The 144,179-nt window shown below is 42.0% G+C and overlaps 1 protein-coding gene and 1 pseudogene across 1 annotated transcript; both read left to right on the top strand.

Moving 5' to 3' along the window:
• The first annotated feature begins 52,561 nt into the window (after positions 1-52,561).
• On the top strand, positions 52,562-52,677 carry LOC149460026 (U2 spliceosomal RNA; annotated as a pseudogene).
• A 3,108-nt stretch (positions 52,678-55,785) lies between these two features.
• MBIP (MAP3K12 binding inhibitory protein 1) lies at positions 55,786-119,053 on the top strand. The gene is made up of 9 exons (XM_089680246.1): positions 55,786-55,972; positions 65,932-66,051; positions 82,379-82,594; positions 88,671-88,767; positions 92,526-92,591; positions 97,265-97,414; positions 101,654-101,751; positions 109,263-109,301; positions 116,986-119,053. The coding sequence occupies exons 1-9, from the start codon at positions 55,883-55,885 to the stop codon at positions 117,067-117,069; spliced, it is 960 nt and encodes a 319-aa protein (XP_089536372.1). The 5' UTR covers positions 55,786-55,882; the 3' UTR covers positions 117,070-119,053.
• Positions 119,054-144,179: the final 25,126 nt, after the last annotated feature.

Genomic DNA, 144,179 nt, shown 5'->3' with positions numbered 1-144,179 from the left:
GCACTCAGAATCTGGTGCAGCTGTGCATGGCAGCCAATCAGCTTCTAACCTCAGCTTGTTCAATTAAGCTTTTACAATAAAACCTGGAAGCTGATTGGTTTCTATTTTGAGCAGCACAAGATTTTGCACATTACAGTTTTAGTAAATCATCTCCCAAGTGTCTCCAGAATCATTCCTAAAAAACAGTATCCCCTACTAAAAAAACCTTATTCCACAAATAAAATCAAGATTTGTTTTTAAGAAATGTAGAATGCTACGTAATTTAATACCGCAACTGTCTGAAAAGACATAAAGCAATCAAAAAGTCTACTGAAAGGATTGATCTGATTATGAGGATCTTATGTTGCAACAGTATGTGTTTTTCTCTGTCATTCCACTTACCTGAATTCCATTATACCTGAACCCCATGTAGATATAAAAAAATAATGCAGTGGTGTATTTAATAAAAAATATTAAATACATTTTAAAGTCCTGTTAATGTCTTATACATTCTTTTCTCTGTATAGTCATATTGCCATATGTGGGGCTGGCTTTTCCGAAACCCATAGGCACACAACTTACTCTCAGGAAAACCCAGCAGCCAGGATGAGTTCTTTTACACAATATATTTCTTTATTTTCCTGGTCCAGACCGAACCTAAAACTCTGTGATACAGAGCAAACAATCTCTTATGAGAGTATTTTTTTTTCTAATGGAGAAAATATTTGTGATAAATAGCTAAACAGGGAAAAACTGAATATTTGCTTAATGGTAAATCTGGTCCTGGATTTGTGTGATGTTTAACTGATTTTCAGTTGAAAATACCTTCTTGCACTTCTACACCATTGCTCTATACTGGTGGAGCTGAGTAATAGCTACAGTGTGCTCATACTGACTTGGGCTAAGGAAGAGTGCTTGATCAGGTCTTTTAGATTGCACTGTAGTGTATGGTCAAACTCTGGTGCCTATTGGAATACATAGTCACATTTAGACATACCATGTAACTTCTCTAACAGGAAGGGGAGTGAGGTGTAAGGCATTTAAAAAGAAGGGATTTTTTTATATGTATCTCAAGCTGGGCTTTAAAATTCAACTAATGGCAGTAACTGAATCTGTACTGAAATCAGCTTCCTTTAATCTACTGTACAAAAGAATTGAGAATGAGAATAGGAGGCACAACACTCCAAGACAATCTGACTCTTCCACATTTTCTTGCGCTGACAAGGAATATACTCATAAAGAGAATGTAGAGTAATGATAAGTTGCTTAGTTGCAGAAGGGGAAAACATTTTGTACTTACAGTAAAATATTTTTCCTTTTTTCAATTTTCCTACACAAGGGTGGGGCACTGGAAAATACAGCAATTTTAAGCCAGCCCCTGTTTAACCCCACCCCAACTATAATGTTTCATGTTTTATGAGCAAGCACTACTGAAGCCAGTAACAGAGATGAGGGACCTGTGTCCCTCAATGGACTTCAAGAAAAAGATTTTACTGTAATTACAGAAATCTTATTTTTTTAGTGTCCATTAAGGGACATCTAGGAATATAAGGAACTCTTGAACAGTTGGGACTAAGAGATCCATAAAATGTGGCGCCTATACTGCAAAATGTATCTAAAGGAATCAATGCTTGAATGAAGGCTAGATAAAGAAAGGCCAATTGAAACTGTCATGACTAATGGAGGGTACATGGGATCAACTTGGTGTTCCAGACCAGGAGAAAAAAAAATCACCACTAAGGGTAAGAAATTGCTACCTGAAGGAGCCCTTGATTTCTAAAACAGATTAAACAGCAATGCACCTGAACCTAAGAAAAAATGACCACCAACATGGTCAACAAGAACAAATGTTTATTGGGTCAAGTCACAGTGAAAAAACAGACATACTATGTCTAAAAGCAAAAAAAACAAATAAAAAATTTTGACAAATGTAGGAAGGTTAAAGCCTACCACACCTAACCCCTTGTCATCAGGGCAGGGTAAAGGAAGCTTGTACACAACATGTCCAGGAAAAAAGATCAACCAATCAACAGCTAGATGCTTAAGTTGAATATACCTAACGCTTGACTTCTAGGAGAGGGTGATTCAAGAAAAGAAAGGGTGTTACTTTATAGGCAGGGGTGAGGATATATTGTAGTATAAACTAGTGTACAATAACATCTGGACTGAAAGGGTGAGAAGTCCTTCCAACCAAGAACCATAAGTGTTTCAGGGGTGTGGCATGCACACTGCAAATTTGCCCATCAGCTATAAAATACATGATTCTAGAAATCAACCAACCTACCAATCCTCGGCAGAAGATTTTTTGTAAGAAAAAAATCCTCTGCTGAGGAGCAAGGTGTAGGAACCCTAGCATTTGTAATATATTCACCTTATAGAGGATAGGAAAGACAGAGGAATCTAAGGAGACTTCCTTAAATGACTGAAGTTCAGTCATTAAAGACCATTTGGCTTCCAGTAATCAGATCCCATGATGGACTTAGGGGAAAACTGCAACGGGTAACTGTGTCTTGCACGTTAACCCTCCAAGGGACAACAAGACCTTCCAGCAATGGACACTTTCTTGTAAGCAAAAAGAAAGGGAACCCCCAAGCAGAACCCTCACTATTCAAAGTGGGGATCATTAGAAGAGGAGACCTGAAAGTCAATATCTTGATCAGAGAAAATACATTGTGGTCACAAATGACAAAACCAACCATGTTCAGTGTAGACAGTAGGTCCCTTAGTCTGTAGCAGGGGGAGTTCTCAAATCTTGCAGCCTCCAGAAGAAGTCCAGCAAAGCGCATATCGACTGACTGACCAACAGAAGTATCAACTGACAACTTGGGAACTGTCTGTTCCTGGAGCACCAGACTCAAGCATTGGGCAGGAGATACCTTCATTAGGGATCCATCCAAAGAGACCAGCTTGGTACCTTGTCCAATTCTAGTCTCCCTAACTCATCAGGAAAGACTGGATAAGACTGAGAGACTGCGTTAGAAGAGAGGACCATACTAAAGTGGAATTCCTTAACATTCCCACAAACCACGAAGGATTTAACATGAAAAAAAAATGAAAAATTTGCAACCACCAAGAAAGCATGTATATTCCACAAGGAGTGGACTATTTTAGCAAGGATTTTAGAGGGACAGGTCCTCTGAATATTACCTAGGAGTACTAGCACAACACAATTGTTAATATCTAGATAAGGGTTTCAGAAAACAGAATGCTCTGCAATACATAAACTGCAGTCTAGGAAACTGAATCACTTCAGGGAAGGATTCTTGAGTGTTCCATAATGGGGGTACCAGGAAAAGGCACTACGGTACAAAGAATCAGTGGAGGAAACTGAAGAATTAGGTCCTTGCTAGGGAATGACACAGAAGGAGCTGATCCTTGATGACCTTGCAGGTTAAGAGGTCACTCAGAAGAAGGATAGGACTGAGGAGAATCAAGCCCCAAAAGAGACAAAATCATCTGCAATGGAAAAGGACAGGAACTCTGCGCCACTTGAGTGGTGTACCATTTCCAGGGACAGGCTCCTACTAGAGTGGGAATCAGAGATCCCAAACCTGGGAAGATGAACAACTGGGTACAGTAATACCAGAAGAGAGAGGAAGGGCAGCTGAAAGAGGTGTCTAAAAGGTCTAGAGTGAAGCCCTCATTTGTTGTAAAAGTTAAGGACATAAGAGTTTGATCTTGTGTTCTAGAGGTCTTTTTTAAGGGATATGATCCATTGTCACATGGTTTCACAAATCAAAGTAACTGTTAACAGAGGATGAGTGTGCTCTATGACTACCTAACACAGTACACAAAGGTCTGGAGAGCACCACAATGCAGAGCCCAGTGCCTTAAAACAACATTCCAACCTAGCTCTGCAATCGTCCAGTCCAGCAAGGCCTGGGTACAGAATCCAAAACTGTTGTTGAGGATACACCAATCTGGATAGTTGCAGTGTAGAGACTTGCTCAAGCAGCGTGTTTGTAGAAAATAATTTAAAAAACAGAATAAAAAAAAAAATACTGTGTACCAAGTATCTTGACTGAAGAAAAAAATAAAATGAAAATAAAATAGTTGTAGAATGTTTCTAACTATTTAGTTTTTCTCAGCAGAGTTGAGAAAAAGGTGTTCAACCTCCTAGGACACTAGCAAAAATGGAAGTATGATGGTTAGGGGCAGGGTTATGTGGGGGTTGGCTTAACAATATTTCGGTTGGCAGTGTCCCAACTTCCTGGAGGCAGTAATATATCCTAAGTGTTTAAGAATTGCTAAGATTCCTGTATCCCTCAATGGACAGTTAAATAATCAAAATAGCTGTGCTGTCTCACAGAACTGGGTAGACAAAAAACAAATGCTTTTGGCAGGTGCTCCAAGTATGTATTTAGCTGTATGTCTAGAGTTCAGATTTAAAGCAATATTAAACCCAAAAGCAATCATTTATTATATTGCAGTTTGCCAGTTCTTACTGTATATGTAGTGGTTAGTTTTTTTTAAGGCTTTCTTTCCCTTTTTTCACCTGGTGATCTAGCCAGTAAATATTTGTTTTAAATAAAAGTTCTCTAGCAGAAGTAGCAGAGTGATGAGACAAACCATTTACCACTGCCAGGGGCGCTTAGAATGATCAGCTTTTATTTATGTAAAACCTTTATCCCAACAGGAAAAAAAACCTGTTGCTCTAACTGCTTCTGAAGTGTGAGCTGGAGTTTGGCTTTAATTTGATGGTAAATCTAAATCGGCTAGTACATTTGACACTACCCTCCCCCAAGACTGACAATGCTGCTGTCCAAAGGTGCCCCTGTTCTCCTTCATTCAGAGTGAATCCACTCTAAAACAGGAGGTGTGTTACTGGCCAGGTGTAAAAAGTGGGGAAAAAGGATTAAAAAAAACTGATGTAATTACCACATCTAATAGCTGGCAAGCTGCAAAATATTATATTTTTGGTTTTGAGTTTATTACTGCTAGAAGCATGTTTGCCCTTAAAGGAGAACTGTAGCCAAAGCTATTTTGACTATACTTCTCTTGGGGATCACAGGAGTGCAGCTCATTCTGCACTCCTGTGATCCATTTCCAGCCAACAGCGGACGTCACAGAGCTAGTGTCATCTACCTGGTTGGGGAGCCTGACGTGGAGAGAAGGTGTCCTCTTAGGACTCCCGCTCAGAGCCCCTGATAGTGGGAACAGAGGGCACAGAGCCAGGAGTGGCACAAGATCCGGGTGGATCTGGAGCTGGCGGCAGGTAGCTGAAGACCCAGGAGATCCGGATGCAGGCCAGGTGCGGATGCAGGAACGTAGGTGCAGCAGCAGGCAGGTATGGCGGCAATCAGGATGCAGACTGGGACTGGACACCGGAGCGTGGATGCGGTAGCAGGCAGGTATGGCAGTGACCAGGATGCAGGCCAGGTGCAGGACCATGGGTGCAGCGGCAGGTAAGTATGGCAAACGTCAGGATGCAAGCCAGATGCAGGACCGTGGGTGCAGCGGCAGGTAAGTATGGCAACCGTCAGGATGCAAGCCAGATGCAGGACCATGGGTGTAGCGGCAGGTAAGTATGGCAGCCATCGTGGTGCAAGCCAGGTGCAAGTGAGTAGATGCAGCAGAGTTAGACAAGCCGGGTCAGTATTAAGCGGGCAGATCAAGTACAAGGGAGCAGGCAAGCGGATGGTCAGGGATAGCCGGGGTCGGTGCAGGCGAAGTTCTTTCTTAGTCAGGTCAGATCAGAATACAAGCAACAGGATCAGGTAATAAGTGCAGGAATGTTGTAGACCAGAAGGCATTGATTGTACTGTATTGCAGGTTTAAATAGCCCGCCTAGCAGTGAGGTGGACTTTACTGTGCATGCACGCACTTCCGCGCTTCTGCGCATGTGCGCCTGCATGCTCCTGTGCATGCGCACTAGCACCGCCGCGACCCAAAGGGATCTGTGGCCGTCACACGGCTGCATGGCAACTGGGTCCCTGACAGATCGTCCAGGCTCCAAAAACATCCCGACCATATGGTCAGGATCCACCCAGGTGCCTGGCCTGAACTCGGCCAGCAGCTGAGAACCTGAGCCAACCGCTCTTGACCCTCTACAGCCCAACGCTCCAGTAAGCACTGGAGGGGCAGAGCTGAGAGTCACCGTTCTCTGCTCAGAGAGGAGAGGAAAACTGAGAGATCAGCAATGTTTGATTGCTCAGTTCTCAGTCATAGAGCTCGCAGAAGATCAGATGCATCATCAGTTCAATGCTGCATCAACCTAGGTGATTATGTTTATTATTTTTAAACCCATGCTTCTCTTTTAACATTGTGAAAGAATGCCCATTGTGGCCTGCACTATTTTCACCATTCAGACACTTGACACCACAACAGATATGATCATGCTGTATCAGGTATTATATCGCAAAAATTTAAGAAGTTTGTCCATGTACTACAAAAAAATATTTTGGCAGCTTTAGGTAGATTTATTACGAATTATGGGTACATTGCACAGATTTTACAAACATAAGGAAAACTTTGAAGCAACTTTTAAGCACACCAGCCTTAACCTGTATAAAACTACTGTCTCATTATAATTTCTTTGTGTATCTATAATTTATACTGTATTGCGATTTTTACACAAATTAGATATTTTGTCTATGAACTGAATAAAAATAAAACACATTTACAAGAGAATATTGTCAAAGAAAGTATTGTTTGTCCCCATTAAAAAAACATGTGTATTACCATGCAAAGCACTGGACATGCTAGCATTGGACAGAGTAGTTTTTTTTTTTGCTGTCTTTGTCCTATTAGGGAGATCTCCCTTCATTTCCTGTCCCAGGGATTCAACAGGAAGAGAAATCTCTTGAAATATCCTTCATAGATAGCTGTCACTGGAACAGGTGTTCCATTGGAAGATTTATTCTCAACTGTCCATATGGTGACAACTCTAAAATAAGGGTTCATTAACACAGGGGTAGGGAACTGTACAACATGAAAAACTAGTGTGTCTCTGTGAGTAGAGAATTAGTTAAATCCATCTACCACTCCAACCCCCAGTACTTTATATTTTGCAGCTTACCAATCAATAGATGCTGTGGTTACATTGAAAGCAAAATAACAGTGCTAATAATGAATGTAAAAGTCAATAAAAATAAATCAAATACTTATGTTATAGTGAATTTCATACAGTGAAATAAAGGTGAAAAAAAACCCAAATAATCAAAAATTATTGGACACTGATGGACATCACAAGACTTCTCTAACTGCTGATGAGAAAAGGTATGTGGTGGAGCTCTATTTGGGCGCAAAGTGCCATTACTTTAATCCTCTAATGGTTCGTCTGTTCTGGAGTATCGTTTATTATGGCTACTGGCCTGCTATGGCAAAGTTGTGATTGCACACCTTCGAGCTGAGAGCTTTATGACCATTTATAATTTTACGGTCCACCTGGTCTGGTAAGAGGCCCTTACATCTACAGGATATGTGGTGGTGATGGAGCTTTCTCACATCGTGGCGTATCATTGCAATATAGATTGCACTTGGCACTTTATGTATACTTACTTTTGGAGAAGAAGGGACTCTAATTGCAATATGAATTTGTAATATATGTTTCACATGGACACGTTAAATAATATTTTTATTATTTATTTGTTTTTTCACCTTTTTTTTCACTGTATGAAATTCACTATTATTATTATACAGTATTTATATAGTGCCAACAGTTTGCGCAGCGCTTTACAAAATGAAGGTAGACATTACAGTTACAACACAATTTGGTACAAGAGGAAACAGAGGGCCCTGCTCATTAGAGCTTACAATCTAGAAGGAAGGGTTGAGTGATACAAAAGGTAATAGCTGTGGGGGTGATGAGCTGATGGAGGAAATAAATGGTGGTTTACTAGGTAGAAGCAGGATAGACTTCTTTAAAGAGAAAGGTTTTCAGGGATCGTCTAAAGGTGGATAGATTAGGGGACAGCCGGATAGATTGGGGTAGAGAATTCCATAGGATGGGAGAAGCTCGGGAGAAGTCCTGGAGGTGAGCATGGGAGGAGGTGACACGGGAACTAGAGAGCAGGAAGTCTTGGGAGGATCAAAGAGAGTGGTTTGGTTGATATTTTGAGACCAAGTTGGTGATGTACAGTAGCTGGGGGCAGAGTTGTGGATGGCTTTGTAAGTTGTTGTTAGTATTTTGAATTTTATTAATTGAGAGAGTGGAAGCCAGTGAAGGGATTGGCAGAGAGGTGTAGCAGACACTGAACGGTTGGGTAAGGTGGATGAGCCTGGCAGCAGTATTCATGATGGACTGTATTCACTATAATAAGTATATGATTTTTTATTGACTTTCACGTTTATTATTAGCGGTGTTATTTTGCTTATTAGCTGATTAGCAGCTTTTTCTTTTTCTTTCTTTTTTTTAATCTTAGCGGTGGTTTCATTAGTTATCTCTTTTTAAGCTTTTTTTCCCTCTGTTTTCACCTTGTGATCTGGCCAGAAACACACCTCCAGCATTAGAGTGCCCTCATTCTGGATGAAAAAGGACATCTTTGAACAGAAGCATTGGTAATTTGTGGTGGCGGTGGGGGGGAGATGTAGTAGCAGATTTAGATACACTAACAAATTGAAGCCAAACTCTAGCTTACACTATGGTTACAGCAACAATTTTTTTCTTTCGGAATAAAGATTTTACATGAATAAATAAAAGCTGGTCTTTGTGAGCACCCTTTCAGTGGTAAATGGTTTGTCTCAACCCTCTAAATGTTATATTTGTAGGACAGCTTGTTCTGTTGAAAAACAACAGACTCACTGGCTAGATCACCAGATGAACCTAAAGGAAAAAAAGCCTAAAACGGAAAAATAATGCAACTATCACATCTAAGAATGGGTAAGCTGCAATAAAACAAATGTTTGCTTTTGGGTTTAATACCACTTAAACATCTGTTGCTCTAAGACAGCCTATTTATTTAACAGTAGTGCAGAACCATGCATTGTGGTGCAAAAGAACACAAGTGTGTTGGCAAGGTGCATTGGGGTGCCATTAAGAATGGCACTACACCACACAAACAAGCATAACCTGTGTTAACACGTGTGAACAGTGAGCATGGCATAGGATGTGGCCTGTCTGGGTCTTTAAGTGAATGTAAACCCTCACCTTGTAAAACAACCAATTCAGTTTAAAATAGAATTGAAGGGCAAAATATTTGTATATAGATACAAAAAAAACATTATATACATCTTTTTGTTTTTCTTTTTTATAAGTGATCACATTCCCTCTGTTCTTGGCTGCATAACAGCTGGGGGAGGCGAAACAGCAGCACACTGATCTTCCCAGTGAATTCCTGTGCAGGGGAGGAGGGGTGTCAGGACATGTGTGATCATTGAAGGAGAGCAGGCTGAATTCCCAGCACAGCTAGAGAACTGACTACACTGTGCTCTCCTGCTTAGTGCAGTCAGTTTTTATTAGGAAAGCAGAGGAACTGACAGGAACACCAGGGATTTCACACAAAAGAAGCAATACAAAGAGAACAGGATACTTTTTCATACAAGTACATGGGACAGCAGGCACAAAACAGGAATATGAAAGGTTGGGTTTACATATTCTTTAAGAATGCAGATTTTCAGTGCCTAGGCTCCCACATCTTGCCCTAACCATGATAGATTAATTTTATTAAAATTTAAAAAAAAAGCAAAGAGAGCTGACTTATTCTAAAAATTAAATCTTTGACTTTGAGGAAACATTTTACAATACACAGTGGGCTTGTACTGTATTAAATCAAAAGGATGAAATTGCATTCAGCCTTGGTTTGGCCTCAATTGCCTAATAACATAGTACAATGCCTTTCATTTTAGAACAAGACTTCTAAATACATAAAAACAATGTAAAATATGTGTTTTTTACATAAACACACATATATATATATATGTATATATATATAATAAAAATACAGTATGCATATTATTTTGTAGTGCCTCTTTAGAAAAAAATGTTACTTCCTGTGATCCCAAAATATTAATCCACTTAGAATAACAATGACCATCTTCTCTACGCAAGCTAAAACAAAGCTAGACAAATCCAGTGTGATAAGGGCAAGGAAGACAGAACAAAGGCCTTTTCATGAAGAGAATTACATTTTTTGCCAGAGCTTTATTCCCCACACAGCTGATTAGAAGATTACAATTTGTTCGTTAGATGCATCTCAGGAAAAAGAACTCCTCGTATTCAAGCATCTTATTAGAAGAGCCTGATGCAAGCATGTCACACAAAATGCAGATATAATTATCCCATCCGTGCTCAACAACTTTTAGGTCAAATCCCTTTTGTAGGAATTATGCCATAAAATATGCAGGGCTCAAAGTGTTATCGACTGATTTTTTTTCCAGCTGAAGTAACAAACCACCCAAGAAATAAAAAGTGTGTTTTAAAGTTTTTTTTTATTAGCTTTTTTTTTTTATTTCTTTTTCTTGGACCTCTAAAGCTGCAAGGTTCTTTTCCTTTATTAATTCTCTAACTTAAAAAATGACATAAGAAAGCCAGCTACACTAACACTCTCAATGGCAAAATAGCTCTGTTCCTTAATTGTACTTTTTGCTCTCCTCAATGTCTGCTCTTCAGAGCAACGCTACGAAAATTGCCTGAATAGCTAAAGAAGACTTTCCCACAGTCATGTGCCACAGAGAAAACTCAATTGTTCCTGTTCACAATTTGGATGGACAACATTTCTATAACTGGATATCCAGAGTCTGTCAATGAAAATGTTGCTGAAAAGGCAAATGAAGAAAACAGATTCTGCCAAAAGCATGTTAAGAAATAATCGGGTATTCACTGGCCAGACAGCTGCCCCTGGGACCTGGAGAAACCAGGTGCCCTTTAAGCCATTTCCTATTCACAAGGAATAAAAAATACACAGGCGATACCTGGGAAAGGAGCAGCTTATGTTAGATTGACAGCATTTGTCCTGAAGAATGGGGGCAGACTATTTTGCAACTAGAGCACATATGTGACAAAAAAAAGAATATACCAGAAAAAAACGAACCAGAATGAACAGCCATAGATAATGTAAAATTCATACTCAATGTTTTTTACGTAAATTTAAATAGCTTGCAGTTTTAAGACAATAAAACAATATCTTTTTAAAATTTAATTTTTTTATCTAGATATTTTAAAGATGAACTTTAGCCAAAATATAACATGATAAAAATGAATGGCCCATTGAGAAATAAAATAAAACCGGCTCTTGCTGCAATATTCACCTTAAATCCAGAAACTTTCTCTGCAGTACTTTTTTTCTGCTTCTAGATGTCCTCTTTCTGATGGCTAACATCATTCAACCCATTTCCTCTGAGCCCAAGTCATTCTGGACCAACAGCAAACTGTGAATGGGCCATGAAAGTTGAAGCAGCACAATGGTGAGCTCATTTGTCATTCACTCTGCTTTCTCCTCCAATGTGTTTCCCCTTAACACATGAAGTGATTGGCTCCTAAGGCTGCTTGGAGGTGGACCAAACAACAATCCAAACCTCACTGTAAGAAACAGAAATGGCCTCATTTCCTGTGTGGAGGCAGACCAGACAGCGATCCAAGCCTGTGAAAAGCCAAAATGGCCAGGTCTTATTCCAATGTTCTAGATGGCCAAGCCTTAATTTAAACTAGCCTGATTGCTCTCCAAACCTCATACAGATATAATGAAAAGCTGTATTTCTGGTCCACCTCCCCAGGAAATGAGGCTTTGTCATTTCTGTTTCTCACAGTGAGGCTTGGATCATTGTTTGGTCCGCTTCCAAGTAGGGTTTACCCCTATTGCACTAACCGTATACAAAGCGTGGTGACGAGCATGGCTTCCATACCCCCAATGACACCAGATGTGTTGAAATGCATAGGGAGGAGCTATCACTCATGACGTCATCACGCATGCTACAATGAGGAAGTGACCAGTTTGAATGCTGGGACCAGAATTTTAAAGTGATCAACGCTTGATGTTTTTAACTACCGGTATGCGAGTGGTTAGTATTTTTAAAATAAATTCTCCTATATGGATTTACACTATGTTGGTATTCCTCATCCTTATGTGGATGAGGTGTTCTTGCAATCATAAGATTTGGAGGCGGCTCATGCTCCCCAACAGAAAATATACAGATATAAAAGATTATGTGACTATTTTTACATACAAATAGTCCACTTGCTCTGGTAAGATCCTTTATAGAAACCAATCAGTGTAAATGAAAGATTACGTTAATACATAAAATTGATAACTAAATTAAATTGATTTAAAAACACATACAATGCACAATGACATGTAAATGTGCATAACGACTGAACACATACAAATAGGTGAAAATAATATCCTCCAAAAAAATGACTAATTAAAACCCCATCAAAGAAAGTCCTCCAAAGATTCAGAAGAGATGTTTGAATTTTATGTTTGATGTTTGAACTTGGGGACTGGGGTTTTAATTACTCATTCTTTTGGAGGATATTATATTCACCTATTTATTTATATTTGTTCAGTCACACATTTACGCGTCATTGTGTATTACATGTGTTTTTAAACACTGTTGTTATTTATAATCAATTTTATGTATTAGGCCTGGTTTCACACCTATGCGTTTTGCATTTGATCCTTTTTGCAGTGCTTTTTGCATTTTTTAAGGGTTTTTTTTTGGACAATTTGTTGTTAGGTACATTAAAAAATGCAAAACGCATAAAAATGCCTACAAAATGCACTACATGCTTTTCTGCAGCATCTCCATTGAAGACTATTGAATGCACCATTTTGCATTTAAAAAAGTCCTTGACCCATTTCAAAAATGCAGCAGCTGAAAAAAGCATGTAAACGTGTCCCATAAAAAAACATGTTAAATGGACTGTAGTGCGTTTCTGCAAAAAGCACCAAAAAAGGCACAGGTGTGAACCAAGACTTAGGGTCATGTTTCATTTATAGTGCTGCACTTTTTCACATACAGTACTTTGTACTTAAGTATTGTGTTGGCTGCTTCTAGGATTTAATAGGCCATAGCAGGAACTTTTTTTCTGTTTGAGGAGTCCTTTATACCAAAACTGGTGGGACACTCAGGTGTTTGGAGCATCAAGTTATCAAGACTTTTCACAGTATCATTTACTATTTGGGACTATATTTCACATCTTTGGGACTATTATTCCTATTACTTGCATACTATGATCTACACTTTGGTGTCCTTTTATCATGCAGTGGTAAATGACCGCTGCTCAGTTCTCCGGCGTTCTCAAAGGAGAGTTCTCCTCTGAATGCCTTTTTATGAAGCGGTGTAGATTGCTTCTGCTAATGAGGAGAGAAAGGATCTACAAACGCTTTGAATGCTGGAAAACAGCTGCTGTTACTGTAATCTCCCAAGATTATAGTAAGAGATCAGTCAAACACAGTTTACTAAGCAGTGGTAAATTATCGCTGCTTTGTTTGCGGTTCCCCCGATTCTCCAGCTCTGGGCTGGAGAATCCGGAGGGAGAACACAGATCACCAGTGAAGGGATGACATGACTCCTTCATACACTGGCAGGGGCGGACTGACAACTCATGGGGCCCCCAGGCAATAGGGAATCATGGGGCCCCTGTGTCCTTGCCCAAACTCAAAAAAGCCTATGAAAAAGGTATCAGGGGCACCTCATGGGGCCCCCTACTGACCCCGGGCCCTCGGGCAGTGCCCGAGTTTCCAAATGGTCAGTCCGCCCCTGTACACTGGCCATCTGTGTGCTGAGATGATCAGCGGAGAACATGTTCTCTGCTGATCATCTCTGTTTCCTAATCCACTAATGATCGGAGATCAGCAACGATCCTTAGGATAGCAGCTGATCTCAGTTTCATAAAAGGACACCTCTATTTTTTGTCATTCGAGCAGCATTTTGGATTCACATTTGGTATACAATTTAATTGTTTTGCCAGCTGTTGCATTCACACCAGCCATTAGGGCCAGTCGAAACTGAAATGGCAAGAAACAGATATTCCTGCTCAGGGGTGGACTGACAACTCATGGGGCCCCCAGGCAATAGGGGATCATGAGGCCCCTGTGTCCTTGCCCAAACTCAAAAAAGCCTATGAAAAAGGTACCAGGGGCATCTCATGGGGCCCCCTACTGACCCCGGGCCCTCGGGCAGTGCCCGAGTTTCCAAATGGTCAGTCCGTTCCTGTATCCTGCTGCTGCTTTCAGAAGTTAGATGTGATTGCTGGCCATGTTCAATATGATGACAGGTCACTGGCAGCCACAACTATTCATAGGTCTCTAGACAGCCAGTGATTACCTGCAGTTATCGTTGCTGGATGCACACATACAGTGAAGGAAGGAGCTGCCGCAGACTGCTGAGTTTCTTTTCTTTGCTCTCTCCTCCTGTCAGCACTTTCCCTGTCAGCATATTTTCATGTAGTGTACTTGACTGACTCCTACTGCAGCCCCACCATCTCCCACTGAATTCTGCACATACATTGATTCCACCTAAAAAGCTGTTATTTTGATTTATTACAAAAGTGCATTAATTAGTGTTTTTTTTTATGTCTGCCCAGAATTCAGCTTTAAGGAATTCCATTCTGAAAAAATCCCCCGCAGTAGCTGGGGGGAGAGGAGGAAAACTGGTAGCACTTTGGGGGGGAATCATCCCTTCCAATGTTCCCTCCCCCCCTCCCATTATCGGTATAGTGTGAACAGGCCCTGAAACAGAGTATGAGGAAATTCAAATTTCAGAGTTTTCACCAGAGCAAGAGGTTACGGTTAGAGATGAGCGAATCGAAGTATCCGAAGTGGAATTCGAGTCGAATATCGGAAAAATTTCGAAATTTTTCCGAAAATGGCGGCTGACATGTGCGGCGACGGAGCGGGGATGTCGGGGAAGGCGCGCAGACAAGGCGCGCTGCCCCATAATGCATTCCTCAACGACATGTGATCGCATCAGCCAATCAGCAGCCAGCCAGCCAGCACTGTGTAATGGTCGAGGTATATATAGCGGCCATTTTGGAAATCTTCATTTGCCTGCAGTCATTGAACAGAGGCAGACCGCTCTGTACTAGGGACAGGGACAGAGTTAGGGCCACAGAAACGAGAATTGGGGACAGAGAGAAGTTACTTAGGGACAGAGAACCATTACTCAGGGACACAGACTTGTTAATGAGGGCCACAGAATCGTTATTTAGGGACAAAGAAACGCTAGTTAGGGCCACAGAATTCATACTCAGGGACAGACAGAATTTTCACTCAGTGCCAGAGAATTGTTACTTAGGGCCACAGAAACGTTATTAGGGCCACAGAATTTTTACTCAGGGACAGACAGAATTGTTACTGAGTGCCAGAGAATTGTTACTCAGGGACAGACAGAATTGTTACTGAGTGCCAGAGAATTCTTACTCAGGGCCACAGAATTCATTCTCAGGGACAGACAGAATTGTTACTCAGGGACAGACAGAATTGTTACTGAGTGCCAGAGAATTGTTACTCAGGGACAGACAGAATTGTTACTGAGTGCCAGAGAATTGTTACTCAGGGACAGACAGAATTGTTACTGAGTGCCAGAGAATTGTTACTCAGGGACAGACAGAATTGTTACTGAGTGCCAGAGAATTGTTACTCGCACAGACACAAAATTGTTACTTGCACAGACACAGAATTGTTACTCGCACAGACAGAATTGTTACTCAGGGCCACAGAATTCATACTCAGGGACAGACAGAATTGTTACTGAGTGCCAGAGAATTGTTACTCAGGGACAGACAGAATTGTTACTGAGTGCCAGAGAATTGTTACTCAGGGACAGACAGAATTGTTACTGAGTGCCAGAGAATTGTTACTCAGGGACAGACAGAATTGTTACTGAGTGCCAGAGAATTGTTACTCGCACAGACACAAAATTGTTACTTGCACAGACACAGAATTGTTACTCGCACAGACACAGAATTGTTACTCAGGGCCACAGAATTCATACTCAGGGACAGACAGAATTGTTACTGAGTGCCAGAGAATTGTTACTCAGGGACAGACAGAATTGTTACTGAGTGCCAGAGAATTGTTACTCAGGGACAGACAGAATTGTTACTGAGTGCCAGAGAATTGTTACTCGCACAGACACAAAATTGTTACTTGCACAGACACAGAATTGTTACTCGCACAGACACAGAATTGTTACTGAGTGCCAGAGAATTGTTACTCAGGGACAGACAGAATTGTTACTGAGTGCCAGAGAATTGTTACTCAGGGACAGACAGAATTGTTACTGAGTGCCAGAGAATTGTTACTCAGGGACAGACAGAATTGTTACTGAGTGCCAGAGAATTGTTACTCGCACAGACACAAAATTGTTACTTGCACAGACACAGAATTGTTACTCGCACAGACACAGAATTGTTACTCAGGGCCACAGAATTCATACTCAGGGACAGACAGAATTGTTACTGAGTGCCAGAGAATTGTTACTCAGGGACAGACAGAATTGTTACTGAGTGCCAGAGAATTGTTACTCAGGGACAGACAGAATTGTTACTGAGTGCCAGAGAATTGTTACTCGCACAGACACAAAATTGTTACTTGCACAGACACAGAATTGTTACTCGCACAGACACAGAATTGTTACTCAGGGCCACAGAATTCATACTCAGGGACAGACAGAATTGTTACTGAGTGCCAGAGAATTGTTACTCAGGGACAGACAGAATTGTTACTGAGTGCCAGAGAATTGTTACTCAGGGACAGACAGAATTGTTACTGAGTGCCAGAGAATTGTTACTCGCACAGACACAAAATTGTTACTTGCACAGACACAGAATTGTTACTCGCACAGACACAGAATTGTTACTCAGGGCCACAGAATTCATACTCAGGGACAGACAGAATTGTTACTGAGTGCCAGAGAATTGTTACTCAGGGACAGACAGAATTGTTACTGAGTGCCAGAGAATTGTTACTCAGGGACAGACAGAATTGTTACTGAGTGCCAGAGAATTGTTACTCGCACAGACACAAAATTGTTACTTGCACAGACACAGAATTGTTACTCGCACAGACACAGAATTGTTACTCAGGGCCACAGAATTCATACTCAGGGACAGACAGAATTGTTACTGAGTGCCAGAGAATTGTTACTCAGGGACAGACAGAATTGTTACTGAGTGCCAGAGAATTGTTACTCAGGGACAGACAGAATTGTTACTGAGTGCCAGAGAATTGTTACTCAGGGACAGACAGAATTGTTACTGAGTGCCAGAGAATTGTTACTCAGGGACAGACAGAATTGTTACTGAGTGCCAGAGAATTGTTACTCGCACAGACACAAAATTGTTACTTGCACAGACACAGAATTGTTACTCGCACAGACACAGAATTGTTACTCAGGGCCACAGAATTCATACTCAGGGACAGACAGAATTGTTACTGAGTGCCAGAGAATTGTTACTCAGGGACAGACAGAATTGTTACTGAGTGCCAGAGAATTGTTACTCAGGGACAGACAGAATTGTTACTGAGTGCCAGAGAATTGTTACTCGCACAGACACAAAATTGTTACTTGCACAGACACAGAATTGTTACTCGCACAGACACAGAATTGTTACTGAGTGCCAGAGAATTGTTACTCAGGGACAGACAGAATTGTTACTGAGTGCCAGAGAATTGTTACTCAGGGACAGACAGAATTGTTACTGAGTGCCAGAGAATTGTTACTCAGGGACAGACAGAATTGTTACTGAGTGCCAGAGAATTGTTACTCGCACAGACACAAAATTGTTACTTGCACAGACACAGAATTGTTACTCGCACAGACACAGAATTGTTACTCAGGGCCACAGAATTCATACTCAGGGACAGACAGAATTGTTACTGAGTGCCAGAGAATTGTTACTCAGGGACAGACAGAATTGTTACTGAGTGCCAGAGAATTGTTACTCGCACAGACACAAAATTGTTACTTGCACAGACACAGAATTGTTACTCGCACAGACACAGAATTGTTACTCAGGGCCACAGAATTCATACTCAGGGACAGACAGAATTGTTACTGAGTGCCAGAGAATTGTTACTCAGGGACAGACAGAATTGTTACTGAGTGCCAGAGAATTGTTACTCAGGGACAGACAGAATTGTTACTGAGTGCCAGAGAATTGTTACTCGCACAGACACAAAATTGTTACTTGCACAGACACAGAATTGTTACTCGCACAGACACAGAATTGTTACTCGCACAGACACAGAATTGTTACTCAGGGCCACAGAATTCATACTCAGGGACAGACAGAATTGTTACTGAGTGCCAGAGAATTGTTACTCAGGGACACCTAATCGTTGAATTAAATAGTATGTCAGACAACATGCAGAGGAGTGGCAGAGGAGGCAATGTTTTAGGAGCGAGCAGACGTGGCAGCAGAGGAAGGGGTCGAGGCAGCAGTATTCGCAGCCAGAGGCCAGTGCTCCCGGTGTCATCCAGCGGTCGTGTCTCCACCGACAACCCTGCCGTCATTGATTGGTTGGCTCGGTCGTCTTCCTCTTCCCAGGTCACCTCTGACACCTACAGCCAACGGTCGGTGGGTACGTCAGACACAACCGTTAGTTGGCATGGCCCGGGAGCAAGCCCACTGAAATCACGTGTCCTCTACCTGCCCCTGTCCTTTGCTGTTCCCTCACCAAGCGAAGTATCGCATGCTGTGGGCTCAGCCCCACTGTACAGTGAGGAAGAGCTAACAGAGGGCGGTCAGGAACGGGGGGAGACATCGGCCTTTTCAGCAGCCAAGCGAACAAGTACTGGCGAGGAGAGTGGCTCGGTAGCCGGTCTAGAGACAGGTCTGTCTCCTGACCCAGACGCAGCCGAGGGGGCTAGTAGTGAGGCGGAGACCCTACTTGATGATGAGGAGGTTGATCGCACTTGGCAGCCTCGTCGTCATCAGGCAATTTCTTCCGCATCATCAGGAGAAGAGGGTGGCAGCTTGGCAGCGAGCAAAACAGTCGGTGGGTTGCCCAGGAGACAGCAGCAGGGTCGCATCAGTGTCAGTGGAGCCAAACGTCCATGGAGTAGAGCACCAGCTCCACTGCAGCCTACCACCACGGCCAGTAGTGGTGCCGGTGCGCACGGAGGAAGTAGCAGTCAGCCAGTGAAGAGTAGCGGGGGCAAAGTTTCCTACTCGGTGGTGTGGCAATTTTTCCTCAAGCCGCCCGAGGAAGTAAACGTAGCCGTATGTCGACTATGTGGCCAGAAATGCAAGCGTGGCCAGGGGGCCCATGTTGGGACTACAGCGTTGCGTCAGCATATGCAGCGTCACCATTCGGTGGCCTGGGAAAACCGTGATAAACATACGGCGGTTCTGCCTGCCCCAGCCCCCGCTCCATCACCCGCTCCGTTACTTGCTCCGTCACCCGACGTCGTCAATCGCCCTCTATCAGCCAGTCAAGGCTCCAACACCTCTGCTGAGGGGAGTTGTCGCTCGTTGGCATCTTCCGCTCGTTCAGATGCTCCTTCTCCTGCTACTCCTCTTCTCGGATTCCGTCAACAGTCTTTCTTGGAATCCGTATCCAAGAGACAACAGTTTGCGAGCACGCACCCGACGGTGCAAAAGCTGAACGTCCTCCTGTCCAAGTTGCTGGTGCTGCAGTCCCTCCCTTTCCAACTGGTGGACTCAGCACCTTTCCGAGAAATGATGGCTTGTGCCGCGCCGCGGTGGAGAGTGCCAAGCCGTCATTTCTTTGCCCAAAAGGCAGTGCCAGCCCTGCATTCACATGTAGAAGAGATGGTGGGCCAGTCTTTGAGCATGTCGGTCTCTGCCAAAGTGCACGGCAGCGCCGACGTGTGGAGCTGTAACTACGGTCAGGGACAGTACATGTCATTTACGGCCCACTGGGTGAACGTGGTGCCGGCACAGCCGCACCAGCAACTTGGACAGGTCACGACGCTTTTGCCTCCACGTTTGCACGTCCTTGGTCCAGCAAGCATGTCCGCCTCTACCACCTCTTTTTCCGCCGTGTCCTCAGCCGCCACCCCCGTGCCAAGTCCCATTACCCGACCGGCATATCACATGTGCAGGGCGCAACGGTGTCACGCTGTGCTGCACCTGGTATGCCTTGGCGAACGTAGTCACACAGGGGAGGAACTGCTGAGTGTAATGAACAGAGAAATCGACAGATGGCTGTCTCCGCGCAAACTAAAAATCGGAACCATGTTGACTGACAACGGAAAGAACATGGTGTCTGCTCTGCGTCAAGGAAGGTTGTGCCATGCGCCATGCATGGCTCACGTGTTCAATCTGGTTGTCAAGCGGTTCCTAAAATCCACCATCCCACTGCAAGACATCCTTAAAATGTCACGTAAACTGTGCATGCATTTCAGCCATTCCTACACCGCAAAGAACACCCTCATTGAGCTGCAGCGGCAGAACGGAATTCCACAGCATCGCCTGATCTGCGACGTTGCAACAAGGTGGAATTCAACCCTACACATGTTAGACCGCCTTTACGAGCAGCGAAAGGCCATCACCGATTTCCTGATGTTACAAGCGGATAAAGGTACTCCCCTGTGTAACTTAGATGTCAGCCATTGGCAGCTCATGCGTGACACCTGCCGCTTGCTCAGGCCCTTTGAGGAGGCCACGCTATTCGTGAGTCGGCAGGACTATGGGATGAACGACGTCATTCCTCTGTTGCACGTCCTGGAACAAATGCTGTTAACAATGGCTGGTCAGGGTGCGGTAGACGTGGCGCACAGATCTCAACGCCACATGACCCCTGTGGGGGCAGGACAGGAAGAAGAGGAGGAGGTAGAGGAGGACATTTGTGCTCAGGAATTATTGAGTGAAATGGGTGGTTTTTCCACTCAGCGGACAGGAGTGGAGGAGCAGGAGCATCTGGTAGAGGAGGAGGAGGAGGAGACAGAGGACCCAGACGCACCGTGGCAGTATGCTGTGGAGATGGAGGCAGGGAGTCCCTCGCATTCCTTGGCACAAATGGCCCATAGCATGCTCGGTTGCTTGCGTAGCGACAGCCGAATAATAACCATCAGACAGAGGGATGACTTTTGGCTGTCCACCTTGTTGGACCCTCGCTACCGGTCCAAAATGGTGGCCTTTTTCACACCTGCTGAGAGGGAGGCCAAAATTACGTACTATAAAAACCACCTATGTAGTCAGTTGGTCTCTGCCTTTGTGCGCCAACGTCCATCCTCAGACACTGTGGGCCCTGTGCGCTCGCGTTCCGCTGGCATGGCAGCAGGGGAGGGGTGGGGTGGTAGGAGCAGTGGCAGCTCCACCAGCAGTGGCTGCCTCAGTCTGCAGTCGATGATGAGTAGCTTTCTTCACCAGCGCAGTGAGGAAACTACTAACCAGCCGCAGCAGCAGCAGCAGCATCAGGTGGACCTGGAGCAGGAGCTCAAACAACAGGCTTGGGCCTACTTGGACAGCACCCTGCCAACCGAGGTAGACAATCCCCTTGACTACTGGGCAACGAAACTTGACCTTTGGCCCCAACTAGCTGAATTTGCCCTTGAAAGGCTGTCATGCCCGGCCAGTAGCGTGGCATCGGAGCGCGTGTTTAGTGCGGCAGGAGGTATTGTAACTCCGCGGAGGACACGACTGTCCACCCAAAGTGTGGAGAGACTCACGTTTGTGAAAATGAATCAGGCGTGGATTAGTCTGGATTTCAAACCACCAGTTCCTGACACAACTGACTAAATCCGCCATGAATCATGCCTCAAACATGTGCCACTTTCAGGTCTCCTCACACTGCTGGTGTGTTTAATTTTTTGACATAGGGTGCTGGCAGATTACGGGCCTCCTATAGCTGCTGCCAGGCCCCTAATCTGCCATAGGCCCCTATATACCGCCTCCTCATGCTGCTGCTAGGTCCAGAGTCTCTCATGGGTCCCTGTACGGCCTCCCATTGCTGCTGTCTCCATCGCCACACTCTGCTGCCATGTGCCACTTTCAGGTCTCTTCACACTGCTGGTGTGTTTAATTTTTTGACATAGGGTGCAGGCAGATTACGGGCCTCACATAGCTGCTGCCAGGCCCCTAATCTGCCATGGGCCCCTATATACCGCCTCCTCATGCTGCTGCCAAGTCCAGAGTCTCTCATGGGTCCCTGTACGGCCTCCCATTGCTGCTGTCTCCATCGCCACACTCTGCTGCCATGTGCCACTTTCAGGTCTCTTCACACTGCTGGTGTGTTAAATTTTTTGACATAGGGTGCAGGCAGATTACGGGCCTCACATAGCTGCTGCCAGGCCCCTAATCTGCCATGGGCCCCTATAAACCGCCTCCTCATGCTGCTGCCAAGTCTAGAGTCTCTCATGGGTCCCTGTACGGCCTCCCATTGCTGCTGTCTCCATCGCCACACTCTGCTGCCATGTGCCACTTTCAGGTCTCTTCACACTGCTGGTGTGTTAAATTTTTTGACATAGGGTGCAGGCAGATTACGGGCCTCACATAGCTGCTGCCAGGCCCCTAATCTGCCATGGGCCCCTATATACCGCCTCCTCATGCTGCTGCCAAGTCTAGAGTCTCTCATGGGTCCCTGTACGGCCTCCCATTGCTGCTGTCTCCATCGCCACACTCTGCTGCCATGTGCCACTTTCAGGTCTCTTCACACTGCTGGTGTGTTTAATTTTTTGACATAGGGTGCAGGCAGATTACGGGCCTCACATAGCTGCTGCCAGGCCCCTAATCTGCCATGGGCCCCTATATACCGCCTCCTCATGCTGCTGCCAAGTCCAGAGTCTCTCATGGGTCCCTGTACGGCCTCCCATTGCTGCTGTCTCCATCGCCACACTCTGCTGCCATGTGCCACTTTCAGGTCTCTTCACACTGCTGGTGTGTTTAATTTTTTGACATAGGGTGCAGGCAGATTACGGGCCTCACATAGCTGCTGCCAGGCCCCTAATCTGCCATGGGCCCCTATATACCGCCTCCTCATGCTGCTGCCAAGTCCAGAGTCTCTCATGGGTCCCTGTACGGCCTCCCATTGCTGCTGTCTCCATCGCCACACTCTGCTGCCATGTGCCACTTTCAGGTCTCTTCACACTGCTGGTGTGTTAAATTTTTTGACATAGGGTGCAGGCAGATTACGGGCCTCACATAGCTGCTGCCAGGCCCCTAATCTGCCATGGGCCCCTATATACCGCCTCCTCATGCTGCTGCCAAGTCTAGAGTCTGTCATGGGTCCCTGTACGGCCTCCCATTGCTGCTGTCTCCATCGCCACACTCTGCCATGTGCCACTTTCAGGTCTCTTCACACTGCTGGTGTGTTTAATTTTTTGACATAGGGTGCAGGCAGATTACGGGCCTCACATAGCTGCTGCCAGGCCCCTAATCTGCCATGGGCCCCTATATACCGCCTCCTCATGCTGCTGCCAAGTCCAGAGTCTCTCATGGGTCCCTGTACGGCCTCCCATTGCTGCTGTCTCCATCGCCACACTCTGCTGCCATGTGCCACTTTCAGGTCTCTTCACACTGCTGGTGTGTTTAATTTTTTGACATAGGGTGCAGGCAGATTACGGGCCTCACATAGCTGCTGCCAGGCCCCTAATCTGCCATGGGCCCCTATATACCGCCTCCTCATGCTGCTGCCAAGTCTAGAGTCTCTCATGGGTCCCTGTACGGCCTCCCATTGCTGCTGTCTCCATCGCCACACTCTGCTGCCATGTGCCACTTTCAGGTCTCTTCACACTGCTGGTGTGTTTAATTTTTTGACATAGGGTGCTGCAAGATAACGGGCCTCACATAGCTGCTGCCAGGCCCCTAATCTGCCATGGGCCCCTATATACCGCCTCCTCATGCTGCTGCCAAGTCCAGAGTCTCTCATGGGTCCCTGTACGGCCTCCCATTGCTGCTGTCTCCATTGCCACACTCTGCTGCCATGTGCCACTTTCAGGTCTCTTCACACTGCTGGTGTGTTAAATTTTTTGACATAGGGTGCAGGCAGATTACGGGCCTCACATAGCTGCTGCCAGGCCCCTAATCTGCCATGGGCCCCTATATACCGCCTCCTCATGCTGCTGCCAAGTCTAGAGTCTCTCATGGGTCCCTGTACGGCCTCCCATTGCTGCTGTCTCCATCGCCACACTCTGCTGCCATGTGCCACTTTCAGGTCTCTTCACACTGCTGGTGTGTTAAATTTTTTGACATAGGGTGCAGGCAGATTACGGGCCTCACATAGCTGCTGCCAGGCCCCTAATCTGCCATGGGCCCCTATATACCGCCTCCTCATGCTGCTGCCAAGTCTAGAGTCTGTCATGGGTCCCTGTACGGCCTCCCATTGCTGCTGTCTCCATCGCCACACTCTGCCATGTGCCACTTTCAGGTCTCTTCACACTGCTGGTGTGTTTAATTTTTTGACATAGGGTGCAGGCAGATTACGGGCCTCACATAGCTGCTGCCAGGCCCCTAATCTGCCATGGGCCCCTATATACCGCCTCCTCATGCTGCTGCCAAGTCCAGAGTCTCTCATGGGTCCCTGTACGGCCTCCCATTGCTGCTGTCTCCATCGCCACACTCTGCTGCCATGTGCCACTTTCAGGTCTCTTCACACTGCTGGTGTGTTAAATTTTTTGACATAGGGTGCAGGCAGATTACGGGCCTCACATAGCTGCTGCCAGGCCCCTAATCTGCCATGGGCCCCTATATACCGCCTCCTCATGCTGCTGCCAAGTCCAGAGTCTCTCATGGGTCCCTGTACGGCCTCCCATTGCTGCTGTCTCCATCGCCACACTCTGCTGCCATGTGCCACTTTCAGGTCTCTTCACACTGCTGGTGTGTTAAATTTTTTGACATAGGGTGCAGGCAGATTACGGGCCTCACATAGCTGCTGCCAGGCCCCTAATCTGCCATGGGCCCCTATATACCGCCTCCTCATGCTGCTGCCAAGTCCAGAGTCTCTCATGGGTCCCTGTACGGCCTCCCATTGCTGCTGTCTCCATCGCCACACTCTGCTGCCATGTGCCACTTTCAGGTCTCTTCACACTGCTGGTGTGTTAAATTTTTTGACATAGGGTGCAGGCAGATTACGGGCCTCACATAGCTGCTGCCAGGCCCCTAATCTGCCATGGGCCCCTATATACCGCCTCCTCATGCTGCTGCCAAGTCTAGAGTCTGTCATGGGTCCCTGTACGGCCTCCCATTGCTGCTGTCTCCATCGCCACACTCTGCCATGTGCCACTTTCAGGTCTCTTCACACTGCTGGTGTGTTTAATTTTTTGACATAGGGTGCAGGCAGATTACGGGCCTCACATAGCTGCTGCCAGGCCCCTAATCTGCCATGGGCCCCTATATACCGCCTCCTCATGCTGCTGCCAAGTCCAGAGTCTCTCATGGGTCCCTGTACGGCCTCCCATTGCTGCTGTCTCCATCGCCACACTCTGCTGCCATGTGCCACTTTCAGGTCTCTTCACACTGCTGGTGTGTTAAATTTTTTGACATAGGGTGCAGGCAGATTACGGGCCTCACATAGCTGCTGCCAGGCCCCTAATCTGCCATGGGCCCCTATATACCGCCTCCTCATGCTGCTGCCAAGTCTAGAGTCTCTCATGGGTCCCTGTACGGCCTCCCATTGCTGCTGTCTCCATCGCCACACTCTGCTGCCATGTGCCACTTTCAGGTCTCTTCACACTGCTGGTGTGTTTAATTTTTTGACATAGGGTGCAGGCAGATTACGGGCCTCACATAGCTGCTGCCAGGCCCCTAATCTGCCATGGGCCCCTATATACCGCCTCCTCATGCTGCTGCCAAGTCTAGAGTCTCTCATGGGTCCCTGTACGGCCTCCCATTGCTGCTGTCTCCATCGCCACACTCTGCTGCCATGTGCCACTTTCAGGTCTCTTCACACTGCTGGTGTGTTTAATTTTTTGACATAGGGTGCAGGCAGATTACGGGCCTCACATAGCTGCTGCCAGGCCCCTAATCTGCCATGGGCCCCTATATACCGCCTCCTCATGCTGCTGCCAAGTCCAGAGTCTCTCATGGGTCCCTGTACGGCCTCCCATTGCTGCTGTCTCCATCGCCACACTCTGCTGCCATGTGCCACTTTCAGGTCTCTTCACACTGCTGGTGTGTTAAATTTTTTGACATAGGGTGCTGGCAGATTACGGGCCTCCCATTGCTGCTGCCAGACATGTAATCTGCCATGGGCCCCCGTACCGACTCCTCATGCTGTGACGTTGCAACAAGGTGTAATTCAACCCTACATATGTTAGACCGCCTTTACGAACAGCTAAAGGCCATCACAGATTTCCTGATGTTAAAAGCGGATAAAGGTACTCCCTGTGTAACTTAGATGTCAGCCATTGTCAGCTCATGTGTGACACCTGCGCTTGCTCAGGCCCTTTGAGGAGGCCACGCTATTCGTGAGTCGGCAGGACTATGGGATGAATGAGGTCAAATCGGCCATGGGCCCCCGTACCGCCTGTTCACGCTGATGCTGGTCCCACAGTGTGACCTGGGTCCCTGTACGGCCTCCCATTGCTTCCACTCTGCCATGTACCTCTTTGAAATCTCCTCACACTCCTGCGGTTGTCCATTTTGTCATAGGTTGCTGGCAGATTAGCGGCCTTCCATAGGTGCCGCCAGGCCCCATATCGACCATGGGCCCCCGTACCTCCTGGTCACGCTGCTGCTGAGCCCACAGTGTGACCTGGGTCCCTGTACGGCCTCCCATTGCTTCCACTCTGCCATGTGCCACTTTGAAATCTCCTCACACTCCTGCGGTTGTCCATTTTGTCATAGGTTGCTGGCAGATTACAGGCCTTCCATAGGTGCCACCAAGCCCCATATCGGCCATGGGCCCCCGTACCGCCTGGTCACGCTGCTGCTGGGCCCACAGTGTGACCTGGGTCCCTGTACCGCCTCCCATTGCTCCCACTCTGCCATGTGCCACTTTCAGGTCTCCTCACGCTCCTGCTGGTTTCCATTTTGTCATAGGTTGCTGTATGGCCTCCCATTGCTGCTGCCTCCACCGCCACACTGTGGCTCCAAACACTGGTTTTGGCCCCGTGACTGCCCAAATGAGTGAAGTGTGCGGTGATTCTAAGATCGACGGCACTCATCTGCATGTCATACTGACAGACAGTATTATTTCTCTTCCCCAGCAGACTCCAAGGGCATTTAAATTAAAGGTACAGTGTTCTGCACTAATATTAAGTCTCTCTGAAGCCTAGAAACACCCTTTTTAAGTTAAATTCACAGCGAATTTATTCGACTCGAATCGAATATTGTCCACGAATTCGCCGAATCAGTCGAATCGAATTTTTCATTTCTTCGCTCATCTCTAGTTACGGTATATCATCCAGTTGAGACAAATATCCTGGTGACAACTAAGACTGAAATTACCCTTATTTTGGGGAAAGCTTCTCTTATTTCCTATTGGACATTATGAAAAGATTTTCTGTTTTTTAATTTATTTTAATTGCTATTTATTTATATTAATACATTTTATTCTATTTAAATGTATAGAGATTCATTATTATGCCTAATTTCTGCTGAGCACAAAATAAAGAAGCCGTGTATAACTGATGGACTGTTTATAGCTGCCCTTATCCCATTCTTCAGAACTGGTACTTGAATTGGTGGGCACAGAAACAATGTTTTAAGTGTTGGTAAGTTGACTGAGCTTTTTTCTATTTCAAACAGGAGATAAACATGTTTAATCAGCTCAACATTTGAAAGGTTCACTTTACAGAATAGGGATCCTTTAGATTTAGTTTTTAGAACTCTTTTGATCATAGTTTCAGACTCTGTTCTTGCCCATGCTGAGTGCTGGGAGTTTGCCACCTCCTTTGGGTGAAAGCACATCTCTTTTTACATTCTTCAAAATATAACATAAATGACCAAGCAATCGTGTCCATAGCAAACAAACCCAGCAACTTGGGTAGAAGGTAGTGACTGAATTGATTTAAGAGAATACTTGAAATTGCTAAAATGCTTGTATATGTGTAACGGATCTTGAGAAAATTGCTTCTTTCATAGTAAATATTGGGGATTCCCTTTAGATCTCCAGTATTTACTAAAACTGAAATATGGGTTTTAGGTGTAGTGACACTAAAATGTGTCATTTACCAGCCCCTTCCTTTTCTAAATTAACACAGTGAGTGTTCAGTACTAATTGCTCCTGTGCCCTTTCATAACTGAAGAATAGTAAACTGTGTATCCTATGCTTCAATTTTGGTTTAGTTCCACTTGAACAACATTCCATACATATAACGTTGGCCATACATTATACAATTTTATTGTTCAATTTCCTTTAGATTTACCTTCAACTATGTAGTGCAAGAGCCTGTCTGATTGCATACAATTTGAAAGTGTTTAGGTTTGACTTCATATTATGATTTTGATAAATCTAAAGGAAAATTGTACAAAAAAAATGTACAATGTATGCTCAGCCTAATACGATTGTATGTGTTTCAATATGGAAGACTGTCTAATTGTGCATACGATGAAAGGTTATTAAAGGCATGTAGCATCCTGTTGCAGTGCTATAACATCCTCATGTGGGACTTGAGTCCAAGGATTTACATAGGAACCCCAGAGGAAATGATATAAAGATGGACCTCGTTAGTTCACATGGCGGGCGGACATCTTAAAACAACTTAGGTTTCTGTGGCGTAAATCGTACCCTAGTTTGGCATTCTTGGGTGTTCCCTGTCTTCTAAAAGGATACTATTTTTGAACTATAGGAATACAAGCAACCTTGAGATGGTTTAGTCTATACATCCACATTACAACCTCTGAGGTTAATATAAAGGCAGCTGGTGGGAACTGATGAATGATCTAATACGTTAACTCCCCCCCCCCCCCCCCCTGGTTCCATTGGGATCTAGGAGATCTATCATATCCTATACTATATATGTGTGGGGTTTATGATACCTGTACCCCTTGAATTGTGAACCGCCCAGTAATCCATGTGAGAGAGGTCCCGTGGGATGGTTTGTCCTCTATGTATGCTCCTGCATCCACCCCCAAGACTTTTTAACCATCTTACCATCTATGTTCTACAAGATGCCCTCATCAGTGACAACATCTACCAAATCTCATCCTGAGGAAGCGAGAAAAGCTCACAAAAAATGCGTTGATATAATGCGTTGATATAATGAGTATGGAGATGCTGGTGATATCTTCTTGATATGTTTAATCACATTCATGATCACCAATTTATATATTTTGATGATATGTTGGTATGTAACGCTGGTATACGTAGTCCAGTACTCCTTCTCATGGCTGGGTATTCTGTTATCTTAAATGTACTTAATAACATAATGTTGTATTGATTTTAATATTTTTTAATGTTATTTTTCTGGAAATAAAAATTGTGATTTTATAAGTTGCTTTGTGTTATGCCAATAAAGTCCGCCTTTTCTTGAGGGACATATTATTCCTAAGCTGTTTGTATTAGTTTTTGGATGTAGCACGGTGAAGGTTTATATATATATATATGGTTGTATTTATATAAATTCGTGAAAGTATCTAAGCAATATAATATTGTAAATTGGTTGTGGTTTGAACAAAACACAGCCACAAATGAGCATTTGTAATAATATGAATTCCCACTTTTATACTACTACAATTGTGCAGTCTTTCCTCTCAAGAATTACTTGATTTTTGTATTCTCTCCTTGTCAGTAAAGAAGTGTCAGGTTGTGTCAGGCTGTAAGGTTGTCCTATCACCTGCCTTTACTCAACACTAATAACAAAAACTCAAAAACTATCATATAAGAAGGGTGCTGTGAAGATTACATGAAAGAAAGCATACGGCTTTGGTAATGGTGACAGTTTTACCTTCCTTTGAAAGCCTAGGGTGTGTGTCAGATGTTTACCCTGAAATAGCAAGACATATGACAGCCTCTGTGGGGCCATACAGCCATTCAATTAGTTTAAAAAGTGCACTCCAGCTACAAAAAAAACAGCGGATCAGACCCAAGCTGCTGTCTTCAATATGTGACAACATCGACAACAGTATGATGCCAGATCCTAGCCACTGCCACCAATATTGAAAATTCTGAATCAGGAGTTTCACTGTCTCCAATATGTGACAAGCGGCAGGTCAGATCTCTCTGTGCTGCCACCAGTTTGTGATAATAACATGCTTAGCCTCACCCACCACAAAGATTTCCAGCTTGGGGGACCACAATCTAGGTGCCAGCAGACTGACAGCGATCAACACTGGGCTTAGCTGAAGCCTAACTCCAGATTTTCTTGGCATCACTCCGGATTTACTTTTTATAGCTTCCCTTATCCCATTCTTCATAACCAGTACCTGAATAAGTGGGCACAGATATAATTTTTTAGGTGTCGGTAAGTTGACTGAGCATCAGCTACATATTAGCCAATACCCAAAAACAGTGCAGCATTATTCCAAATAAATACAGTGCAAAACGTGTATAACAGCTTCAAAGTTCACAAATCAGCAAACAAAAATGTGTAGATTCTTCTCCCAAACTTCCATAAACCTCATATATGAACCTCAAGTCCTATTCCTTTAATTGTAAATGTGTATCATACTGAAGGATGTAAACATTGTACCTAAATCAAACAATTTGTATTCTGAAATAATAAAGTACAGAAACATAGAAAAGTGAAATCCCACAGTCCAATAGAGTCCGATCATAAGCAACTCCACCCGGTTTCATCTTTCCAAATTCACTCTTCATAAGTGTATAACATGCCACCAACAAGTGTCCCCTTCTTCCATCATGAGCCAACCTAAACACTATCAACTTAAGGTAAGACCTCTTAAACTGTAGGAGGTCAGAAGGTTCCTTGTATTTTTGCACTGTCAGGGAATGAGAAGATCGCTGCGGCGCATGAATCTGCGCATGCACGGGATCCCGACAAGGCGAACAGGCATGCAGGCACTAGGACAGAGGCACGCGGCGGCACTCGTGGCCGCGCATGCGCACTCGCGCTTATGGGCGCGTGCCTGTCACTAATGACGGCACCGAGCAGGCTATTTAAACTGTAAAAATAGGTATAAGTGAGCGCTAAAGATAACAAAGCTGCTGAACACAAAAGGTACCAAAAAAACCTCCAGAAACTCACATATAAAAAGGTGCAGCGCTTATCTATTAAAACATGCAAGATATCAAAAATGCAAGAGTGTATCCCTGCAAAACGCAGGCAGGGTATAGTTATTATACTGCCCCTTATAGTCTCAAATAACACACAGATGTATAGTTCACAATCTCCCAGTGGGTAGGGTGAGGTGAAAGATCAGATGGATCTCTATTGACACACGGTGATAGCCAAAAAGGTGATGTATGGTGATATCCAAAACTGGTAAAAGATTGTGCACTCACCAGATGCACAACCAATATGCGCATGTAAGAGATAACCCCTCTCAAGGTATGGTTCCAAGACTCATCAAAGGCAAGGTCTGGTCAAACTTTACGATGTGGACCCTCAGCTGTCATGCATGGCTCTGTCCCCTATAGCTCTTTACTCTGCAGGTAATTGGAAGCTCACCAGAGAGCCCCAGAAAGAAACAAGGAGGCCAGAATAGCGTGATACCGCTTAAGCATGCGTGCATTTATTTCATCCAGCAACAGGGTATAATAAAAACAATACTGACCAGACAATAAAGTTGGCCTCCTTGTTTCTTTCTGGGGCTCTCTGGTGAGCTTCCAATTACCTGCAGAGTAAAGAGCTATAGGGGACAGAGCCATGCATGACAGCTGAGGGTCCACATCGTAAAGTTTGACCAGACCTTGCCTTTGATGAGTCTTGGAACCATACCTTGAGAGGGGTTATCTCTTACATGCGCATATTGGTTGTGCATCTGGTGAGTGCACAATCTTTTACCAGTTTTGGATATCACCATACATCACCTTTTTGGCTATCACCGTGTGTCAATAGAGATCCATCTGATCTTTCACCTCACCCTACCCACTGGGAGATTGTGAACTATACATCTGTGTGTTATTTGAGACTATAAGGGGCAGTATAATAACTATACCCTGCCTGCGTTTTGCAGGGATACACTCTTGCATGTTTGATATCTTGCATGTTTTAATAGATAAGCGCTGCACCTTTTTATATGTAGGCTATTTAAACTGGCCACTTCAGTATCCAAATTGCCGTATGGTCTTATTCCCCTGCCTGTGTTTCCTGATTCTGTATTGTTCCCTGTTGCCGAACCTAGCCTGCTCCTGACTACTGTTGACCATCTCCTGCCCTGACCCCTGGCTTGCCTCTGGATTATTCTTCTGCCTGCTCCTGATCATTTGACCTCCTGCTGCTGAACCTGACCTGTGACCCGACTATCCTTCTGCCTTCTGTTCTGGTCTGCTCTGCCTCATCTGATACCAAACCCAGCTCGTCTGACTCTGCTCTCCCTCATCCAATACCAAACCGGCTCATCTGACTCTGCTACTCACCTCTCGGTGCATCCGCATCCATCCATCCTGCACGGATCCATCCGCATCCTGCTCTGCTCTGCTCCTCACCAGTCCAACTACTTCCCCGGATGGTCCCAGGACCTCTTACCCCACCGCGCTCCTGCGACTGCTGTCTCACTCTCAGCGGTTCTCAAGCGGGGGTTGTACGAGAGGTCTGCCTCTTCACGTCATGCTGTATGTTATTGTTTTTTTTATAGTGCTGCACTTTATTATTTTATATGCTCTTTTGATATTATGGACCAAAACTCTTGGTGCTAGCAGCTACTGCTATCTTACCCAAGCGCAGTGTTTTTTGTTTTTTCTTTATGATAGCTAGAATTACACCCCAAAATACAGTACATTCTGCTAATGCTTCTGAGTGTGGCGTTATCACACTTTTTCACAACCTAGCCACATAGAGAGGCTCATAGAGTTGTTTGACCATGCCATATTTTTGCCACAGATTTTTGGAAAATGTGGAAAGAAAATAAAAACTTATTTTTTACACAAAGTTATTGATTTATAAGATGTTTCTAACACACAACACTGACATACCAAGAATTACACCTCAAAGTACATTCTGCTACTCTTCCTCAGTATGGCGATACCATGTGTGAGACGGTTTCACAGCCTAGCCACATAAAGAGGCTCAACAACCAAGGAGCACCTTCAGGCATAAAATTCCGCATTTAATTTTCTGACTACCTATCACATTTTTTAAGGCAATGGAGCAGTAGGATAATGGAAACACCCATAAAATGACTACAATATTGAAAGCAAACACCCCAAAGTATTTTTTATGAGGCATAGTGGATTTTATAAATATGTCATTTTTTGCCACAGATTTGTGATAAATTCGGAAAGAAAATGAAAACGTATCTTTTACAAAAAGTTGTCAATTTATAAGATATTTCTAACACATAGCATGGGCATACAGTCATGCTGAAACATTTGCATACCATGGCATAAATCATAACATTTTGGCATTGATATTGAAAATATAACTGATCATGCCAAAAAACTGTTTTTTATTTAAAGATAGTGATCATATGAAGCCATTTTGTTATCACATAGTTGTTTGGCTCCTTTTTAAATCATGATAATAGAAATTATCCAAAAGTTTACATACCCTGGAATGTTTGGCCTTGGAACAGACACACATGGTGGCACACACAGGTTGAAATGGCAATTATAGGGTAATTTCCCAAAGCTGTGGGAACCCTTTTGCTGCTAGGGCAGTTTTGCATTAAAATAGTAGTAGTGCCAATTTTATATGTCTTATGACATTACTGCGGTAAAGGTCAAACAAATGCAATAAATTACCCACATTTTTGGTACAATATAAAAGACAATGTTACACCGAGTAAATAGATACCCAACATGCCATCCCCATTGTGAAGCGTGGTGGTTGCTCAATGATGATTTGGGGGTGTTTGAGCTCTAAAGGCTTGGGGATTCTTGTGAAAATTGATGGCAAGATGAATACATCATGTTATCAGAAAATACTGGCAGACAATTTGCATTCTTTTGCATAAAAGCGGTGCAGCCGACATTGACCTTAAGCACAGGCCAAGATGACCCTCCAGTGGTTACAGCAGAAAATGAGGAAAGTTCTGGAGTGGCCATCACAGTCTTCTGAACTTAATATCATCAAGCCACTCTAGAGTGATCTCAAACACGCGGTTCATGCAAGAATACCAAAGACTCTGCATGACCTGAAGGCATTTTGCCAAGATTAATGGGCAGCTATACCACCTGCAAGAATTCAGGGGCTCATAGACCACTATTACAAAACACTGCGGGCTGTCATTGATGCTAAAGGGGGCAATACACAGTATTAAGAACTAAGGGTTTGCAAACTTTTGAACAGGGGTCATTTCATTTGTTTACTTGTCATATTTTGTTTTATGATTGTTCCATTCGATTATGACCTACAGTTGAATATGAATTCCCTAAGAAATAAAAGAAATGAGTTTGCCTGCACACTCATGTTTTCTTTAAAAATGCTACATACAGGTGAAACTCTACAAATTAGAATATCGTGCAAAAGTTCATTTATTTCAGTAATGCAACTTAAAAGGTGAAACTAATATATGAGATAGAGTCATTACATGCAAAGCAAGATAGTTCAAGCCGTGATTTGTCATAATTGTGAGGATTATGGCTTACAGCTCATGAAAACCCCAAATCCACAATCTCAGAACATTAGAATATTACATGCAATCAATAAAACAAGGATTGTACATAGAACAATATCGGACCTCTGAAAAGTATAAGCATGCATATGTACTCTGTACTTGGTTTGGGCCCCTTTTGCAGCAATTACTGCCTCAATGCGTCGTGGCATGGAAGCTATCAGCCTGTGGCACTGCTGAGGTATTATGGAAGACCAGGATGCTTCAATAGCGGCCTTCAGCTCTTCTGCATTGTTCGGTCTCATGTCTCTCATCTTTCTCTTGGCAATGCCACATAGATTCTCTATGGGGTTCAGGTCAGGCGAGTTTGCTGGCCAATCAAACACAGTAATCCCACGGTCATTGAACCAGATTTTGGTGCTTTTGGCAGTGTGGGCAGGTGCCAAGTCCTGCTGGAAAATGAAGCCAGCATCCCCATAAAGCTCGTCTGCGGAAGGAAACATAAAGCGCTCCAAAATCTCCTGGTAGACGGCTGCGTTGACTCGACTTAATGAAACACAGTGGACCAACACCAGCAGATGACATGGCCCCCCAAATCAACACAGACTGTGGAAACTTCACACTGGACATCAAGCATCTTGCAGTGTGTGCCTCTCCATTCTTCCTCCATACTCTGGGTTCTTGGTTTCCAAATGAGATGCAAAAGTTGCTCTCATCAGAAAAGAGGACTTTAGACCACTGAGCAACAGACTAGGTCTGTTTTTCTTTAGCCCAGGTAAGACGCTCCTGACGTTGTTTGTTGTTCAGGAGCGGCTTGACAAGAGGAATTCGACATTTGAAGCCCATGTCCAGGATCCGTCTGTGTGTGGTGGCTCTTGATGCACTGACTCCAGCCTCAGTCCACTCCTTGTGAAAGTCCCCAACACTTTTGAATGTCCTTTTCCTGACAATCCTCTCCAGGCTGCGGTCATCCCTGCTGCTTGTGCACCTTTTTCTTCCACACTTTTCCCTTCCACATAACTTTCTATTAATATGCTTTGATACAGCAGTTTGGGAACATCCAACTTCTTTTGCAATTACCTTTTGAGGCTTTCCCTCCATATGGAGGATGTCATTGATGGTTTTCTGCACAACTGTCAGGTCAGTAGTCTTTCCCATGATTGTGATTCCTACTGAACCAGACTGAGAGACCATTTAAAGGCTCAGGAACCCTTTGCAGGTGTTATGGCTTAATTAGCTGATTAGAGTGGGACACTTTGAGCCGAGAATATTGCACCTTTTCACAATATTCTACTTTTCTGAGATTGTGGATTTGGGGTTTTCATGAGCTGTAAGCCATAATCTTCACAATTATGACAAATCACGGCTTGAACTATCTTGCTTTGCATGTAATGAGTCTATCTCATATATTAGTTTCACCTTTTAAATTGCATTACTGAAATAAATTAACTTTTGCACGATATTCTAATTTTTCGAGTTTCACCTGTACATTACTAATTCTCCAAGGGTATGCAAACTTTTGAGCACAACTGTAGTTAGAATTACAACCCAAAGCACATTCTGCTACTCAGTATGGCGATACCACTTGTGAGACTTTTTCACAGCCTAGCCACACAGAAACCCATCATCCAAGGAGCACCTTCAGGTATTCAAGGGGCGTCAACTACACATCTAATTTCCTAACTACTTATCACATTTTTGGAGGTGCTGGAGCACCTGGACAATAGAAACACCCACAAAATGACCACACTTTGGAAAGCAAACACTCCAACATATTTGGCATAATGAGTCTTTTGAACAGGTCATTTTTTTGCCCCAAGTTTTTTGAAAATGTAGAAAGAAATGAAAATGTATTATTTTAACACAGTTGACAATCTATAAAATATTTCTAATAAAAAACATGGACATACTTAGAATTACACACCAAAATATGTTTTGCTTCTCCTTCTGACTATGGGGATACAAGTGTAAGACCTTTTCAATGTGTCAATGGACTGATTATGTACCCAACATTGCAACCTGTGTAACACAAAAATCAACCAACACTGTGTAGAAGACAATGTACTGTAATGGTGGCCTCTCTACGAGTGGTCAGTGAATATAGCATAGTGTAGCTTCACCTACAGCAATTCCTGTTCCTGAAAGCCAAGCAGGCTAACCTACTGGTACGTAGCTTCCCCCAGAGCACAATTATATGGTTACTGGCCAGGAAGTACAGGAGGCTGAACAAAGGGTAAACAAAAGATTACTTGCGGCTTTAGTAGTGCAATTGTCCACAGAGGATGAAAGGGACTGGTGTCTCGCAGGATCATAGCCGGTGGGATGTGTAGATAGGTCAGTACTGGTGTTAGGCAGCAAACAGGTGTGGTCAGCAAACAGGCAAAGCATTGGTCCAGGCAGCAGGAAAAAACATGGTCAGCAACAACCTAAGGAATTGTTCAGACAGCAGGCAGAGACATGGTCAGCACAGCCAAAGGATTGGTCCAGATAGCAGCCAGGAACATGCTCCAGAGTCAGTACAGGCAGAAGGCAGGAACATGGTTCATAAACAGTCCAGGGTCAGTACAGGCAGCAAGCTGACATCAAGGCAGCAGGCAGGAACATAGTGCATAAACAGTCCAGGGTTTGTAAAGACAGCAGGCAGAGACATTGTCAGCACAACCAAAGTATTGGTCCAGGCAACAGGCAGAGGCATGGTCAATAAACAAGCCAGGGTCATTTTAGGTGACAGGAAGAGGCCTGGTCAATTAACAGGCCAGAGTCAGTTCAGGAGGCAGGCAGAGGCATGGTTGAATAACAAGCCAGGGTCAGATGGCAGTAGGCAGAAACACCAGCTTCAATCAGGCAAGACCTGGACACAAGTACAAAACCCAAAATGTTGTTTTCTCTACTCAAAAACACTACTCTGGAGCCTCTCACATAAGAGAGATTCCCGTGTTTTCTTGAATCCCTCTATTAAAGTGGTAGGGATAAAGATCAGTAAAGACAGCAGGCAAAAACATGGCTGATTACCAGGTTGAGGTTAGTTCAGGTGGAAGGCAAAAACATTGTTGATAAATAGGCCTGGGTCAGGACAAGCAACAGGCATGGTCAAGTAACAGGCCAGGGTCAGTTTAGGCAGCAGGCAAAGGCATGGTGGATTAACAGGCCAGGGTCAGTTCAAGCAGCAGGCAGAGGCATGGTCAATTAACAGGCCAGGGTCACTTCAGTCAGTAGGTAGAGGCATGGTAAGTATGACGGCAAATGGTCAGTGCAGGCAGCAGGCAAATGGTCAGCACAGAGAACATTAAATACGTGGAAATTACAGGAAGTCAAACTTGCAATCACCATACTTCACTAATTTTTTAGTGAAGCATGGTAACGACAGAAGTAGCTTCCTATGCACAGGCCTGGTTGGGAGGGACATTTTGGACAATAATAATGGGTGGCACATTTAACTCCAGCTCTGGTGCATACCCAACTTTTTTTTGGCATTTTCGCCATGTATCTGTGTGAGGGATTATATCTGGGAAATGTATTTCGTGCAATCTGCTCACTGCATCAGAGTGAATGTTTTCTGGTAGAGGGCCTTCCTGGTACACAAGGACAGAAACAATATCCTTCTGATATTTGAGAAAGCATCCCAGTTCTTTCAGTCGATTTACGATAGATAACATAGGAATTATAAATTGCCAAATTAAAGAGGGAAATGGAAACATTTTTGTACCAGTGGGTTCTTGTAACTAGATAGGGCTGTATCATCTTATCAATATAACTGACAACCCCCATGAATTCACTGTACTCAACTACACAAACAGGTTTCTGGACTGGACCATGCCTTCCATGGATTTCCACCGAGGTGTCTTTGTGGGTTGAGGAAAGCACACATACATCTCATTTGTCCCTCCACTTCACAGCCAAAACTTCTTAATGCCGTAAACTGACTCCCTACTTTGTAGCTTTGTGTTTATAAGCCTTTGTTGGAAGCCCTTCCTATTATCTCTCATTGTGTCACATGCTAGAGTTTGCTTTAAATAGATGGGATAATAGTTGTCCATGTACAGGTGATAACCTTTACTGAATAGTAGATTTACAAGGTCCCGAACAACATTTCCACTGTTCTCAATATAGGCTGGGCAATCAGGGAGCTGCAGCTGGGTGTCCTATCCTTCGTACACTCAGGAGCCATACTTGTACCCTGTGGCCCTTTCACAGACCTTGTTCAACTTCACTCCATATCTGACCCTTTTACTGGATATGTACTGCTTGATGTCAAGTCTACCTGTGAAATGGACAAGAGACTCATCAACACAGATGTGTTTGGTAGGAATATGCAACTGGGGAAATGCTGGGGAGAAAAAATGAATAAGTGGCAATATTTTATAAAGTTTATCATATCCAGGGTGATTTTGGGGCAGGAATTGTGCATTGTCGCTGAAATAGAGGAAACGCATGATCATTTCATATTGTGTTCTTGGCATAACGGATAAATAGGATGGGTGGACCAGTAAGAGTGTACTTCATTTTTTTAAGCCCCATATTTAGTGTATATCCCAAAAAGATTTTGAATTGCTCCACTGTGAAAGGCCTCCATTCAAATGGATGGGCATAATATGAAGTTGGGTTATTGGTGATGTATGGTATAAAGCCTGCGCTAGTTTACAACTGAATAGAATTAATCATCGGTGAAAAATAAATGTAAATTATCAATTGGTGAAACATTTTCGGTGTTGGCCTGAATACCTGACTGTGTGGTAAGTGGGTGGATACCAGATGATCCTGAGTTATAGGGAAGCCATACTGGGTTTGCAAGTGCCTCTGGAAGACTTATATGCAGCTGAAGTGACACCCCACTACTAGTACCTGGCCTTTCATTCAGGGGTACTGCACTGCTGGTGCTCGCCACTTTACCAGGATGATGTATAGAGCTACTGGTGGTTGCCTTCTCCTCTCCAGAACACCTCATCCTTTTTGCAGGCACCCTTTTCTCCAATGATTCGGTTTCTGACCCACTACTCTCCAAGGTTTTGTACTCCGAATCAGACAGTGAGAGCTCCCCGTTGCTCTCATCTGTCATGCTGAGGATTTGAAATGCCTCCATGCTGGTGTATATTTTTTTTGGACATGGCATACACCGGCTCTATTGACACTATACTGGTGTGACGGTGACTGACGGGTGCACTGGTGTGGCTGAATCAGGGCACTTATGATGGGTGCACTGGTGTGGCTGAATCAGAGCACTGACTGAAGGCTGCACAGGTGTGGGTGAATAAGGGCATTGATGGATGGCTGCTCTGGTGTGGCTACTTTAGGTAGTGCAACACATTTGAGATACTATTACACCTGTGATCGCTTGTGATTGACACAGTGATCACATGGTAAAGGGCTGCTGTGATGGTCCCTTTACCCTGATCTGTGATGCACTGTGGTCACAGATAGTTCCCAATGCATGCCCCCAGGGGGTGCGTACATGGCAGGACATTTAGTGATGTACTCCCAGAACTGGAAAACACAAGTCCAGCGGTATATACACATTGACTGTGCAGGAAGTGGTTAAAATAATGCACAATACAGCCACCTCATTCTAAATAGTAAAACATCTTAACTAATAGTTTTACATAATGTAGGGGCATCGCACACATAGGACATCCTACATTTGAGGTAATTTACAAAGCAATATACCTTTGCACACTAAAACTGACTAGTATTCCAGTGTTTGTCTTCTCACCTAGTTTCTCTTCTGGTAACAGCTTTCCAGTGTTGACCGACAGAGGTAGGGGAGGAGCTAACAGGGACATCCTCAGGTGCCGAACGTCCTTCTTATCAACCTATGACATCATTGGTTGTTAAAATACACAATACCTGTGGCTTTTTGTAACAAAAATGATCTGACAGTTTGCTGACAATTATGGGAAATTTGGTGCAATTTGTAAGCACCCTTGAAGAACCCAGAAGGTACCCCAGAGTACCATAACATCCTGATTGAAAATGGCTGTTCTAGTCAACCTAGTTAATACTAATGACAGGCACTGCATACAGCTGCCTGTGTCCTGCTAAAATATACAAGGCCTTCCCTGAAAATGATGTCTGGATGAGAGCATATGATGCTCTAAAATCTGGATATATCTTCTAGGATTGATGATGTCTTTCCAGATGTGAATACTGCCCATTCCATACATACAAATGCCCTCACACCATCAGAGATGTAGGATTTTTGAACTGAGCACTGATAACAAGCTGAAAGGTCCCTCTCCTCTTAGGCACCCATGGTTGCCAAAAAGAATTTCAAATTGTGATTTGTCTGATCACAGCCCTGGCAAACAGACAATACCAGATGCCTCAAAACACAACAACTTACAAAGCCATCCACAACTCTGCCCCCAGATACATCACCAACCTGGTCCCAAAATATCAACCAAACCGCTCTCTTAGATCCCCCCAAGACCTTCTGCTCTCTAGTTCCCGTGTCACCTCCTCCCATGCTCACCTCCAGGACTTCTCCCGAGCTTCTCCCATCCTATGGAACTCTCTATCCCAATCTATCCTCCTGTCTCCTAATTTATCCACCTTTAGACAATCCCTGAAAACCTTTCTCTTTAAAGAAGTCTATCTTGCTTCTACCTAGTAAACCACCATGTATTTCCTCCATCAGCTCATCCTAGATTGTAAGCTATAACGAAAACCTCTGTTTCCTCTTGTACCAAATTGTATTGTAACTGTAATGTCTACCTTCATTTTGTAAAGCACTGCTCAAACTGTTGGCACTAGATAAATCCTGTATAATAATAATATTAATAATTACAGAACAATTTTCCACTTAGCAAAAGACCATTTTAAATGAGCTTTGGCCCAGAGAAGATTTCTGTTTCTAGATCATGTTCAGATTAGCCTGGGTCCTGCTATGGAACATTTTACTCCTCGTTTTCAACAAAGATTTCATTTACTTTTCACCTTGCTGCCGACATTCGTTCACAAGTATCTGTGTAGAAGCAGGTGGAGACTGCTAGTCTGGCACGGTGAAGCACCATATCACAGCCTGGGAGAGAGTAAATTTGGTTGCAGCACCTCACCTGTGTGGATGGTGCATGTTCAGATATGTAATATATAAAAATGATGCAGCGCTAACAATAATAAACTAAATATGATAGCAAATAACCCAAATCCACCGGGGGATATGGAAACAGGCAAAACCCTTAACAGGTAGATAATAGTGGCTTAGTGCAAAATACAGTGTCCATAGTTCATATCTTTAAAACGTGCAGGTGAGTCACAGCACACTCCAAACGTGATCCAAGGCAGTCTGGCTGCAATGGCCTCTCACCTCCACTCTATGACCCCACAGGGCCACAAAGCATATTGCAGATCACCTCTGGGTCCCTCCAACCAGTAGCTCCTCAAAGAGAAGTGGCATGGGCGGACATCACATGAATATGAATAACCTCCAGCCGGACCAGCGGACATACAGAATGTACCCTCCTCAGATGTCAAAAAGATGATGTTCAGATATGACTTCTTCTTTACATAATTGAGCTTTAACTTGCATTTTTGGATGGCACAGTGAACTATATTCACCGACAATGAAATGTTTTAAATCATCTGAAATTTAAAACAAAGATGCCTTGTGTCTTCTCACACAGTTTTAGGGTGCCCAGTCCTCATTATCATCACATCCACTTCCTCTGAACCTAGACTGTCATGGGCTCCCTATACTTCTACACAGTTGGTGCTCACACATTACTCGCTAACAGCACCAGTTAGGACCTGCCACATTTGCCAGCAGAGGATAAGAGGAAGGATGATACACAGATCAGTGGACAATTTTGGCAATGCTAAGGTGAGTGAACACCTATGCTTGCATGGGAGGAGCTTCATCTTAGCGCAGCCAATGAAAGCAAAAGGACACCTGGGTACCTGGAAGCAGACCAATTGTCAGTGCCTGGCAGGGGGCTCCAGGAGACCACAGCGCTGGAGAGAGGATGAGTATAGTTCTGCTTAAAGGCATCATGCACACTGGACATTTTTACAGCTGCTCCTAGGGGTGTCTGGCTTTTTTTCTGCCTCTAAACTTCCCTGCACATTTTCCTATGAGGGTATTTACTAAAACTGGAGAGTGAAAATTCTGATGCAGCTCTGCATAGAATCCAATCAGCTTCCAGGTTTTATTGCTAAAGCTTAACCTCTTCACGCTGGCCGCACACAAATGTGCAGCCTCCCGGCGTCTGCGACCTGCGTGCTCCCAGCATGTGTCCAGTAATCACGGAAAGGTTCTGATCTCCTCTTTCAATTGAGACCTTTCCCGATCATGTGACCACCGTGACGGTGAATCACGGCGGTCACATGTCCCGAAAACCCTGCCCCGCCTCCCAGCTTCTGAAACCCTTAAAGGGCCGGGTGGCACCGGCGCCAAGGGGTTAACTGAACAAGCTGAAGTTAGAAGCTGATTGGCTACCATGCACAGCTGCACCAGGTTCTCAGTGGTCCAGGTTTAGTAAATCTACCCCTATATGTCTATGCACACATAGACTTTTAGAGGCATTTAGTGGCAGGAGAGTTTAGAGGGAGTGCATCCAGGAGCAGCAGAGTCTTGGCAGAAAAAAAAATGCTTGATACTACTAAACGAGTATTAATGCTAGGTGCGTTTGGCGTTTGAGTGTTAATTCATTTCAATGGCCACAATAAATTATTTATTCTGGCCAATGAAATGAATTAATGTCTAAATGCTTGACGCAACTCAACGTGTTACACACTTTTATAAGATTCCAGCCATTTTTAGTGTGGAACATGTGATATATTCCCGCTCATGCAGCTCTTCCCCTGATCCCCCTCCCCCTCATGACAGTGGGCTGGGGGTCTTCTCCGCTGTCAAAATGTGAAAACAGCGTGGCCATACAGGGCTCTGCCCACATGGACGCATCATTTCTTCACAGAGTTCTGTGAATGAATTGACTACAAGTGCTGACAGCCTTTGCAGCTGATGGCTTGCAGTTCTCGATGAAGGTGCTGGTGAGCATCCTCATAGTTCATTGATTCTTTCTGAAGTAACTGCCTGTCTGAATTGGAAGTATGGGCCAACAGCTGCACTGACAGATCTGCTGATCATGGGTGCAATGCTTTCCGGGCTAGTAAGAAAAAATTGTAAAGGCACATTGTTTTACCTTCAAAAAAGTGCATTTATTTATTTATTTTTTTAGGGCCAGTTCACACCATAGAAACACAGTCCAGATGTGTTTGTGAATGTGTGTTTTTTTATGTATTCCAGAGCATTTTTTCTCAACTAAAATAAGAACATGCGCATGCCAGTGTGATTTACCACATTCCAATACTCTTCAGTGCAGAGTATTGGAATGTTTTGTTTTTGGAACTGGACAGTGTGAACTATGCAATTGGAAACCATACAACCTACTAACTATGCGTTGTTGATGCAGAAAAAGAAACTGGACTGCATGTGGTGTAAACTGGCCCTTAAGGTGATCTTAGCCTTTAACTCTTAATGGGTGACAAAGGTGTAGGTATGGCTGTGCCTCCACACTTTACGCTAAGAAGCGTCCCTCCTTTTCATGTCAGAAAGTTGGGGGTATGTCTGCATCCTCCCACGCCCCCCCCCCCCCCCCCCGTGTCACGGTATCACTGCACAGTGCAGTAAGAACACACTGGTGACATGGTGACATGGTAGGACGCAGGCCTGAGCACAGGGAGAGCAGACACACACTGCACACTCTACTAGGGACACACTAAGAGGAATGACAGAATGGAATGCCTATAGACTTTACCAGGGCAGTGGAATGCCCATAGAGAATAATGGAACAGAATGGAATGCCGATGGAGAATAATGGTGTCAGAACCATATCACATAAATCCTTAGCAGACATACTCTCAGTGCAGTGGTAACCTCAAAAATTGAGACTAAGTGGGAATATTATTGTTTTCTATGGAATGACAATAGTGAATGACAGAAAGAAATGCCAATAGAATATAATGAAAAGCAAAACATAAACTCATTTGCAGACAAATCTGAGAAACATAGCAATTTCACCTTTCCCACGAATGTTCTCCCAAGCAGAGTAGCAGATTGTAAGATTAAAATAATTTGGGATTATAGCTGTTTTCTATGGAATGACAAAGATGAATGACAAAAGAGAATGCCCATAGGGTATAATGGGAACCAAGATGCGACCTGGAGTCAGGACCATTCAACATTCTAAATAAATCTTTAGAGCCCATTCATACTTGCGCGATTTGTCATGCAACTTTGAGGTCCAAAGTCGAATAACAAGTAGCACACCATGTTTCCCAACGAGTACCATTCATATCTGTGCGACTTCAAGTCGCAGCGACTTGAAAGTAGTTTCTGCACTACTTTGGTCCGACTTTCATGCAACTTGAAGCCATAGACTTCAATGTAAACCCTCAAAAGTTGCATCTGAATGATACTGTATACGTGTGACTTGTGTGCGACTTTGTACAGCACAAACAATCATCCTTGGTCAAAGCCAAAGCCACACCAAAGTTGCACTTAAGTCACATCAAGGTGCAATGTAAAGTCGCAATGGAAATCGCACAAATTTGAAGTCGCACAAGTGTGAATGGATTATCTTTGCTAGAGTATATTGGGAAGCAAATTTTGACCTACAAACAGAACCCATTAGGCATATCACATAAATCCTTAGCAGACATACTTTCCAAATTCAGTGGTAATGTTCAAAATTGAGATTAAGAGACATTATTATTATTTTCTATGAAATGACAAAAATTGGATTTTTTCTACATACTTACCCGTAAAATCCATTTCTTTGAGTACATCACGGGACACAGAGCAGGCTATTCATGACTATGTGGGTTATAGGCAACCTATAGGTGAATGGACACTGGATGACCAATCAGAGAGGAGGTCCTCCCCTATATAACCCCTCCTTTACAGGAAGTACTTTTGTTTTTGTAGCAAGCAATGAAAATTCCAGACTGATAGAACCTTGTGAATGTGTGAACCGAAGACCATGTAGCGGCCTTGCAAACCTGAGCCACTGACGCCTGATGTTAGACTGCCCAAAATGCCCCCACACTCCTGGTGGAGTGTGCCTTCCCCCGAAAGGGTGGGACTTTACCTATCAAACCACAGGCTTGAATGATCAATTGGCGGATCCAATGAGAAATAGATGCCTTGAATGCCGCCTGCCCCTTCCTAGGCCCCTCTGGCAGAGAGCATCTGACCTCCTGACCTGTGCTGTCGCCTTCAAGAAGACCCTTACAGCACGAACCACATCCAAGGTATGCAGAGACCTTTCTATTGCTGACTGAGGCCTAGGAAAGAATGAAAGCAGAACTATGTCTTGATTGAGATGAAAGCTAGAAACAACCTTTGGTAAAAATCACGGATGCAGTCGCAATGCCACCTTATCATGATGCAAAACCAGACATGTTTGTCTGCAAGATAGAGCTTCCAGCTCCGACACCCTTCTCTCAGAAGTCATTGCCACTAGAAATAACACCTTATGAGTCAACAGAACCAGTGGAATCTCTCCAATAGGTTCAAATGGTGGCTTTTGCAAAAACCTCCAAAAACCAAGTTCAGGTCCCAAGGACACCAAGGCAACCTGATAAGAGGAGCCATACACATCACTCCTTGTAAAAAAAGTGCAGACCAAAGAGTGAGACGCTATGGGCCTGTGGAAATAAACAGCTAATGACGAAACCTGGCCTTTAATGGTACCAACTGCCAAATTCTTCTGCAACCCTGATTGAAGAAACAACATTATTCTGCCAATCACATACTTTCGTGGGTGCCATTTGTGAACCTCACACCAGGCAATGTAAGCCTTCCAGGTTCTGTAATAAATGTTCCTAGAAACTTCCTTTCTAGCACCCAGCATGATGGGGATGACAGAATCCAACACTCCCCTATTCTTCAGGATCTGTGTTTCAATAGCCACGCCGTCAAATTTAGTGACCATAAAACTGAGTGCAATATAGGACCTTGAGAAAACAGGTCTGGCTGATATGGCAGGGCCCACGGCCTGTCTACTGCCATCTTCACTATGTCCATCTACCAGGCCCTCCTGGGCCAGGTCGGAGCAATCAGTATCACCAGAATAGACTCCTCCCGAATCCTGCGAAAGAGACACAGCAGCAGCTGGATCAGAGGAAAGGCATAAATCAGTGAGAACTGGTTCCAAGGAATCACTAAGGCATCTACCCCTGCCACGCAAGGGACCCTTACCCTGGACACAAAAAGACCAACCTTGTTGTTGAACCTGTATGCCAATAGATTTACATCCGGGCATCCCCATCACTGGCAGATTTCCTTGAAAACATTGGGATGCACAGCCCATTCCCCTGGAATCAACTGTCGCTGACTGAGATAATCTGCCTGCCAATTTTCCACACCTGGAATGAACACTGCTGACAGACGTGGAACATAGCTCTCTGCCCAGGTCAGAATGTAGTTCACCTCCTTCTAAGCACCTTCTGAACCTGAAAGGCTGGCATTGGTGGTTATCAACTTCCACAAGACTGGCTGAAAGGATCTTCCCTTCTCCAAATTGTGAGTTATCAACTACCAGTTCAGGCTCTGCTGCACCTCTGGAGACAGAGATATGCAGTAATCCAGGGCTGGAATCTTTTTGTTCCAAACAGACAGAATGTACCTTTGCAGTGGTTTGGAGTGGAAATGAGCATAGGGAATAGCTTTGAACAAGGACACCATCTTCCCCAGCAACATCATTCAGAGGCAAATTGAAGGATACTTCTTGGCCTTCAAACTGCAAACCGCAGGGTGTAACGTTTCCCTGGAGGCAGAAATACCTTTGCCTGAACCATGTATAGAACATTCCCAAATTATGCAGGCACTGTACTGGTTCCAATGGTGACTTCTTGAGGTTGAGCACCCAGCCCAGCTGTTCCAGGATCTACATCATAAGGACAACATCCTGCTTCAGATCTGGCACCGACCAATTTATGAGGAAATGATCGTCTAGACAAGCTGTGACCGATATTCCCAATGTTCTGAGTAGCCCCAACACCAGAGCAAGAACTTTTGCGGCTCAGACTGCCCAGTCGCTTCTGGCCTGTCAGGAGAGGATATTACAGCAGACTTTTGACTAGGTTCCTCAGGACATTACTGCCCTTTCCTGCTGCACCTCCCCCACTCCACTTTCTGGAAGACATTACTTACGATAGTGCAAACTTGTGCACCTCCATTAGCAAACACAGATCTCAAGATACAGCTATGCAAGTAGTGTACTAAGTAAAAACACTCAATGCAAATGCTGCCTTACGAGCCCCCAAGGGTGGCTCCTGACTGACTGATCCACACTTCCCCCTCAGGGGAGTACTCATGTGCCCCTACAGAATAGCCCGCTCTGTGTCCCGGCCACAGGGGATTCCCCAGCAGCCCATGTCTGTCTTGGCCTTCAGATAAAATACGTCCAAATTCTGTTTCCAGCTGCTACTGCCCATGCACCACCTGTACTCCCTCTAGTGGACAAAAGCAGAAGAGCAAGCACATCTCGAGAACAATTATGAGCATTCCCCCCAGTGGAATCTCACAGTCACAACACCTCTAGGATTTCCCTCCAATTTAGAGCTTTGTTTCTCTTTATAGAGAGAAAAAAATGGAGATATTTTACCAGTCCTGCTGCAGGTCCCTGACTTCCGTCAGGTACCAACCTTCACCCATCAGAGCAGGCATTGTCATACAGACCTTGAAGCACTCAGTTCCAATGCTGAGGGGCCACTGCCTTTGATCCATATTGCACCCCGCTGGAAGCACCTTGGTCAGATTTAAAACTGCACAGGGTTCCATCTAGAGTAGCAGAATGTAAAATTTAAATCTTTTGGGATTATAACTGTTTTCTATGGAAAGACAAAGGTGAATGACAAAAGAGAATCCTCATAGAGTATAATGGGAACCAAGATGCGACCTGGAGTCAGAATCATTCTTTTACAAAGGTGTTTATTGACATTAGCATTCCAACGTACAAACAAGTCCAGAATCAGAGAACTACAATACAGATCAAATGGATAAGCGCTTCCTTGAAAAAAAACAGGGAATGTAAAAATGCACTAATTACCAGAAAAAAATGAAACAAATGGCTACGTCATGTAAAACATAGAGATATAAAGCAGTTTACAATAATGAATAAAATAGGAGGGCCAATGCCCTATCTAAAGAGACCATTGATTGAACATGAAAACGGCATACAAGAGGTTGTTTGTGACCATATAAAGTAAAATACTGATTCAGCTATTGTCTGAGCGTGGAGAAAGTCTAGTAGCTATAAACTATAGCGAGGGTTCACTACACAGGAACATACCCTGCACAATGCAAAAAGATGAGGGGAAGATAAACAAGAGAAGAAGAAGAAAGAGGAGAGAGAGAAAAAAAAAGGAAAAGGGAGGGTCCCGGTGGTTAACGGCGTAGGGCCGTTAAAGCAACAGAAGGGAGTTGTCAAACCTGGATGGCTGAGCTATAGAGATCCAGATCCGGAGGAATTTGTCATGTGTGTCAAGTAGTATGGCTGTCAATTTTTCATTAACCATTATAGAATTCTCCCAATGTTTGACCACCTCAAAACTGAGGACTGGAGTCTCCCATGCTCTTGCTATGGTCAATTTGGTAGCTGTAAACAGATGTGATGCCAGTTGTCGTTCAGGGCAAAGTAGATCTTCAAATGGCTTAACCGCTTGCTGACCCGCCGCAGTGTTTTACTGCGGCAAGGCGGCACCTGTGCGCACATTGCCGTCTTTTAACGTCGCTGTGCAAAACAGGTAGGGGGCGCAAGCAAGGCGCGTGCCCACCCTACCCGTCCCACCAATCGAGGCAGCGGGTGTCCATCACCGGATCCCGGCGGGTCATTACCCTCCGGCTCCTGGGGATTACCGGTAATCACTGACAGATAGCACGGCTGCAGTGTTTACATTACAGCTCTGCTATCTGTCAGTTCAGAGCACACTGATCCTGAGAGAAGACTTTATCTCTTGGGATCAGCATGTTCCTGTGAAGTACACACCCCCTGCCCACTGGTAAAACACTCCCCTCACACAGTTAACCCTTTCATTGAATAAAAAAGTTAACCCCTTCTTCCCCAGTGCCGTTAGTACAGTGTCAGTGTTTTTTTTTTTTGCACTGATCACTCTATTGGTGTCACTGGGGATGTCAGTGACCCCAAGTCAGTTCCCCCCAGTGTCAAAATGTCGGTGATCACTGTCATAAATCGCTGATCACCGCCATAAGTCGCTGATCGCCGCCATTAGTATAATAAAAAAAAAATCCCACTATCTTTCCCACCATTTGTAGACGCTATAACTTTCACGTAAACCAATTAATTTACATGTATTGGGATTTTTTTTTAGCAAAGACATGTCGCAGAATACATTTTGGCAGAAGTTTATGACTAAATTTGATTTTTAAATTTTTTTACTGGACATGTTTTATAGCAAAAAGTCCAAAATAACGTTTTTTTTTTCAAAATTGTCAGCCTTTTTTTTATAGCGCAAAAAATAAAAAACGCACAGGCGATCAAATACCACCGAAAGAATTTGTGGGAAAAAAAGGATGTAAATTTAATTTGGGTGCAGTGTTGCATAACCACGCAATTGTCCGTTAAACTAGCGCAGTGCTGTATAGCAAAAAAATGGTGTAAATTGCAGTATTTATACCATAGTTTGTAGACGCTATAACTTTCACACAAAGCAATCAATATACACTTATTGGGATTTTTCTTACCAAAAACATGTAGCAGAATACATTTTGGCCTAAATTTATAACTTTGAGTTTACTATATATTTTTTATAGCTGAAAGTAAAAAAATATCGTTTTTCTTCAAAATTTGTGGTCTTTTTTTGTTTATAGCGTGAAAAATAAAAAGCGCACAGGTGATCAAATACCACCGAAAGAAAGCTCTATTTGTGTGAAAAAAAGGACGTAAATTTTGTTTGGGTGCAGCATTGCATGACCGCGCAATTATCAGTTGAATTAGTGCAGCGCCGAGTAGCAAAAAGAGGCCTGGTCATTAAGGGGGGTAAATCCTCAGGAGGGCAAGTGGTTAAAGAGGAGGGCTTCGGAGGGGTTTTGCTTAATATCTGTGTGAAGCATAGCACAAAGGAGAGCAGTTTGATGGGTAAAATGGAATAAAGTGGGCCAGTTGGTGTATAATACCACTGATAAGAGGATTTTATAGGCATTTTTCAGAATGCGTATGTTTATTCGAGCATTTAGATATTGCTTAGGTCATGATCTGCCAGTCCTTGTGGTCGAGCTGGCCTACTTGTGCAGTTTGCCAGTGCTGGTGATAGGGCCGTAATGGGGGATTTTTGTAAGAAATGACTGAGGAGTAGATTAGTGATATTATGCCTGGGGGAGTGGGGTCTGGTCCTGCAAAGGCTTTCAAAAGAGGTCAATCTGTAAGGCATGGGCTGAGTGTGGAGGAATGACGAGATAAAGTGGCAGAGTTGGAGGTAACTAATATGTTCCCTCAATGGAATGTCATGAGAGGACTGAAGAGCATCAAAGGTGAGAATGCTAGTAGGAGTGAGTAGAGAATGACTATCTCTAAAACTGTGGGCAGTCCACCAGGCAAACTGCCCTGGGTTGTCGAGGACCAGGGAAAATAATGGGTTGTGGAGGAGATGCATTAGGGGAAGATGAGAAGAAATCAGACCTGCCAAGTACTTGATTGAGTCCCATAGTCGGAATGTATGGGTTAATGTCGGGCTAAGGGGTGCGGGGCAATGAGCAGGGGGGAGCCATGGCAAGGAAGGTAGCGTCGGGTGGGAATCCATCAGATCTATTATTGCCCACAGAGGGATTCATGAAGATGGGATAAAGGAGCATTGTTAGCTGCATGTTTCCTTGGAACTTGTTGATTCTAGGGCGTGAAGATCCCCAAATAAATGTCAGGAGTTTTCGTTGATGAATCCTTAAAATGTGTAGGTGAACAGGAACTGGCAAGACTCGGAATGCGTATAGTATTTTTGGAAGGTAAGTCATATGGATCACATTAATTCTGCTAAACCACAACAGTGGAAAATGAGCCCAAGAAGATAATGTGACTGTCAATTTTTTAAATAAAAGGGGAAAATTGGCTTGGTTGAGTCCGTCATAGGATGGAGTGAGTCAAGGAGTCAGAACCATTCAACATTCAAAAAAAATCCTTAACAGACACACTCTCCACGTTCAGATGTGATGTTTAAAATTGAGATGAAGTGAGATTATCATTGCTCTCTCTGGAATGGCAAAGGTGAATGACAAAAGGGAATGCCCATAGAATAGAATAGGGAGCAAAATTAACCTTTCCTACAGGTGTTCCCCGAGTAGAGTATCAGATCTTCATCTGTCATCCGTTCATCCATCCTGCACGGATCCACCCGCTGCTGCCAGCTCTGCTCCACCACTTCACAGCAGGCTCTGATCCGCTTCATACCACTGGCATTTACCTCTACCACAGCTGGGTGTACTCAGGGGCCGCGACCTGGTCTCAGCCTGCTCCAAGCCCAACCCCACCATCAGGGGCTCTGGAGAATAAGCAGACTGGGGCTTAGACTCCGCGCCCTGGGAAAAACCGGCCTGTGGATCTTTAGAGTCACTGCCAGTCGGTACCTGACAAGTCCTCTCTCGATCCAGCACTATCCCTGATGGCAGCCCCATTCTTCTCTCTTTCTGCATTTGCAAGCTTCATTGAGAGCAGTGGGAGGCTCCTGTTGCTTTTAGTCAAGTCCTGTGAGGAGGGAGTTGGGAGAAGTGGCTGAGTCATGCTGTGTGTGCCTATGGATGCACACAGCCCAGCGGGGTGAACATCTGCAGGAGAGCCCCCTCAGCACACAGCTTGCTATGGAGCATAGGCAGGAGAGGAGGAGTGAACAGAGCCAGTGGGGGACCCTCTTTTTTATATTAAAGATTTGCTTGTGGCCAGGGGCGGACTGACCATTTGGAAACTCGGGCACTGCCCGAGGGCTGGGGGTCAGTAGGGGGCCCCATGAGATGCCTCTGGTACCTTTTTCATAGTCTTTTTTGAGTTTGGGTAAGGACACAGGGGCCCCATGATCCCCTATTGCCCGTGGGCCCCATGAGTTGTCAGTCCACCCCTGCTTGTGGCCAATCACTGTGACCTGCTGAGAGGGATGAATGGAGAGGCAGGTCTTCCAGTCATCTCCCAATCCTTCATTCATAGATCACATTTCATTTATAGAAGCTGTAGTACCAGTATCGCTTCTCAGCCTTTTGGCTAAGATCAAGTGTAGTATCTGTTCTTATCAGTGTCCAGTGGGGGTGCTCCCGGCCATTCTAGCTTTGCGGGGATGGCTGTTGTATAGTACCCTCACTGGTATGATGGGGGTCCGGAAGGCTAGTACCGGAGGGACAGAAACCAGGGAGCGCCATGATTCGTTCTGGGGCCTTTGGAGTAATTCCTCTGGTAAGACTGGAAAGCTCCAGTACCTCCTGATTTGGACGGATCTACCTTGGTCTGGCCAGGGGCTGGGGACGCAAAAAGTCCGCAAACTCAGTGCCCCCTGGGGAAGACGCTCTCAGGGGTGTCACTAGTAACACTTGGGTGTGGGACCCCACGGTGTGAAGATGAGACATGGCCACTGTTTTTCACCTCTTTTTGCACAGCGCCCTAAGGACCAGGTCTTTTGGCTAAGTCCAGGGCAATTTTTGCTACGGGCCTCAGGGCCTGGTCTGTGCACAATTCGGCACGGTACCACTTTTTTATTTTTTCTTTACTTTATCTTATTTATTATGCACTCCCACGTTTTGTCACTTTTTACTTTACTTATGTGTGTGTTTTTCACGGATGGAGGGTGTGGGTCCTCGGGCCTACCCTGAAGTCTAGGGGGAGGATGTGTGGCCTTTTGGTTCCTTCCTCCCCTGATCCCTAGGGGGCTTTCTCTTCGGGAGAGCCCCTTGCCTAGTACTGGATGTCCGGCTTCGGCTGGGCATAAGGAACGGTGGTCCACCAGGCCTTTTGGCCAGGAGGACCAAATGGGAACCTTGTCCCTGTCAGGAGTTTCGTGCCCCGGGGGATCAGGGTAACGGTCCAACCCTTCCGGGGGTAGGACAAACACACCCCTAAGTGCACTTTTTCGTGTGGTGTTCGCACTTGCACATTTTTTTGTGATCACTTACGGGTTTTTCGTTGTAGTTTGCACGTGTGCGGACTTAAAAAAAAAAAAAAAAAAAATCAGATTGTAAAAATGAAATTATATAGGATTATAGCTGTTTCCTTATAGAATGACAGACGAATGACCCAAAGGAATGCCCATAGAGTACACTAGGAAGCAAACTGCATTAGACATCAAAAAAATCCTTAGCAGACATACTCTCCAAGGTCAGTGGTAATTTTTAAAATTTAGATTAAATGGGATTATCATTCCTTTCTTGTAGCATATGTCAGCTAAGGATTTATTTGATATGTCTAATGGTTCTGATGTCAAGTCACATCTTCCTTCCCATTATACTCTATGGGTATTTCATTCTGTCCTTAACCCAAGATAATTTCAAGTTTACAATCTGCCATCAATTTGGGAAACACCTGTGGGAAGACGAAAATGCTACATGGCACAGATCTCTCTGCAAATACTTTCATATGTTGTATCTGTTATACTCTATGGGCATTCCCTTCAGTCATTCCATAGAAAACAATAATCTAGGGATGCACCGAAATTTCGGTGGCCGAAACGTTTCAGCCAAAAACACCCCTTTCGGCCATTGGCCGAAATGAAAAAAAAAACATTGATACAGGTGCCGAAAAAAGCCCGCCTGCCCCTCGGTAGTTCTCAGCCTTACCTGAGAAACCATCTATCCCAACGCTGGGCATAGAGAAAGATGGCCGCAACTCATCTCTATGCCCTTGGAGGACTGGAGCAATGTCACTTCTGGTTCTGGCCATTTTCTTTTTTTTAAAGCCCTAGATCAATGCTTTTTTTGATCCAATTCTTTACACTGTAGAGGAGAGATGTGGGGTCTTATTGACCCCATATCTCTCCATAAAGAGGACCTGTCACTAATTATTGCTATCACAAGGGATGCATGCATTCCTTGTGATAAGAATAAAAGTGTTAAAAATTTTTTTTAAAGGGACAGTGCAGTGCGAGGCACAGTCCCCCCGTGCTCACACATAGTAGTGAACGCATACGTAGGCATTGTACAAAAAATTTGGGGTATATTTTTTTTTGTTTTTTAAATGTGTATTTTTTTCCAAAAAATATATATTCATTTTTAAAAACTGCACATTTCGGTTTTGGTTTTCGGCCAAGTGCATTTCGAATTTTTGTTTTCGGCACCAGAATTTTCATTTCGGTGCACCACTACAATAATCCCACCTAATTTCAATTTTGATCATGGTCACTGAATTTATGGAGTATGTTTGCTAAGCATTGATGTGATATATCCAGTGGCGTCCCGAGGCAGGTGCGGCCTGCACCAGGGTGACACCGACCGCACGGTGTGACACCGGACCCGCTGCACGAAAAGGTAAATTGTAAAGCAAGCCGACGATCCCCGCAGGATGGATCCGATCCATCCTGCGGGGATCGCTGACTTTCTTTACAACTTACCTTTTTGTGGAGCGGGTCCGGTGTTACCCCGTATAGGTTGCATGCCAACGATCCCCACAGGATGGATCAGATCTGCGGATTGGGGAGCATAATGGTTCAGAGTCTGATCCATTATGCTCAATCTGCAGATGTGTTCCATCCTGTGGGGATCGCCGACTTTCTTTACAACTTACCTTTTTGTGGAGCGGGTCCGGTGTTACCCCCGTATAAGTTGCATGCCGACGATCCCCACAGGATAGATCGGATCTGCGGATTGGGGAGCATAATAGATTGGAGTCTGATCCATTATGCTCAATCTGATCCATTCTGCGGGGATCGTCGGAGGGGGTGTCGACAAGTGTTACCACACCAGGTGACACCAACCCTAGGGACAGCCCTGGATATATCTAATGACTCCAGGTGACACCTTGCTTCCCATTATACTCTGTGGGCATTTCCTTGTGTCATTTATCTGTCATTCTCCAGAAAACAGCTATATTCCCACATCATCTCAATCTTACACTCTGCTGTTTCTCAGATTTGCCTGCAAATGAGTTTATATTTTGTTTTCCATTATTCTCTATGGTTCCAGCATTGTCTATGGGCACTCCATTCTGTCACTGCTTTTATTATGCCCTTCTATTGACACTTCTAGCTCTGTAAAGACGTGAAGACCGGGCTCCAATGGAAGACATAGAGGTGAACTCGCTGTAATATACTACGGCCAGCTCCGCCCTCACACACTGCGCTGTCACCTCAGAAACACTCTCCCTGTAACGAGGTGACAACTCATTGCAGCTTCTCGCCTTGTGCTCCTCATCGTCCATAGACGTCTGAGCACAGACACACCCACCCAGCACTCCGCCCCCTCAGCCAATCACTGCGCACTGACGTTATTTATCCTGCGCCGGTCGCATTGCTCTGTTGCTATGGTTTCTGTAGTCTCCGGCCTGGTCCTGTGTGGTCTCGGTTGAACTCTCCATCGGAATAATGGCGGCTCGGAAGGCGGTGGCGAGCGAGTCGGGCTATGAGGGGGCGCTGCGGGGGATTGTGCAGGCGCTGCGCGGATGTGCGGAGAAGGTGAGCTCCGGAGCCCGGGCTTGTTCTATCTCACCCCATCCTTCGTCTGTGGACAATGGCAGCCTGCCGGGGGGCTTAGCTTTATATGCTGACCTCTGGTGTCCCAGTGGGGTGTTCTAGTGCTGCCCCTTTATATCTACATTAGCAATGGTTGTCACTCAGTGTTTTCTACTTGTGGCCCATTGAGAGACTCACTGACTGTTCAGGAAACCCCTCACATTCACACTTTCATGGAGGTCTACAGAAAACAACTGTTCACACTTAAAGCGGAACATCACCCAAAAGGGGAGTTCCGCTTTTCCTCCTCCTATATGTGCAATGTGGGTTCTTTTGGTGGGTACCTGACTTTGACAGGTATTTGCGCCCACTGCCTCCCCCCGCAGCCATTTGGGACACCTCACAGGTGAGGAGATTGCAGGACCATTCACGGGTAGCAGTGTGGCTCGCACATGTGCAGTGATCAGCTGGCTGTGAAGATGCCCACAGTTAAGATGCCAGTGGCTTGATCCAAATACCAGCAAAAGCCAGGTCAGATGAGGACATCACTGGATCCCGAGACAGTTAAAGTGGTTCTAAAGGCTCAGGATTTTTTACCTTCATGCATGAACGTAGAAAACCCTGTGTGTAGCAGCCCCCCCAGTACTTACCTGAACCTCCTCTTGATCCAGCGATGTCCACAAGAACCTCGGACTCTCACTCCTGATTGGCTGAGGCAGCAGCGGGAGCCAGTGGCACTGTATTACTCTGGGGAGGTGATCAGGATTTGAAAAAAAAAAAAAAAAATTTCACACGCTGCTGTTAACGTTTTTTATGAATGTAATCCATTCAGTCAGTGTGCACTACTGTGATTACATGTCACAGTTAATCACATGTTACATATGGACTGTGTTTACCATGGGATCACTGCGACCAATCACAGAGATCAACACAATAGTACACAATGAATGGGCATGTATGGAAGCTGTTCATTGTGCACAATTGTCATGTGATCTGCGGTGATGACTCAGTGATCAAATGGTACTGGCAGCTGCTGGTACACCAATCTGTCATCCGCAGGGCACAGTGAGTAGCAGATTATGCAGCAGCACTTGTCATGGGGCACGCGTGAGGTGCGATCCTTGAAGGATGTCCTATGACGTCCACCCAGGATGGTAGCACTCCCGTTCGGCTGTCAATTGACTATAGGTTGGGTGATAGAAGGTTAGAAAGAAAAAAAATCACTTTAATGAACAGCCCAATGTCATGCCTAGACTTGAGGATAGTTGCCTTATCTGGCTGAAATTAGTCAGACTAGGTGACACTAATCTTGGTGACCATCTCTGTGTGTATCTTAAAGGGTACCTATACTTATGAAGCAGCCAAAACAAAAACATGGACCTCAGATGACACAATCTAAATAAAGTAACCATGTACCGCAGAGAGGCATTCATATTTTTTTTTTTATTGCCACTGCCTGCTTGGAGGCTAGGTAGTGTTTACAGCCTGTGGCATGCTTGGTTTGTTCCATTATGGTACACTCACTCACACACACCCACTCCTTGGCTGTAGAACATAGTCATCAGTCTTGGTACACATGCCATGTTTGGAGTGGAGGCAGTAACATGTCTGAAAACTACTAGTATGTTGCTGATGTTGAGCTAACGTGGATGTTGAATTGAAATAAGATTTGTGAACTTTACTTTGTAAACACTGGATATGGTGCTATATACATTTTTTAATATTTCTATAATACACTTTATGATTTTATGAATTTACTTTGTGGTATCATATTCTATATGCCCAGAAAGAAATCCAAAGTTTTTTTTCTTTAAAAAAAAAAAAAAAAAAAACTATATATATATATATATATATATATATATATATATATATATATATATATATATATATATAATCTTCACCCTTTAAATATGTTCACCCTTTAAAGGAGAAGAACAGTCAAAGCTTGTCTGGCTGTACTTCACCTGTGGATCACAGGAGTGCAATTCATTCTGCACTCCTGTGACCCGTTTTCAGTCAACCGCGGGTAGGTCCAGACTGGGAAAGGATTGCAACTATATGGTGAGGATCCACCCCAGAGTCTGGACCAGCACATGGCTCAGCCTCTCTGTAATTCGCTAAGTATAATTTCTAAAAAAAACCAAAAAAAAACAAAACTTCTCTTTTAACAATCTTAGGACCCATAAGTAGAATGTAGGGATGCATTGAGCACCCCAAAGGTTTTCTATACTTGGAGCTAGATTACTTTTAAACCAGTGGTATTTGATAGCCTGTGTATTTATTTTTTGCTCTATAAAAAAAAAAACCCTGACAATTTTGAGAGAAAAAAACAATATTTTTGACTTTTTGCTATTAAACCTGTCCAGTAAAAAAATTTATTTAAAAAAAAATTAGTTTTGTCATAAATTTAGGCCAATATGTATTCTGCTACATGTCTTTGCTACAAAAATTCCCAAAACGTGTAAATTGGTTTACGTGAAAGTTATAGCATTTACAAATGGCGGTATATATATCCTGGAATTTAAATTTTGTTTTTTTTACTAGTAATGGTGGCGATCAGCGACTTATGGCAGGACTGCGCCGGGCATTCTGACACTGGAGGGAACTGACTTGGTGTCACTGGCATCCCCAGTGACACCAATACAGCTATCAGTGCTGAAAAAAACCCCACTGACATTGTACTAATGCCACTGGGCAGGAAGGGGTTAACTGTGTGCTGGGTGTGTTTTATTATGGGGTTTTATGCTTGTGCTTCACTGTAAGCACACTGCTTTGTATGGCTGTGCTTTGCACAGCCATGCAAAGCAGTGTGCACGAGCTGACAGGGAGGAGGACTGTTTTGTTTACAAACAGTTCTCCTCCCCGTCGAAGATCTTTGGCAATCACCGGGCGCTGGTGAGTAATCACTGGGCGAGACCCGGTGATTGACAGTCGCAGCCGTAAATGGCAGCTTGGGTAGGGTGCACGTGCGCTTCGGGTGCACCACCAACTTGGAAATGCAAAATCAAGTATATATACGTGATTTTGCACACCCGTGCTGCCCTGAAGCAGTATTTCTGGCGGTAAGCTGTTAAAAAAAACAAAACAAAAAAACATTACACTAAAAACAAGATTGTTATGAGTTCTGTCAAAGTGCTACTTACACATCTCAGTTTCTGTAGAACGCCTATTTAACTGCTGTGTAGCCTAGTGCTAGTCACACTTGTAGGAAAGAGAAATCACAAAATGACAGTATTTTCCTTGTATGACGTTACTGGACAGTAACCAACTCAGTCTGGAAAAATATAGCTGTACCTAAACTTCAAGTTGTGTTTTTAAAATGCATAAACAGTTTTAATTTACATTTTCTGCACTGCAGACATATAATAGCTAAAAATCAGAAACCACTGCAAAAGGCAGCTTCTAAATGTCAAACCGTTGAAAGGAATGTACATCCAGATAATCCTTCATGCTGTATTTGCTTTGGTCTGAAGGTATTCTCTACACTGTAGCCAAGCCCATAAAGGTGTGGCCTGGTCTGGCAGTTTGTGATCTCCAGTGATTACATAAGCACAGTACAGCAGAGGACTCATGATTTGTCTTCAGGCACCTAGAATGACCCTGTCAGCACAGTTGTTTATATAGAATTGCAAACTTTCTAAAAGACGATTCGCTATACTTGCGTTTCTGGTGGTATTGTTGAAACAATACTCCTCTTTTGTTGTCCTGTCCTGGTCTGCAGTTCCAATGCAAAATGCCAGTATGATGAATATATACAGTACAGCACTTCCACTAGCCTGGGCTTGTGGTCACATTTATAGGGAAAAAAGTCCTAATTTATGGCTCTTGGCACCATAGATATTGAATCCAGGGTAAATATGGAGGTAATGTCTTAAGCCTAGTTAAACCCAGCGGGCTGAATGAAGAAAAACTTGGAAGTTGCCTTACTATGTGATAGTACAATGATCTCCCCCGCTGATCTATTCTTACAAGGAAACTGCCCCCCCGCCAGAACACACTGATCCGCATTCGTCTCCCACTACCTTTGGCTGCTAGTGCTGGTCAGATGCTGGTTTTCCAGCATGTCCCTTCAACCAAAAACTGGTCGTTGGACTGGCTTCTGTTGGACAGGCAGCTGTACACACTGTCCGAATGACGGCCATTTTCTGCTGAACCGGCTGATATTCAGACAGTGTGCCCAGTACCTAGCATTACGTGTCAGTCCTGTTCTGAATGTAAGCAATACAATTTGCAGTGACCAGGTGGGTCTCTTTATAATTCTTGAAGCATAGTACAAGAAAAAATAGATGTGTTAGGTTATATTTGCAACATTGTATTTTGTCCCTGGATCTAGTAACAGACCTAATATTCTTAAATATAAATAAAAGTTTTTACTTGTGTTTAGTATGTATACTGTAACAACATAATGGTTCGGTGCAATGAACAGTTGTTGCTGTTCAGGGGCAAAGCCTTGTACACACAATGAGAAAATTGGACCAGTGATTGTCCAATTTTTCCACGACAGTGTGTATCATTCTGTAACCAAGAATGATCTAAAAGTGTTACTGAACTAAAAAAAAAAAAAAAAGTTTCATTAAAATAGCAAAGATGTTATATTCACCTGCTCTGTGTAGTGGTATTGCACAGAACAGCCCTGATCTTCCTCTTCTCAGGTACCCGCTGGGGGTCTTGGCTCCTCTTTTTCATGTGTCCCCATAGCAAGCCATTTGCTATGGAGGCACTCAGTGTCTGCATGCTCCCGAGCTGTCTATGGAGCTGTGCAAGACCCCCATGGGATGCTGATCCTCTGGCATTGAGCACCTTTGACGTTTGTTGGCGCTTAGGGGTCACAGCGTGGAGGTGAAGAGGCAATTTAGCCGGTGGAGGATTTTTGTCAAGCTGATCACTCTCACTATCACCTATCAAATTTATGTGGGAATTTATTATCAGACTTTACACACATTAGCTGATCGTGGACTTTTACATCTTTTTTTTTTTTGTTTTGTTTTATTTTTGTGTTTTATACACATTGTTGTGTTATAGTGATTTGTTTGTTTTTGGGTTCACCTGTTCACTCATTATACATTTCTGACATTCATGTCATCCATATATATTTATTTCTGAATATTCACAGTCGCACATTACTATTTGTTTTTGTGGACTCATGTGCTGATTTTCACCATACGGTATAATATATATTGTATTAATTTTTTCACTATTTCGCTTCTATTCCATTGACTCAATTTTTTTTTTAGTACAATCATAGCACATCACTTTGTCCACCACCTTCATTGAGGACGTGTTCTCTGTTATGTTGCTTTATATATGACAGTGTACCTGTGTTATTTATGCTGTGGTTTCACATTTATTATTGATTTGGTGGGTATCCACCTTTTTTTCTCCATTTTTTTTTTTCACTTATTTAGTTAGGTTCCATGTGATTAGCGCAGCACCCCCCCTCTATGTACTAACATAGCTTGATTATTGTCACAGAAAAAAATAGGCTACTGTTCACTCTTTGTAGCTTTTTAATGATTTAGAATATGAATGTTCTTTCTTGTGTATGATTGTTATTTTTGTTGCCATCTTATAGATTGTTTCTAATCATGTACTGTATCTTTTCGATTACTTTCGTACGATTTTTGTAAAAATTGAAAGAAAATCGGGTGTCATGTTAACGAACGAGAGAAAACAGAGAAAAGTGAAGTGTTTTAAACCAAAGGCAGGAGAGGAGAGGGATAGAAATTGACTTCATATAATTTACATTACTGTTCTTATATGAATTAGAATGGTTTTAAAGTGATAGTAAAGGTTCGACTTTTTTTTTTAATAACAAGCATGTCATACATACCTCGATCCTCTTTTTCTTGGTCCCCCATCGGCGCTCTTTGCTCCTTCCCCTTGACCGGAGCAATAGCAAGCTGCTTGCTATAGTGGCACTGATGCTTGCTCAATAAATAAAACAAAAAATTATGCTTTGCTACTCAATCTATAGTGAGAAACCAATAGCCAAAATACTAACCGTCAACTCCAAATCAAAAAGTGAAGAAAAACTCAATCAACACCCGGCTGAGCACCTCTCACTATGACACTACAGTGAATAAACATGTATATATCCCATATATCAGATAACCTGAAGAGATAAACATAAAAGATATAGAGAAAAATAGTATATCATGAATAAACACTCGGCTGAGCACCTTTTCCTAATGTGATAATGGGTACTGATGAGTCACGTATTAAATAACCTATAATGAAAAATAGCTATAAATCTGAATAATATTCAATGAAAAACAAATAATGGGCAAATGATTATAAGTAAACATCTGACAGAGCACATCTCCTAAATTGGATAGGCTAACTGGTGAATAATATAAATGATGATCAATGTGAAAAATAAATAGAATCAGATTATTAAACACCTAGCTGAAAATTTTGCATACCAAAAGGGTGCAAAAAAAATTCACTATGTGAAAAATTAGTCCCAATAAAGTCTATTGTGCAAAAGACACTCCTCAATAAATCAACCGGTGACCACCACTTGTGCTCCTCCTCCTGCTAGCATGCATGCTCACCTCCAAGGATGACCTATAAACTGTATACATCTCAAGCGCTTGTGGTCAATACAGTTGGGTCCATATATATTTGGACACAGGCACAATTTTCATTTTTTTCAGGTATTTACCAAAACATATCCTAGCTCTAGTTCTATAATGGATTTGGGTTGAAAGTGCACATTCTCGGGTGTAATATGAGGGTATGTGCATCCAAATTGGAGGAAGGGTTTAGGAACGACTACTCTTACAAGTAGTCATCCCCCCCTTTTCAAGGGACCAAAAGTAAATGGACAATTGAATCAAAAGCTGTTTCATGGCCAGGTGAGGGCTACTCCTTTATTTCTTCATCAATTAACCTCCCTAGCGGTCTGATTATGTCCATATTTCTGTGCTCCAAGCGGTACATTTTTTTTTGCATGGAAATATGTATTTTTTTTTTATTGTAGGCCTGTAATTTTTAGGAATAACTCACTGAAATCTGTCCGAACCAGAGTCTGTAAACATCATGGGTAGGATTAAAATTTGAAACACGAAATCATAAATTATAATTTAATAAATAATCATAAAAAATAATATAATAAATATAATTCAATAATATAATCAAACCAAAAACACTGAAATTTGAAATATAGCGCCAAGTTCGCACATCACTGAGCAAAGTCGCAAAATCGTTTTCAGTGTTTGACGAATTTCCCCACGAATCATTATCACTCAATTCTGCAAGTGGTTCTAATTTACTATCGCTGTTCTCTAGCTGGTCTAAAACTGATTTTGACCTAAAGGGACACTTTTTGGACGCCATGGACGTTTCTCAGTTTCCAGGCAATAAGAACAGTAAAAATGTAGGCAGGGCACAGGACAAAGCACTAGGGACAAAATGTATATGAAATGGTTTCATACAGTATTGTTTTACTATGTGATTGTAGTGTATTTAGTGAATGTCACTTTTGGTCATTTTCAAATTCCCCGCCAGTTCCGTCCCCCTGTACATCCCGACGTCGCCGGGGGCGGAACCCAGATGAGATGCCGGCATCCGCCGGATTACATTGCAGGAGGGACATCGCGGGAGCGCAGGATAAGGTAAGTGAAGAACAGATGCCGGAGCAGCACCACATGGTATTCCCGAGTGTAGCTCGGGGTTACCGCTTTTGGTACTGAAACTTTACCCCGAGCTACACTCGGGAATACCGTCAGGGAGGTTAAGCAGGTAAAAGGTCTGGTGTTGATTCTAAGTGTAGTACTTGCATTGGAATCTATTGCTGTGAACCTACATCATGCGTTCTAAGGGGCTGTCCATGCAAGTGAAACAGGCCATTGTAAGGCTTCAAAAGCAAAACGAATCCATCAGAGAGATCGCAGGAACATTAGAAGTGGCCAAATCAACAGTTTGGTACATTCTGAGGAAAGAAGAATGTACTGGTGAGCTCAGCAACATAAAAAGGCATGGAAGTCCACAGAAGACAACAGTGGGGGATGATCGCAGGATCCTCTCTAGGGTAAAGGAAAACCCATTCACAACATCCAGACCAGTGAAGGACACTTTCCAGGAGGTGGGCGTATCAATGTCAGTCTACAATCAAGAGAAGACTTCGCAAGAGCAAATACAGAGGGTTCACCACAAGGTGCAAACCATTCATAAGCCTGAAGAATAGAAAAGCCAGATTAGGCTTTGCCAAAAAACATCTGAAAAGCCAGACCAGTTCTGGAAAAGCATTCTTTGGATGGATGAAACTAATATTACTCTGTACCAGAATGACTGGAAGAAAGTGTGGAGAAGGCTTGGAATAGCTCATGATCCAAAGCACACAACGTCATCTGTAAAACATGGTGGAAGCAGTGTGATGGCATGGGCATGCATGGCTTCCAGTGGCACTGGGTCACTGGTGTTTATTGATGATGTGACAGAAGACAGAAGCAGCCAGATGAATGCTGCAATGTTTAGAGATATACTGTCAGCCCAGATTCAGCTAAATGCAGCAAAGTTGATTGGACGGCGCTTCACAGTACAGATGGACAATGATCCAAAGCACACTGCAAAAGCAACCCAGGAGCGTTTGAAGGAAAAGTGGAATATTCTGCAATGGCCGAGTCAATCACCTGATCTCAACACAATGAGGCATGCATTTCACTTGCTGAAGGCAAAACTAAAAGCAGAAAGACCCACAAACAAAGAACTAAAGACAGCTGCAGTTAGACCCTGGCAAAGCATCAGAAAGGAGGAAACCCAGTCTTTGGTAAAGTCCACGGGTTCCAGACTTCAGGCAGACATTGTCAGTAAAGGATTCTCAACAAAATATTAAAAATGAAAATTTTATTTATGATTATATTCATTTGTCCTATTACTTTTGGTCCCTTGAAAAAGGGGGGATGGCTACTTTTAAGAGCTGTAATTCCTAAACCCTTCCTCCAATTTGGACGTACCAACCCTCAAATTAAACCTGAGAGTGCACTTTCAGCTTATATTCGTTATATAACTATATCTTGAATATGTTTTGGTAAATACCTGAAAAAATCTAAAATTGTGCTTGTGTCCAAATATATATGGACCTAACTGTAAATTTCAAAGCAGCTCTCCTGGGGTTTCCTAATCTGCAGTCCCCCCCAAAGCCCAAAGGACTCCAAAGGATAATGGCAATCACTAAACTGACTCCTCTCCAGTGGTCTATTCACAAGGGGATAAATCGCAAAAGGCTTCCCATAGTGGCAGTCAGCAGTTTTCTATTTCACTTTTTGATTTGGAATTGATGGTTAGTATTTTGGCTATTGGTCTCTCACTATAGATTGAGTAGCACAGCATCATTCTTTGTTTTATTTAGTTTGTGGGTATGCAGTTAGGCGCCTGCTGCAACTCATCTAGCTTTGATGGCTTGCTCACTTCTGAGCCCTGCTCCATGCATCCATAAGACACACAGAGCCACAGCTCGGTCCCGCCCCCACCCTCTCATTGGCTGTGGTTGACAGGAGTGTGAGCCAGTGCCTTCCTCTGCTATTTCAACCAATAGGGAGAGGGAGACCCCAGATAGCCAATGCTCCGATGCACACAGGGGAGCAGCAAACAGGTTTTTTTTTACCTTCAGCCTTTACAACCATTTTAATATTTTTTTTTTTTAACAATGATTTATAGAATGCCATTGCTGCGTAGACCTGAGCACGTTCGGTAAAACAAAGCATTCCATGTATATTCAGATGACTTGCCAAAACATATGGACCTTATTTGCAAAGTTTAAAATGTGTTTTATTGTTGGTTAAGACATATGAAAAAAAGACAGGGTGCATGTTTAGTGTAATGCCTTTAAATAGTTAACTTTCTGACACCTGCTCAGCATTCCCTATGCAGACATCTGGCTGATATGAGCAATGCAACTAGAGTATGTTAATTCAGCTATTTAAAATGTAGATTAACTTGTTTCTGTTTTTTCTTCCAAGCTTCAACAGTCTGAGGATGCAGTGAGGTTTACTATTAACTGGGATAAGATCCAGTGCCTTCCAGATGTGGGCCCTGCATTCCTGTGTAGTGTTCTTCAACAACATATATCTGATCTGCAGGTAAGTAGTTTTATATAAAATTGTGTAGTATGTTCAATACCATAGAAAATCGCAAATGCTGTTTTAATGTTGTGGAGTTTTTTTATAGAGGAATGGCAGCAAATTCATTGTTGTCCAACAATAAAAGCATGCCTTCATTGCCACTCTGTAATGTTCATTTTGTAAGATAAATTGCACCATAAAGAGTTTTATAATTACTTATTGGGGGCTCCCTTTGTTTTGTAATCTTGCCCAGGACAAGTCCTTTGTGATGCCAGAATTAAGTCTCGACTTGTGACTCTGCCATTTTGTACTGCTCTATATACGTTCTCTCTAAGTTCTGCATGAGTGTAGCATGACATATTTGGATGCAATGAAATTCTTAAGCATCTATTTGAAAGCATGGTTAGAAGCAAAGTAAGATGGTAATTTGTTAGGCTGAAACAGGTATGTCGTGAAACGGGAAAATATCCCTAACTGCCTATAAACATTGTGAAAAATACTTTTTAAGGTTGTGGGAGGGGTCCCTTTACAGAGAATGACAACATAAAAAATCTCGCTCCTTGAGGCCTAACTCAACACTAGAACTTCTTTTACTAATGAAACAATATTTTTCTGTTAGGAAAGGCAAGTAAAGTAATGAATTATGGGCATCCCTGGGTGCTTGACACCTCCACAAGTGTGTCCATATCTTCTGGCGAAGCTCCAAAACCCAAGGGATTCCTTCTGTAGTCTATACTTGTCTCTATCCAAAGCAATGAGTGTAATTTCTCTGTGCTGCCTCATTCCTCTGCTCTGTGCACGAGTCACGTCTGACAGGTTTTCCGGACACCAAGAGTTAAAAAGGTGATGGACAGGAAGCTCCAGCACACAGCCTGTGATTCATATACTTAGGTCTGCATTTTTTCTGTGTGCTTTGTGGAGGGGGTTGTGTCCCTTCCCTCCAATCATCTCTCAGATCTGTTCTTGCAGTGTGTAATTTGAGATCCCCGCCCTCTGTCACTGGAGCTGAGAAAAAATCATGTGACCAGTGTTTTTATAACAATTTACAGGGCAAATGTCTGCAGAAAATCAGGTACATTATATAGAGATTTTGTCTCATCTGTGTATTACCTGAGGTTTGTCACTTCGTTGGGTATCTGTGAGTTTTCAACCACTTTAATGAGCTGACTTGATTCTATTGGTTATTGATCATGATGGGTGGGCAGGTTGCTCATTTTGTATGAGCATTTTACTAATTTGTAGAACTATTTAGTAAATAAGGATTACATTTGACATAAAGAAAAGCAAATGGCTTATAAATACAGTAGATATCTTATTTATTTAACAATACATTGCAAGTCCCACCATGTACTGGAGCCTTAAAAGTTTACTCAGCACTGAAAATATATGCCATATCCTGAGATTGCTTTTCACCACAAACATTTTTTTATGTACACAGTAGATTCAGCTTGCTTATATGCAAACCTTATGTCCTGTAAAACCACAGCCTTCACGTCACACTATAGAAAAAGTCAGCACCATTAGTTCAACTGTTTTCCATATCTATGAACTCTAGTTCTGTTTTTTGTTTTTTTGAGGACCTGGCAATCCAACTGAACAGCAGGATTATGAAATCCACTGTGTACCCTTGCAGAATTGCTTGGTTCTCTTTAAATCCTGCCTGAGGTGGGTGGGGGGGAATTATTTATTGGTATGCAGTCTGCCAATGAGGCTCAATTCAATAAAGGTAAATCAGCATGTCTCCAGCCCAGTGGAGCTACAATTGTTCAGCTTCCCTGTAGATCACCTCAAAATCTCAGAAATTGTGTGTATACTGCCTGATGCCTCCTTTGTTTTGAATGTGCTATGCATGATGGAAAGGACATATAATTGTGGGATTGATTTGGACTATACATGTTGTAGAAGCAGTGCTTTGAAGCTCAAACTTTGTAAGGCCGTGTCAAAAGTAGTCTTCCTGATACCTCCTTTCCCAGTTAAAGAGTTTCAGAGCGGCAATGTGGTGCTAGGCAAGCTGCCCACTAAAGACTCAGTGGAGTAAAAATGGGTAAATATTTCAGTTGGTGGTGGGCTTTACTTTGGAGCCAATAAATGTAACTACACCAAAAGTACAGTTAGACTTTAATCTCCACCTTTTAGCAACATGTTGCTAAAAGGGTGTAACTTGTTACACCCGTATTCAGGGTGTAACATGTTGCTAAGCACATCGGCCCTCACCCCCTGAAACACAATTCCCCCGGTGACTAATAATTGCACTTGCAGTGCATTGCCATCTCCTGCTGCTTCTACTGCGGGCGGGCAGCATCTATAGGCACAGTGACAAACTGGTAGGTCGCTCTAGTTGTACGAACAAAGGAAGACGCAATGGAATGCGGATCCCACTAACTGGGACCTGGTGATCATGTGATCACAATGTTAACAACTGTTATGACCGTTAAAAGCAAGCATTGCATTGCAGATGCAATAATATTTAATGGAAAAAAAAAAAATCCCTGATCACTCCCCCAGAGTGGTACAGTGTTACTATGGTAACATTGAACTACTCTGATGAAAGTATTTATTTTAATATATAATATTGTTAAAAAAAAAATTCTCTATTTTGATTTTTTTCTTTTTAACCATTTCAATACTGTGCAATTTTACACCTTCCTGCCCAGGCCATTTTTCATGTTTCAGCACTCTCACACTTTGAATGACAATTGTGCAGTCATACAACACTGTACCCAAACTAAAATTTTATCATTTTCTTCACACAACTAGAGCTTTCTTTTGGTGGTATTTAATCACCGCTGGGGTTTTTATTTTTTGCTAAATTAACAAAAAAAGACCAAAAATTTTGAAAAAAAAACCACATTTTTCTTTGTTTCTGTTATAAAAGTTTACAAATAAATAATTGTTCTTCATAAATTTAGGCCGAGATGTATTCTGCTACATGTCTTTGGTGAAAATAACCCAAATTAGGATGTATTTTTTAGTTTGTAGGAAAGTTAGAGTTCACAAACTATGGTATATATCTGAATATTGATCAATCCTGAAGTACTGACAGCCAATCTAATTTCTTGAGGTCCAAGAATGTCAGAACAGTACAGATATCCCACAAATGACCCCTTTTTGCAGAGTAGACAGTCCGACGTACTTCATAAGAGGCATGGCGAGTTTTTTGAAGTTGTATTTTTATGTCATAATTTTTCGGAAAATGAAAAAATTAAAAAAATTATTTTCACTATTTATTTTTTTTTTACATACTGTCACCAGTGCAGTACAGCGTCATCATATAACTGGTATGGCGGTTAACAGGGACACTGACTGGTGACAGTATGAAAAAAAAAAATATATATATACATATATTTTTTTTTTTTTTATTATATTTAATTTTTTATTACTTTTTTTTAATTTTTTTTTAAGATTTTTCTTTCATATTTTACTATGACCAAAGTAGTACAATGTTACCATAGTAACACTGTACTACTTTGGGGAAGTGATCAGTATTTTTTTTTTTTTTTTTTTTTTTACACAATTTGCTTATAGCAAAGAATTACTTTGCTATAAGCAAGCATTTACCTGAATGAAATCGATTCATTCAGCCTTTTTTTTTTTTTTTTTTTTTTTTTTGTGCTTAGCTGTGATTTGGTCACAGCTAATCACATGACATGTGCATGTGATTAGCTGTGACCATTCACAGCTAGGCACTAGTATACAATGGATGGCATCATGAATGAAGCCATCCATTGTATACAGCTGTCATGTGACCTGCTGTGATTGGTCACAGCAGGTCACATGGTACCAGCAACGGGAGCCGGTACTCTGATCTGTCATCGGCCGTGTCCGAGGTGCACGGCCCGTGACAGATCCCGCTGCTGCGCCGCTCTGCATTACCGCAAACGGTAATGCACCCGGAATGAAGAGGCACATCTGAAGCCGCCAAACGGCCATTGGCCGGGCGGCTAATGGTTAATCTACTTGCCCGCAAAGCGATGCACAATTATGTCATGATCTGTTTCCGGGTGTGAGCACACATGTGCGTGCACCACCCCCCAAACCTCCTGTGTGAGTGATAACACTCTCATGAAAAAAAAATACACTACATACAGTATCTCACAGAAGTGAGTATACCCCTTACATTTTTTGTAAATATTTTGTTATATCTTTTCATGTGACAACACTGAAAAAATGACACTTTGCTACAATGTACAGCTTGTATAACAGTGCAAATTTGCTGTCCCCTCAAAATAACTCAACACACAGCCATTAATGTCAAAACTGCTGGCAACAAAAGTGAGTACACCCCTAAGTGAAAATGTCCAAATTGGGGCCCAGTTAGCCATTTTTCCCTCCCTGGTGTCATGTGACTCCTTAGTGTTACAAGGTCTCAAGTGTGAATGGGGAGCAGGTGTGTTACACTTGGTATTATCGCTTTCACTCTCTCATACTGGTCACTGAAAGTTCAACATGGCACCTCATGGCAAAGAACTCTCTGAGGATCTGAAAAAAAAGAATTGTTGCTCTACATAAAGATGGCCTAGGCTATAAGAAGATTGCCAAGACCCTGAAACTGAGCTGCAGCACAGTGGCCAAGACCATACAGCGGCCTAACGGGACAGGTTTCACTCAGAACAGGCCAAGCCATGGTCGACCATAGAAGTTGAGTGCATGTGCTCAACGTCATATCCAGTGGTCTGTGGGAAATAGACGTATGAGTGCTGCCAGCATTGCTGCAGAGGTTGAAGGGTGGGGGGGGTCAGCCTGCCAGTGCTCACACTGCATCAAATTGGTCTGCATGCATGGCTGTCATCCCAGAAGGAAGCCTCTTCTAAAGTTGATGCACAAGAAAGCAGACTAAGGACATGGATTACTGGAACCATGTCCTGTGGTCTGAGACCAAGATAAACTTATTTGGTTCAGATGGTGTCAAGCATGTGTTGGCAACCAGATGAGGAGTACAAAGACAAGGGTGTCTTGCCTACGGTCAAGCATGGTGCTGGGAGTGTCATGGTCTGGGGCTGCATGAGTGGTGCCGGCACTGGGGAGCTACAGTTCATTGAGGGAACCATGAATGCCAACGTGTACTGTGACATACTGAAGCAGAGCGTGATCCCCTCCCTTTGGAGACTGGGCCGCAGGGCAGTATTCCAACATAACGACCCCATACACACCTCCAAGACGACCACTGCCTTGCTAAAGAAGCTGAGGGTAAAGCTGATGGACTGGCCAAGCATGTCTTCAGACCTAAACCCTATTGTGTATCTGTGAGGCATCCTCAAACGGAAGGTGGAGGAGCACAAGGTCTCTGAGATCCACCAACTACATGATATCGTCATGGAGTGGAAGAAGACTCCAGTGGCAACCTGTGAAGCTCTGGTGAACTCCATGCCCAAGAGGGTTAAGGCAGTGCTGGAAAATAATGGTGGCCACACAAAATATTGACACTTTCGGCCCAATTTGGACATTTTCACTTTAGGGGTGTACTCACTTTTGTTGCCAGCGGTTTAGACCTTTAATGGCTGTGTGTTGAGTTATTTTGAGGGGACAGCACATTTACATTGTTGTACAAGCTGTATACTCACTACTTTACATTGTAGCAAAGTGTCATTTCTTCAGTGTTGTCACATGAAAAGATGTAATAAAATATTCACAAAAATGTGAGGGGTGTACTCACTTCTGTGAGATACTGTATATGCTTAACAAGGACCAGCAGCATACTTTGAGTGGTTATACCAGGATGATACCTGCAGCTACAGGCATCATCCTGGTATAATTCATTTTTTTTTTTTTTTAGCTGGTGGTTGGTTTTCACGAAAAAGCAATCCTAACTGCTAATTAGCCACTGGATCGCTTTTACAAGCAGTGGGAAGGGATGTACTCCCCCCTCGCCGCCTTCCACGACTTTCTTAGGCTCTCCCATATGAAAGTATGGAAGTAATTAACATTTCATCATGTCAGTTTCGCTGGATTTAAACAGCACTATTTTTAAATAAGGAAAGCATCTGATCACACTGCTCTTGGTGTGATCAGATTCTTTAAGGGCAGAGGAGAGCTCTAGAGTCTAATAGACCCAAGATTTCTCAGAAAAGAGTACCTATCACTGCCTATTGCTATCACAGGGGATATTTTGGGGTTCAAAGTAATTTTCTAGCAGAATTTTTTTTTTTTTTTTTTTTTTTTTCCAAACAAAAATTGTCAGAAAAGGCTTGGTCTTGAAATGGTTAGAAGAGTGGGTGATGTAGTGATATGTGGCATAAGCTTCTAATGTTGGCCCTGAAATGCCAGGATAGTAGAAGCACCCCTCCCCCCCCCCCCCCCCCCCCCCCTAAAAAGATGACCCCTTTTTGGAAAGTATGGGCATGGTGAGTATTTCACAGATCTCATTTGTTGCCACAAGTTTTTGGAAAATGAAGAGAGCGAAAATGTGTTTTTTTTTTTTTGTTTTTTTTTTGTTTTGTTTTGTTTTTTTTTTCCCTTTTTCTTTTTCAAAACTTTATGACCGTTACCACGCCTCTTACCAAATTCCTTGGTGTCTACTTTCCAAAAAGGGGCCCTTTGGTGGTGGGGGAGTGTTTTGGACTATCCTGGCATTTTAGGGACTCAGAAATTGTGATTGGTAGTGAGGAACTATGCCCTTTGAAAGCCTGAAGGTGGTCCATTGAATAATCGCTTCAACAGTTGTCTCCTTCTTCTCACCAAGCTTCTTGCTGATGGTCTTGTAGCCCATTCTAGCCTTGTGCAGGTCTACAATCTTGTCCCTGATGCCCTTTGACAGCTGTTTGGTCTTGCCCATGGTGATGGTGAGGTTTGAATGGAAGAAAGGAGAGATTCTATGGATAAGTGTCTTTTATACACGTAACGGATTATCGTTAGCAGCACCTACTTAAATTGACAGGACTAAACTGTGTACCACATGAGTGCATAGCCAGTCTGGTCGCAAGAATTACTGTTGGTAGGGGGTCAAATACTTATTTTACTAACTGAACTGCAGCTCAATTTATTACATTTGTATTTGGTTTTTTTTTTTTTTCTGGATTTTTGGTTGATACTCTATAATTTTTAAAATACACCTATGATGAACATTATAGACGCTTAATTTCTTTGTAAGTGGGCAAACTTACAAAATCTGCAGGGGATCAAATAATAATTTTCCCCACTGTATCATTTAAGTAACAACTTTGTGATAAAAAAAAAAAAATTATTTTGTAATTTTCCAAAAATTTGTGACAAAAAATAAAATCTTCATGGATTCAACGTTTCTCAGCAAAGTTCTTGGGGTGTCTACTTTCCAAAAAGGGGTCATTTGGGGCGGTTGTACTGCCCTGGCAGTTTAGAATCTCTAGAAATGTAAAGTAAAAGCTGTGTGAATTCCAATTTTATATTGGTGTGTGTATATATACAGTGGATATAAAAAGTCTACACACCCCTGTTAAAATGTCAGGTTTCTTTGATGTAAAAAAATGAGACAAACATAAATTTCAGAATTTTTTACCCACCTTTTTTAATGTAACCTATAAACTGTACAACTCAGTTGAACAACAAACTGAAATCTTTTAGGTGGAGGGAAGTAAAAATATAAACCTAAAATTTATTTTGGTTTCATAAATGTGCACACCCTTAAACTAATACTTTTTGTTGAAGCACCTTTTTGATTTGATTCCAGCACTCAGTCTTTTTGGGTATGAGTCTATCAGCATGGCACATCTTGACTTGGCAATATTTGCCCACTCTTCCTTGCAAAAACACTCCAAATCTGTCAGATTGCGAAGGCATCTCCTGTGCCCAGCCCTCTTCAGATCACCCACAGATTTTCAATCGGATTCAGGCTCTGGCTGGGCCATTCCAAAACTTTAATGTTCTTCCCTTGTTGATTTGGAGATATGCTTTGGGTCATTGTCATGCAGAAAGATGAAGTTCCTCTTCATGTTTAGCTTTCTAGCAGAAACCTGAAGGATTTGTGCCAATATTGACTGGTATTTGGAACTGTTCATAATTCCCTCTACCTTGACTAAGGCCCCAGTTCCAGCTGAAGAAAAACAGCCCCAAACCATGATGCTGCCACCACCATGCTTCACTGTGGGCATTATGTTCTTTTGGTGATCTGCAGTATTGTTTTTCTGCCAAACATATATCTTTTGGAATTATGGCCAAAATAGTGCAACCGTGGCTTCATCAGACCATAACACATGCTTTTGTGAGACTTCAGATGTGTTTTTGCAAAATTTAGCCAAGCTTCGATGTTTTTCTTTGTAAGAAAAGGCTTGCCACTCTACCCCATAGCCCAGACATATGAAGAATGCAGGAGATTGTTGTCACATGTACCACACATCCAGTACTTGCCAGATATTCCTGCAGCTCCTTTCATGTTACTGTAGGCCTCTTGGCAGCCTCCCAGACCAGTTTTCTTCTCGTCTTTTCATCAATTTTGGAGGGACGACCAGTTCTTGGTAATGTCACTGTTATGCCATATTTTGTCCACTTGATGATGACTGTCTTCACTGTGTTCTATGGTGTATATCTAATGCCTTGGAAATTATTTTTGTATCCTTCTCCTCACTGATACCTTTTGACAATGAGATCCCTCTGATGCTTTGGAAGCTCTCTGTGGACCATGGCTTTTGCTGTAGGATGCGACTAATAAAATGTCAGGAGAATAGCTAAACTTTATTTGGGGTTAATCAGTGGCATTTTAAATGATGGCAGGTGTGTGTTGACTCCTATTTAACATGCTTTTGAATGTGATTGCTTAATTCTGAACACAGCTACAGTGGATATAAAAAGTATACACACCCCAGTTAAAATGTCAGGTTTCTGTGATGTAAAAAAATGAGACAAAGATAAATTATTTCAGAACTTTTTCCACCTTTTTAATGTGACCTATAAACTGTACAACTCTATTGAAAAACAAACTGACATCTTTTAGGGGGGGAGTAAGCCTAAAAAACTAAAATAATGTGGTTGCATAAGTGTGCACACCCTCTCATAACTGGGGATGTAGCTGTGTTCAGCTTGTGTGAAAAAAGGACATTGTTATTGTTTGCGTACAGCATTGCATGACTGCGCAATTACCAGTTGAAATAACGCAGTGCCGAATAGCAAAAAATGGCCTGGTCATGAAGGGAGGTAAACTCTACAGACTGAAGTAGTTAAAAAAAAATAAATGTGCATGTCCCTAATCATCTTCCAGGACAGCTCACTTGAGAAATGATTGGCTCTGCCTTTAACAGGAAATACAAACCAAACAGATTTAATGGCTCTCCCAATACCTTCCCTCTTCAGTTGTTTTGTGTTTCCAAACTATCCAGGAGCACACGGCGTCACATTTGTTGTTTTTCCTTTGGTCTGGTAATTGCGGTTATTGGACCCGCTTTCTGGTGACTTAGGCCAGATATGCCTGTGTCCTATAGTTCTTTACCAGAAGGGTTTTTTTTGTGTTTTTGTTTTTTTTTTTTTTTTCCCCACCTATGCAGGTCAGGCATCTTCTGTGCTGTGGCTGGGTCAGCTAGGAAGAATTGTGGCTGCCTGGACTATGGAAAGTATGGTCGGGTGGATCAAGATGGCGGTGACCGCATCAATTCCTGTTGGAGTGGTGCTGTATCTGGTTGTTTCCTGCTGGCAGGGAGTGCCAAGATGGTGCAGGAGAGACATTTTGCTTGCGGGTACTGTCTTTCCCTGAGGTGTGCCAAGATGGCACCGGACCAGAAGTGTGACCCACTTCCCTTGGGGATGGGTCACCCTCTCCCGGGCCAGGTAAAGGAGCCCAACATCTACTATGGGGGCATAATTGAAAAAAAATGACCCCGCGCTAGCCAACAAATTATTTATGTATAAAAAACAAATGTGAGTGTTGCCACTATCTACTATCATGTGTTCTGTTCTGTCGTGTGTTGTGTTACAGAATTTTTGTTGTGGGAACACACAACACTATGGGGGTATGTTTCTAGTAGCAGGCTGTGGCTTGCTTATGCTGTAATTTTTTTTTTTTTTCTTTCCTTTATCTTGCCCAGAAGTGGTGGATTAGTCTGTGCAGCACTTGGGGAAGACACCCAGATTCACAGTTCGACTAAACCGAGGGGTTTCTTTTTCTGCATGATGGATGTGAGTGGCACCCTGGCTGGAGACAGAGCCACTGCACAGCCATGAGTACTGAGCACCTCTGCTTGCAAATCTATACCTTCTAAGGTAAAAGGGGGTTCCCTACTCTTGCTGTCTTAGAGTAGGGGTGTCACAGTAGTTTTGTAACGCTTTCCTTTTCTTTCCAAGTTGATAAGCCCATTGGAAATAGATGTGGTAACTGCAAGCCTAGGCTCCCTGACACTTGTTCTAGGTTGCTTTGTGAGGGTTGCATTGTGCAGTTAGCTGGCTCAGTCAGCCTTGTGCATGTGTTCATCTTTGGTGTTGGAGACTAGAAGTTCCCAGGCAGGTCCTTTCTCTAAGGCACTGGTGGTGGATAGAGTGAAATCCAGACCACCTCCCTCACCATTGGAATTGGAAACCGTGAGTTCCCAGCAAGTCTCAGACTTGGAGGATGCATAAAAATTTAGGTCTGTATCTGGTGATCATCTTCAGCAGATAAAAGATACTGGCAGTTCAGGCCGATCTTTTTTCGGTAGAGAATATTGCCGAATTGCTTAAGGCGATCTATACTTGACCAGATTGAAGATTCACAACTGGCTTTTTCTGTTCAGGATAAATTGTATAGGGGCCTTCAGGAATTTTAAGTGTAGGAATGTTCCTGTTCAGCAATCTCTGGAATATTATCTTCAAGGAATGGCAGGATCCTGAGTGAAAACTGTTTTTGTCAAGGGTAAATAAAAGGCAGTTTCCTTTTGATTCCAGAGAGGAGTCCCTTTTTAAATGCTTAAAATGGATGCTGTGCTCTTTCAAGTATCCAAGAATACAGACCTTTCTTTGAGGATGCTGGAGTCATTAAGAAACAGATGGACAAGCATATGCCTCAAGAACAGCTTTAGTGGCTACATTTGCCACCACGAATTTGGACCTTATGGGTTCAAAGGTTAGATCAGTTGGTTTCTTCTGATACCTCAATAGATCAGATTAGAGAATCGCTTCCACTGGTATCCAAGTCAGTAGCTTTTCTGGCGGATGCAGATTCAATTAAGGCTGTTTTCAAAACTTGCTGATTAATTTGCCAGGCAAGCCATCTGGTTAAAGTCCTGAGAAGGGGATTATATTCAAGAACAGGAGGGAAAGCTACTTTTGGGATCAGGGTTAGATTAGGTCTTGTCCAGGTCTGCAGAGAAGAGAAAAACCCGATAACAAATGCAATAAAGGCTAAGTTAAGAAAAAGTGGTTCTTTTGACAAATGTAAAGGCAAAGGAGTAGCACTTTTTGCTGCTTCAAGCCCCTCCAAAGAGCCCCAATGGTCACAATGATGCCAGGCTGGTGGTTGGGGGAAGACTGTCTTCTTTTTACAAACAATGGTTACAGCTGACACAGTCCTTACATACGCCAGACTGTAAAAGAGGGTTATAGACTGGAGTTCTCCCGCCTACTGGCCCTGTCATGTTTATTACCAATCTGTCAACAGACAAAGAGAAAACGCTAACAATTCAGGAATTACTTCTCTGTGGTTAAAAGGACAGGTTATTGTGCAAGTACCGGCATACCAAAGATTCCAGGGGGTTTATTTCCATGTTTTCCTGGTTAGGAAACCATTGGGAAAGTTTTTGGATGATCATAAACTGGTTTCTCATCTATAAGAAATTTGGAATTAAAAATATTTATTCCATGAGAAATCTGATCTGCTGGCATGCCTTCATGATCTCCTCGAACCTCCAAGATGCATATCGTCACACTCTGATTTTTCACTTGCATCAAACATTCCTGCGGTTTGCTATCCAGAAAAAGGAAGGGTCACAGCATTGGCAGCTCAGGGCCCTACATTTTGGGATCTTTGCAAAGATTATGGCTGAGGTTATGGCTTTCCTTCATCTTCAGGGAATTTATATAATCCCCTACTTAGATGATTTATTGATCTTTTCACAGAACAGACTGCAATTGTCTCCAGGATCTATAGATGGTCCTGCAGACATTGTCCAAGACTGGTATTCCTGGGTTACATGATAGACACAAGTCAGACTATTTTACTTACAGGGGAAAAAAATATTAGTATCTGCAGTACAGACAATGAAAGTTCTCCCTCAGATTGCTGTATGCCAGTTAATGTATGTATTGGGCCTCCTGACAGCAGCTATTCCAGGGGTCACCTGGGCTCAGTTGAACTGCAGGTGTCTCCAGAACTTCCTCCTCAGGGCCTGGAATTGCAAGTGCGGATTTGTGGAAATGCTGTTATCACTCCCCACCTCAGTTTTGCTAGATCTGTCTTGGTGGGAGGAGCCCCAGAATCTGAAGAAGGGAAGATCAGGGGCACAAAGGTGACCCTTCAAAGTCACCATGGATGCCATTCTTTGGAAGTGGTGGGCCCACCCCAAGGATTGGTAGGCCCAGTGAAGATGGCTGCCTGAGGAAGCGCAGGAGTCTTCCAACCTTTGCAAATGCCTAACAGTTAAGAGCCTTGGAAGCCCTGTAAGATTGAGTTCTGTCGAGAGATGTGCTGGTCTCTTTGGACAACGCCACAGTTTTGGCTTACTGCAACATACAGGTCGAAACATGCTCAGACTTCCTGTTGTCCCTAGCCCTCTAAATCTTGAGGATGTCGGAGAACTTTTTTTCATCCATCTTGGCGGTACATGTCAAAGGAAGGATGAACGTCCGAGTAGACTATTTTAAGCAAGGTCCAAGTGACCAACAGTGATTGGAAACTCAACCTGGAAGTACTCAGATCATTGCAAAATGGGGGAATCCAGACGTAGATATATTTGCTACCAAACACAACCGAAAGGTGTAGTCTTTTTTACTCCCTTGGAATGGATCCGGCAGCTCTTGGAACGGTTCTGTAGCCTGCTCCTGGCAGTTCAGACTGGCGTATGCCTTCCCTCTGTTTGCCCTACTCCCACTGATGATCAGGAAAATCATCAGGGATCGAGCAGAAGTGATATTGATAGCTCCTTGGTGGGCTTAGAGTAGCTTGTTTTCTGCTCTGATGTCTGTCAGTTTATACCACTGTGGACACTACCAGATAGGCGGAATCTGCTGTTTCAGAGTCCTGTCCTACACCCAAGCCACCAGATCCTGTATCTGACAGCTTGGAGGCTGGAAGGTAGATCCTGAAGGCAAAGGGGTTTTCAGACCGAGTTCTTGACCCTCTTCTCCAGAGTTGCATGTTATTAACCAGGAATATTTACTGCAAAGTCTGGAAGACTTAGAATCTGACAAAGGAAGAATGGACAACAATTTTTTTTTCTCTGTGCCAGCCGTTCTGGGTTTCCTTCAGAAGGGGGTCGAAGAGAGCCTTTCTACCAGCATCTTTAAGGTGCAGGTTGCGTCCCTTTTGCAGTCTTCCTGGATTCGAGACTGGCTGAGGATCCAGTTTTCAAGAGGTTTCTTGTGGCTAGAGTACAGTGTACACCTTGAGTCATTAAGTTTGTTCCCTCATGGTATTTGCCATTAGTGTTAACTTCCCTTACGAAGACACCCTTTGAACCTCTGTTAGAGGCAGATTTAAGCTTCTTGACACTTTTAAGATATTTTTTTTTTTCCTGGCATTGACCTCTGGTAGGATATTTGCAGACAAGCAAGCCCTATCTTGCAAAGATCCTGTTCTTATTATCTTGGAGGGTATAGTGATTTTTAAAGCTGAACCGGCTCAATATACCTAAACTAGTTTCTAACTTTCACATGTCACAAGAGGTTGCGTTACCCAGTTTTTGCAGTGACCCTAAGAATAAGGGAGAGGAACGTTTGTTATTTAGACATTAGGAGATGCCTAATTATGTATTTGGAAGTTACCAGAGGTTTCAGGAAATCCTCTCCGCTCCCAAGTTTTCTACAGGGGTTCCTAGAAAGGCCTTTCTGCTTCCCAAAAGTTTCATTGCTAGGTGGATTAGAAGCACGATCTGTCTAACCTACAAGCATTCGGGTCAGAGACTGCCTGCTAAGGTTAGGGAACACTCAAAAAAAAATCACTAGCCACATCCTGGGCTGAAAAGGCAGGTGCTTCATGGGAACACATTGCAAGAGCGGCAGTACAGTCTTCATTCCATGCTTTTGTAAAGCACTACCGAGTGGAGATCGGTAGAAATGTAATTCAGCCAGGGTCTATCCTTTGGCAGGAATGTTTTGCAGGCTGTGGTTCCCCCCCCTTATGATTTTTTTTTTTTTTTTTTTTTGACCTCCTCACCCCTCGTGGGCTATCCTGGAAGATGATTGGGGAAAACCTTGGTTCCTCTTACCAGTAATGTTATTTCCAAGAATCTTCCAGGACAGCGGATATATTCTTACCTGGTTTGTTTGTATTATTCACTGGGAGTTTTGAGTTTGTTTGAATTCTTCCAACTGAAGAGGGAAGGTAAGGGGGGACCTATTTAATCTTTTTGATTTGTGTTTCCTGTTGAAGGCAATGCCAATCATCACTCAAGTGAGCTGTCCTGGAAGATTCCTGGAAATTCCATTGCCAGTAAAACTGGCCAAGGTTTTTTTTCTCTGCAACGACATGTACATTATTTATTTTATTTTTTTTTTCTGACAGGCGAACTTGGCCTTGGCTTTAAGAGCCTCTTCACTTTAAACTAATAGTAGTGAACAAGTGGGCTATAAACTTCGCTGTCTGGCTATAGTACTCTTGATGATGTCTGATCTTATATTGGAAAATGTATAATAAATGGGCTAATTACATTGTGGGTATAGTTAAAATCCTTTTGCAGACAAAAGGATAAGCAGTGTGTTGATGGAATATTCAGAAACCTGGCAGAACTGTAAACGCCTATAATGATTGGCATGTTAGAAAAATAAAATTCTTGCCATGTTCTTTTCCTGGACACAAAACAACTGAATGCATATTGATTTAGACTTGTTTTCAAATTTTATAAAAGATCAGCTACTACTGTAGCCTTGACGGAGAAAGGCAATAAGTGTTACACTTGTAACACAATATGCATTGTGTCAGTGCATATCCAGGATTACGCGTTGACAAAAAGAATGAAAAAGTTGTTACAATCCTGGCTGATCCATTACTATTGAAAATATGACAGTATAAAATAATGTATACTCATGCCTTCATACATAAGGCCTTTGTCATAAGTATAATCAAAGATGGCCAAGAATTGAATAGCCTGCAAGTATAGTCACTCTTGTTTCTGAAGAATCTGATGCCTGTAGGTGTTTACAGGAGATATTCTTTAACGTAATTCTGATACACTTGGAGTAGTACCTCTTAAGATGATATGTATAGGAGTTTGCGTTAGACCCTGACTTTCTAGTATAATAATAATAATATGGGTGTATTAATATGGAGTGACTGCAGAACTGAATAACAGATACAACAATGACTCTTTGTGCCACTAGCAACTAAAGCTGGCTACTAAATAGAATTATAAAATCTCCCACTAATACTGATGTGTTTAAGCTGATATCACTCTCTTTATGTTTGAAAATGGTGTGTGTGTGTGTGTGTGTGTGTGTGTGTGTGTGTGTGTGTGTGTGTCCACAACAGGTATAGGGAAGTGAAGTTCAGACATCACTTGTATGCATTGACTTATGCCAAGCAACTAGCATTGTCTGAATTTAGTCAGCAATGGCAGCCAACCTGTATGTCTCCGGCGCTCTGCATATGTAACCTTGGCGTGAAATCTGTTGCTGCTGTTACTTAGTCTTCCTATAGACTACATCCCAAGGGGAAGGAAGGCGCATTCTTTCACCTTTTTTTGTTTGAGAGCTCAAAATGGCAACTGATTCATATCCAATCTAGAATTAGTGCAGTCTTAGGTCATGATTAAATTAAAAAACTAAAATGTGTAAGAATGGAACAGACTGGGGCAGATCAATGGGGGGGGGGGGGCAAATTGTAGAAAGGCAAGAAACAGACATCAATATTTATTGCATTAGGGCACCCAAGCATGGGCTGCTTGGTGTACCACAACAGACTGAAAGCTGGGCCTTAAGCATTTTTGCTGGTGTACTGCAGTTTACCCTGCCTTTTGATGTGCTGCAATCTATGTGCATTGGGATGCCATTCACAATCAATGACACTGCAGCACACCATCGCACATAACTTGGGAAAACATATGAGGCCACCACATCGAAGGACTAGTAAGCTGCAATATATTTTTTTTTTATTTTGGGGTTGGATGCACTTTGGATTTTGTCTGTCTGATTCCTGCATATGAAAGATTCAAATTAAACTAACATGGTGTTCTTTTGAATGTTTAGAATACCAGCAATAGCACATCTGCTCTTTCATATTAATAAGCCTGTGTTTTTTTTTTTTTTTTTAATTTATTTTTAGCCTCTTTTAGCTCACCTTCAGTCATTGTCTACTGGTAAAGGAGAGAAGCGTATCAGCACAGAAGGTGATGGAACAAATAGCTGTACTGCAAATGTGGGAAAAAATATGAAAACCGACCCTGGCATTACAACTACATGTATTTTGGATAAAGGGGTGTCAGACACCAGTTGTCATACTGATCCTGCTGTTGTACAGATCCAAGCAGGAAAATCAGAGGTAAGATGGCATCCTGAGATATTTTGGAAAAAAATACTATTGCTTTACACTTAGACACAATATTTTTATTTTAATACATATTTAATGTTTTTCTGGCCAGCTACTATTTTTTTAATTTTTTTTGCTTTTATTTCTTTCTCGTCAATGGAGAGACACAGGAAGTCTTTCACCTTTTGAGTTATTCTGCTGCTTAGGAAAATTGGACATTGGCAAAAAAAACTGTACAGCAGCACAGGATAACTCATTCCACTACAAGCATGCTTAGACTAAATTATTATTATTATTATTTTTTTTTTGCTAGCTCCCTGCTTTGCTTTGGGGAGGAGTGGGAGAACTGAAAGAAAGCTCTTCCCTCAATCACTGCTGGTTCTTAGTCTTTTATATTGCAGTGGTATGGCATGGTCAGCCTGGCTTTTGGAGTACCACATCTGGACACTGCAGGAATAAACATTATGTGGATAGCTCAGTTGTACAGACACTAAGCTTCTTGAAGGGTGCTTGCTGGTTTCTGTTTTCATACGCTGGCGGTGCAGAGCATTCCAGAGCCACTGAAATCACCTCAGCACTTGCTTTCTGAGCAACTTGCTTAGTAGGCTGAGCATCAGGAGCTATCCCAATTACTTGGGCCACTGGGTGTCTTTTACTCCCTGTTCCTGTTGATTTTGAAATGGAAGAGGTTAACACTGAACTGAGTGCACATGTCCTCCATGGGGTAGTATGTCACTCCTGCTCTGTGCTGTTTCCTGCTATACAGCCTTGAGGCATCTCCCCACTGCTAGCACTACTTGCAAAACAGAATGCTTAACTTTAACCTGTTTCAGCTGCCTGCCTACAGAGATCTTGGTCACCTTCAGCCATCCAACCTTCACCTGCTATTAGGTTTTGTGAGTATCTAAAAAGTTGCCTTACTGCCACGCGGTCGCAACATACTTATTCTAGACACGTGGTGTGGGGGGGCACAATCCTATTATATTATAAGCTCGTGGCATCTCATACATTTATGGTTTCAGGGGCTGTTTGCAGCACGCCTACTGATATTACTGATGTCTGCAACCTCAAATAGTGCTATCCTCTGCTCTTTGAATCTGAATCCATTCCATCTTCAGAGTCCTTTTTGGCTCTGTCCGGTGTGGGCTGACCTTTTTCCCTCTTTGCTAATGTTTATAACGCAGTCATGCAAGACTTGCTGGAAGTCTCTCATCTGCTCTCTCAGGTGACTTATGTCAGACTATGGAACCTTTTTTGTAAGAAGTGTTTGTTCCAAATAGCCTTCAAGGGACTTTGTCTCCTCAAATCTGCTCTTGACAACTACATCAAACATGATAATGATGGCAAGAGTAATCTTTTAATGGAAGAAACCTAGGGAGCACACTTCTGTCTGTTAGGAATTTTTCTTTTTGTTTCTTATTTGAAGTATCTGGGTCTTACACACAGCTTGGCCCAGAGTGCTCTTCCACAAGAGAAACATCTGACTCCCCAGCCTAGCGGCTGTCCATCTCCAACTTTTGCATAAGAGTCCTAAGTCTGATGGTAGACTTTCACTTGCACTGCAGACATCTACAGCGCAACATTCTGTTATTGTGGAACAAGCTGATTTCATCTCTGGATAGACCAATTCATCTGTCATGGAGGATCAGGTTGTACCTGGCCTGTTGGATCAGGGATGTGACTCTGGAGTTGGAAGTCCTTCCTTTCCAACTTTTGGAGGATCCACACAACAGATGCCAGCCTGTTGGGCTGGGGATGAATCTTTGGTACCCTGTCATGGAAACTTGGTTTTTGGAATGTTGACCTCTAACTTTCCTTATGAAACTTCAGATGATTTTGCGGTCTCTGCAGCATTGGACCATCTGACTTGGAAGGTCATCCGATATCAGTTGGACAACTCCATGGTAGTGGCATTCATCAGTCATTGGAGAGGAACTAGAGGTTTTGCCATGGCAAGATGTTGATTGGATCCTGACTTGGGCAGAACCTAATGTTCCAGCCTTGTCAGACATGCACATTCCAGGCATATACAGTTTGCAAGGGGAAAGAGCGAACAAGCGCCATTTAGGTGTGGTATTAAAATCAACGTTTTAATGTTCACAAAAGGAGATGTAATAGGGCATGTAGCACCAAGCAAATGGCTGTCATCAGTCCAGGTTCCTGTGCGCCGGATGGACAAGGCTGTGGGCACGCTTGTGGGCAGTTTTGGAGGCTTGCAGGGCTTCCTGATCAGCGTTGAATGCAGCTCGCGGGTGAAAGTGATGTCACGCTGGATATGACTAACAATGGCCTGAAGAAAGAGCATGCTCTGCAATACGTCGCCATTATTTTTCATATCTCACCTGGATGTGGGAAGCTATACCAATACCTGCATTAAAGGTAATGGATGCAGTGTGTTTTAACAACAAATTGGATACGTTTTCCTCCAGGTCAAGGTGAAGGGCATCCCATTGGCTGTTAAAGCCTGGGTTCTGAGGTACACAGGTTCCTGAGTCTGTGATTCCTACAATGCTAAAAGCTAAGACATCCAGTTCCCTCAAGGTCTATCATCAGACGTGGAAGGCATATGTCACTAGATGTGAGTCTCAGGTCTTCCACCCCGGTGGAATGGAGTTTCTATGTGTGACGAATCCTCTCCTTCCTGCAGCTCGGTCTGGACCAGTGTTTGGCTCTCTCAGAACTATCTTGGATTAGGTTTCTAACCTTTCTATTCTTTGTTAGAGGTCTGCTATGTAGCTCCCCCTGTCTGTTCTTTTTTGACTCTCTATCATCTGAAACTGTTTTTTGTTTTTTTTTTTTTTTTTTTTTTTTTTTTTTTTTTTCTTTCGGAGCTTCAAAAACCACTACTTGAACCCATTAAACACATTAATCTCTGCTCTTGACCACAATGTGGTGGTTCTCATAATCATCACTTCTGAAAGGTGAGTGTCTGAACTGGCAGCCTTATCTTGCAAGGAGCCCCTTCTAGTTTTGAATAAAGACAAGGTAGTTTGGAGGCCTAGGGTAGTTTCTGTCTTTTACTACAGCTAGTACCCTTTGTCTACTTCCAGTTCCCTACCAAGGATGTGTATGTTGTTCAGGCTGTGAATCACTCTTAGCCACGGCTTCCCTTTTTTTTTTTTTTTTTTTTTTTTTTTTTTTTTTTTTTTTTTGAATGACTAGAAACTGATCATTGAAAGCACCCCATCACATGGTTGAGATACCATTTTCAACCAACTTTTGCTGCACAGTTTGGTCTGTTAAAGGAAGTTGAAAAATAACAGGATCAACAGGTAAAAAGGCCTTTTAAAGTAGAACTATACTCACTCCAGAGATGCAACATCTGTGAGCTTCTTCCCTGGAATCTTCTTTTGGTATTTTATCTTCTGTCTCTTAAAGTGGTGGTAGTAAACTGCCAAAAAAAAAAAAAAAAAATGTCCCTTGCAAAATGACATAATGTGCTAGCATATTATGAAAGACTTAGCTTAGAATGAAGCACTCCAGCAGCGCGCTGTCACCGCTGACAGAACTTCCATCTTCACCCGGTCTTCCTTCCAGGTTCGTGGGGTTCGGCTGTTAGTTTGGCCGAGCCATGATCACATCACTCCCTCACATGCGTGCAGGATTCATGGCCGCTGCACGGTTCCGTTAATGGACGGCAAGCTGCCCATTGAGAGTGCAGTGTGCATGTGCCAGTGGCATCATCGGCTGCTACTATAGTAAGTATCTTCTAAACTGTGCATGTTTTAGGAGGTATGTACTGTACCTATGAGTAAACTTTATTTTAGGCTTACCTATAGGTACAAGTAAACAAGGCAGGCTTTACTACCACTTTAACCAGGTGAGGAGGATATTAACTCATCCTGGCAGCAAAGCATGCTAAGACTGTTCACAGAACTGTTGTCTAAGTAAATGGTGAAGAACAGTTAAAATGTCTATGGTCAATTTAAAATTCTATATTAATCTCCACAAACTTCAAGTTCATTCAGAATAATAGAAGCAAGCTAGAAATAATTGAAAAACAGTGTGAAGTATTACACACATTTACTTCCTTGAAATCTGTGAAATGTATCTACTATGCCTGGTTGATGAGCACTGCTGTGTCACACATTTCACAGAGCTGCCTTCTGAACGACAGGTGCTGAGAGGAGGGGTTTCAGGAGGCAGAGGCAGCACAGCTGTCACTGCTTGCAGGCAACAAGGTTCTATGGGATATGTACTCCTTAGAAATTGAAAGTAAACAGCAGAGGAGAAGCTGCAGAGCATGCAGGAAATCCAGGACGTTGAGCAAAGAGATGGCCAGGGGACGGGCTGCATTCACAGTATGCAAGGAGATTTTTAAAGTAAACCTATATTGAATTTTCAAAGATAACTATTGTTTGTATTGAAAGTGTATGTTGTGGCCATGAAACTCCATTAACCTCTTCACGCCGGCCGCACACAAATGTGCGGCGTCTTGGCCTAGACTTTTAGCGGCCGCACATTTGTGTTCAATTAAAAAAAAAAAAAAAACCCTATGTGCTGAGAGCGCGCGCCCTGCACGCTCTCAGCACACATGTCCGGTTCTCACGGAAAGGTCCCGGTCTCTTTCGATCGGGACCTTTCCCGATCATGTGATGGGGTTAAGAATGTTTTATTGCAGAAGAGACTTGGTAGGTCTTAAAAGGCCTACCTGCCCACAAATTTCCTTTGGTAAGTGGGGTAGGTGGGTATCAACATTCTGATCTTGTCATTATTACAGTGAGCTCCTACCTTCCTGTGGTGGTATTGCATCTGACTGCCATTGTTGCACTGCCTGAGTTCTCACCTGCTGGACTACAGTACACCTTTCCCCCTCTTCAATTCCGTGAAATCCTGTAGTGACTTTGGAGCTAGGATGAACAACTGAGGTGGGAGAGCAGGTTTTCAACATACTCAGAAGTGCTGGGTACCTGTAGTGGTTGGAGATCTGTAAAACATAAGAGTTTTAAGATGCGGGCTGCCGGAAAAGTAAGTATATATCTGCTTCAAGCTCGGTTGAATTTAAAGAAGTCTAACTTTAAAAAAAAAAATAAAAGCCTTTTACCTTTTTTTTTTTTTTTTTTTTTTTTTTTTTTTTCATTTTCTGTATGAGCCTGGAAATCATTGCACCAGCAATCAGGAGATCGCTGCTACCATGCAGGACTTCTGTAGACTGTCAGTGTAAGGTGTCTGCCCATACATCGTACGGGCAGGCAGTTACACTCTGACAGGAAGAATCCATGAACTACTAGAGCACTCGACAGCACTGTGTTAGTTCCTTGAGAACTACAAGCTGATATCTGCAAAGGATGTCGGTACTTTTAGTTGATTCATTCACAAAACTCTGCCATCCTTTCAAAAAGTGACAGTTGGTACAGGGGACTTCTCCCCGTACTGATGTCACAGGGAGAGAGGGGATCGATGAGTGGGTGCAGCAGTGGGAACATGTTCCACCCTAAAAACAGCTGAACATGTAACATGTTCCCAAAGGAGAGCTTGTCCTTTAAGTTGGAGATTGTAATGTTTCCTTCAGATAATTTTAAGCAATTCTTTCCACATAGCTGATGCTCTTTATTCCCCTTTACAGTATAGCATTAGTAAATGTAACAATCCTATAAGATTTATAGAAAATAAAGTCCATGCATTCCACTTAATGTGTGGAAGACTGATTTCCCTGATTGTAGGGACTATACAGTAGGTGCTGTTTTGCTATGCTATGATTCTGTTCTGATAATATAAATATTTTCTTTGCTTGTTACCCAAATAATTTTAATTTTGAAGGGATGCAAACTTTTATCTAGACATTTAAAGTCGGTCGTGCATTTTGTATGGTAATTATTAGTTCTCCTTCCCAGAGAAATAAGTCCTTTTTTTTTTTTTTTTTTTTTTTCCTTGAAAGTGAGACTGCCTAGAGATGCTGTTATGTTGCTATCTTCGCAATGCTCTTTACAGCTCTTCTCCACTTTAGCTTTCAGAATTTCATATTGAGTGTCCGAAATCAAAGCCGAGTTTCTAAAGTAGAGGGCTGCAGGCATGCTGCGTGGGGTTTTTAACACAGCTGATTCCAACTCGCCCTCACTTTTTTCCCTCCCATACTTTCTCCCTGTAGATCGACAGAAGGATATTGGCATTCATGGAGAGAAAGCAAGCAGAGATCAATGAAAACAACGTCCGGGAGTTCTGCAACGTTATTGATTGTAATCAAGGTAAATGCTCCTACAGTCAGTCCATTTCCCAGTGATCTCAGCCAGAGATATGACTCAAAATGCCTGCTCTCTGTCTGATTCATGGCTTTTTACAGCTAGCAGCTCACTTCAATTCATCTAGCAGAAAAAAAGCGAGATGAAATTGCAGCACAAACACGCCACAAACACCAGCTTACTTTCATTTTTGTTGCATATAAAACTGACGGCAGCAGAACCTGACAGTTGTTGCAAATTGATGATTGTAAATTGCAACTGGCATCCTGTCACTTAAAAATCATATTGATCTTGAGAAGTAATTTGTGCTGCATATAGACGTTAGAAAAGTAAAGTAATGACTGCTAATTTAAAAACAAAATATCCCTGTTTTATATGGTTTCAGTTTTAGTTGCTTTCTAATGGTTACCATTGTTTTGTCCTTTTTCAGTGTCATAGGTGTGTGAGAATCTACATATTTTGTTTCAAACACAAGCATCTTATGGGGTAACAGTGAAATAATTTACCTAGAATGCTTGATGCTTTATAGTTTGGAGCACCAAGGGCATGACCAAACAGGCTAGTTTAGGTCAATTATTTTTGTTAAATGCATGGTTATGGGGCAGTTTCAGAACTCACTTGAATGGGTCCCTTTTCGATAGGGAGTAGTGCCGGCCAAGTGTGACAGGGGGTATAATTCCTGCTGTGCCCATAAAGCAAAGCATCATGGCTGTGGCACCCCCGGCCGCTGACTTCCCAGCTAAAGAAGTTGAGGAGTGGTACTGCGAGGTACTACCCCCCCCCCCCCCCCTCCATAGCAAATGGAAACAAGGCATTGAAACATAGAATTTATAAAGTGACCTTTTGTACATTCTTTGCCTTGGGATCATTAAAGTATATGTAAACCCCCCTCATCATGTAAAACAACCCATTCAGTTTAAATTATAAATGAATGGTAAAAATATTTTGTGTATAGATCGATATAAAGAAAAATTTAAACACCCATTTTCACCCTTTTTTTTTTTTTTTAAGTGATCACATTTCTTCTGTTCTCCGCTTCATAAGGAGCTGGGGAAGGAGAAACGGCAGGATACTGATCTTCCCAGTGAATGACTGTGCAGCAGGGGGAGCGTGTTAGCACAAGCCTGATCATTGAATTTGCTCCCAGCACAGCCAGAAAACTGGCTCTCATGTCTAATGTGGTCAGTTTTTTAATAGGAAAGCAGAGGGACTGGCAAAACATTAAGGATTTCACACAAGGGAGGGAAAACAAAGAACAAAATACTTTTTCATACAAGTACATGGTACAGCAGGCACGTATCAGGAAAATAAAAAGCTGGGTTTACATATTCTTTAATAATTACAGGCAATCTCTGCTTGCAATTGTCTCTGCCATCCTCTCTGGAACTGACCCTACTGGGTATCCATGAGGATGATCAATGCTCACACCATGCTAAACTACTGATCTCCAACAATATTTCCTTTTTGCAAAGGAAAAAACAGGTAGAAGTGGTCCTCATCAGCCCCCTCAAGTCGTCTTTCTGGGAGGCATTAGTGGATGCAGCCCTGCCTCTGTATAGACTTGCCTAATATACAATCAATGTGCACTTGGAAGTATGAGCAGGTGTGGTCTCCCTAGACACCCCCCCCCCTTTTTTATTTATTTTTTTTTAATTTTTATTTGGTTGGTGGGATGGAGGGTGCTGGATAGGGTATTATGCTAGGCTGCACCGTTCCTGCTCTCCCCTCCCCCCTCTATCCCATATTACTTTTATTTAATCCACACCCCCTCTTTTCCTCCTTCTTGAGCTCTCTTCCCCCTTCCCCCCCAGTGTCCCTTTGTGCCTCCTACACACCTCAGCTGCAGATATGGCACACACAATTTTGCCTCTTGTATTGCTCACCCTGTCCATAATTATCATCTGCTAAACTTTGGCTTCTTCTTTCCAAATGTATGACTTTTCATTGTATTGCATAGTTAAACTGCTATACCTGTTGATGTCCATTCAATGGTTATCTATGGCATTGTACTATGCTACTTTGTAATATACAACTGACTTAATAAAGCACTCCCTTTTTTGTTTAAAAAAAATATAGGATTACAGGCATTTAAGTCCTTGATGTACTCATATTTACAAGTCTACTGTGTAAGCCTAGCAGAAAAGTCCAGCAAATAAAGTTAGCCCCTTCTTCCATAATGTTGGCAACACAAGAATGTTTCCTTTTACCATCCTACAACTGAAGTACTTGGGAAATATGAAGTTGATGGATGATTTCCCCCCTTCCTCTTTCCCCCTTAGGTATACAGGCAAAAATGAATTATCTCTTTTGGATAGCCTGACCTTTTTTCACCTGCCATTTTCTCACGGACCTTACATTTATATCCTGATTGCACTTTTTCATTCGTACTTTACTTATTAAAAAAATAAATATACTTAACCACTTACCCTCCTGAGGATTTACCCCCCCCCCCCCTTCCTGACCAGGCCATTTTTCATGTTTTTTTTATTGTTTGACCTGTAAAAAAAAAAAAAAAAGGCCGACAATTTTGAACAAAAAACAATGTTTTTTTTTTTACTTTTTACCATAAAACATATCCAATAAATGTCTTTGGTGAAAAAAAAACCCAATACGTGTAAATTGATTGGTTTATGTGAAAGTTATAGCTTTTACAAATAGCGGTATGTATACTGGGATTTAAAAAAAAAACAAACAAATTTTTACTAGTAATGGCAGCGGACATACTGACACTGGGGGAAACTGACATTCGTAGTGCCACCAGTGCTCGGTGCTAAAAAAAAACAAAAAAAAAAAACCTGACACTGTACTAATGGCACCGGGCAAGGAAGGGGTTAACATAAGGGGCGATCAAAGGGTTAACTGTGTGCTGGGAGTGTTTTACTAGGGAGCGGTGTAATTACAAAGCAGTGTGCCAGAGCTGACAGGGAGGAGAAACCGTTTTCCTCCCCGTCGGAGATCCTCGGAAATCACCAGCTGGGACCTGGTGATTGACCGCCGTGGCCACGAATTGCGGCGCGGGTAGGGTGCGCGCACCCACTACCCGGAAATGCAAAATCACGTGCATGTGTGTGTATATGTGTGTGTATATGTGTGTGTGTGTGTGTATATTTACGTGTGTGTGTATATGATTTTGCGCACCCATGCCGCCCTGTAGCAGTATTTCTGCTATAGGGTGGTCCGGAAGCAGTTAATAGTGGTGTGTAAGAAACTGACGTTTTAGGAATTATTTTCTACATGAATAAATGTAAGTTTAAAGAGCAATTCTAAATAAAAGCCCAACTTTGGGATCAGGTCCTCACACCACTGCCCCTTGTGTTAGAACCCGTGATCCAGAAAGAAAATAAATGAGTTTGGTCAGATCACAGGTCATTGTCCTACTCTGGTGGTAGCGTACAAAGAGCTGTGCCAAATAGTTATGTGGCACAGCATTTTTGTTGTTTATCCCAGATCAGTGGCAGAACCTTTATACCCTGAGTTTTTAGTAACTGGATTGAAGGTGCTAGTCATCAAGAAACCCATAAGAGGTGTGAAAGACAGGAGCGGTTAGCCTGTGGTTAACAACATCAGAGATTGGTTGAGTATAGCAGCTGAGTTTAAAAACCTGTGCAGGACCTGTTACATTCATTTATGCCCAAGGTAAAATTGCCATTAAAATATTCATGTTGTGCATTAAAAATTATTTAAGTATTTCTGTCAAAATGCAACATGCAATAAATCACTTTGTAGCCATTACGTATTCTGCAACTACTTTTGTTCTTTCACAGAAAACAGTTGTGCCCGAACTGATGCTGTTTTTACCCCCTTTCCTGGATTCAAGAGCCACATAAAAGGTGCAGTATGAAGGAACTTGAACCCTAGGGCAAAAAAAGTATGTGTGTTTGTTTATATATAATATATTACTGTGTAAAAGTTTTTTAGGCAGATGTGAAAAAATGCAGTAAATTAAGAATGCTTTCAGAAATAGAAGTGTTGATAGATTTTTATAACAAATGGAAAGTAAAAGAAAATCAAATCATTATTTTATATGACCATCCTTTGCAATCAAAACCGCACCAATTCTTTTAGGTACACTTGCACACAGTTTTTGAAGGAACTCTGCAGGTAGGTTGTTCCAAACATCTTGGGGACCTAACCCCAGATCTTCTGTGGATATAAGCTGCCTCATATCCTTCTGTCTCTTCGTGTAATCCCAGACAGACTCCATAATGTTGAGATCAGGGCTCTGTGGAGGCCAATCCATCACTTCCAGGACTCCTTGTTATTCTTTATGCTGAATATAAGCAATTGGCTGTATGTTTGGGGTTGTTGTCTTGCTGCAGAATAAATTTGGGACCAATCACATGCCTCCCTGACGGTATGGCATGATGGATAAGTATCTGCCTATATTTATCAGCTTTGAGGACACCATTGATCCTGACTAAATCTCCGAATCCATTTGTAGAAATGCAGCCCCATACTTGCAAGAAACCTCCACCAGCCAAATATTTCAAATGTTGACTTATCAGTTCAGAACACCTGCTGCCATTTTTTGCACCCCAGTTCCTATGTTTTTGTTTCCTCATCCTATGTATGAAAACATAGGAACTGGGGTGCAGAAAAATAGCAGCAGGTGCTCTCGACTCCTAGTAGGAGGCAGTTTGTTCACAAAGGGCTGGAGAGAGGAACAATGAGTGTCTGCAGGCAACTGTGAAGCATGGTGGAGGTTCTTTGTAAGTTTGGGGCTGCATTTCTACAAATGGAGTTAGAGATTTGGTCAGGATCAGTGGTGTCCTGAATGCTGAGAAATGCAGGCAGATACTTATCAATCATGCCATATAGTCAGAGAGGTGTGAAACTGGCCCTTATTCTGCAACAGGCAAACGACCCTAAACATGCAGCCAATGTCATTAAAGTGGTTGTAAAGCTTTGGCTTTTTTAATAAAGTAGAATAACAAACATGCCATACTTGTCTGCTCTGTGCAATGGTTTTGCAAAGAGTTGCCCAGATCCTCTTCTTCTCAGGTTCCCCACCAGCACTTCTGGTCTTTCCCCCTGCCAAGTACCCCCAGAACAAGCTGCTTGCTCTGGGGGCACTCATGTACGCTCACTCCAAAGTTGGACCTGTATGTCCATAAGACTTGCAGAGCAACGGCTTGGTCCTGCCCCTTGCTCCTTCCCTAGTGGTTGTGCTTGACAGCATCATGAGCCATTGCCTCCCGCTACTGTGTCAGCCAATGAAGGGAGAGAGACCTGGAAGAACGAAGGCCCTTGTGCACATTTGCTGTTTCATGGTCCGGCTCATGTAAGTATTAGGGGAGCTGAGAGTGGAGCTGCACTCTGAAGGTTTTTTACCTTTTATGCATAGAATGCATGAAGGTAAACAACGTTCAGCTTTTCAAGCCACTTTAAGAACTATCTTCAGTGTAAAGAAGTAGTCCTGGAAGTGATAGTTTGACCCCCACAGAGCCCTAATCTTAACATAGAGTCTGTCTGGAAATACATGGAGAAAGAAGGATTTGAGGCAGCTTACATCCACAGAAGATCTGGGGTTAGGTCCCCAAGATGTTTGGAACAACCTACCTGCAGAGTTCCTTGAAAACCTGTGTGCAAGTGTACCTAGAAGAATTGATGTTTTGAATGGAAAGGGTGGCCACACCAAATATTGATTTTATTTGGATTTTTCTACTGTTTATTTTTATCTATTAACAAAATGGAAAGTAAATGAACTATTGGCACGTCTAATTCTGAAAGCATTCTAAATTTACAGCATTTTTCCACACCTGCCTAAAACTGTACACTGTAGTGTGTGTGTTATATAATTTGCCTTAAAGCGGAGTTCCACCCAAAAGTGGAAGCTCTGCTTATCTGCCTCCTCCTCCCTTTGACTTTGAGGGGGAGGAGGTACCTGGTGTTCACTGCAGCTACCTTCATATGATTGGACATTAACAGAAGCTTTGCTTATGCTGCCCCCGTCCCCCTCCATAACATTTTAGCATTTACCTATTTAAATGTAGTGGTTTTCTCTTCATATCACTACTGGAAATTACTCTTTAGCAAGTGACATAGTTCTTATAAGACTCCCACTGTGTACTTCCGGCCACCATCTTTCACTGCCAAGAAGCTGATTGTATGCTGTTATCTGATACCTTAGCGACACAGCCACAGAAACTCTATTATCCAGGAGCTCCTGGATGAATTGGCTTCCTTTGTATCAGACACGCTGAAGTCCACATCCATTCTTTAAGTACCACGTAGGGAAGATCCTCACTTGGCAATGGCGGATTAAAGGCTTCTTAGGAGTAGAAGCACAAGGGACAAATGGGGAGAATTCCACTGCAGATCCAAAGGAAACTCACGTTCTTATCAGGTTGATATTTGTTCCCTTGTTCTGGAGCAAGGACTTGCTGACACAATTCCATCCACTTGATCCAGACTCCCTCACGCATGCACATGTGGCCTGTCTGACTAAAGCAGAATTTTCTGTTACTACTTATCTATTCCAGAGACTATTGCTACTCTTAGAAATAGTGGATACCAACAACATTAAACTCTCCTTTTCCTCCCCTCTGACTTTACTCATGGGTTACAGTAACACCTCATCTGGAATATGTAGTTCAGTTTTGGGCACCAATTCACAAACAACTTTGGGGAACTGGAGAAAGTGCAGAGAAGGGCAACCAAATTGATAAGAGGCATGGAGGAGATCAGCTGTGAGGAAAGATTAGAGGAATGGAATTTATTCTCTCTAGAGAAGAGGAGATTAAGGGGGGATATGATCAACATATATAAATACATCAGTGGTTCATATAGTGAACTCGGTGTAGAGCTATTCATCCTGAGGTCATCAGAGGACAAGGGGGCACTCTTTACGTCTTGAGGAAAAGAAATGTAATCTCCAAACACGGGAAGGTTTCTTCACAGTGAGAGCTGTGAAAATGTGGAATAGACTCCCTCGAGTTGGTTCTGGCCAGCTCAGTGGATTGCATTAAAAAAAGGCCTGGATTCTCTCCTAAATACACAGAATATAATTGGATACTAACATTTTATAGGTAAAGTTGATCCAGGGAATATCCGATTGCCTGTTGGGGGATCAGGAAGGAATTTTATCCCCTGCAGGAGCAAATTGGATCATGCTTTGCTGGGGTTTTTTTTGCCTTCCTCTGGATCAACTGTGGGTGTAGAATTATAACTTTTTTTTTTTTTTTTTTTTAAACTGTTGAATTGGATGGACTTTTGTCTTTTTTCAGCCAGATTAACTATGTAACTATTGCCTTCTTCCCAATGATGCGATTTGCATGACAATGGAAATAACATTGCTTCCAGTGATGCCGCTTACATAAATGCAGCACAGCTGCCATGCAACTTTGGAGAAGGGTCCTGCGCTACTTTGGTGTGATATGGTGCGATTTTGTGGTCCATAGACTTGGTAAAGCATCAAAATCTGATCTACATGCTTCATTTTTGAATGCGACTTGTGCTGGTTGTTAGGAGCCAGCATGCGTCAGCGTTCTAGCAACTGGTGACTCAAACCTAAGAACAGTGGACTCATGCCTGCTGCTGATGGCAAAGAGCCGACACTTTCCTGCATCTTATCGATGAGAAATCCCCGCTATCAGCAGGGGAAATTCTCCGCTGAAAGCAGTATGTAATCAATAGAGCCAACATAAAAGATTAAAAAAAAAGGTGTGTCTGGTACAGAGTTTGAAAGGGACCAAATTCCAGAAAAACACTGTACTACAGCTTCTATGAATAAAGCGGCTCTTATGAATGGATGATGGGCATAGATCCTGTTTCATCCATAGATGCTGTGGTACAGCTTCTATGAATGGCAGGGCTGGAAGGAAAGGATGGGCATAGTCGAGTTTTCTTGATGAAAACCTGTGACAGCCCATTCTATTAACCCCCCAATGCACTAAAAGATTACAACAACAGTCTGGGGGGGGGATGGGGGTGCATGGGTGGAGGAAGATTTCAACTGACAGAAGAGGCATCGGCACAATAGACACATCCTACTGAATGTAAGTTATGTCCCTTATGCCGTTGTTTTTTTTGTTTTGTTTGTGTTTTTCTCTTGTTGGAAATGGACTTTCTGCCTTATCATTCCAGTGCTCTGTGCTGCTATACATGATTAACAGGCACAAGCCTGGCTGAGAGAAGCGCTAGCCAATGATTCCTGCAATTGTTAGTCAAATCCAGTGTGGAGAGAGAGAAGGACAAGGCTGAGCCACGCTGTGTGTCAATGGTTGCACACAGCTGGGCTCAGGAGTGAACCATAGGAAGTGGTTTCCTAAGGTTGCACACACAAGAGGAGGAGCCTAGAGCACCGGAGGGGGACCCCAGAAGAGGAGGATCATTGCACAGAGCAGGTAACTATAACACTTTTTTTTTTTTTTTTAACTTTATAACTGCTTTAATTTTTACACTAACCATTGTTTTGTTATTGAAAAGATTGCTGGCTACTTTTAGAGATAAAAACAACGGGATAACAGTAAAACAAATAACCAAGTTTGTGTCTTCAATCCAGTTTCTAAGGTTGTAAATGCCTATGGGCCCCAGACTAGAAGCAGTGGCTCATCTTCTAGCTCAAGAATGCATTCTCTTCAACGGGATTGTGAAAATCAGGCTATAGAAGAGAGACTACACAATATTGAATGCCACATACAGCTAAAGCCAGGTACTGCTACTTTTACTTCCTAGCTAATTGTTTCAGTATACCTAAAATGCTTTTTTTTCTCCTCTCTCCATGCTGTTTATCAATTAGGCTATTGAAAATTATCAAGTGTTTATGTACTACACATGATACTGGCAATGATAAAAATTTCATGTCAAAACACAGAAGTACATTTAATAAAAGCTCATATTATCCAACTGTTTTGGTATTTTTAAATATTCCTTCTCAGGGCTGAAACTCCTATGTGATTATTCTAACTCCGTTTTATCATTGAAACATTAACAAAATGACAGCTGACCTACATCTTCATATTTTCTAAAAGGAGAAATTATAACAGTTTGATGGAGAATTTCTTTTTTTTTTTTTTTCTTTTTTTTTTTTTTTTCTTTCCCCAAGGTATTTTACTGCAGGTACTTTTTTAGTACCGCAAATGCACTTTACACACTGTACAATCACATCACTATCCCTGCCCTTAAGGAGCTTACTATATGAGGTCCCTATTTCATATGCATACGCATACCAAAACCAGATTAGACAGGATCCAATAAATAAACAAGATCTAGCTTCTCTTTGGAATGTGGGAGGACACCAGAGGATACCCATGTAATCACAGGGAGCACATGCAAACTCCATGCAGGTATTGTTCTGACCAGGATACAAATAAGGAACCCCAAGGTGGCAGTGCTAACCACTAAACCACTGGAACATTTACAATTTTTTAGTAGACGTGAATTTACCCCAATGTCTGAATGTTTGTTTTTTGTTTTTTTTTCCCGTTAACTAAGTTCGCTGTATTTTCAAAAAGGTCTTGTATTAAAGGCATGCAAGCATAAGGAGTACTTGATGCATATCTACACTTATTAAGAGTTGCTCCGTAAACACTCGACAAGCCTTGAGGGTAGCTTGTTAATAATATAGTATTAAGTGAATGTGAAAAATAGACAAAACGTGACCTATAAATGGAAAACAATTTTATAAATAGTCACTTTGTTTAAAATGGATGAAATGTACCAAAATGACTTATGGCACCCTCCTAAACATATAGATGTAAACAGTACTAAACCCCCATCTGCTATATTTTTCAATATTGCTTTAAAGCGGTATTGAAACCAAAAACACATTTTCTTTAAATTACAGCTCACAAATTTTTAGATATAGTGGCTGTTAGTTTTCTTTTGAAGGCTTTTCCCTGCCAATAAGTCTGTTATTTTCAGCTTACTTTCCTTTTTATTTTTGCCTGGTGATCCTGCCAATAAGTCTGTTATTTTTCAACTTTAGCAGACCAGGCTATCCAGACAGTAGCAGTTAGAGGGGTGAGGCAAACCATTTAGTGCTGACAGGGGAGCTTGTAATGGTCAGCTTTTATTTTATTTGGGTAAAATGTTTATACCAAATGAAAAAAATGTTGTTGTAACTGTTTATAAAGTGTCAGCTGGAGTTTGGCTTCAATTTGTTAGTCGAGTCCATCTCAGTCTGCTAGTCTAACACTTTCCTCTCACCCGACTGACCATGCCACTGTCCAAAGGTATCTTCTTTACTACCTCATCCAGAATGCAGACTCCTTAAAACAGGAGGTGTTACTGGCTGGATCACCCGCTTTAATTAGGGGAAAAAGTCTAAAAAAAAAAAAAAAAGAAAAAAAACTAAAACAGCCACCACATCTAAGTACTGGTAAGCTGCAATATATTACATTTTTGTATTTGGGTTTTATATCCCTTAAGTTGCTATTTTCCAACTAATTCATATGTCTTTACAGTGAATACAATGTTAGTTTCTTGGCTGGCTGCCTTCTACTCTGACCCAGAAAGTGTGCCACCATTGTTTGTAGGGTAAGGTCAGAATTCCTGCTTGTTCCAGGTCAGGAACTCAAGTATTGAAGTTATTGTGTCAGCCAGGCAGCTGGTGTTTTTTGTTTTGTTTTTTTTTTTTTTTTTTTAGTGCAGGACTCCTTTTAACTACTTGCCCTCCTGATGATTTACCCCCCCCCCCTTCCTCACCGGGCCATTTTTTGCGTTAAGGCGCTGCGTTATTTTAACTGACAATTGTGCGGTCATGCAACTTTGCACACAAATGAAATTTAAGTCCTTTTTTTTTCCCCCCACGAATTTGAGCTTTCTTTCAGTGGTATTTGATCACCTGTGCTTTTTTTTTCTTTCTTTTTTTTTTTTTAAAAAAAGGCCGACAATTTTGAGAAAAAAACAATTTTTGACTTTTTGCTATTAAACATGTCCAGTAAAAAATTTTTAAAAATTCAAATTTTGTCATAAATTTAGGCCAGAATGTATTCTGCTACATGTCTGCCAAAAGAAATTCCAATACGTGTAAATTAGTTGGTTTACGTGAAAATTATAGCATTTACAAATGTCGGTGTATATATACTGGCATTTTGTTTTCTATTTTTACTAGTAATGGCGGTGATGAGCAACTTATAGCGGGACTGCGGCGGGCATTCGGACACTGGGGAACTGACTTGGTGTCACTGACATCCCCAGTGACACCAATACAATGATCAATGCTAAAAAAAAAAAAGCACTGACACTGTACTAATGGCACTGGACAGGAAGGGGTTAACATGAGGGGCGATCAAAGGGTTAATTGTGTGCTGTTTTAGTAAGTGCTGTGTCTGTGTGCTTCACTGTAATCACACTGTTTTGCATGGCTGTGCTAATGATACAGGTGCCAAAAAAACCCCGCCACTGCCACCATCAGCTGCCGCTCAGTAGTTCTTAACTGAGAAACCATCGAATGATCATGGCGCTGGACATAGATTAGTGAAGGAAAGATAGCCTTCACTCATCTCTATGCCCTTGGAGGACCAAAGCGATATCACTCCCGGGTCCAGCCCTTCTTATGGTGAACGCATACTTAGGCCATGCCCACATATGTAAATGGTGTTCAAATTACACATGTGAGGTATCGCCACAAACGCCCGAGCAAGAGCAATACTCGCTCTAGACCTCCTCTGTAACTTTACACTGCTAACCTGTAGAAATTTTTAAAGCATCACCCATGGAGATTTTTAAGTACCGTAGTTTCCCGTCATTCCACGAGCGTGAGCAATTTTAAAGCGTGACATGTTGGGTATCAATTTACTCGACGTAACATCCTTTTTTCATATTTTACAAAACAATTGGGAGATCTATCTATCTTATTTATTTTTTTATTAAAGTGTATTTTCTTCCAAAAAATATATATTCGTTTTTAAAAATTTGCACATTTCGGTTTTCAGCCATGTGCATTTTGAATTTTCTATTTCGGCACCAGAATTTTCATTTCGGTGCACCATTAACAGTAACTAAACCATAACCACTCGTTACAAGGTATGCAAAATACCATCTCTGAACGCACAACACGTCAAACCTTGAAACAGATGGGATACAACAGCAGAAGACCACATCGGGTGCCACTCCTGTCAGCTAAGAACAGGAAACTGAGACTACAATTCGCAGGTTCAGCAAAATTGGACAGTAGAAGATTGGAAAAACATTGCCTGGTCTGATGAATCTCGATTTCAGCTTCAACATTCAGATGGTAGGGTCAGAATTTGGCGTAAACAACATGAAAGCATGGATCCTTCCTGCCTTGTACCAACCTTTTCAGGCTCATGGATGTGGTTTAATGGTGTGGGGGATATTTTCTTGGCACACTTTGGGCCCCTTAGTACCAATTGAGCATTGTTTAAATGCCACAGCCTACCTGAGTATTATTGCTGACCATGTTCATGCCTTTGACTACAGTGTACCCATCTTTTGATGGCTGCTTCCAGCAGGATAATGCACCATGTCACAAAGCTCAAATCTCAAACTGGTTTCTTGAACATGATTGAATTCACTGTACTCCAATGGCCTCCACAGTCACCAGATCTCAATCCAATAGAGCACCTTTGAGATGTGATGGAACGGGAGATTCGCATCAACAAATCTGCAGCAACTGCATGATGCTTTCATGTCAATATGGACCAGAATCTTTGAGGAATGTTTCCAACACCTTGTTGAATCTGTGCCATGCAGAATTAAGGCAGTTCTGAAGGCAAAAGGGGGTTCAACCCGGTACTAGCAAGGTGTACCAAATAAAGTAGCCATTGAGTGTATATATTTCTTCTGGTATTCTGAGAGTGGATTGCTTATAGATATTCAAGAATAATTTTGTTTTTTGTTTTGTTTTTTTAACGTATATATTAACTAAATTGCACACTTTTTTTTTTTTTTTTTTTTTTTCCCTCCAATAAAAAAAAAATACAAGGACGACCTGTACCTATAGACATATACCAGAGAATTAAAAAGCTAGAAGACAGAATCTTGGAGTTGGAGGGCATTTCCCCTGAATATTTTCAGTCTATGGTGAGTAACCATGATGGGAGTTCATCCAGACTAATTGTTCACGTACTGTGTTTTGTTTTCTTCTGCTACCAGTTTCCTTGTTGCATTTGTAGTAAATTTTTCAACCCCTTTACGCCTAAGGGTAAAACAAATCCTAATGCCTAAGCACAATTTTGCAACTTTGACATGTGTTAGTAAACCCGTACATATCATCACAACTACTTTGTACATCCAGGTGAATTATATCTTGTTTTTTCAGATACATTGGGCATGCATTTGGTGGTGAATGGTAATGGATATCTTTTTTTATTAAAGTAAAACTAGCCAAAAGTAATTAAAAAAAAAAAAAAAAAAATTTTTTTTTTTTTTTTTTTTCAAATTTAGCTGTAAATTTCCTGTTACCATACTGTCTGTCATTGGCCTTAACGACATGGTTGTTGAAACCCAAGTTCTAAAGGAGAGTGGTATATCAGACTTTTATTTCCACCTTACCCATAGAAATAAAACCTAAATCCTGCAAGTTTTATCATTGCTCATGGAAGGTTCCCTTTTCCTGGCATGAAGATGGTCCCAGTAAATACTCACTCAGATATCTTTGGCTTTTCCGCACCTGGACCTTAGTTAAGAGACATGTTCCTGCCTTATCCATTTTATTCTAGAAACCTCAAGCCTTGCAGTTGTTAATAAAGGATTTTTTTTTTTTTTTTCAGCTACAATTGTGTTCAAAATAATAGCAGTCCAACATCACTAACCAGATCAGTCACTGTTTTTGGTATAAATTAAATGGCAAAAAATTTACTAGTAGGTGCAGTAGAGTAATAGAAAACTAACAGACCCAACAGTCATGTCATTCGTGTTGCTGATTCTGTGTAATTGAAAGAGGCATGTTCAAACTAATAATGTGGAGCTCAATTAATGAGGTCATTAAGTCTGTGAAACAGGTGGACCTTATGTAAGGATGAAGGCAGCAAATGTTGTACATGCTGGATAATAGTGTATTTCTCTATGAAAATCTGAGTAAAATTGGTTGTTCCAGACATTGTTCAGAAGCACAGCGTACTTTAATTAAAAAGTTGATCGGGGAAGGGAAAAATATACAAAGTGCAAAAACCGATAGATTGCTCAGCTAAAATGATCTCAGATGCTTTTAATTGGCAACCAAAACCAGAAAGGCAGACATTGAAGAAAACAGAAAACTACAATTTGAATGGATTGAAGAATAGCCAAGATGGCAAAGACCAATAATCCAACTCCAGGGTGATCAAAGGAGGTCTAAATTGAGACCTTAAACCTGTGTGTACTGTAACAATTAGAAGATGCCTATGTGTTGGCAAGAAGCTCCACGCAATTCCCATTTGTTGAAAAACGACATGCTGAAGTGGTTACAATTTCAACACATTAACTGACCCAAAGAGAAATGGTGCAACGTTTTGTGGACCGATGAAACCAAGGTTGTTGTTTTTGGGTGTAGGGGCCACAGACACTGTCAGACGACCCCCAAACACTGAATTCAAGCCACAGTACACTGTGAAGAAGCGAGGCATGGTGGCGCAAGCATCATGATATGGGGATGTTTCTCATACTATGGTGTTGGGCCTATTTATCGTATACCAGGGATCATGGATCAGTTTGAATACATCAGAATACTTGAAGAGGTCATGTTGACTTATGCTGAAGAGGAAATGCCCTTGAAATGGGTGTTCCAACAAGACAACGACCCCAAACACACCAGTAAGCGAACAGCATCTTGGTTCCAGACTAACAAGAATAATGTTATGGAGTGGCCAGCTAAATCTGCAGATCTTAATCCAATAGAAAACATAAGAAATGCTGTTTCTGAGGTAAAACCATGAAATACAGAGGCATTGTGGAATGTAGTGCAATCATCCTGGGCTGGAATCTCTATTCACAGGTGCCAGAAGTTGGTCTATTCCATGCAACACAGATGAGAATCCGTTATCAGAAACAGTGGTTATACAACTAAATATGCCAATCCCACTGGCGTCCACTCGCCCAAAGAATAAAATTCAAAATACCAACAATTTACAAAGCCATCTACAACTCTGCCCCAGCTACATCACCAACCTGGTCTCAAAATATCAACCAAGCCTCCTCTCTTCGATCCTCCCAAGACCTTCTGCTCTCTAGTTTCCGTGTCCCCTCCTCCCATGCTCGGCTCCAGGACTTCTCCCGAGCTTCTCTCATTCTATGGAACTCCCTACCCCAATCTGTCCGGCTGTCTCTTAATCTATCCACCTTTAGACGATCCTTGAAAACTTTTCTCTTTTAAAGAAGCCTTTCCTGCTTCTACCTGGTAAACTGCCATTTATTTCCTCCATCAGCTCATTCCCCCCCACAGCTATTACCTTTTTGTATCACTCAACCCTTCCTCCTAGATTGTAAGCTCTAACGGTCAGGACCCTCTGTTTCCTCTTGTACCAATTTTGTATTTAACTGTAATGTCTACCTTCATTTTGTAAAGCGCTGCACAAACTGTTGGCGTTCTATAAATCCTGTATAATATTAATAATCAGTGATTCACAAGAAGGCTAAATCTTCAAGCATTTTTCAGTTGATTCAGTAAATGTTTGAGTTTGAAAAGAAAAATGCAGACACTGCTATTTTTTGAACAGCCTAATATTCCTTTTTTTCACTTTCTGTAAAGTAATAACAAATTTGTTAAACATTTTTGTTCATATTTTGATTTGGAATAGACTGCAGTGTTCCCAGTGCATTTGCATGTATAAAAATAAACGCTATTATAAGGATTTTAAGGTTTGCTCAATTTTTTTAGACACACTATTAACACACCTTTGTATATATAGTTACATAGTCTGGTTGAAAAGTTCATCTAGTTCAACCAATTAAAAGGAAACAAAATTATATATATATATACAGTTGTGTTCAAAATAATAGCAGTCAGACATCACTAACCTGATCAATCACTGTTTTTGGTAGAAATGATATTTCTACATTGCAAATAATTTACTAGCAGGTGTAGTAGAGTAATATAAATCCAACAGACCCAACAGTCATGACATGCATGCTGCTGATTCTGTGTAATTGAATCACTAATTGAAAGGGGCATGTTCAAAATAATAGCAGTGTAGAGTTCTATTAGTGAGGTCATTCATTCTTTGAAAAACAGGTGGCAATTATTGCCCTTATTTAAGGAAGGAAGGCAGCAAATGTTATACATGCTGGTTACAGTGCATTTCTCTCTGAAATTCTGAGGAAAATGGGTCATTCCAGACATTGTTCAGAAGAACAGCGTACCTTGATTAAAAAGTTAATTGGAGGGGGGAAAACGTATAAAGAAGTGCAGAAAATGATAGGCTGCTCAACTAAAATGATCGCAAATGCTTTAAAATGGCAACCAAAACCTGAACGACGTAGAAGAAAGCGAAAAACTACCATTCGAATGGATAGAAGAATAGCCAAAATGGCAAGAACTCGGCCAACAATCAGCTCCAGGAAGATCAAAGAAGGTGTAAAGTTCCCTGTGAGTACTGTTACAATTAGAAGACGCCTATGTGAAGCCAAGCTATCTACAAGAAGCCCCCGCAAAGTCCCACTGTTGAAAAAAAGACGTGCTGAATGGGGATGTTTCTCATACTACAGTGTTGGGCCTATTTATCGCATACCAGGGATCATGGATCAGTTTGAATACATCAGAATACTTGAAGAGGTCATGCTGCCTTATGCTGAAGAGGAAATGCCCTTGAAATGGGTTTTCCAACAAGACAACGACCCCAAACACAACAGTAAAAGTACAACATCTTGGTTCCAGACCAACAAGATTGACGTTATGGAGTGGCCAGCCCAATCCCCGGATCTTAATCCAATAGAAAACTTGTGGGGTGACATCAAAAATGCAGTTTCTGAGGCAAAACCAAGAAATAGAGAAGAAATGTGGAATGTAGTCCAATCATCCTGGGCTGGAATACCTGTTCACAGGTGCCAGATGTTGGTTGACTCCATGCAACACAGATGTACAGCAGTTCTCAGAAACAGTGCTTATACAAATAAATATTCATTAAGTGATTCAAAGGAAAGCAAAATCTTCAAACATTTTTCAGTTTATATAGTGAATGTTTGAGTTTGTAAAGAATACAAACACTGCTATTTTTTTTGAACAGTCTAATATTCACTTTTCTTCAATTTTTTTTTTTTTTTTTTTTTTTTTTAGAGGAACACAAATTTGATATTTTTCTTCATGTTTTGATTTGGAATAGAATGTGTAGTGTTCCCAATGCATTTGTGTGTATGGAAATAAAAGCTGTTAGAAGGATTTTGAGCTTTATTCACTTTTTTTAACACACTGCTGATATTTTGAACACTTGTGTGTGTGTGTGTGTGTGTGTGTGTGTGTATGTATATATGTATGTATACATGTATGTGTGTGTATGTATCTTCCTGTTCCCCCCCCCCCCAGAGGCAGACAGATATTCCCTGGATCAATTTTACAATAAGTGTTAGTATCTTGTTATATTATGTCCATTTAGGAAAGAATCCAGGCCTTTTTTAAAGCAATCCGCTGAGCTGGCCAGAACCAACTCCTTGAGGGAGTCTATTCCACATTTTTCACAGCTTTTACTGTGAAAACAAACTGTATTTGGAGGTTAAATTTCTTTTCCTCCAGACGTAAAGAGTGCCCCCCTGTCCTCTGTGATGACCTTTTTAAAATGAAGTCTACACTGAGTTAACTATATGGACCACTTTTATGTATTTATGCATGCTGAATATATTCCCTCTTAATCTTCACTCCTTAAATGAGAATAAATTAAGTTCCTCTAATCTTTCCTCATAGCTGAGCTCCTCCATGCCTCTTATCAATTTTTAGTTGCCCTTCTCTGCACTTTCTCTAGTTCTCCGATATTCTTTGTGAATTGGTGCCCAAAACTGAACTGCATACTCCAGATGAGGTTTTACTAATTTGTACCGGGATAAAATTAAATCGCTCTCTGGAGTCTATACCTTTCAATACAAGAGACTTTTGCTCGCTCTGGAAACCGCAGCTTGGCATTGCATGCCATTATTAAGCTTATGATCTACCAGAACCCCCAGATCCTTCTCCACCATTGATTCCCCCAGTTGTACTCCCCCTAGTATGTATGATGCATGCATATTCTTAGCCCCCAATTGCATAACTTTACATTTATCAACATTAAACCTCATTTGCCAAATAGTTGTCCAATAAAACAGTACATTGAGGTCGGCTTATAAGTTGGAGACACTCTAAGGACGTTATTCCACTTCAAAGCTTGGTGTCCTCTACAAACACTGAAATGGTACTTTTAATCACAAACCCTATATCATTTATAAATCTATTAAAAGGTAAGTAAGGGTCCCAACACTGAACCTAGGGGTACACTACTAACAACCGTAGACCATTCAGAATATGAATCATTAACCACTACTCTCTGAATGCAGTCTTTTAGCCAGTTTTCTATCCATGTACAAACTCATTTTTCCAAGTCTGTAGATTTTAACTTGCACATTAGCTGTGTGTGGGGAACTGTTTGAAACGCTTCTGCAAAATCCAAGTATGCTACGTCCACAGCCACTCCTTTTTTTGTCTGTCCAAGGTTTTTGTTTTTGGGTTCTTAATCTTAAAATAAAACACACATCTTTAAACCAGTTAGAGACATTCTGTTGGAAGATCTGCCTTCCTGGTGGCGATGAGTGTTTTGTTCCAGTTCTGTTGGCAGTTCCTTTTTACTATGTTGTTGCCTACCGCTCATTTTATTGCTTGGGTATATCACATGGTCTATGAATGAGTCCTGTACTGTATGATTAAAGTGGTGGAAAAGTCAGGGTGAAAAAAAAAAAAATCAGCTGTCCTCCTGTGTTTATGCCATAATATGTTAGTATGCAGCACATATTAGCACATTATGGCAGACTCTACCTTTCAAATGAAGCCCTCCGCCGCTGCAAGGGCTTCCATCTTCACCGCGGCTGTCTTCTGGAACTTCGTACTCTAGCCATTTGACTGTCTGAGCGGCAAGGACGGCACTCCTGCACATGCACACAGGAGTCATGATTGTGGCACAGCTCTCTGAACACTGTGTGTGCCCTCCATGCAGTGCGCATGTGCTGGTGACATCACCAGCTGCTGAAATTGTGAATATCTCCTAAAAGGTGCATGTTTTGGAGAAATTCATTGTAGATACAGGCAAGGCTTATTGTAAGCTTACCTGTAGGTCCAGGGTTAAAATGACTTTATGAAATACTACCCCTTTTAAGATAATAATTTCAGCTTATCTGTAAATTGCTTTTTATTGCTTGCTAAAAAAAAAAACATATCCTGAGTAGACAGTATGCTTCAGGCACAGTCCCAGCATATTTTTTTTTTTTTTGCCATTGTCCAATCACCTGAAAGTAGTCTGCATACAACCCATGGTCTATGAAAATGAGTCCTGCACTGTACTGAAAGATCAAGAATTTACAGGTAAGCAAAAATTCCTGCTTTGAAGCCTGACTTCATGTTTACTTTCACTTTAAATAGTTTGGGCCAAGCTGGCCTAAATATTTATTTTACAAGTTGATGTGCTTGCTGTCAGCATTGTATAAACTATGTAGCATCAGCTACATACAGTATACAGCACTGGAATAAAATAGAGTGCTGCTCAGCCTTTCATAGGAAGTCTTGTATTTTTATCAGTGAGTACAAGGCTCCCTTAGATGGGCTGAGTTGGAGTGGTGGGTCAATGATGCCACAATGTCTGTCTCTACTAGTCAGATGGCTTGTATTCATTGATAAAATCTACAAGGCTGTGAAAGACTGAGCAGTGTTCAGGCCAGCTTGATTTTGCAGATGCCATTCCACTGATGGAACACAGCACTGTACACTGTATGTAGCTGATGCTACATAGTTATACAGTGCTGACAATGGGCTCATCAATTAGTAAAGAATTGATCATTTGAGCCAGCTTTGCCCAAACTAACTAAAGGGAAAACAAACATGGACTTATGCTATCATGTAATGCATTTTGGCCCCAAACTGTTACCTTTCTGAGATGGGGCAGTGTCATGCATGGTTAAAGGTCCCCTTTTTTTTTTCCCTTTCCTTGCCTAAAGCTGCATTCACTTCTAACACAAAATTGCTTTTCTATTACTATGTGCTTCTGGGACGTGATGTTCCATTCCCTGCTGCTGCTTGCAGTCAATGAAGACACAGTAGACAAGCAATTGTTAGCTGCTGCACTATACTATTAGTCTGAGTCCTATAATTTTATACATATCCCACTGTAGGCAGACATATCTACACATCGGACAATGAAATTCAGATTTATTCTAATGTGGTTTGTTTTGTGCATTCCACTCAGAATGTGAGAGTAGCAGTCAAAGCCTTGTTTTATATTTTCTGACTTTGAAATTAAACATACTTTAATGTTTCTGTGCCCATTTTCAGCTATATAATCTGACTGTGTTCTTTATTGCATTGAATTGCCTTTTCGAATTGCTGCCGTATTTGTGTACCACTTCTCTGTGAACAAGATGAGAATCTTTACCATTTATTTTTATTTTAGGATATGTCCAATAAGCGAAAGAAAGTCCTTCCTTCTCCGGTAAATATCTTTTTTGGGGTGATGTTTATTTTTGATGCAAGTGTCCCAACAGAGGTTGAATAGGCAGTCTTATGTGAACAAAGACTGTTGGGTCAAAAAGGAGGAATACATGTGAAGGGAGGGAATAATCATCTGAATAGATACATAAGATTAAGGGCTGTAGGCTTGATTTGATTTCTAGTGAAAATTCACTTTGCAAAGAATATCCAATCCTAAAATCAAGACAAATTCCCTTTGCAAATTGAAAATTCAATTGTCCAATCATGTCCTTGCACATGATTGGGTATTCCTTTTGAAAAGTTAAAGTTCAATTTGAAAGTGATAATGCTCTGCTCTTTCAGTAAATTAAGGTCTAGGAGTTAAAAGAGAAGTATAAACTTAAAAAAAAAAAAAAATTATCCTTACCTAGGTGGATGCAGCATCTGTCTCCCTCCGCCTCTGTGCTGAGAAGTGAGCGATCAAACACCGCTGATCGCTCAGTTGTCCCCCTCCACTCTGAGCAGAGATCTGTGACTGGTGTGCTGGGTTGTGGAGAAGGTGGGAGCAGCTGGTTCAGCTTTTGGCAGATCTTTTCAGAGCCTGGACCAGCTCTGTGATGCCAGCCGACAGCAGGCTTTAGCCTGCTTTTGGCTGAAAACTGGTCACAGAAGTTCACACCGAACTGCACCCCTGTGATCCATAGGAGAAGTATAGCCAAAAAAGCTTTAGGTGTACTTCTGATTTTAATAAATATATACAAATAATGACTACATTTAAACTTAGATGCCTGCTACATGCTTTTGCCCTTCTTGCATAAATAAAACGTGGCTTGTTGGTTTTTTTTGTTTGTTTTTTTATATAAAAAAATGTTCTAGTATCTCTTGAAGTGAAGGCAACAACATCCAGTATCTGCAAGGAATGTTCAATAAGGGTGGGATGGAATGAAGACTTTCACAGACTGTACAGTATGGAAGCATAATAAATATTTTTATTTTGTTATAATATGTCTAAAATAGAATTATGGACTGATAAATATTTTAATAAATGGATTACTGAATTAAATAAAACACTATTAAGGAGCCATTGATGCCTATGTGATGTGGCAGCATGCATTTTGCATCACAGGATCTAATTCGTAGACCAATATATTATGCCCCACCTCCAGGTAATTGAAAACTGGCAAAAGCAAAGCTGAAAATCCGGTCCTGCCCATGCTTTTTGGTTTGTGTGTTTTTTTTGTTTTTTTTTTTTTGCTAATGTCCTTAGGTGGTGTGTCAATACTGAGTGAACTTTTTTATACTCTACCTACTCCTGATTATCCAGTACCTGGTTGCCTCACCCAGCAATATATCCAGACCGGTTGCCTTGAGGGACTTTATCTGAACCCCACAGGAAAGCAGAGCGGGGATGGTTTGCAGGTTGCGAACTGGCACTGGATCCAATGGGAAACACTTTCCTTGGCACACAGCTGAATCGCATTGAATTATGTGGGGTGCTCTACAGGTCCAGGGCCATGGTCAACTGCGGTGGAGTCCAGATTCTGAAAACCCCTGCAGGAAGGGGGGTGGGGGCGGGTGTAAGCCTGGACATGGCGAGGCAAGGATTGACCTGGCACTCTGCATCAAAAACATGTGACTAGTATATGCCCTTGACTGAGAAGCCCAAGTGTGCTGTTCTCGCCTTCTGGGGCATAGGGGAACAGTGACCCCACTTAGGTCTCTGACACCAGAGTTTTTTTTTTTTTTTCCCCTACAGTTGCAGGAAGAGAATGGCCAATCAGGTGTCACTGAATTTTAATACTGGCGCAATTTTTTTCTGGGCCTAGTGGGTCTTGTACATGCGCACTCCATCTTGGGTGCCTCCTCTCAGGCTTCTGATAGGCAGAGACATCATTCAGCTACCTCTCATTCTGCTCCCCCTGACTTCAGCAACATACAGCACAGGAATTTTGGTGGCTGCTGAGCTCTGCTGCCTTCATGGGTTGGACATGGCAAGGTTTCCCGCCTGTTTACTTGAGTCTTGGTCAGGAGTGAACCCTCTGGTTACCCATGCATTGCAGCACATTGTGGATCTTAGACACAAGGGGCGGAGACTTTGAGCTCTGCTGGCACCCTGATTGAACACGGCTAGGACATGGAGTACGAAGATTCCCTTGGGGAGCTCCGTCAACATTAGCCCTCCTAAGGGGTCTCATGCAGAGTCCTTGTCCGCTTTGGGGTTTCCCCCTACTCAGTCTGGTGCATATTCCTTTGCTTCTTTGGTATCTAAGGAGAAATTGTCTGCTGCCACGTCAGTCATCGTGGAGCAGTTGGCTGATATCAAGGCACAGATGTGAAGTGTAAGTGCCAGCCTCCCTGCCAAATTTTTTTTGCTGGGAGCTTCCTCTATCTTATTTGTAGGCCTTGGAGGAAGAAGAATCGGACAATAAACAACTCTCAAAGGTAGCAAAATATGGCTCCTGTCATAAACACATGTCAACTGTTGCTGGAGGGCAAAGGGGGCATGGCTATGCATTTTGGAGCCACCTAGGTTCTTTCTCAAGGCTATTGGCCACACCCCCTTTGCCCTCCAGCAGCATCTGGCATCACTTTTGGTCTGGCCTGCAGAGATCCCTGTCTTCCTAGTTTTGAGCCTGGTTTCTTCCATTAGGCCAGCAGCGGTGAGGCTGTTTCCTGGAATGGAGTGATCTGCCCTCCATCCACAAGAGATCAGTACCGGGATCTGTTTGACAGGCTCCATATTTTGCTACCTTTTGTGAGTTGCTTATTTTTTTTATCATTGCAGTCTTTCTACTGCAACACTTTCTACTGCAACACTTAGGCACCTTCTTTTGTTTCCTTTTTAACAAACTGAGTCAGCCTTGTTCAAGGTCTCCAGTATATGATTTTAGAGAGCTCTCATGCCTACTGAGACCTTTCCAGTTTCTAAAAACACAAAACTGGACACACCATCCAAATTGTTTTGACCCATGGAAGAAGACTTCTGCAATGAATGGAATTTCCTGGCGGTAGATCAGTTTCATCATTGAACAGGACCCTGACCATTCTGGTGTCTACACTTCTTGTCTAAAATGGTTTTTCAAGCACTCTTTAAGGTGTATTTTTCCCTAGTGGGTGCAGCAATGCAGCCTACTATTGGTACAAAGGGGCCCTGTTTGTCTGCGTCAAACATATGGCTTAGGAACTTGGAGGTGTGTGTGTTTTTCAAAAGCTTCCCCGGCTGGGTCCCATGAGACACATCCCATGGCTCAAGTGTTTGGTCGTCAGAACTTCCCAAAAAAAAAAAACAGCTTGAAAAGATGCCATTTGAGGGCGAAGGTCTATTCGGTAATGCTTGGATACCTTTTATCCACAAGATTACTGTGGGCAAAAGCATTCTATTGCCTCTAAAAAAGAAACCAGTTGGCAGATCCAAAGTCTTTCTGTTCGAATAAAAGTTTTGTTTTTTTTTTCTTTTATATCCCAGTCCTTGAACTCCAAGACTATGCCCAGAACCCAGTTCCAGAAGAACTGGACTCTAAAATCCTCTAAAGCGGGAAACTGATAAGTCCTTTTCCTAGTGAAGGGATTTCCCCACTTCAAATGAGGGGACATTTTGTTAGCCTTTGCAGCTCTGGGAGATTTCGGACCATTGGGTCCAATACGTTGGGCCCAAGTGCTGCAAGCTGGAGTTGTGTCTTGCCTTGCTTCATGCTCTTTCCCTGCAGGAAAGCAGATCTTCTGGCTGCCTTGGAACAGCACCTCTCTGAAGGGGGGCCCTACCCCTGTTCCAGAAGAGGAAAGGTTCCAAAGTGTTTACGCTAATCTTTACAGCGTACCCAAGCCAAATGGGGGCATGCATTCAGGGGGGCCTCGAAGTTCAACAGGGCAAGTTTGTTGCTAGAACAAGGGAACTTTTGGTCTTCACTGTGGATTCCCTTCTGTCTCCATGGGATAAGTTCTATCTGATTTTACACCTTTCTGCCTCTCAAGCTATTTACTCGCTTGCTTTGCAGGAAAGAAAGGAAAGCTATTTTGATAATTCACATTGCATCAATTTGGCCCAGCAGGGAGGCGGTACTGAGACGTAGCATCTCTGCTTAACATGCCAGACCATCCAGATCTCCTGTCTCTGGCACCCGTGTACTATCCTGCTTCACAGCTCCTGGATGTAACCACTTCACTGTTGAAGCAAAGGCTTGAAGATATCTTTCCACAAGATCTACATATGGAATGTACTATGCTTGTTTGGTGAGTCCCATGAGACACATCCCATGGCTCAAGTGTTTGGTCGTCAGAACTCCCCAACAAAAAAAAGCTTGAAAACATGCCCTTTGAGGGTGAAGGTTTATTCGGTAATGCTTGGATACCTTTTACCCACAAGATTACTGGGGCAAAAGCATTCTTTTGCCTCTAAAAAAGAAACCAGTTGGCAGATCCAAAGTCTTTTTCTGTTCGAATCAAAGATTCTTTTTTATATCCCAGTCCTTGAACTCCAAGACTATGCCCAGAACCAAGTTCTGCCACTACATGTGGAATATGTACTATGCTTGTTTGGTGAGTCAATACAGTTTCACCCCAGGAAGTATTCTGTGAGATGAGTTTTCTCTAGTCAGGTCCGGACAAATCCTTTTAAAATGGTGTTAATTTCTTGTACGAAGATATTTTCGGCAACTAAATTAACACTGATGAGTAAGTTAGGCTAAGTCTAAAATGCCATTTTAGTTAAGACTATGATTAAAACAAAATTTAACGTCAAAATTAACACTGGTTAGGTATCACAATTGGCTAAATCTGTGTCTGTAGTAAAAGTGTATGTTCAAATCTTACTACCATAAATAATGTTAGATTTTTACTCCAGGAGTATATAATCAGTTTGGAAATTCTAGAGAAATGCTTACAATTTAACTAAACCCATTTGATTTTAGTCGACTGAAATGTACTGGAGATTTTACTCGACTAAAATAAGACTAAAACCATTTTAGATGATTAAAATAAAAATAAAACTAAAATGGCATTTTAGCCAAAAGACTGTGATTAAAACTACGGTAAATGGAAATTAGATGTCAAAATTAACACTGGTGCCAATAAGGGTCAGATCTCATCAGCCTTGGCATTCCTATTTCAGAGACATCTTGCTTCTCATTCCTTGGTGAGGGCTTTTGCAGAGGGGGTTATTTGCATTGTTCTTCCATGCAGCCATTTGAGCCCATGGGAGATGTTCCTCTTCCATACCTTACTCATAAGGTTGCCTTCCTGCTTTTACTCGAGCTTGTACCATTCCAAGTTACTAGCCCTATCTTGAAAGGAGCCATACCTTGTGCTACATAGCACAGTTAACTAGTGTTACATCTTTCTGTCTCTAAACACCCTAGGGAGATTGCTTTCCATTGTTGGCATGTGGTTCTGGCTGTGAGTAATATCTCTTGTCTAGAGGGCGATGCTGCTTCTCCTTCCACCATTGCTGGGTGGATTCATCAGCTCACCTCCCTTGTTGTTCTTGTGACTGTTAGCTGCCTTTTGCTATTTTCTCCACCACTCATGGGATTGATTTTGGACATCCTTTTGTTCTAAGAATTTGCCAAACCTTTTTCCTGTGCTGTATGATAAAGGATTTTTGTTTACTTGCCTGTAAAATCCTTTTCAGGACTTCAGTACATCACAGGGCCCTCCCCTCCTGTGTCTGATACAGTGGATATAAAAGTCTACACACTCCTGAAATGATTTATCTTTGTCTCATTTTTTTTTTACATCACAGAAACCTGACATTTTAAACAGAAGTCTTTCCACCTTTTTAATGTGGCCTATAAACTGTATAACTGCATAATTTGTTAGACAGGCATTTCTTTTGACTTTTTTGTTGCTATTCTGTCTGTTACAATACACCTACCATTCGAATTTTAGACTGATCATTTCTTTGTGAGTGGGCAAACCTTCAGGATCAAAATCAGCAGGGAATCAAATACTTATTTCCTTCACTGTATGGCTGGGCTATGCAGTAGAGTGGCAAGACGGAAGCCTTTTCTTACAAAGAAAAACATCCAACCCGGCTAAGTTTTGCAAAAACGCATGTGGGGAAATCTGTTATGGCCTGATGGAAAGTAAGGTTGAACCTTTTGGCTATAATTCCAAAAGATATGTTTGGTGCAAAAACACTGCACATCATGCTGCCATGCTGATGGACTCGTACCCAAAAAGACTGAGTGCTGGAATCAAATCAAAAGGTGCTTCAACAAAGTATTAGTTGAAGGGTGTGCACACTTATGCAACCATATTATTTTAGTTTCTTATTTTTTCTTCCCTCCACCTAAAAGATTTCAGTTTGTTGTTCAACTGAGTTAAACCATTTATAGGTAACATTAAAGGTGGGAAAAGTTCTGAAATTATTTATCTTTGTCTCATTTTTTACATCCGAGAAACCTGACATTTTGACAGGGGTGTGTAGACTTTTTATATGCACTGTATCTCCTGTAATGCTACAAAACTGAAGGCCTGGGAAACTCCACCTAAGGACACTAGCAAAAAATGAAGTATTGGCCAGGCTGAGTTTTCAATTTTATTTTTGCCAGTGTCCAATCACCTAGAGGTGAAGTACAATCCATGATCTAAGAATTGGCCAATCCTGTGTCCTGTGATGTACTTTAAGATGAGTATTTTACATGTCAAGTCAACAGTCCAATTTGTGAATGGCACCCCCAACACACCATGCAATAGTGACCAAAGTAAATGCATGGTTGTGCATCATAACGCACATTCCCTGTTTGTTGTGTGCTGTTAACAGAAAAGTATTGTGCACTTTTTAGTCCATTGCAGTGCATTAGCAGCCCATTCATAATGAATTACCAACCTTACTGAATGCACAATATAGTGTCTACTTCATTGCAGTGCTGTAATGCCATTCGAAAGTGGGAAAAAAAAAACTTAATGACTTCAAAAGGTGTACTGCTTATGATTTAATCAGATGGTGGAAGATCCAAGTTTTATGCTTTTAGTTGCATGAAATAAAGAAAACGCAGGGCTTTGTTCTAGTGTTAGCAGCAAGAGGGTGAATTGTAAGTGTGGTGGAAAAAATTCGAGTTCTGTAAAAATTATCATTCAGGATTTATATAGTTCCAACAGTTTACACAGCTCTTTACAACATAAAGGGAGATAATACTGTTACAATACACAGCAAGACTAGAGGGTTAGGAGGCCATTGTTCTGGAGAGCTTACAATCTAAAATGGAGGGGCAAGTGATACAAAAGATTGTACCTGTGAGGGGTTGAGTTGAAGGACAAGGTAAAAGTCTAGCTTTAGATAGACAGGGTGGGCTTCCCTGAAGAGGTGAGCATTCCAGGATCGCAATGGAAAAATAGAATGGTTGGCCACACGTGTTCGTGTGAAACGCGTCTACTGCTCCTCTGTCCTGTCTTGGAGCTGTCATGTTTCTATCATATTGCATGTAAAAGATTTCATCCACCACATTGCAGTTTGTGTGGCCAACCATTCTGTTTTTCCATTGGATCTGTGATCGCGGATTAGGCTAGCACCTGTGTCTGTGGAGGGGTTATACAGGTTCGGCACTCACCTGGAGCAGATCTTTTGCCATTCTAGGATGGCCTAAAGACAATTTGAAATGTTCTCGTGTACTGTACATGTTGAAATTATGTAGTAAGCCGTTTGCCTATAGTTCTATTTTAAAATGGGTTTGTTTTAATTTTCTACCTGTTCTTTTTCAACATTGCAGAGATATTCTTTGATGGAACTTGACCAGAAGATTAATGCACTTAGACAGTCACTCCTGCAGAAAAGCAGAAGAGGAATTTCTTGAAAAGATGCAGTGCTATGCTGATCATTACCAGGACGTCTTGACTTTTTCTAGGTTGAATCACTTTCCATCTTGCCATTTCTCTTGTTTTGCTATCTTAACCTTTCTTTATTGAACTTAAACCCTGCCACTGGAGCAAGTTCATCAAGAGTTGAATTTTTAGGAGAGTGTCATACAAGAATAAAGATGGAACTGGGAACTAGTGGAAGATGAAGACATTCTGGGGAAAGAGAATACATGATTAGTTTAATACAGGAAATTGCATCCTTAGTAGTTACCAGACTGAAATATCATATCGTGCTGTAATATATTATGATGTTGCCTTAGAATTTATTGGAATTTACATAGCCACTTAGGGTTGACTAGGACTAAACTCTGTTACTTCAGGCATGGGTGGTAGCAGTGCTTAAACCAGATCCTTTTCACATATACTGTAGAGAATGATGCTGGCCCCAATAACAAAATATCTGAATGCCCAATAAAAAAGGGGTCAGCTCAGGTGCAGGCCTTCGCATCAAAACTATATGGTGTTGGCTGTACTTTTGGTTCAGCTTTAGTGCTGCAACATGCAAAAGTGTCATTTATTCAAGTTTTTTTGTTTTTTAAAGTGCAGAAAGTAGAGTTGTTCAACAGGTACGTTCAAATCTAATCGTATTAGAACTGGTCTGGATGAAGTTTTATATTAGAAAAAAGCTTATGAGTATCCTATTGATCTGAATATACATATAATAAAAAATTTCCAGTGAATGGTCTCGATGTAGTCCTAATCATTCTCATAAACTACTACTGATAGTTATCTAAAATACTACCTGTGCCAGTAAACATGTATTTCTGTGATTGTTTTGCTACAGCAGTAGTAAATGATACAATTATCACTGTCCATGTATATTGCTTATAACAGTGAGTAGCTTAAAGTGATACTAAAAGTTCAGATTTTTTTTCAAAATAACAAACATGTCATACTTGCTCTGTACAATGGTTTTTCACAAAGCAGCCCTGAATCATCCTCCTCTTGGCTCCCCTGCCAGCGGGGAATTGTGAGGGCGGGGGGGGGGGGGGGGATATATAATGTCGTCATTTTCCAAAACATTGTGACAAAATTACAACTGCAAAAAACTCACCATACCTCTTACTAAATACCTCAGACTGCCTAATTTCCAAAAAGGGGTCATTTGGAGGGTATTTGTACTTTCCTGGCCTGGCATTTTAAGGGCCTCAAGAAATGAGGTATGCCATCAGTACAGAAGGATCAATTTTCAAATATATATAGAATAGTTTGTAGATCCTATAACTTTCACACAAACCAATTATTTTACACTTATTGGATTTGTTTTTTTACCGAAGACGTAGCAGAATACATTTTATGGTCGTTTTTGTTTTTTTTTTTTGTTTGTTTTTTTTCATTTATATATCAAAAAATAGAAAACCCTGTGGTGACCACATACCAACAAAATAAATCTAATTGTGTGAGGGGAAAAACAGATACAAATTTAATTTGGGATCTGTGTTGCATGACTGAGCAATTGCCAGTTAAAGTAGTGCTGAATAGTAAAAAAAAAAAAAAAAAAAAAATTGCCTGGTCATGAAGGGGGTAAAACTTTCTAGAGGTCCAGTAGTTAGAAACCTAATCTACCACAGGGAGACATTATCATACAATCCAGTGTGACCCATTTGTTTCTCTGCTCTGCAGTGTAGTGTGCTAAAACAAATTGCTGCCTGCATGAATTTTACTGTGTCAACTTGTATTTTCAGTGTAGTGCCTTTTACTGTTTTTAGATGTGGAAATACACCCACACTTTATGTGGTACATCCCCAGGCGACAGTGTGCATGAGCATTAAGATTCCAGGTTAAGAGCTCATTTTCTGTAGGTTAGAAAATCAAATCTTGACTGTAGCTGTGGTCTTATGTTTGTTTAATTGGTAAATACAGCTGTAGCGACCAATGTGTATAATTGTGTTTATGTATAAAAAAATTACTTTTTCCATACATGAGTTGTTTCATCCTTTTTGTCAAAATGTCTACCAAAGCATATTCCATCTTTAAAATGTATATATACTATACAGTATATTAAGTTTAGCTTAGAACTGGCTGAACAAATTGGCCCTTGTAGGCAGGCCATATAACAGGATCTGGGGTATCACTGCTGCCAGTAGTAGGGCTCACTGACATACCAAAATAACTTGTGCCCTTGTCTTCAACCGTAAAGTGTTTTTTACACTCATGCACAGTGGTGTGAACTGGGCACAGAGGCGAGTAGGCATTTTGCCTTGTCATGTGGTGGGACTGTGCTGGAATAGATGGCCAATGCAATCCCCCAACGCATCTGGTATGAATCGGCCCTGAAGTTGTTTGGTGATTTATTTATTTTTTTATTAAATCTAGCTATTTTAGGGTCACCTATTTAGTGCGTGTATCCTTGTTCTTTTTTGTTTGCTTCTCTGATGGTGCACAGACACAAAGTGTTAAGTCAGACATTCAATCGGATGCTTATTTTAGTAAAAACATTGCTATGGGATCATGCTTCCAGAAATCTGGGATAACCTTTTTTTGATTCCTTTTTTTATCCCCCTTTTTAATCGGCTTTACATACTGTACTACACATCCAAATACTGTCAGCTCTCTGCAGCTCTTCCATTTGACAAACCTCCCTAGGTGTGCTGCTTGTAAAACCAAGAGCTATTCTTGACCACACAAATCAATTTGTGTGTACATTCAGCTCAGCAAGAAGAAGCAAAACAAATGGTTTTGTTTCAGTGATACCAAGTACTTCATACAAAGGCATGCAGCTAAGATCTTATTCATGGGTTGAAAACGTCAATATATATTTGTAGAAATGTAATTTCCTTGTATTGCCTTCCCAGTTCATTTGAAAATGAAGAAATGAGATGTCTGATGATGGGAACAATACTGAGATTTATGCATAGTGCCCTTCATGTAAAAAGTGCATCCTTTGAAAAATCAAACAAGGATTAAAAAGACTATTTCTAGCCATCTTAAAGGAAGCAGAGCTGTCAAAATTCAATAATGGCACATGTTAGGGCAGATGTACGTGACTTAAAGCTTGCCATATGTTACATTTTGAATCATGCAATCACAGTACAGCGTTCCTTAAATTTAACAAAATGTTATAATGTAAGAGCCTACCGACGCAATCCACTCAGTTTGTATCCAATCAGGCTGGCCCATACACTGTATAGCAGATTGTAAGATCTCACTCTCGTGTAAATGAACTGTAAGTATACAGTGAATATTTCCATGCAAAAAAAAAAAACACCTGAAAATGTAAATAAAATATGCTAAACTGAAAAGAAATGTGCGAAATACTACTGACATAATCCACAAACAATATTCAGAATCTGATCAGAAATCAACACCTTGTGGTCATTACAATAATATTAATATAATTGGTCACCCCCACAAATCTGATGCAGTCCATCATGAAGGCAGAACATCTGGTACTGTAGGCTGACTTGTTCAACTAGTGTCAGGCATGGCTGGCCTCAATGCTAGCCTAGCTGTCTGCTCTGGTCAGTTCAGGCCAGTGTAAGTAGTATGTAGTAGAGTGTCCAGGGTGCAGTAGTAGTTAGGGCGGCGTGCAAGGTCAGTAGTGTGTTGGGTAGCATATAGAGGTTAGTAGAATGAAGAGCAGTTTACAGGGGTGAGCAGGACAGAGGGGTCAGGAGGGCACAAAAGGGATTTCCTGATGCCGCACATGGGAACTGCTGTGGAAGATCTTCCTGTTCTAATGCTGATCCTAGCCAGCAATCCCACATGGCATCCACAAGCACCTTGGATGGACTGAAAAGTAGGGTCATTGGGGATCAGTACACTCTAGGAATGAGCTCAGGTGTGTCTGGCAAGAGCCCGAATTCACCCAAGCTAGCCCTCCTGAAAACTGTCCTAGGCAGTAGACACATTCCCGTGCCACAGCCACACATGAACAAAGCAGGGAATGCTTTTGCCAGCTAGGATAGACTTTGACAGCTTCCTGGCAGCTCACCTCCTTCCTGCGTAGCTCTCCCAGCTGAGGATTGCAAGACAGGAATGAGATTGTAATTGTAAACAACCTTTTCTTCCACATAACTTTCAAACTCATAAATCAAATCCTAATACAAATCACTCCTATTCCAACACAAATTAATTAAAAAAATAAAATAAATGTCCAATCAATCAATAGTCCAAAAGAAACTTTTTCTCAATCCAGTGTAGAGCTTCCGATTCTCCTATCACTTTTCGTAAACCTCAAAAAAATAAAACTATATTAGTGTATTACCTTCTACAAATAGTTAACTTAAACGTGTATAAATACAATATCCGTGCAAATAATGAACAAGTGCACCAAAATAAATTGATTCAGCTGTGAAAAAATGTGTGTATCATGCAAAACAGCATATCGTGTACACTCCAACAAAAAGTGAAAAACTCCGCAAAAAAAAAAAAATATATATATATTAATCAATAAATAAAAATATATACACCAAATCAGTAATTTGTGAACACTCCAATTCATATGATGAGCAATCCATAAAAATAAATGTCTGTATAAATAAATATATGGAGATAATATCATAAATCAATAATCATAAATCAATAGTCCAAAGGTGACAATCCGTGTATATATAGTGTCAACTGCGTCGATACTTCAGTGCTTGTGCTTTGAAACGGGGTAAGAATACGCACTCACCAGATGTGCAATGGAATTACGCATTAAAGCCAGGCCAAGGATTATCCTCCCTCAGGGTGTTGTGTGGTACGTCAGGTACTTCTGGGTAGTAATGGATCCAGTCAGCCAGAGGTCCCCTTTAAGGGATGGATGGGTGTAGCAGCCTGTGTGACAGGAACTCCCTCCTCTGGATACTGTAGTGGATCAGGTCCTGGGGAGGGCTCTATAAAATCAATAGCTCCGCATGGGAGAGATACAAAAAGTGCCCATAGTGTAGTAGGTAAAACATTTATTCCAGAAACATAAGTGCAAATGGTATTCCAATAAACAAGGTATCACAGCAGCAAAAAACCCAAAAAATCTTTGGCATCCCCTCTGAAGATGTGCGTGGCACGAAACGCATAAGTAGGAGCCAATACGCCGTGAGGTCAAGCCTCTTGAAGGTTCGGCAGCCATCTTGCTTATGGTCGGTCAGTTCGGTTTTTTGCTGCTGTGTTACCTTTTTGTATGTCCCTCATGCGGAGCTATTGATTTTATAGAGCCCACCCTAGAACCTGATCCACTACAGTATCCAGAGGAGGGAGTTCCTGTCACACAAGCTGCTACACCCATCCATAACTTAAAGTAGACCTCTGGCTGACTGGATCCATTACTGCCCAGAAGTACCTAACATACCACACACCACCCAGAGGGAGGATAATCCTTGGCCTGGCTTAAATTCACTTCCTTAACCGCCTCCCGCCTGCCATATAGTACAATGATGGGCACAAGGCGGTTCTCTCATTCTGGGAGGACGTCATATGACGTCCTCCCATTATACCCGCGCATGCGCGGCTCCGGGAGCATGCAGCGCAGTGATCAGTGTTGCGCTGTGTCCCTTGGACACAGCGGATCACCGATCAACGAAAAGAGCCGAAGATGTCGGCTCGGTCATGTGATCAGCTGTGTCCAATCACAGCTGATCGCATGTAAATAGGGAAATGCAGGTTATCGGCATGTAAATAGGGAAATGCCGGTTATCGGCATTTCTCTCCTCACGAGCTGTCATGCTGACAGCTCGAGAGGAGAGGAGAGCCGATAATCAGCATCCCTCAGAGGGGACATGTACACTGATCATCAGGGCACTGATGGTCAGTGTGTCCTGATGATCTATGTAGCCCCAGCAGTGCCACCTGTCAGTGCCACATCAATGCCACATTTCAGTGCCTACCAGTGCACATCAATGCCACATATCAGTGCCCATCTGAGCTGCCTTTCAGTGTCACCCATCATTGCCAGTCAGTGCCACCTATCAGTGCCAGTCAGTGCCGCCATATATGAGTGCTGCCTTTCAGTGCCCATCAGTGATGCCTGTCAATGCCCATCGGTGCCACCTACCAGTGCTTCCTCATCAGTGCCCATCACTGCAGCCTCATTAGCGCACATCAGTGAAGGAGAAAAATCACTTATTTACAAAATTTTATAACAAAAACTAAGAAAAAATGTTTTTGTTTTCAAAATTTTCAGTGGTTTTTGGTTTGCTTAAGAAAAAATAAAAAACCCAGAGGTGAATAAATACCACCAAAATAAAGCTCCATCTGTCACAAAAAAATGATACAAATTTCATATGGGTACAGTGTTGCATGACCGCGCAATTGTCATTCAAAGTGCAACAGTGCTGAAAGCTGGAAATTGGCCTGGGCAGGATGGGGGTATAAGTGCCCTGTAGGCTAGTGGTTAAAGGAGACCTCTGTTGATTGATTTAATGTGTAATTCCATTGCACATCTGGTGAGTGCGTATTCTTACCCCACTGTTTCAAAGCACAAGCACTGAAGTATCGCCGCATTGACACTATATATGCATGGATTGTCACCTTTGGACTATTGTTTATGATATTATCTCCATATATTTATTTAGACGGACATTATTTATTATCAATTTTTAAGCGCTGCACTTTTACTTTTCTTATGACTGAGGTTTTATTTGGTTACCTTTTAGTCCTATAGCTGCTTTTTTCTTATTCTACATACATATATAACTGTTTCTCTGTGTGTATATACACGAGGGGTGGTCAAGTCAAACCTGGACTTTTAATTTTTCAGGTATAAAAAGATATCCTAGCGTGGCAGTACTACACGCAATAGTAAGTGGCAAGTGTGTCCTATTACTGATAAGCTGCACACATGTCGCAGGCCTGACCAGAGACCGATAGTCAAGATGAAAGGCAACACTGTTTCTTGTGAACGAAGGCGTAAACAGAAGACTTCAAGTGCAGTATGGTGATGAGATGCTCAGACGCAGTAAAACATTTGAATGGCGTAAATGTTTCAAAGATGGTCTCACATCCGTCAGTGACAACCCTGGCTGTGGTGGTTCCCAGCCCACTGCAGTCATTCCAGCGAACATTCAGCGCATGGAACTCCTGATCCTGCATAATCGACGTATAACCTGTTGTGTTACTGCACAAGAGACAAATCTTTCTGTTGGAACAGGAAACACAACGATGATGAAGTGAAGCAGGCTGTCCAAGGTTGGTTTAGGCATACAGAAAAATCTTTCTATGCTGGAGCTTTCCAGGCATTTGTTAAACATTGGGTTACGTGTATAAATGTAGCAGGGGAGTATTTAGAAAAATAAATGCAGTTTCCACTCCTTGAAATTTGTTCTTTTAATATACAAATTGAAAAGTCCCGATTGGACTTGAACACCCCTTGTGTATATTATTCAATTATATATTAATATTAATTTGTATCATGAATGTGCAGCCAACAAATCTGCAGCAACTACACAAAGCTATCATGTCAATATAGACCAAAATCTCTGAGGAATGTTTCCAACACCTTGTTGAATCTATGCCTAAATGCATTGAGTTGCTGCCATGTGATTGGCTGATTAACAATTTGCGTTACCAAGTAATTGAACAGGTGTACCTAATAAAGAGGCCAGTGAATGTATATATCCTAGTTTGGGAGCTCACAGAGATTAGAATTAGGAATCACACTATGCAGAGGTGTCTTGTTGTGGCAGTGTGGCTATAGATGTATTTGTTAACACATGCAACAAAAACCTCTTTTCTTAACATTGTTAAAACAGTTTAAAGTGATTTTAAAGGGTTTTTTTTTTTAATAACAAACATGTCCTACTTGCCTGCTCTATGCAATGGTTTTGCACACAGCAGCTCCATCCTCCTCTTCTTGGGACCACCAGTGGTGCTCCTGGCTCCTCCCCTTTCCAAGTGCCCCCATAGTAAGCTGCTTGCTATGGGGGTACTTGTATGAGCGTGATCCCATGCTGCACTGTGCATGTCCATTGAAGCACACAATGCAGCTTGATCCTGCCCCACTCCCTCACAGGCAGGCAGGAGCCAGAAGGGAGAGAGAGGAAAAAACCGGTGCTAACGTGCACATCGCTGGATCGAGATCGGGCTCAAGTAAGTTTAGGGGGGAGCTGAACATAGAAGCTTTTACCTGAATGCACTTTAATACCATTTTTAGTAAACTATTTTGTACAACACCCAACATTAGAGGTGATTTATTCTTACAAAGCAATACATCTTTGCACACTGGTACTGACTGGTATTCCAGCATTTCTATTCTCTTGGTTTCTCTCCCTCAGTTAACATGACTCCAGTGTTGACAGAAAAAGACAGGGGAGAGGCAAACAAAGATGCCCATAAGCACTTGGCATCCTCCTTATCAACCTTTGATATGATCAGTTGTTAGGATGATAGCAGCTGGCCCACAAGGTGTCTAAGGTTTTTAATGCTGCACAATAAAAACCTATGGCTTCATGTAACAAAGAACAATTTGGGTCAATTTTTAGGCATTTTGCCAAAGCACCCCTGCAGAACCCAAAAGGTATCCTGGTTAACCTCCCTAGCAGTATTCCCGAGTGTAGCTCGGGGTACAGTTTCAGTACCAAAAGCGGTAACCCTGAGCTACACTCGGGCTTACCATGCAGCGTTGCACAGGGATTCCCTGCAGCGCTTACCTTGTCCTTCGCTCCCGCGATGCGTCCCCTGCAGCGTCCCCGGCCGTCTCCTCCGGCCGATGCCGGCATCCGGCTTCCGTGTTCCGGTCCCTGTGACGTCGGGACGTACGGGCGGCGGAACCGGCGGCAAATTTGAAAATTTTTTAAAAATGACATTTTTTTTAAAACGATTATTACATAGTAAAACATTACTGTTGCAAAGAATTTCACATACATTTTGTCCCTAGTGCTTTGTCCTGTGCCCTGCCTGCATTTTGACTGTTCTTTCTGCCTGGAAACTTAGAAAAGTCCATGGCGTCCAAAAAGCGTCCCTTTATGTCAAAATCGGTTTTAGACCAGCTAGAGAACAGCGATAGTAAATCAGAACCACTTGCAGAATTGAGTGATAATGATTTGTGGGGAAATTCGTCATCAGACACTGAAAACGATTCTGCGACTTTGCTCAGCGATGTGCGAACTTGGCGCTATATTTCAAATTTCAGTGTTTTTGGTTTGATTATATTATTGAATTAAATGTATTATTATTATATTATTATTTTTTATGAATATTTATTAAATTATAATTTATGATTTCGTGTTTCAAATTTTATCATATCCGGAATGTTTACTAGACTCTTGTTCAGACAGATTTCAGTGAGTTATTCCTAAATATTACAGGCCTACAATAAAAAACTACATATTTCCATGCAAAAAAATGGTACCGCTTTCAGCACCAAAAATCTGAAATAATCATACCGCCAGGGAGGTTAAAGGTTGTTTTGTAAGGGTTTTATTAACCCCAGCTTCCCATCACCATTAAAGTTTCACCTCCTGTACTAGATAAAGGAAATCTGTAATAGTGAAGAAAGTATTTGCAAAGTAATTATGTCAACAGGGCCAACATGACAACCAGGCAAATATAATTTCCATAAAAAGAACTTAGCAAAGGTGGCCTTTGAATTTCTCTTATGACGAGTATCTTTTAAGACTCAAGCCTTTTTTTCTATGACTACTGTAAGCATTTTAGTCTGCAGGTGAGTTTGCTGTCTCTGTTATATGCTGGGGTGATGGATGCACCTATCATATCTAATACTTCCACAGGAAAACCTGGTGAAAAAAAAAACATTACAGTACTGCACTGAGGATTGAGGTGACTCAAAAATTAAAGGTTAAATAGCAAATGCACCTTTAAAGAAGAAAGTACATTTCCTCTGAAACCAACACTTCCAAGGGTGTCAATCTGCTGTGTGACCTGCCAAATGCACCGTGGTTCAACCAACGGCTCCTACATCATTACCGGACACAGTAGTGACGTGAAGAACAGCAGGAAGAAACAATGAGCACGCCGGGGAAACAGGAGATCAACACTACTGGAAGTTCTGTTTTCCCAGCAAGCTTCAGGGGATGATTCCTTAGCAGTGATGGAGGTTTGATTCACCAATATTTCAGTAAATCTTGTTTGAAATTCAGAGAACCTGAACTTAGAAGCAAATAGAAATTGCGGTTTGTTTTATTCCAAATTGAAATTCGAACTATTTTCTCATTATTTAGGGATTTGGATGTGTCTGATTTTCCGAATTACAATAGTAACCAATTTAAACGAATCCGAAATAACAAAACAAAATGTTGTCCAAAATTTGAATCGAATTAAAAAAACGAATTTGAAAGAATAGAATAAAATAGAATAGAAAATAAAGGCATATAATAGAAAATAATAGAGTAAAACAGAATAGAATAGAAAAGATAATAAAAATGAATAGAAAATAAAGGAACAGATCAGAATAGACTAGAACAGAATAGAAAAGATTAGAATAAAAAATAAAAGAATAGAATAGAAAAAAACTAAAGGAATAGAAAAAAAATAACCATCTTCTGAGATTCAAATTTTTAATAGAATAAATTTGAATTCGAATAGAATAGGAAAAAAAATAGGATAAACAAAATAGAATAATAAAAAAAAAATAGAATAAAATAGAATATAACCATCCTGCTTAATTCAAATTTCGAATAGAAGAAATTTGAATTTGATACTTTTCGATTCGGCCCAAATTAATTCAATTCAACTGCATTCAGAAAATTAGCATTGAAAACGAACAAACAAAACTAAACAACTTCCTGAAAAATAAAACAAAACAGATTATTTAAATAATGTATCGAAACAAATTTTTTCGTTCTGCACATGTCTAAAAGCAAATCTCATCGAAGAAAATGCGGAATAGAATTTTATTGCCAAGTTCTGGCCATTTTTAGGGCTAGTAAGCAAACTACTGTAAAAAAAGAAAGGTATGGGAAAGTGGAGACATGTACTAATGCAGCAATATATTTTTTTTAATGCAGCTTCAAGGACAACATTGAAAATACACAAATCCTAGAATGGCAGTGCTTGGGGGGATGCCTCAAAGCTGTATTACAGAACAGTACACATTTCACAGACATGTCTCTATGATATTGTACAATGGCAGCACATATTTAGCTGTGGAATTGATGCTTTTCTAATTGGTGTTGCTTTACATACAGCAGCAGCACTTTTTATTTTTGTTTGTGATTTCTTTTATTGGTAATAGAATTACTAACGCAATTTTTTTTTAATTTGGGCAGTGGGAATAGATTGTTTTAGCATTTTTTGCGATCTGTGTCCCTATTGGGCTACTTTTAGCATACAGAGAAACAGAACACCTTCATGTCTTCCTATCCCAGTTACTATCCCATGGGGGGATTTGGTTTCAGCAAGGGGAAAATTTTTGCAATGGACGTCACAAACCCACAAAAAATGGGAATCCTCTCTGTTCTATCTAAAGTGTAAAATATGGCTGGAACTGGACTTTAATATTGACCAAGTGCACTGAAAATTGCTGCAAACTACTTCAGTAGTACATATTTATAAAATGAATTAAAAACATTAAGAGTTACATAGACAGAGCAACCCAAGTTGAAAATATAAGTTAAGCTTCTTATACTTTGAAAACTATTTCTCTCAGCAAGAAATACATCAATAAATTCTGTGCTGAGCACAAGGTCATAGAAAAAAGTCTGCCTCATTATATATCCTCCTCATTTGTGTCTGATCTGCCATTGAACTCTATTGATCTGTTCTCTAATCATTTTCTGTAGGTCTGATTCTAAAACTGCAAAGAGAAGCATTTTTTAAGTAAATTGCTAATTGTACACAAAGTAAAACAAAAGCCTGCAAATTATTCTTGGAATGGAGACAAGGCCGTGTATTGAATCATTGAAGCACTGCGCGTTATGGGAGGTAATAGGCAGTCTTCTTTCCATTCTATAATGATGAAAGGACCTTTTTAAAAACTCAATATTTAAGTATTAGTTTCTAATGTTGATGGAGATAATTTACTGAAGAGGTCTTTTTTTTTAATTGAAACATTGCAAATTAACTAAGCAAATAAGTTAAACTGTCAATAAAATACAACATACTGTGTAACATTAGCATTTTACATCATTAGAAAAATAATGTATAAATAGAAGTACAGTATTTTGTAATTTTATACAGTATATACTAGTGGTGCACGGAAATTAAAATTATCGTGCTGCAACTGATACCGAAAATTCAAAATGCACTTGACCGAAAACTGAAATGCGCAGTTTTTAAAAATGAATATATATTTTTTTGAAAAAATACACTTTGATTAAAATAACAAAAAAAACCCACAGTATATACCCCAATTTTTTGTAAACTATGAAAGCGGATGTTACTGCGAGTAAATAGATACCCAACATGTCATGCTTTAAAATTGTGCACACTTGTGGAATGGCATGAAACTGCGGTACTTAAAAATCTCCATGGGTGATGCTTTAAAAATGTCTACAGGTTAGTAGTGTAAAGTTACAGAGGAGGTCTAGTGTGAGAATTATTGCTCTTGCTCTGACGTTCGTGGCGAGACCTCACATGTGTGGTTTGAACACTGTTTACATATGTGGGCATGGCTTACATATGTGTTAAGAGCACGGGGGGGGGGGGGGGGGGGGGGCACTTTAAACTCTTTAAAAAAAATGTTTTTAATTTTTTTTTTTTTTTTTTTGCACTGTCCCTTTAAAAAAAAATTCATCACTTTTATTCTTATCGCAAGGAATGCATGCATCCCTTGTGATAGAAATAATCAGTGACATGTCCTCTTTATGGAGAGATATGGGGTCAATAAGACCCCACATCTCTCCTCTGCAATGTAAAGCTTTAGGTAAAAAAAACATTGATCTAGTGCTTTAAAAGAAAGAAAAATGGGCAGAACCGGAAGTGACATCGATCCAGTCCTCCAAGGGCATAGAAATTAGTGGAGGCCATCTTTCCTTCACTAATCTCTATGCCCAGCGCTGGGATCGTTCAATGGTTTATCAGGTAAGGCTGAGGACTGCTGAGCAGTGGTGGTAAGGGGCGGGGCTTTTTCGGCACTTGTATCTGTACTTTTTTTCATATCGACCAATGGCTGATAGGGGTGTTTTTGTCCGAAACGTTTCGGCCACCAAAATTTTGGTGTATCCTTAGTATGTACTGGTTTCATTGGGGAATAATTGACACAGGGCCCAAATACATCTTTGTTGTGTGTTAACGCATTCAGAATAAATGGGCTGCCAGTGCACCAAAACGCACCAAAAATGGTGCATGCAAAACTTCTACTAGCGCACTGCACACTGACTCCACCATCAAGGTGCCTTGGGATTCCATTTAGAATGAATGGCACCACATTCCACTAGCAGGTGTAATGTGTGTTGCCACTGCGTTACAGTATAAATTACCACACCGCAGAAGCGTGACTGGACCAGTGAGAACCAGCTTCCAATGCCATTAAGGTCACAGCCACTCACTTAAATCTTTCTTTTAAGGCTTTACTTTTCCTTGCAGGGGTTTTTCAGTATTTCTCTTCCATCCAAAGGAATACGCATTCAGCAGCCTCCTAGCTTACATTTGCAGCGCTGCTGTTCTGGCCTCACACTTTAGGTCCTTGTCTGTCTCCTCCAGACAGTCCTCTTACAAACTCTGTACATGTTCCTAACAGATCTCTGCTGTACTGACTCCAACCTGTCTCCAAGCTTGATCCCTCCTGACTCTTGGGCACAGACCTCCTCTGTCTGTTGATGACTCTAATAAAAGCTCTGCACAAACAGCTGGCTATCTGTGAAACCTGGCCCAAGATTGGAGACTTCATCTCTCACAAGTCTCTACGAAGTCTCCGGACTCCAGGTCCCAAACCAGGTTTTCTCTTTTTCCTCAAAATTAGACATGCACACTAGAGCCCCTCATAATGCCTGGATGAGAAACCTGGGCGAATGAAAATTCTTTTTATACCAGGGCAGGGCAAAGCACTGTCACAAGGCCCTTAATCACTTGAAGATTTGATCCCCTTCTTGACTAGGCCATTTTTTGCTATACCATGCTGCGCTACTTTAGCTAGTAATTGAGCAGTCTTGCAATGCTGAAATTTATATAACGTTTTCACACAAATAAAGCCTTTTGATGGTATTTGATCACCATTGTGGATGGGTGGTCGCTAAGCGGTTAATATATATTAACCACTTTACACTCGTGCTATAGCCAAATGACGACTACAGCGCGGTTGTCCAGTTCTGGGAGGGCGTCATATGACGTTCTCCCAGTACACGCCCCCAGCGGTGCGCACCCGGCGCTGTCAGTGATCGTTACACATAATATATATTGTTAGGTACACATTTAACCCCTTGATCGCCCTAGATGTTAACCCCTTCCCAGCCAGTGTCATTAGCACAGTGACAGTGTATAATAATATCACTGATCACTGTATTTATGTCACTGGTGATGTCAGTAGCAGTTAGTCAGTTCCCCCCAGCGTCACTTAGTGTCAGATTGCCTGCCGCACTATCGCAGTCCCATTATAAGTCGCTGATCATCGCCATTAGTAGTATATAAGGAACACACTTTATGGTCAGATGCAAGTTAGAAGGAGATCAACTGCAGGTCAAATACACCAATTAGTTCTGAATGATCTCCAAAGTGTTTCAGGCTGATCTAATCAAAACAAGCCTGAAGGCCATCCACACAGGTTCTGAAAAGCCTGTAGGTACAGCCAAATTCCAAGCCAGTCTGACAGACAAAGCTTTGCCACTTCCTCAGTGCAGAAGTTTGACCAATCCTTCCTGCCACCCTGCACATTCCTATTGGCCAGTAAGGCAATCCATCATAGTAGTGGGCCAATAGGTATGTCAGGGGGGTGGCCTTAATGGAACCTTCCTATTTGTCAGTGATAAACCATGCCCTTATGGATTCACTCGAAGACCCCAGCCATGATGTCATATGTTTACTTAGCAACAGTGGAAAAGCAGCTGTCATTCAGTGAGTGTCTCTCGACAGGACCAGTCATGTTCGGTGAACTATTTTTTTTTGTGCAGGTCGGCAGTCATTGTGATTGATGCTGGACTTACGTCAGGGGACATGCTTGTTTATTTATTTTAATAAAGGACTTGTCAAAAATATTTTAGTGTTTCTATTTACTTCTAACAATTTTTATTGCTGAATGAGTTGGGGAACTATGTACCCCATGCTCATTCACATGGGGGAGCTGAGATCTATGGGCTACCTTTTTAAAGGAGGCTTCTAGATTCTTGTAGGTCATCCCCCGCACCCCCACAACCACTGGACAAAGGGAAGCCCCCCTCCTCCAAAGCACCTTTCCTTGTTGAGGGCATGTGACCTGGTATAGTTTGGGGGGGGGGAGGGGGTGCTCTCTCATTCCCCCCTTCCTGGCCTGCTGGGTTGCATGATAAAGGTCTGGTATGGATTTTGTAGTGGGATTCCCCTCAAAATGCATACAAGACCCAAAGGGCCTCGTATAGATCAGTGGGGGATCCCCATGCTGTTTTTTTCAATGCCTCTTTTGTTTACATTCTGGTGTTAATGAATAGCCAAAGTCGTAAGCAAGTTGCCGAAATAGCATAACGATCTAACAAATTAATTGAAAATAATCAATTAGGAAATAACAAATACACAAAACGAATCTGAATATATGAAATGAATAATGTTACCATAACGAATATGACTAAACTAAATGATTTACTTAACAAATGAATCAGAAACAAAACACATTTTTGCATTGTGTCCAGCTCTACAGCCTACAATACAAGTTGCCAGTTACCTCATTGGCAGCATGCTGAAATCAATGTGCTGCAATGAAATGATTGTCAAGATCCTGGCTGTCTTGCTAATCTAATGTTATGACCTACAACCAGCATGCAAATCAGATATTCTGGCTTTCCTTATTTGTATATTTCTTTCTTGTCATTGTCTCAGGAATTATTGTCAACAGAGGTATAGGTTTCTTTTAGATGTTTTAGGCTTCTTTTCCGCTGATGCGGTGCAGTTTGATCTCAGCGCAGTGTACCAACAGGTTTGGTGTGGGTTAGCTGTGCTTTCTGGTTGACTTCTATTATGTCTCGCAGTTTTGGCAACTCGCACTGCATCAGTGTGAAAGGGGCCTTAGCGGGAAGAAATTAACATTGGTCAAATAGTCTTTATTTAAACAACTAGCGCATGACCTGCTTTATAATAATCTATCATTCAAAATCCTTTCTCCTTTTGTATTGTGCTTTTTTTAAATCTCTTTTGGGAAACCTCAGAAAGTTAGCCCCAGAACCACAAAAATCTACCAGCATGTTAACTTAAGCCAGCCATACATGGGTCAATATTCAGTCAGTTCAGCAGGGTCTGGCCGAATTTCAATCAATGTATGGATAGGGGGGTTGCACAGAAGTCAATCTATCAAATGACTTCTGTACAAATGCCTTTTTGAAAACTTTCCACTCGATCAGCACCACCGGCTGTAGCTGGCAGTGCTGTTCAGTTTGTCAGAAAACAAAGTCACAGTGGGAGGATTCCCCCAATTACCTTAAATGTGTGGATGGGGAAATCAAGTTTTTTTTTTACCTAAACCTGATGGTTGAATGAAAAAAAATGGATCATCTATGTCCTGTTTAGGGGCAGCACTGATGAAGGGGAAGGCTAGTAGCCGTTGACCTGGGGGGCAAGCACAAGTAACTAGTGCTTTTGTGGCATGGGCAGATTTCTGTGGATTAAAGAAAATATTCAATGCAGTTTGTGCCATGCAAAGATTATGGTTTACTGCGTTACACCTTTTTCCCCATCTTCCAGCACCAGTTTCCTTTCCAGCTCTTAGCATTCACGTGACACCTTAGAACAGCTAAGGAAGTTCACCATGAAAGGTTTCCCTTTGCCAGCCCCTGTGATTGCAGGTGTGAACATGCTAGTTTTTCAATGCTCACCATGTGTCACGAAGTGGAGGTCCCACACCGATCAGTGAAGTATCTACACTTAGGACCACCAGCCCAGAATTTATGATTGGTAGTGACCCAAGAGGTGAATGCTTAGAAAGAGGCGTAAAGGGCTATACTGCTTTGCTCCTTGCATTGTCTTTACGAGTAAACTGAATTACTGTTTACCTCTCAAATACAGCACTTATCAAATGTTTAATTCCTGCTTGACCAAAAATAGTTACTCTGTACACTGCATCCAGAATACCACATTTTCTGAGTAAGAAGCAGCAGTTCCAATATACTGAGTATTTATTCCCAAATTTTCTTTGTGTCAAACTTCATAGTTTGTGGCTCCCATTTTTTCTTTTCTGTTTTTTGTGTTTCTTGGCTATTTTAGAAGTGAGGCCGTCCCGCCTCTTGTTAACCTCTCATTTCCGGCCCGCATTAACAAATACTGCTGGCTGGCTAGTCAGCAGCCGTCAGTGTCTTTTTATGGACAAAAAAAAAACTGTCCATTAAAAATGCCTTGAATTTGTGGTTCAACAGCAATGAACATAGCTAAATCTGACAATTAACAAAAGAAAGAACAGCTTTCTAAATCCCACTGAACATTAGGTACGGATGCCTCTTTTGTTCCGATTCTTGTGGTTTTAAGACTTTGAAAGGGACCACCTGTTGGGATAGCCATTTTGTGATTTTATTAAATGCAGAGAGGGGAGAAAAGGCCACTCTTACCAATCACTCCATATTATTATTCACTTATTATATGGGAAATGCACATTCAGAGATGGCAAGAGAATAATATAAGACCCCCTCCTTCTTCTGCCCCATAAATGAAGTTTAAAGCTATACATTTCTCTATTAATGCTGCTTCCTGCTGTTTCTGGGCATCTCTCTCCACAAACATTAGGGTTGGAAAAATAAAAAGAATAGCAGTCTGATGGGGCGATTAAGACCCGGGGAGTGGTAAAGGTTTTAAAGCTGCAGTTCAAGGAAGTTTCTTTGAAAATGTCAGCTTAGTCTTTTGGAACACACAAGAGCAAGAACATGACAATGAGTCCTAGCAAGTGTAACCATTTAAAGTTACATTATCTCCCCTGCTTTTCTTTTTTCACCTGTATTCATATTTGTACACTTAGTCACATTTAAAGTGGTAGTAAACTCTTCTTTTTAATGTTTAGCTACAGGTAAGCCTATAATAAAATTTACCTGTAGGTAAAATAAATATCTCCTAAACATGCACGATTTAGGAGATATTCTCTCTTTTTTTAAAGCCAGCACATGAGCTCTGAAAGAATGGCATGCCCGTTCTGTTCCTTCAGAGCTGTGTGCCGTGGCCTGGGATGCACACAGGAGTGATGTCATCATGGTCCGGCCTGTCATGTGGCCGGAGCTCGCAAACCCAGGAAGGAAGGCCAGGTCAAGGTGGAAGCCTCTGCAGTGGTGACAGCGCTCCGCTGGAGGGCTTCGTTGTAGGGTAAGTTTTACATAATGTGCTAGTATGCATCACATACTAGCACATTTTGATATTACCTTGCAGGGGACTTTTTCCTCTTTTTTTCCAGAGGTTTACTACCGCTTTAAAGACCAATTCCAGGTTATTCTTTATTTTAAGTATTAATCACCCAGATCTTTTTAAAATAAAATGCAGCTTTCGCTGAAATACTCATCTCCTTCCTAATGCTGATCCCCTTTGATCCAGCACTGATCCTCTTCAGGGGTTGGATGACTCCAAGCATTCAAATCACTTCCTGTGAGCCTAGGGTGTCAAGGTTATGAAACCTGGGTAAGTGTCCTCAAGCTGTCCTGGGCTTTCAGCAGGTGGAGAACCCATGATGTCATGTGACCGATGAAGAAAGGGTATTTATAAAGAAGGGAGGGTCCTAGGGGGATGTGGAACTGGGATGAGGAAGTTCAAATAGGCTGGATTTGTGCTTTGGTTTTAACCTATATAGATAACAGAGCACAACTTTTATAATGCATACACAAACATAACTGTAGAAACAACTGAGTACTGTCCTTGATGCTTTTTTTATTTGCACTAACATACAATTTTGAGGACAAGCTTTCAGGGTATGTCTCCTTCTACTGCTTGGACTTTGAAGAAGGGGACATACCCCAAAAGCTTGTCCTCAAAATTGTATGTTAGTGCAAATAGAAAAAGTATCACGGACAGTACTCAATTGTTTCTGTCGCAAATGCACTAATACGTTTACAATGACCTCAAGAAAACATAACTGTGGAATACATAATATATCATATAGGGAGTAACTAACTTGCAGTTTACTAAACAAGTGCAAAGATCAATGCAATGATGCAAAACAAAATCAGGATGGCAAAGGACATGCATAGACAGCAGAATAACACAAAACAGATTATGAAAGCTGCACAAACATGGATTCCTCAAAGTAATGATTCAATCAGGGTAACGTGGCTGCATTGTAAATTCTCATTAAAACTCTATAACATCAGAGAGTTAAGCTAAGAATTGCTACCTCAGTACAAGTTCTCAGAACATAAATATCTACTTTCAGTTATTTTCATAAACCGCTACCCCTCCCTCACAGTGAAGTTTAGCATAGCTCTGGTAACACAGGTGAATAGCTGGAGGGGTCCAAGGCCCAAAGACAAGGCAGAAGGGGGGTCCACCCCACTGGAACTAGAGTACTCTGCTAGTAAGAGAGCCAGTACTCCCCACAGTAGCTAGGTCTTCTGATTCTGGCACAGCTACTCACTTGACACTTATGATAGTGGAGGAGGGATGCTCACCTCGCTGTAGATAACTTGTACAGCTATCTCTGCCTCATCAGGTGTGGCATCACTGAGCTGCTGAGGGAGGAAAGCAGAGAGACTCATCTTCTCTTGGTGTGTCCAGGAACTAAGGTTGTAATGGGCAAATGCTGAATATACTGTACATCTGAGCATATTGGGTAATTCGGCACTCTTCTACAATCCAATGTCACAGCCATTAAAGTTGTTCTCCAGTCTCTTCCCAAAAAAATTAAAACTCAGCAACTACAAATACTGTAGCTGCTGACTTTTTAATATTAAAACTTTCCTGTCCAGGAATCCAGCGCTGTCCTTACCCTGGCCAATTCTTCAACTGGCTTCGGGTCCAGGAGTCAGCATCTTACCAAAGGAAACCAGCAGTGTGCATGTGCGGGTTATGCTGCATGCTGTGAATAGTCCCACAGTCTTCTGAGACCTGTGATGTGTCCCAGAAGGCTGCAGAGAAAGAAGGGGGAGGGGAACTTCTGCTTGGATCGCTGAGGCAATCCGACCGGAGGTAGAAGTGGGTACATGTCAAAACCAGGTACACAGTAACTCCTCTCCTCCCAAAAAGTGCAAAATGTTAAGGGGGTGGATGCAAATAAGTGTAATGTCCCCTTTTGGGTGAAGTTCCGCTTTAAACAATTAATGTTTTCTGCAGCCAGATTCCAAACATTTTACAGGTGTTTACTGCTGTCATGAACTCTGCTGGGGAGAGTTTCCCTCAATTCCTATCCTGGTGACACAAACATCAATAAAAACATTTTTTTGTGCGGCAGGGAAAGGCTTCAATATACAGTTGTGTCCAAAATTATTCAACCCCCAATGCTGTAAAGGGGTTTAGGGACTATAGTGTACATTTGGAATTGTATTCAGAATCAAATCCTACAAGGACGTTGTAACTACCCAAATGCAACTAAAATGACATCAATTGTTTATGTAATACAGTAGTAAATGGTTCTTATGTGGTTTCTTCATTGCCACAATTATTCAACCCCTTAAAGACTACCACTCTGAAGAACAGAGGTTCATACAGGTGCTTTCCATCAGGTATTGAAAACACCTGTGGATGTCACCGAGCAGCAATCAAGCATAATAAGCACCAATTAGGCAGCTTTAAAATGACTGTGATACTCAGCTCCTTCTAGACATTTACTGGTGTGGTTACAAACATGGTGAAGGCAAGAGAATGGTCCAGGAAGACAAGAGAAGAGGTGATTTCTCTTCACAGGAAGGGCAATGGCTATAAGAAGATTGCAAAGATGTTAAACATACCAAGAGACACCTTAGGAAGCATCATTCGCAAATTCAAGGCAAAGGGCACTGTTGAAACGCTACCTGGTCGTGGCAGAAAGAAGATGCTGACTTCGACTGCTGTGCGCTACCTGAAGCGTAGAGTGGAGAGAAGTCCCCGTGTGACTGCTGAGGAACTGAGAAAAGATTTGTCAGATGTGGGTACAGAAGTTTCAGCCCAGACAATAAGACGCACACTGCGTAATGAAGGCCTCCGTGCCAGAACTCCCAGGCGTACCCCCTTGCTGTCTCCAAAGAATAAGAAGAGTCGACTGCAGTATGCCAAAAGCCATGTGGACAAACCACAAAAGTTGTGGGATAGTGTTCTGTGGACTGATGAAACAAAATTAGAACTGTTTGGGCCCATGGATCAACGCTATGTTTGGAGGAGGAAGAACAAGGCCTATGATGAAAAGAACACCTTGCCTACTGTGAAGCATGGTGGAGGGTCAATCATGCTTTGGGGCTGTTTTGCTTCTGCAGGTACAGGGAAGCTTCAGCGTGTGCAAGGTACCATGAATTCTCTTCAGTACCAGGAGATATTGGATGGAAACGTGATGCAGTCCGTCACACACCTGAGGCTTGGGAGACGTTGGACCTTTCAACAGGACAATGATCCCAAGCATACCTCCAAGTCCACTAGAGCATGGTTGCAGAGGAAAGGCTGGAACATTTTGGAGTGGCCATCGCAGTCACCAGACTTAAATCCGATTGAGAACCTCTGGTGGGACTTAAAGAAAGCAGTTGCAGTGCGCAAGCCTAAGAATGTGACTGAACTGGAGGCCTTTGCCCATGAAGAATGGGCGAAGATACCCGTAGATCGCTGCAAGACACTTGTGTCAAGCTATGCTTCACGTTTAAAAGCTGTTATAACTGTAAAAGGATGCTGTACTAAGTACTAAGATTGAATGTCACTTGGGGGTTGAATAAAACTGATAATGCTGTGAGCACAGAAAAGACATTTGTGGTTATTTCATTATAACTGTTATGTTATATTTGTCTGACCTACAAGTGCCTCTTTAATGTAAATGTAAGCAAGATGACTGAATGATCAAAAGCAATGTCAAACTGGCCAAAACACTCAATTTCAGTGGGGGTTGAATAATTTTGGACACAACTGTACATCAGTTTTTTATTGTTGTCTTGTCTTCCCCTTGCAAATGTTTTCTCACTTCCTTGTGATAAAAATGTCACCAGAACAAAAAGTGAGTGGAAATCTCAAGATGCCTCTTACTGCAATTAAAAACCCAACAGGGGTTCTAACTTTTTCCAACTCTTTCCAAATGTGGAAAAATGTTTTGGCTGATGTTACACTTTAAACATCCTTAGTGGGTGGGTCCAGACCTTCAACATGGACCAATGTGAGCAGTACATGCACTCCTTCCCTTCTCTGTGGCTGCTTCTCATTGACCCATTAATGTGCATTCCTTGACTATATAGACTGAGTTCTGGCTCTTATCCAACAAATGTGTATGATACGTATACTGTATGTATTGTATAGATTTGTATATGAGTATTTTATAGAAAATGTATATGTATTGAAAATAGACAGTGAAAATACACATTGAAACCTAGAATATAACACTACTGTAATCCAACATTGTTAAAGACTTATCTTTCCATTTTCAAAGTAGTGTTCTAAATGTGAACTCCTGGATGTGAAATGGTTAAAGGATGACCCCAAGCTAATTGAAAGGCAAATACTATTTAACCCTTCTCTTGATTGGGTGTTTAACAAAGGAACACTACCACTTCCAGTGTTTCATTTTAGGTAAACCAATCAGCTTGCCTGTTGACAAGCTCATAGTCAACTCATAAGCTTCCAAACTATATGCAGGTGTTTGTCATACAAGTATGGATGTGTTTGGTCACCAATTACATTCAAGGCACTAGGCTCAGTAGTAATCTCCACTGGATAATGTGGAAGTACTCTAGAGGGATCAGTTGTGGAGTAGAAGCAGACAATGGTGCCGGTCTCCTTCTGCTAAGTACAGCAGAGGCTGCAAGCGTCTGTTTAGACCCCTGTTGTGTCTTTCACTGCCTGAGACACTGGAAAGAGGGCACATGTGGCAGGAACAGGAGTGAAGGTCACCCCATGGCAGCTGGTGACCTAATGATTATCTGATCATTCCTTGAACCCTTAAGAAATCAGTAAGAATCTCTAAATAGCTCATCGTAACTGGGTGGTACAAAAGGAATAAATTAAATCTAGTAAATCAAATCATAATTTGAAACAATATTTAGTAAAAATTAAAAAAAAGATTACTATCTAATAAGCACATATACTGACTATAGGTACATTTAAAGGAAACTTGTACTGAAAGAAATATGCAGCCAGGCTGCCATTGCTGGTCTGAGAATATTAGTTTCCTGGCTGTCACTTCTATACTTTCTGAGTTACTGACATTGAACACACATGCAGAATAGACAACCAGCATGAAGTCAGAATTCCAATCTGCACACTTTTTCCTGTTTAGTGACTCAAAAAAGAACTAAAGCCAATGAATCAGCATGAAAGCCAGGCAAATTCATTTTTTTAAATGAGAGGTCAACAATGGCAGACTCCAGATATTTTTTCAGTATAAGTTTCCAAGTGTAAGTAAGACTGGCCATACATTATACAATTTTCTTGTACTATTTTCCTTTAGATTTACTAAAACCATATAATATGAGGTCATAACTAAACACTTTCAATTTGTATGCAATCAGGCAGGCCCTTGCACTACATATTTGAAGGTAAATCTAAAGGAAATTGAACAAGAAAATTGTATAATGTATGGCCAGCTTTAACTCTAGCAATAGTGAACTTCTCTAATTTGCTCCCTTTTGGTCTGTTAAATATACCATATAACAATTTTGTATATCTGTCAGATATGTGCAAAAAATACCTGTTCATTCTGCTTTTTAGCCACTTTCAGTTTGGGCCAGTTCTGACATTGCTCTACATGTAAAAAACATATTTTTGCTAGAAAACTATGGAGAACCCCCAAACACACACACACACACACACACACACACATATATATATATATATATATATATATATATATATATATATACTGCTCAAAATAATTAACAACTTGCCTAGTGAGGAAATAACACCCACTTCCTGCCCAGGCCGATTTTCAGCTTTTAGTGCGCTCACACTTTGAATGACAATTACTCAGTCATGCAACACTGTACGCATATAAAATTTTTGTCCTTTTTTCACACAAATAGAGCTTTCTTTTGGTGGTATTTAATCACCACTGGGTTTTTTTTTTTTTTGCACTATAGACAAAAAAAGACCAAAATTGTGAAAAAAAAATGCTTTTTTCTTAGTTTCTGTTATAAAATTTTACAAATAAGTAATTTTTCTTCATAAATTTTGACCAAAATTTATACTGCTGCATTTCTTTGGTAAAAATAACACAAATCAGTGCATATTATTTGGTCTATGTGAAAGCTATAGATAGAGTCTACAAGCTATGGTACCAATCATTGAAAATTGATCATACCTGATCACACCTGATGTACTGATGGTCTATCTCAATTCTTGAGGCCCTAAAAAGCCAGGACAGTACAAATACCCCCCAAATTACCCCTTTTTGGAAAGTCGACATTCCACAATTCTTTGGAAAATTACGTTTTTATTTTTTTATTTTTCCACCCACAAAATTATCATATTAACAAGTTATTTCTCACACACAGCACAGACATACTTGCAACTACACCCCAAAATACTTTCTGCTACTCCTCCTGAATATAATAATACCAAATGTGTGAGACTTTTCCACAGCTTGACCACATAAAGAGTCTCAATATGCAAGGAGCACCTCAGGTGTTCTAGGGACATAAAGTACACATCTAACATCTTGACTACCTATTACAAGGCCTTGAAGCACCAGGACAATGGAATTACCCACAAAATTACCCCATTTTGAGAAGCAAATACCCCAACATATAAGGCATAATGAGTCTTTTGAACATTTCCAAAAGTCTTCGGAATATGCGGGAAGAATGAAAACGTATTGTTTTTTTATACAAAGTCGTCCATTTATAAGATATTTCTAACACATAGCACGTAAATACAAAAAAAACAAAAAACTAAATATATTCTGCTACCTCTCCTGAGTATGGCAATACCATCCAGATACCTAATGGCAGTCAGGGTGCCATTGTCTAGACTGTAGAGATCTGTGCGTCCTTCCATGAATATGCCTCCCCAGACCATCCCTGACTCACCACCAAAACGGCCATGCTGAACGATCTTACAGACAGCATAATGTTCTCCACGGCTTCTCCAGACCCTTTTACATCTGTCACATGTGCTGAGGGTGAACCTGCTCTCATCTGTGAAAAGCACAGGGCTCCATTTCTGGTGTTCAATGGCAAATGCCAATTGAGCTCTATGGTGCTGGGCAGTGAACACAGGGCGCACTAGAGGATGCTGGGCCCTCAGGCCACCCTCATGAAGTATGTTTCTGATTGTTTGGTCAGAGACATTCACACCAGTGGCCTACTGGAGGTAATTTTGTAGGGCTCTGGCAGTACTCATCCTGTTCCTCCTTCCACAAAGGAGCAGATACTTGTCCTGCTGATGGGTTAAGGACATTTTACAACCCTGTCCAGCTCTCCTAGAGTAACTGCCTGTCTCCTGAAATCTCCTCCATGCTCTTGAGACACAGCAAGCCTTCTGGCAATGTCACATATTGATGTGACATCCTGGAGGAGTTGGACTGCCTGTGCAACCTCTGTAGGGTCCAGGTATTGCCTCATGCTACCAGCAGTGACACTGACCCTAGCCAAATGCAAAACTAGTGAAAAACAGTCAGAAAAGATGAGTAGGGTGGCATCCACCTGTAAAACCATTCCTGTTTTGGGGGTCATCTCATTGTTGCCCATCTAGTGCACCTGATGTTAATTTCATTAGCACCAAAGCAGCTGAAACTGATTAACAACCCCCTCTGCTACTTAACTGACCAGATCAATATCCCAGGAGTTTAACTGACTGGATGCTATATGCTATACTCTGATTAAAAAGTGTTCCTTTAAGTTGTTTGAGCAGTGTATATATATATATATATATATATATTTTTTTTTTTTGCAGAGACCCTAGAAAATAAAATGGTGGGTTTTTCAATTTTCTTATGGAAGATGGTAGCTGCACAGTTTATTTTTCAAATGCAATTTTTTTGGGAAAAATTACACTTTAATGAATTTTAATGCACAGAAACACAATATAATACCAAATTTTTGATAAACTATAAAAGATTATTTTATGCTGAGTACATAGGTATCTAACATGTCATGCTTTAAAATTGCGCACACTCGTGGAACAGTGCCAAACTGCGGTACATGAAAATCTCCATAGGTGATGCTTTAAAAGCCTTTATGGATTACCAGTTTAGAGCAAAAAATAAGGTCTGAAGCTAGGAATATTGTTCTTGCTCTGACATTCATGATGATACTTCACTTGTGTGGTGCACTCACTGTTTATGTATGTGTGAGGGACCAATGCCTGCATGCGCCATTGTGCGAGAGCATGGTGGGATGAGGATGCTTTAAATTTTTTTTATTATTATTTTTATTTACATATTCTAGCTGAAAAAAGACAAAATTCCATCCAGTTCAACCATTACAAAAAAAAAAAAAGTTAGAATCCTATACCCACAGTTGTTCCAGAAGAAGGCAAAAAAAAGCAAAGCATGATCCAATTTGCTTCTGCAGGGAAATAAATTCCCTCCTGATCCCCCGAGAGGCAATTGGATATTCCCTGGATCAACTTTACATATAAATGCTAGTATCCAGTTATATTCTGTGCATCTGTGAAATAATCCAGGCCTTTTTTTAAAACAATCCACTGAGCTGGCCAGAACCAACTTTTGAGGGAGTCTATTTCACATTTTCACAGCTCTCACTGTGAAGAAACCTTTCCATTTTAGGAGATTAAATTTCTTTTCCTCCAGACGTAAAGAGTGCCCCCTTGTCCTCTGTGATGACCTCAGGGTGAATAACTCTACACCGAGTTCACTATATGAACCACTGATGTATTTATACATGTTGATCATATCCCCCCTTAATCTCCTCTTCTCAAGAGAGAATAAATTCAGTTCCTCTAATCTTCCCTCATAGCTGAGCTCCTCCATGCCTCTTATCAGTTTGGTTGCCCTTCTCTGCACTTTCTCCACTTCCCCAATGTTCTT

Source organism: Staurois parvus, unplaced genomic scaffold (assembly GCF_062004578.1).
Source record: "Staurois parvus isolate SC_StPar_1 unplaced genomic scaffold, SC_StPar_1.0 ptg000237l, whole genome shotgun sequence".
Taxonomy (NCBI): Eukaryota; Metazoa; Chordata; class Amphibia; order Anura; family Ranidae; genus Staurois; species Staurois parvus.
Note: the sequence above shows the minus strand (reverse complement) of the source record. Positions and strands in the feature narration are given on the sequence as shown.

Coding starts and splice junctions, on each gene's coding strand:
- MBIP (XM_089680246.1), top strand. CDS start 55,883: ATGGCGGCTCGGAAGGCGGTGGCGAGCGAGTCGGGCTATGAGGGGGCG. Junction 88,768..92,525: donor CGTTATTGATTGTAATCAAG/GTAAATGCTCCT, acceptor GTTCTTTCACAG/AAAACAGTTGTGCCCGAACT. Junction 109,302..116,985: donor AGAAAGTCCTTCCTTCTCCG/GTAAATATCTTT, acceptor TCAACATTGCAG/AGATATTCTTTGATGGAACT.